A 144,179-nucleotide genomic window follows, 5' to 3' on the forward strand; every position below is an offset into this window, starting at 1 on the left:
GCTTCAGGTGTTCTCCATGAGAGAAATACCCTTGCCAGAGAACTCTACGTGATAGTACCACACTGCCTGGTAGCTCATGGTTTATTCCCAGCTGCCCAGGCACATCAGGGTTCACTGACTAAGCCAGGATAGATGCTCTTTGTTGCATTTATGTTAGTAGTTCAGTTATCTGTGACTGTGATGGGGCATTTAGAACCTGGGGAGACATTGGCCAAGAAAATGTTAAACCTACTCACTGAGCAGAGGCGCTTGAACAGGTGTCTGTCCTCTGTGCTGGGATAGCCACAGAACCCAGACACAGACTCAGCTGCAGCAAATTGTACCATTAAGGGGGAAGCAAAGGTTACGAAAGCAAAGAGCAGACGTAGGCCTGTTTTCTTAGCTTTAGACTGACATCGGGCATAGGAAGCTCCTTCTGCCTTTATCTGTTTGACTAATTTTCCTGGGGCTAACTGTAGGGGATTTGTCTCATGCACTCGGGCCTAGTTCACCTGACCTGTCCCAGTGGTGGAGGGGTAATGGGTTAGTCTCCCAGTGGGTACAGAAGGGAAGCTGCTGCACTGATGCTAGACCAAGGGAAAGTGGGGTAGGAGCCCTCCTAGCCCAATACATTGAAATGCCTACTAGGGAGAATTGAGGGTCCTCCTTGCCTAATCTAGGAGGCCCTATCCAGGCACTACTCCAGGGTGGGGTCTGGGAGTTATGTTTTGTCTATCTAGGGCCTCATTCATCTTTAGGGTGACCAGACAGCAAGTGTGAAAAATCGGGACAGGTGGTGTGTGTGTGTGTGGGGGTAATAGAAACCTATATAAGAAAAAGACCCAAAAATCGGGACTGTCCCTATAAAATCGGGACATCTGGTCACCCTATTCATCTTTAGGGCTGCACAGTTGGTTTAGCAACTGTAAACCAAGATCTGAGTGAAGATGACACAACGCTCTGTGTATTCCACTTTATTGGTTTTGGTTTTTGTCTTCTTTTGCTAGCTCTATTCCAATCTCAGACAGGAACCTGTCTGAGAGTCTGATCTATTCATCCGAGCCTGTTCTAGAAGTGTTGCATATTGGGCTTCCTGTGGAACTGCCCCTGTTATAGGGGAATCCAAATTTAGGATAAACCACGTTAGCTTCAGGCAACACTGAGAGGACTAACAAGGCAGCAAACCACTAGAGGCAAGATCTTTAGCTGGCCAGTCCCCTCTTGAGAAGAGTCATCTCTTCCTTTAGTCTCAGTTTAGGGAAAGAGTTCTGGACACTAGATCGCTTAATTTACCTTTAATAGGGGTCGCCTGTTGAACAACCACTGGTTTGTAGGACTGGACCAACACTGGGAGTCTCCTGAAGAGATGAGAGTCAAGAATATAATACCTGGCTATTTACAGAGCACTTTTCATCAGCAGAACTCACTGTGCCTTATAAAGGAGGTCAGTATTATTATCCCCATTTGACAGGGAAACCGAAGCACAGAGAGGTGAAGTGACTTGCCCAAGGTCACCCAGCAGCTTCAGGGGCAAAGCTAGGAATAGACCCTAGGTCTCCAGTGTGTCAATCTGGTGCTACGTCCACTACCCATGCTACCCTTTTGGTAGCCAGTTCAGCTGAGACAGAAACAGCTGTTGAGTGCAGTCCTCCTGCTGGAGCTTTAGGTACAGCCAAGAAACCAGGGGGATATTTACAGGATAATACATTGCTCACTTTTCAAATCATAACTCAGCTGCCACAGCCTCCCCACGCCACCTCAGTACAAAACCCCAGGACCTGACAACGCAAGCAGCCTTCCAGCCAACAGAACACTTGGTAGATGTTTTTAGCTCAGAGGAAAAATACTGGCGAACAAAGGCCTGTAAATCAGCAGTATGAAGCTATCATGTACAGCCAGAAGTTGACACACTTATTTATTCTTGCTGCACATCAGAGGCCCTAATGGATTTTGTGTCAGAGCTGAATCAATATATTCAGGTTGGGAACCTCTGCGCTAAGGCCAGCTGGAGCGTTCATTATCCTTTAGTCCATTAAGGTTTGTGATATAGAGGGGATGAATAAATATCTCCCAGCATTAGAGCCATGCAGGAAATTGGTGTCTTCTGTCTGTTCTTGCCACCCCGATTTATGTACATAAAGTCTATTACAAGGATGTGGGATACCAATGGCTCCTTTTGGGGCTTTTTGCCTAGGCCAAAGGTTCCAATGCTTTCCCATTAAACACAGTTGGCATTCAGTGGGACATCAGAGTACACAACCGTGCTGTAGCACCTTCCCTCTAAGGCCTTGGCTACACTGGCAATTCACAGCACTGCACTTGCTGCACTCAGGGGTGTGAAAAAACACCCCCCCCGAGTGCAGCGCTGTAAAGCGCCAGTGTAATCCGCGCCTGCAGCGCTGCACGCTCGCTCCCAGCGCTGCAAGCTATTCCCCTCGGAGAGGTGGAGTACTTGCAGTGCTGCGAGAAAGCTCTCGCAGCGCTGGCGGAGCGACTACACTCGCGCTTCACAGCGCTGCCGCGGCAGCGCTATGAATCCGCGAGTGTAGCCAAGGCCTAAGTCTCTCTGAGTTTTACACACAACGAGTGAACCCCTATAGCCCCACTGGAAACAAGTACCATGGAGACCTTGTAAATATGGACCTTAATTATCCCCATAGTACAGAGAGGAAAAATGAGTCAGATGCTGAATGACTTGCCTGAGGTCACCCAATGAATCAGGAATAAAGCTGGGAATAAAACCCAGAAGTCCTGGCTTCTCATCTCTCAATCTCTTTATTAACATGATGTCCTAAAAAAGAAAGTCGTGGTTTGGGGCGGGGCCTCGTCTCTGAATTAGAATTCTGTCTTACAGCTAACCCAGTCTGACAAGGAGGGGAGAGGGAAGGTTGTTTTGCATTCCAGTAGGAAAATGTCATGAGCCTCTTTGATAAATCTCTCTCTGCCCAGACTCAGGGAGGAGCCTAACTTAGTCATTTATACCACAGATCCACTGCGACTTCATGTGCCATTTTATCCTGAAAGTCTACTCCCTACTGAGCTCTGCCCCAACCCTTCTGGGTCGCTTATTCCATGTTCCAAGCGATTATGCAGAAAATATATTTGTGGCAAACTGTTGGTTTTCAGGGCTGCCTTTTAGCTTGTGTCTCAGGTTCTGTTCTGAGTGGGAAAATGTGTAGGAGACCAATACAACCTGCTCCCGGATCACTGACCCTCAAGCCTTGTGTGCAACCCCTCTCAGCCCCACTTTTCCACTGACACCACTAGGAGCTTAATTCAACTATTAAGCCCATTCACATGAGAAAGTCCAACTCCACTTAATCTCCAGTCATTTATTCCCAGGGAAAAGTGGCTCCCAGTAAACTGTCAGCAATACGGTTAGTATTCCTGAGACACCCAGTATGGAGGGATTGATTCTTAGCCATGATTGAATAGGAAGATATACTTTTAAAGTATGTTTGGCACTGCTGAGAATTAACTCTGAAGGCCTCTGTTTATCCCCAGCAGCCAATGCAGTTCACCATCACCATGACCCAGTTCTGATCTGGTGGGGGCAAGAGACAGGTCTAATTCTCCAGGCTAATCCTTGGTCTCTCCAGCGAGGCTGCAGACAAGGATGCCAGTTATGGGGTAGAGTCTAGGATGTTGGCATCTGTTCCTTTAGGCCGGGACTGAGACCTTCCAAAGTGCAAGCCAGGCCAGTGAGAGGTTGTCACCATCTGCCCTGCAACCCAATGTTTTGCGGCTGTAGCTCCCAACCCGGGCTGTTCACAAACAGCAGGCGGGTCACACCTTTAGCGTCTGTGTATAGCTACAGCCCTGGTCCAGCAACTCTGACCCCAGCAGCCCGTCAGCCACACACCAGCCACACTCTGGCTTCCAGCAACCTTGTTACTACCTGCAGGGTGACCCCAACACACTCTCAGTCCTGAATTTCCCCCCAAAACACATGTTCTGCGGTGTCCAGCCCTCTCCTGGAGTCCTCAGATTGACTTGTAAAAGGTCAATCATCAACAGTTTGCTACTTTAACTGTAATGACCAAACATTTCAGTTTAAACCCCAACACTGGTTCTATTTTTAATCTAAACAAATGAAGTTTATTTAACCGCAAAGAGAGATTTAAAGTGAGAACAAGTATAAGACATTAAAGTCAGAAATAGTTACAAGAGAAAAAGATAAAAGGCTTCCTAGTAGCTAAAACTTAAACTAGACTTGGTTCAAGGTAAAATCCTCAGCACATGTTCCCAGCCACAGTGCTGACCAAATTCTCAGGTGAGAACACCTCCCAAAGTTCAAATGCTCCTGTGTCATCTTAGGTGAAAGAGAGAGCAAGTGAGAGAGCTAGAAAAAGTGATCCCGGGGTGTTTTTGCCCCTTGCTTTTACAGTCCAGTCCCCCTTTGAAATGTATTTTCCCGAGGGTCCCCCTAGATAAAGTTCATTCCAGCTGTGAGGACAGAGACATGGAGTCTCATGGTGAAAGAGGTTCCAGGTTGTTTACTAAAATGGAAATCGATCTGTTTCTGTCTCCCTTTGTTGCCAATGAATGGCCACTTGACCGCTGATTGCCAATTAACTAATTACACCTGGCTAGAGGCATCAGCTTGTCCTTGTTCTTTGAAAAAGCAATTCACCCACTCACCAGATTGGTCTGGTAAACACATTTCAGTCATAATTTCAGCTTATGTTCTTAACTCTTAATACACATTGTGAACATAGATTACACGAGAACATTGATGATCAGCATGTTATTAGTTTTAACATGATATTTCACAAGGCATATTTTGCACAAAGATTACTATAATAGTGCATACGGTGTGAACACAGGGGTGCTTTCGGTCACAGACCACTAGCTGCTCTTCTAGGAATCCTGCCGCCCTAGAGGCCAGTGGCTCCATATCCCCTTCTCAGACGCGAGATACTGGTTCCTAAAGGATATAGTTTAAGAAACGGCCTAAGTGGTTTGTCTGTGAGTTCCCAGTGGTGCAGAGAGGCTGTGTTTATGGACAGTGCAAGCAAACTGGGATCCATCCAATGTATTTTGGGGGAGTTCTATGGCCTGTGCTATACAGGAGGTCAGCCTGTATGATCACGATGGTCGCTTCTGGCCTTGGAATCTATGAATTTTCTGGGGTAGAGCACATCAGTGTCAACAGCTGTCAGAGATGGCATGGCCAGTAACCTGCAGATTTAGCTACATCTCTGTCATTGATACCTAGTGGCAAGTCAGTCCCTATCCTCCCCTGTCCTCGGCTGTAACAAGTGGCCAACTACTTACCAGAGCTGGCTGGGAATTGTCTGTTCAAATTATCTTTTCTGAGAATTGAAATTTTGTGGAACTTTTCATGACACAAAAAGCACTGAAAGGGGGCTGGGCGAAAGGGGCTGTGGTCTCTTTATATGGTCATTTCCAACAAGATGCAGTGGGGAGAAGAGCACATCAACAAAGTGTGGTGATCCTTGGCATGGGAGAGAGGGGATGGAATGTATAGCCAGCAGCCTGAACTGCCCTTTTCCCTCAGCTTGTTTCCAAGTGAAGGCGCTGAAGCTCACTGATTTATAAAGTAAAGGCAACTTCCCAGCCACACTAAATGTCAGGTTAAATATTTTATGCATTGAAACAGTTGCAGGTCTGATTTATAAGTCAATTGAGAGAGACAAGGTGGGGGAGGTGATATCTTCTCTTGGAACAAGCTTTCGGGCGCCACAGAGCTCTTCTTCAGGTCTCAAGAGAAAGAGCTCCGTGTAAGCGTGAAAGCTTGTCTCTCTCGCCAACAGAAGTTGGTCCAGTAAAAGGGGTTACCTCCCTCACCTCGTCCCTCTAACATTCTGGGAGCGACACAAGCGAACACTGCAAACAACGTGGGGCTGAAGCCAGGACTTCTCCTGTTCTCCACTGGCTCAAACAAAGGGAACATGAGGGAAGCAGGGCCGGCTTTAGGCCGATTCCCCTGAATCAGGCCCCGTGCCTAAGAGGGCCCCGCACCCTAAAGAAGAGTGCCTAACTTAGGCACCTTTTTAATTTTTACTCACCCGGCGACGCTCCGGGTCTTCAGCAGCGGGTCCTTCACTCGCTCTGGGTCTTTGGCGGCATTTCGGCGGCGGGTCCTTCAGTGCAGAAGACCCGGAGCGAAGACCTGGAGCGCTGCCAGATGAGTCATCCCTGCTGGGGCCCTGTCGAAACTATTCGAATCAGACCCCGCACTTCCTAAAGCCGACCCTGGAGGGAAGGTGCCCATTACACTCACCATCCGGAGCACTGACTGTGTTACCTCTGAGAGGAGAGATGAGGGAGGTGGAGGTATCTTGGTGCCCAGGTACCGCAGGAAGAGATGCTGCACTGTGATCAGCCATTCATGTCAGGCCTGGTGAATCAGGTCAGAATTTAAAGGAGGCCCTGGGTGGAGACAAAAAAGCAGACTAGGTTGTTACAGGGCCAGAACCTGAGGTTTGTCCGCATCCAGCAGCCTCAGTAGAGAATCTCCTTACTATTCATTGCAGATTGATCCTACCATATGAGAAGCTTACGGCTCATTCAAAATACCTAGCTCAAATGGACAGAGGCAGGACCCCATACATTCTATCCTCCAGAAGCCACAGCAAGTGGCAGCACAGGAGGAAAGGGAAACCCATTGAAGGCCGCAACCAGCAGGCACCAAAGATTGTAACCAGCAAATACAAACGTATATTGCAGATTATTTTAGCCAGGTGAGATGCTGTGTTTAATTCCTGCACTTCAGCAGACCCCTTTCCTTCAGGTCTCATCAGACAACAAAGGGGGGAGAGCTTTGTTTTTGAGACAGTGGTACAAAAAATGAAAAAAGGTGACAGTCATGTGCTAGGGTGGGGGGAGGTTTCAGGCAGACAGCCTCCACTAAACTCCTGGTGGGCAAAGCAGCTCCTTTAAAATCCTAACTCCGCCGTTGTGCCCTTAAGATACAGCGACATGAGTGCAGGAGGCCATGTGTGGTTCTCTCCCAAGAAAGGACCTCTCTGAGAGCTCAAGATCTCCTCATTGTCCCATCCCACTTCTTCTGCAAATGAACTAAGAAAATGCCCAGCACGAGAACACAGGCCGTTAGCTGGAGCACTGGAGGGGCTGGCTCATAGCACGGCCATAATGCTCAGCTCTGTAATGCTGGCTACGTGCGTAGTGGGTTACAGTGCAGCACTATCAGCCGGTTACGTTACCCTTTGTGACTCAAACTTCAGCTGTTGCAATGGAAAGCAGCTGTCAGCTGGGCTCTCCTTACGGCCGGCCACACTGCTGCCTCTCTGAGAGCCTCCCTTGTGGGGCACACAATGGCTGGACCCCAGCCAGAGCCAGGGGGACTGGGGAGCGGCTGCTCCCCAATTTCCTTTCCTTTCCGCCATTAGGACAATGAGGTCATTATTAGCTGCAGCGTCACTCATGCGAGGTCAAGAGAAATGACTTTTGGCCAGGGTCGCTGGAACAGTTTAAAGAAGCTGCTGTGAATATCTTAAATCCAAGCTTCCCACCACGCATTTGCAGCTGGTGGAATGGGAACGTAGAGGCAACAAGTTTGCCATTAAAGAGAATCAAACTTGTTTCATGGTATAAAAATGGTAGCAGCTTTCTGGGGAAGCGGCACTCATGCAGGATCCGCTAGAGAGGGCAGCGTGGTTCTGGACAGGACGCTGCTGGGCAGTCTTAGACAAGTCACTTCACCTCTGCACTCTCTCCCAGTCGTGTCTATTTTGATGGAGGGACAATCTCTCCTTAGAGCTCTGTATACCACTTAGCACAATGATGAGACATTGCTCACAGCTGGGGCCTCCAGCTACTCCTGGGATGCAAATGTAACAAGGGATTCTACTATGGTGACCAGATGTCCTGATTTAATAGGGACAGTCCCGATTTTTGGATCTTTTTCTTGTATAGGTTCCTATTACTCCCCACCCTCTGTGCCGATTTTGCTGTCTGGTCATCCTAGATTCTACATTGCTTTGAACTTGGTTTCTCATTTAGGGTATCAAGTAAGAAGGGGCTAAATTCATGCCTAGGATAATGGGGCACCAGAACTGCCACCAGCAAGTGACTAGGCCAGCACCGTACTTCTCCATCGAGCCTTCTCCCAGAGGAGTCCTGAGCTTTTTACCAGAGGAATCGCTTCCCCTGCTAGTGCCATGCAGGCCCCCCGACTGGGAACATGAGCTGTGTCGGGCCCCCTCCCTCCCTCCCAGGGCCACCGAGAGCGGGTTCGGGCCCCCCAGCAAGGGCAGACCGGCTAAACAAGGCTGATGGGGGGGGGGGGGAAGCCAGGCGCCGGGCCCCCTTCTGGATCGCCAGGCCCAGGTAATTTGTACTGGCTTCCCCCCCACTCTCATCGGCCCTGCTCCCTCCCTCGTTTGGTTACATAATACAGACAGTGCAATCTGCAGGCCAGCCTGGGTCATTGGCTTGCTCTTGTCAGTTCTGACGTTTGTTTGTATTTTTGGAGCCGCAATGAATTTGCTCTTCTTCTCAGCAAGGTCAGCCTGGCGCGCCCCTCGCAGCTAAGTGCCCTAGTCAGCAACAAAGCCCACTCCATGCCCCAGTGCACCTCTGAGGCTTGAGGCAGGCAGGGGGTCAGAGGAAGAAATCAGCCTATTTTCAGACCTCCCTGGGAGGGAATGTAAACAGGGGAAGCTGTGGGGACAGTACGGGCCTTTCTGAGGGGGACGAACTGGCTTTGTTCCATCCCAGCCTTTCCCCTGAGCCTTGTGTCTGTAGGAACAGGGTGCTGGTTATTTAGCAAGTGATGTATGAACACTCATACAGGACAGGCACTATCCACAAAGACTGTAGGTTCATTGCTCAATAGCAAATCTCAGGGCTTTGATTAAATGAGCTCCCAGCTCACCCAGGATACAGCCCCGCCAGTGACGCTAATTCCCTCCCAGAAAGGGGAACTGGCTTTCCAGGTGACTGGTTCATCAAGCCAACCTAGCACACACTGCCCATTAAACATTTTGACCACAGAATTTCTTTACTGATAAATAATTCAGACTAACTGTGCAGGGAAGCAATGGGCACTGAACTCAGCAGAGTGGTTATGAGTTTTTCTTACCAGGCACGATCAGTTCAGTTTGCCTCTCTCTGTGCACCATCTTCTCTAGCAACAGACTCTCAGGCCCCTTCAGAAGCAGGCCTGTATGGAGCTCGGGAGCTGTGTTAGGAGGCAGGCTAGCCTTTGGTGGGTTTTGGAGGAATAGCTATGAATGGCCTCGGAATGACTTAAGAAAAGACACCTGAGAAAATACCACTCAGGCAATTGCACCAGAACTGGGATACAGGCACTGGAGCTAAATTGCCAGAGAGCTACACCCCCGACCTTCTCTAGCCAGCTGTCAGTGAAACACCATGCTGGACCCATTGCACGCTCAACCCCCCACTGACTGGCAACACTCTAAAAGGCAGGATGGGGGACATGAATGTCTGCTTCCTTTTGTCATTATTTTAATCTATACAAAATGAATGCAGAGTAGGTGTGAAACGCCACCACGCTGATGTGAGAGAGATAAGGCAGGTGAGATCACATTTTTTATTGGACCCGATTCTGTTGGTGGAAAGGACAAACTTTTGAGCATTCTGATGTGGTAGGACGTGCCACTCCTTTGCTCGGCTGTAAATGACAATGCCATGTATAAAGCAGTGGAAAATAAGCCATCTCTTTCCAGCAGCATCTGAAAGCTGCTTCCCCTCCCTCCAATTACTCCTTCATGAAGCGAGTGTCTTATTCACCACAACTGGGATCCAATCAAAGCAAACTGTATCCAGCAATCAAGACTGGGTGTTCCTTTGCTGTTGTTGACCTAGGGATGTGCTTTCCCTTCCGTGACACATCATGCGTAGCCTGCTATGTGGAAGCAGAGTCCTTACATACGTGCTTGCTTAGGTCAGGCTTATTATATTGATTACGAACAAGATCCTGTAAGATTATCCCCAAATCACTTTGATTTTATTTTTGTAACCAATGGCAAAGACACCAGTGTTGAATCCCAGCTCCTATAGGGCTCTGGGACATTTAGCAATTTTGTCCTCTTCTCTCGCATTACACTTTGGCTGGAAACATGCTCCCCAGGGAGCGGAGGAGACAGAAAGCTGCACATGGGACACATCCTGGTATCTTATTTAGCTGTGCGTGTGCCTTGCAATATCCATACAGAACTTTCCCTCCCCGTGCCAGGAGAACTCCTTTGAGGTCACCCGGGTCTCTAGCTAGGTTCCAGAACCATGTATGCGTGACCGGATCCTATGCAGAGTAGTAGTTCTGTTGAGCAGTGAGCAGGCTTTGGCTCACTGGGGCATGTTGATTTGCCAGGCTGCATAGCTGCATCAAAACACTTCTGAATTGCATGTTAATGTCAATTCATACAAGGAAATCTATAGCTTTGCAGCATAACAACAACGAGACCTGCTAGGTGGCCTAGAGGGGTGAAAATAACATTCCTTTTAGGTCATTAGTGTGGAAATAAGATAGCGAGGGCTCAAACAGTCCATATGAGCAAAGGGTTGAGTTGTGTGGCAAACATTAATATCAGGAGCACACACGCCCTGTTCAGCGGGTCCCAGAGGGATGCTGAGTGCACACACTGCTGTGCTGGGGAAGGGGTTAGATATGATCAGGGGCTGACTTGGAAAGTTTTCACCGTTTCCTCAGCTATAGACAGATGTTCACACACATTCAGAAGCAGCACAAATCTTTCTCACTCTTTCCACTGAGCCCTAGGTAATACCTGCTCTTCCTGCGTTATCCTTGCAGGCCAGTCAAAAGGGCCCCACGAAATATTTCTGCAGCTAAAATCTCTAAGGTAGGACCAACCTCACTCCAAACCACAGCATCATCCAGCCCCACCCCAGAACCCCACAGAAAAGAAATGGGGTTTGGCATTTAGCTCACACTGTAGAGCGATGAGAAAGAGAGACACAATTAGCTAGTTTTTGATCCCACTGACTTGCTCTTCCACCCGTCCAGGTTCTCCTTCTTTGTCCTACAGAGATGTCAACAAGGGAAGACCTTCATTTGTCTCAATAAAAGATGCATTTCAGGTCAAAGCCAATTTAGTCTGGTTAGTCATATTTTAGCCTATATGTTTGAGATACTTAAGCAACTAGAGATAATGCAGGGTGCACGTTACATCCCTGGCTCACTTTTGTGTCATGGTGGCAACTGTTATCTGAAGTTGAAGCTGCAAAAATAATGTTTCAGCCACCTTATGCAGGGGCCATAAAACTTGCTCAGTGCAGTCATTGCCCTATTTAGCTCAGAATTCAGGGCCAAACCCTCCCCTTCTTTTTAAAGCATTCCAGGGATTTGCTCGCACTTATCCGTTGGTGCAGGGCAATAGAGAACCTAGCCCTTGACTAGTCCCTGGCACCCATGCAGAGCGGAAGTAAATCACTACTATGCCAATGAGGTAGCATTTTGCAACAATACATGTTGCAAAGCAATGGAAATTAAGGCTCCTTCTCTATCTCGATCCAGAATCCTGCTAGAGACATTAGGAAAGGGGTAGATAATAAGACAGAAAGTATCATAATGCCACTATATAAATCCAGGGAATGCCCATGCCTTGAATACTGCGTACAGTTCTGGTTGCTCCACCTCAGAAAGTTATATTAGAACTGGAAAGGTACAGAGAGGGCAACAAAAATGATTAGGGGTACGAAACATCTTTCAGCTGAGGCAAGATTAAAAAGACTGGAACTGTTTTGCTTAGAAAAGAGATGACTAAAGGGGTATTTGAAAGGGAGCTATACAATCATGAATGGGGTGGAGAAAGCAAATAAGGACAGAATTTTAATTCAAAGAAAAAACTGTACAGTCAACCTGTGGAACTCATTGCCAAGGGATCTTATGAAGGTGAAAAGTATAACTGGGTTCAAAAAAGAATTAGATAAGTTCATGGAGAACAGGTCCATCAATGGCTATTAGCCAAGATAGTTAGGGATTCAACCCTACCCTCTGGATGTCATTAAACCTCCGAGTGCCAGAAGCGGAGACCGGATGAGACAGGGGATGGATCACTTGAAATTGCTCTGTTCTATTCATGCCCTCTGAAGCCTCTGGCACCGGCCACCATCTGAAGACAAGATATTGGGGTGGGTGGACCATTGATCTGACACACAGACCTGTCCTCGCTTACAGACAACCCCCGAACCTAAAGCAAATACTCACCAGCAACCACACATCACTGAACAAAACCACTAACCCAGGAACCTATCCTTGTAACAAACCCCGATGCCAACTCTGTCCACATATCTATTCCAGTGACATCATCATAGGACCTAATCACATCAGCCATACCACCAGGGGCTCGTTCACCTGCACATCTACCAATGTGATATATGCCATCATGTGCCAGCAATGCCCCTCTGCCATGTACATTGGCCAAACCGGACAGTCTCTACGCAAAAGAATTAATGGACACAAATCTGACATCAGGAATCAAAATACTCAAAAACCAGTGGGAGAACACTTTAACCTGTCTGGTCATTCAGTGACAGACCTGCGGGTGGCTATATTACAACAGAAAAACTTCAAAAACAGACTCCAACGAGAAACTGCTGAGCTAGAATTGATATGCAAACTAGACACAATCAACTCCGGTTTGAATAAAGACTGGGAATGGCTGAGCCATTACAAACATTGAATCTATCTCCCCTTGTAAGTATTCTCACACTTGTTATCTAACTGTCTGTACTGAGCTAGCTTGATTATCACTTCAAAAGTTTGTTTTCTCTTAATTAATTGGCCTCTCAGAGGTGGTAAGACAACTCCCACCTGTTTATGCTCTCTGTCTGTGTGTATATATATCTCCTCAATATATGTTCCATTCTATATGCATCCGAAGAAGTGGGCTGTAGTCCACGAAAGCTTATGCTCTAATAAATTTGTTAGTCTCTAAGGTGCCACAAGTCCTCCTGTTCTTCTTAATATGGCCGTTCTTATCCTCTGCAGCTTCTACTCTAAGTGACAGTTTCCTTGTACCTCTCTCTTTGCCTAATTGCTTCTCCGCCTCCTGTCAAATCTCAGCTGACAACATCTTTTCTCTCTCTCTGTGAATGATTTCACCCTGCAAAGTACTTGGGATATAGACGAAAGATAACATTGTATTATTATACAGTATTTGTCTTTATCCCCTAATTGCCCACTACAAGGTTCCTTGCACCTTTCTCTGAAGCATTTGGTACAGGCCTCTGGCAGAGGTAGGATACTGGGATATATGGGTCCCTCGTCTGATCCAGCCACCTGGCCATCCCCGTGTTACTCTGCTACACTTAATACTTCTGCGCAACCTAAAGTGGATCAAGCATTTAGTTCAGAGAAGACAGACATGAGCAGCAGCGCTAGACAGAATATTGGCTGACGTAGGGATGAGTCCCATAGAGCTGGGATTAGTTCTGCGCAATCTGTCCCAAGTGGCTCTTACACTTCGTAGAGGATGCTAGTGGGAGCACTTGCAATTCTGCCCTCAGTAGCTCTGTGACATTATTAGCAATCATGCACCCTACACATGCCCATAGATACATAAAAGGGTGAAATCCAGAGTTCCTGTCATGTTTGTCTGTTCAAGGCTTTTTCTATGAATAATGCAGCTGTGGAAGCTATTAGGAGCCAGCCCCTGAGGCTCCCAGCAGGGGATAAATAGAGGATAAAAAGATAAAGCCATTTCCACACTCATTCCCCAGCCTAGTTTTTTTTTTTTTTAAATTCACCTAGCCCATTAAGGAGCCATTGCATAAGACACTGCATTGTAGGGAAGCACTATGAAAGGGGAAGCTACGTACAAGCTACATTAATAGCCTTCAGGATGAACTCCAGGGGATGCTCCACTGAGCAAAAAGAGCACTTAGCAGTTCTCCTGAAGAGCATGCGCCCTTTTGCTCCCAGAGTCTGCGCGAGCCTCCTAAGTTCTTCGTTCGGCAACCCACACACAGACACCCCCCTCCCCTGCACGCTGTGATGATGATGTTTAAAATGGGCCGTGGCTAACATGGTGCCATCCAAACCAGTGTGGCATTCCCAGGGTGCTCAGCACCTGCTGCAGCACCCTTCTGGGCACATGTCAATCCCCACGAGATGATGTGGTGGGGTGAAGCTGTTAGACTGACAGTCCTGGAGACGGGCGTGCTCTGCACCCTGCCCTGGGCGGCTGTAGACTTCTCTCAGCACTCCTGCACAGCCCTACAACAACAAAACAGTATGTACAGCCCAGCGCAATGAGAGGAGACAACCGACTGCAAATGCACGAGGGATTCCAGCTCAGACAGATGGCGTCTGACCGCATCTCTCCCCATCCCATCGCTACCAGTGGATGATGAGCTGAACACGAAGGCAGGGCCCTGTACTGTGCAAGATGTGATGCTGCCAGGCTGCATGTGGGATACCAGTGAACCCTCCTTCCACAGTGGCTAAAAACAGCTGCCTCGTGTGTCCTACAAACATCTCACCTCCAGCCTGGAGCCTGGCTTTGGTGAGCGGCAGGAGTTTAATGAAACATAACACACAGTCATTTTCACAGCCTGCTTGCCTTATGTACGGGCTCCCTGCGGTGAGCTCGGTGTTAGTCTAGGTAAACAAGGCTGTGCCCCGCCACAGACTGACAGATTCCCAGGGCTCAGCTGGCTGGGTTACCAGACTGCGCTGTGAACTGGAACAGCAGAGCAACCTTGGCCACGGCACAGGGTTAAAGCCAGGAGGGAGGGATCCCAGGCTGTGCCAAGGACAGGAGCGCTTGCACTATGTTTGCCCCGAAGGGGTTCAATGGCTTTTGAGGAAGGCGTCGCAGGTGCCAAGCTGTTGGCTATTACTCCAACCAGATGGTTGCGGGGCCGGGGTCACTATTGTGTGCATTACAGTAGCGCCAGCTAAAAGCAGAGCTCTGCTGGGTGGGGCTTTGCGCGCACACACACACACTCTCTCTCTCTCTCTCTCTCTCTCTACCCACCCTACCCAGCCTGTGGCTGTACACAGACAAAGGGGAAAACAGGCACCGAGCAAAGTAATCCAAAGTCACCCAGCAAGTCAGTGGCAGGGCCAGCTCTCCTGACTCTCACTTTGGTATCCTACCTGCCAGACCACACAGCCTGTAGGCACATAACCTTGTAGAGTGGCACTGCATAGCCCTGCGAACAATAGCACATTAGCCCTGGCTGGACCTCTCCTCCTTCCTTCAGCTGCCAGGCTCATGGGAGGTGAAGGCCATTGGATACCAACACAGCCACTTAGACCCAAGATGTGATGGTTCTCGGGGTGCCTAGGACTGAGCGTCACCTTGTTACTCCCTTGCCTCTACCATGAGGGAATCGTTCCTGGGGGAGCTGGGTGTCAGCTCCCTGGTGCTGCCAGCCCTTCAGCCACTCAAGCCCCCTCCTCAATGCGCTGCCAGCCTTTACTTCGCCTTAACACTTGGCACTTCCCTGGAAGCATCCCCCTGTCATCTCCAGCCCATCACTGGACATGCTCAGTGATTCCCAGGTTTGCTGAGCCCAAGGGAACAGAGTACGCACCAATTTGTTTAATTCAACTGAAGCTATGGCTACACTGGCGCTTTACAGCGCTGCAACTTTCTCGCTCAGGGGTGTGAAAAAACACCCCCCAGAGCGCAGCAAATTACAGCGCTGTAAAGCGCCAGTGTAAACAGTGCCCCAGCGCTCATGGAGGTGGAGTACCTGCAGCGCTGGGAGAGCTCTCTCCCAGCACTGGCGCGCGACCACACTCGCACTTCAAAGCGCTGCCGCGGGAGCGGTTTAAAGTTCCGAGCGTAGCCATGGCCTGAGTCGTCATACTTTGCTTAATACCACAGCACAGAGGGGAATTTATAATAAAACTAAGTTTGTTAACAAAGAACAGAGATTCAAATGAGTAGTGAGTAAGACGACTGGAAGTAGAATCGGTCACACATATAAAACAAAACACCAAACGCAACCCTAGGGTTCAGGAAAGGATTGGGATTAGTTTCCCCTTTTCTTCTCCCTTTTCAGCAGCAAAATGGGGGCGGGGCAGAAAAGGAAAAAACAAAAACGGGAAAGCCCAAAACTGATTTTTTTCTCCACATTTCAGATTTTTTTTCTTCAAAATGTTAACTTAAAAAAAAAAAAGTTCACAAAACATACTTGCCATTTTTTGACTGGCTCTGATTATATGGAACAAACTTTCATAGGAATTGCCAGGCTGCTCACAATCCATCTAAGCCAGTGTCCTGTCTCTGCTAGTGGCCAGCAGCAAATACTTTAGAGGAAGGAGAAAATAAACCCTATAACAGGTAGATGTAGGATAAGATGCCCTCACGGGACATTTCCTCCTGACTCCCAAATGCTAGAGGTTGGTTTATGCCCTGAAACCCAGAGGGTTTATATTGCTTCCAAAACTGTTATATTAATAAAAGAACAGGAGTACTTGTGGCACCTTAGAGACTAACAAATTTATTAGAGCATAAGCTTGCATGGGCTACTGCCCACTTCTTCGGATGCATAGAATGGAACATATATTAAGGAGATGTATATACACAATATATGTTCCATTCTATGCATCCAAAGAAGTGGGCTGTAGCCCACGCAAGTTTATGCTCAAATAAATTTGTTAGTCTCTAAGGTGACACAAGTACTCCTGTTCTTTTTGCGGATACAGACTAACACGGCTACTACTCTGAAACCTGTTATATTAATATTATGGATATGAATATAAAGTTATAAATGCCCAATCCTTGTACGAACCCTCAAGTATATCCTGTGGCAATGAGTTCCACAGGCTAATTGTGCAGTTTGGGAAAAAGTACTTTCTTTAGCATTGGTCAAATATGGACTAGATGGTACCTGACCAATCACTCTCTTCACTACCTTCTCTCATTCGAAATTCTGTTGCCACAAATCTTCCCACCTAAATGTTTCTTTGGTGAATAATTAGACAGACCCCTCCCCTCCATACTAAAGGCAGGGCTGTCTAGTCACAGCAACTGGCTTGTTCTATTCATACCCGTGTAAATATCCCCAGTGCCTGCCTTCTCATTAAATCTGCGTTTCAGGATTTCAGTCGTAGGGAGCACCCATTAATAGCTCAATCACAGAATAAAATAGTCACTTAAAACCATTTAGCTTTGGCTGAAATTAGCATAACAATGCTTCAGTTGACAGGGGGCAACAGGGAAGCTGTCTGCCCTTGTCTGCCCTTGCAACGGGGACTTGAATTACGATCCCAGTGGGAAAACTGGCGCACACCCAACCAAAGGGATTTAAATGAAGCATTCAGCAGTAGCCTTGTAAAAATTAAATATTATGGGCTCACTGAATTGGAGCGTGCTATAAAACACAGCAATAGGGACATGATTCCATGTGTTATTTAAACTATAAGGATTTTATTGCTCACGAGAAATAGCTTGAGTCTTAATAAACCCAGCTGGCTCGTGAAGGCGTATGAGGCTGGGGTCTGTAGAAACCATCCAGAACAATAGAAGGTTGCCTTTCACAGCTTTTTAATGGAGCTTCCTGGCTGTTGGCACTTTCCTCTGCCCTTCTGCATAATTTCTCTGTGATAACTAGGGATTCTTGTGCAGCATAAATAGTTAAACAGAGAAAATTAACAGGATGTTGGTATCTTAAAAAATAATTTTCTCCAGACGCCTTCTGTGGGAATCTCAGAAGTACCTAAGATGGTTAAAATCGAAACAATTTTTAAAACCCAGCTTGCTCTCTATATACACTGATAACTTCTTTGCATTTCACTTAGTCTCAGGCCTTGTCTACACGACAAAGGGTTTGCCACTATAGATAGAGTGGTAGAGCTACACCAACCACCCTCCCCTTAGTGGAGAGACAATTTATACTGGCAAAAGAGTAGCTTAAACCAGTTCCCTGAGTGAAATAAGGCTACGTGTGTACTTAAATGCTACAGCAGCACAGCTGCCGCACTTCAATGTAGAATCATAGAATATCAGGGTTGGAAGGGACCTCAGGAGGTCATCTAATCCAACCCCCTGCTCACAGCAGGACCAATCCCCAAATGGCCCCCTCAAGGATTGAACTCACACCCCTGGGTTTAGCAGGCCAATGCTCAAACCACTGAGCTATCCCTGCACCTAGTGCAGTGATGGGAGGGGTTCTCCCATCGCTGTATATGGAATCCACTGATCTGCTGCTACCTACACTGGGGGTTAGGACAGCTTACCCCGGTGACACGCGCCCATGCTAATGTCACTTTTCAGTGTAGCCCAACTACTATCAAAAAGGACTTTCCCGCTGGTACAACTGGGTCGAGACACTAGTGCTTTCGCCGGCAGAGCTGTGTGGGTCAAGGGTATGACTTTTTTTCACACTCGTAACAAACATAACTATGCTGGTAAAACTTTCCAGTGTAAACTAGGCCTCAGCCACAGAAAGTCAATGTCAGGTTCTGCATTTCTGTGGGGCAGGGTTTGTGTTGCAGACTTCACCAGTGAGGTTTTTTTAGGTAACAAAACTATATCATGGACACATTTCGGCCTGGTCTACACTTAAAAGTTTTGATGGCAAAGCTGTCAGGGAGGGGTATTACCCTTCCCCCCCATTCCTGACCAACATAGTTATAACCAGTTAAAGCCCTAGCATAGATAGTGTTATGCTGGCACAAAAGTTCTTTTGGCAGTACAGCTTACTCAGTTCAGAGAGCTGGTAATAGCTATGCTGGTAAAAGCACTTTTCCTGCTTCTACAAGCTGTCTCTTCAATAGGAGGGTTTTCTGAGATATCTACATCAACCAACCCTTTCTAGTGTAGACAGGGCCTTATGTTTTGTAAGATTATTTATATAACCAATCTAATTAACGGCCCCAATTGGTGCTAAAACTGCCACTGTACAACAGTTGTCACACACACACTGCGCACATGCTCTTCTAACCTTAGCAAAACACCTGTCCATTGACTTCCCTAGGGTAGAGTGGGCTGTAAACTAGAATTGGTCCTCACTTTAGAAATGTTTCTCCAGTTTAAACATGGAGTTTTAGGGTAGTGCTGGATATAAGAAATCAAAAGCAGCAAGGGAAGTGTAGTGTATATATTTGCATATCCTTACCCAGAATGCCCATGCAGCTCAAAGTTGGCAGGTTAGGCCACAGGTAGAATTTGGTTTTCTGCAAGGCAGAATCATGCAATAATTTCTTCTTTCAGTCACAAGCCTGTTGGCACATTTGGGTTAAAATCAACATCTGCAATAATATACAGCTCTGTTTTTAGTAAGACAGGAGTTACAATAATACATATTAGCTGATCAAACTAATGTAATAATCCTTAGATGATGACATTGTCTCCAGCCGAATAAAAGATAAATGTGAGCTGATTAATTTCAGTTGGAGAACAGTGTTTGTATAGATGGTGGTAGAAAACATGAACCAGTTCATGAAAAGTGTAACTCTACTGAAGTCAATGGTATTACACCCAGGATGACTTTAGGGCCTCTGTGATTCAACTGAAATTTTAAATGTGCTCCCGCTCTACTAGCTAAATCCTATTGTGTGTTATTGGATGTTAGGAACAGGAATACTTTAAATCAGTGCTTAGGGAAGATCTTTATTTCAACATTTATCTAGAATATTCTTGAGTAAACTCTTACTGACTGACAAAACATTAAATTATGTGCTTCGGATGCATCCTGTCTGCAAATAAGAATATGTAGCTCCCACTGAAGTGAAGAGCAGAAGTGTGTCTCAAGGCAGAATTTGGGCTATTGTGTTTAAAGTCCATTAGTTATATTTAAAAAAAAGTAGTTATCCAATGAGAACACTAGATCTTTGTGTAGAATAGTAAGCAAGTGCATCAAGGCATCATTCTGGAGTGTGCCCCATCCATAAACAAGGAATTTTCAAAAGGATTCTGCTTTCTAGGAACTAGATCTGAGAGCACATGAAATCTGGACCAAAATTGCAGGGTATTCAGCTTCAGCATGTGTTCAGATGTCAGGTTCTAACTCATCTCAAACAGGAACTAATTTCACATTTTAAACAGTTTTTTTTTAATTAGAGAAGTAAATTAAAACTCCCATTTTTAAAAACCATTTTTCTTATATACTAGGCATCAAGCAAAGCTGTTTTCAAACAGTGTCACCCAGTGGTAAAATGAGAAATATCCAGAGATTTAAAAGTCTAACTCGCTTTTACATCTATCATATTAAAAGTTTGCTATTAATTTTCCAAAGAACATTGTGAGTGAAAGTCAGCCTTTGCCTTCCCAGGGATGGGATCCTTAGTGGCAAAGTTTGCAAAACCTGCACCTTACACCCTAACTTTAAGATGACCTCCAGCAATAAGGTGCCTTTGAGCACCAGACTGGAGTCATGGGTTTGGTGTATGTCCATATCCCTCACTGTGCTTCATGTCCTACTTCTCCACCTCCAAAGTTACTGCATTTCAGTGTTAGGTGATCCATTTCCTCTACATCCATTGCCTGCTACACACAGGGGAGTTGTGAGGTTTAACTAGCAGTTCACACATTTTGTAGCTTCTGTAGAGTGCATTGCACCCACAGGGACTCCCTGCATTCCTCTGTCACCCATTCTCCCCCATGCCTGGAGCTCTGTATGTCTTCCATTTTCCACTCCAGGTCCCTCCAACTCCCCACCCCAAACTCATCCCCAATCACTCTGCACATCCCTGGTTCCCCTACTATCGCATCCCTCTGGTCCCTGCTGCTTTACTCCCCCACCCCCTCCAAACTGTCCCCGTATTTTTGTTAGAGTCCAGGCTACATACAATATTCCCAAGCAGTAAATTAAGCTGATGCCTCTGATATGTGAGGACAGCAGCAGGGGCCAGTAGAGAGATTCTTCTGCAAGCAGCACCGGGTGTGTGCGCGCGAATGCTTTTCCTGTCCATCAGGCTTTCGGGGTACTCGGATTTGCACCATGAGAAGGTTGGATGGGATGTTCCACGTGTCATGTGACAGAATGCCATCGCGTGGTGTTACACCTTGCCTTGCTCAGCCAATTAGTTAATGTTTTGAAACTGTGGACTAAAAGATGTTCTACGTTCACTAAGTGAGAGGGAAAAGCACCACCGAGTTCATAACACCACTTCCTGCAGCGCCTGGATTGGTCTTGGCAGGCTCCCATTCTCATGCTGCTCGCACCCAACCCTTTCACATGGAGCAGGGTGCTTTGGCTAGGTTGTCGTACAGAGTGCGCTAGTTTGTTTAGGAAAAAAAGATATTTCCCTTTTTAATGAAATGTTCGGGACCATGATAGCTGTATTACCACAGCACCACCTAGTGGCTCAGTTGATTAGACAGTTAAGATTAGATTTCTATTTTTATACAACAGACATCTGTAACCATCATCAGCAGTTACTTTATTACTAAAATCATTATTAAAAATAATCTTACATTTAGTAAAGATATTGACTAACCTCCAGGGACCACGTTTCTGATCCTTCTAAAGACAGAAGTGCATATTCAAGTCAGTGAAGGAACGCAGCTAAGCAATTAAATGTTTTCCTAGTAACTGATGAGTGTAGACACATTTGCTGTATCATTCTCATCCAAATTCTTTCATTCAGTCTTCTCAGAGCTGCACTTAGAACTAGGATCTCTGCATAATTCAGCAGCTGCACCACCACCACACTTTTTGAAAACATGTTTAAGGAAGTTCCTGGTTTCCAGTAAAATTGCGTATCGATCCCTGAACAATCTTTTAGGTACAATGCAGTTTTGGATTTCCTATCTTGTTCTTTTGGACAAAAAGGGCTACAGTATTGCTTGAATTTACTCCCTGGTCACAACAGCGGAGATAGGAGATACAGACCTTATTCTCTTCTGACCTACTCTGGGGTAAAGCAGGAGTAAGTCACCAAAGTCGATGGAATTTCGGCAGTGTAGATCTGAAGTTGGGAAATCAGGCCCAATATCAAAAACAGAAGGTTGTCATTTTTTTGCTTGTACACAAACTAGAGTGAGTTTGACAAACACATATAGGTCTCTTCACTCCCAATATCCTGAATTTTGTGAAACTGGGAGATTTTAAGTAAAACTCATTCAGCTCGCTGTACTCATCAGGCCAAGTTCACCAATCTCTTCGATTTTAATATTCACTGTGAGTTTTGCCTAAAAGAGTAATAGCTGGTGGTAGCTTCACATTTACTCAATTACAGTTTACTCAAAATCAATTCTCCAGTCCACAGATTCACTTGAGACGCTGCACATAACTTCATTCTTGGGCTCCTGCCCTGCAGATTAACAATATTAAAACAAAGATTCCCTCAGTGAAATACATGATCATGTCAGACTGAAAGATCATAGACCTTGATACAGTATTAAACTAATTTTTTACATACAAAAATAATTATACAGAGGGATATTTTCAGCAGAATACAATCTTTAAATATCCAAATGAATATACAAAGTATTTAAAAGCAGCCTGATGGTCTTTACTGTGTAATCTGATTTAATACATCAACAGGGGCCAGTGTGGAGACAGGTTGTTGGCATAGCCACTGTGTGCTTGGGGTTTATTATAACAGAAGACTTTAACTACTGCAGTAACAGGAAGGAATTCACAAAACATTTCTTTATGAAAACCAAAACCTGAAAACTAACAAAAACACACAAACAAAATTAAAATGTACTAAAATTTAATCATTCATAAAAGCTGTAATTTAATCTGTGACAGTAAAACACAAAAGCAATATTAGAGTTGGTTTAGTATATTATATATTTTTGCTTTGAAAGCCATAGAAATCAGTTATCCCAGTTTTTTCCTATAAAAGACCCATTTTTCCAAAGCATTATGCACAAACATTTTTAATTAGAATATAATGGCAGAATGAAAATAATGATATTCCATAACTTTTAAATATAAAATGAAGTCAATGACTCAAAAAGTTACTTGCTGCAGTGAGTTCAAAGGGAAAATTCATATAGTATATATCTATATAATTATAGATATAAAGTATAATGGTTGAACATTTTTAGTGCTTGATGGGGAAGAATGATGATAAAAAGGTCAATATGAAATTATTTTAATTATGGTAGCAATATCTAACATTTGAAATGCATCCATGCTCTTTTGTATAATTATACACTAGAGTCAATTATATTTATTTTCACATCTGTTAACCGCTATTGCAAAGGAGAAATACTATTGTCTTAATTTCCAAGAGATATACACAGAGCAATTTCTTTTTCCAGGGACCTTGTGCAAACCATTATAAGATCTAAATTCTTCACATAATATATAAAAACAGGAGAAGCCTCTTCAGATATGTTGTTACTTCGTCATTTTTTGACATCTGGAATGCTGGCACTTTCCAATTGGGCAACAGTTCTTCATTCCTGCAATCTAGGATGCGTAAAAGGGAAAAAAAGTTAGGGTCTTTCTTAAATCGTCACAGAGAGGAAAGATCTTAAACAAAGGCCAAAAGATCATTGCTAATAATTGGTCATAGAAGGAAAAGCTGAGAACAAACTTATAGCACAATGGATAGCATTCTGACAAAAAGGGGTTATTTCACTTCAGCATTGTGATTTGTTTCCATTGTAACTTCTCCATATGTATTTAGAAGTAGAGGAAGAGAAAAAATTGGATTCTTTAGAGACTGTTTGTAAACTCTCTGGGACCAAGATTTTTATTTTGTATGTGTCCACAGTGCAGTGCCATGAAGCCCCTCTCCTGATTGGAACACCTGGGTACTATTGTCATAGCAACATGGTCTGCATTTCATCTGAGGCTACAGTATACCAACTCATTTGGTTTGTATCCATTCACTAATGTTGGAAATCTGGAATGCAAAAAATGAAGTTGCTGTGGTGTTATTTCATTAATAAAATGACTATCTGACTAGATATATCCCTTATGATTTTCTTTAAATGGATAATGAGTTAGTGACCTCATTAAAGCCGCTCTTCAAAGCTTGGGTTGTAACAAATCGATTAAACACATTAATTAAGAGGAGGCTCACAAACAATGGCAAGCACAATAGAGAATCTGATATTTTGAATACCTGTCTCAGACTTAGACATTTCTATTAACACAAAACTATTAGCGATTCATCAACAAAACTGCATTCCTACATTTTTACCAGTAATTTACAGTATCAGCAGCATGCAGTCTGTGTGTATACTCACTTTGCTCCTAAAGTTGCAGGTGAAACACATTTGCTATGCTACGTAACCTATCACAGCATTGCATTTGTTCCAATGAAAATGATACTAGCTGCAAAGCTGCTTCAGTTAAGGACCAGCAGCAAATGACATAGTACTGACAGACCAGCAGATGGCACCTCTTCTAAATGTCACGAGGTAGGCTGTGTTAAGAATGGAGTCTGCTTGGCTGATGATTCACTGGCTAAATTCAAATCCATTGCCTGAGGTGGCAGGAAATGGGAGAGGTGTCTGGTATTATTTGTACCATGATATTGATTTTTTTAAACCATATTTCTTTCCCCTCTTTCCTTGTAAAGCATTAGAGTCTAGCCTGCAAATCACTAGGAAAGGATAAAGGTAAATTGCATAAAGCCCCAAACCACTAGAAACCAGCAAGGTAGTCAGGTGACTGCTCCAACCCTGACAATCTGAAAGCTATTTAAAGGAGACACATGTTTACATTTCATGAACTAAGTACATGATAGTTATAGAGAGTAGAGAGACCCAGGACACAATGGCTGGGCAGAGGAACACTGATTCATGCAATCTTCAGAAATTAAACAAGTCATCTTAGAAATCTTTTGGGAGTTAGTTTCTCCCCAAAAATACATGGCTGCTGCAGGACTAACCAATATACTGCTTCTCCAGATAAACTACCTGTATAACGTTAGCAGAGTTGCAAAACATGCATCTATTGATAGATTAGGGGGAAAAAAGCAAGATACGTTGTCAGTAAAGTTTAAGACAACTTTAAGGAACTGAAAGTCCAGAGCAGCAGCTGACTATGTCAAATTAATGCTGTCTCTAACTCTTTTACTCTAGCTGGGCTGGGCTACCATAGCTCGCATGGTACACAAGAGCATCTGCTTTTCTGGGGTCCTGAGACAGAAGGCGCTCTGCATTGCATCAACAACAATGTAAGATTTTCTTGTTTTCTGAAGATGTCTCTCCTGCCTAGTGAAGTCGTTTTTGGAAGCATCTTGCCGAGACACACAGGAAGATTATTTATAGCACATGTCCAATCTTAGTATTTTTTTGGTGGGCAACTTTTCATTTCTTTGCCATTGAGATGGGGGAGGCAGGAGTTTCAATTTGTGATTGTCCTTATATCACCTAAGGCTGCGCAACAGCTGCAACACCACCAGAAGTCACAGGAAGGCCATTCGATTTCAGCGGGGGATAAGAGGGCAAATAGAGAGCTCTGTGTCTTAGGCAGTTACTTCCTTGCCTCTTACCTGGCTCAGAGCTGCTGCGTGATGTGGGTCTAAAGCAGCAGACATGACTTCTTTTTAGGCTTCTTCTTTTCCACTGGTGTTTTTCTGTTTATTTGTCTGACCAGGTCATAAAAGATCTGAAAGAGAAAGGTGTGTTTAGCAAACCATGAGTCACTAACATAACACTTGAATTACACAGGCGGCTAACTAGGCTGTTTGGCAAGTTGGTACTTTTCCTTGGTGGCTGCAAACTTAAAGTTACGGATTAAAGCTTTTGTTTCATTAAAAATGTTAAGGAGCAGTACATTCAGTGTCAACTTGGGCGAGCACGGGGGGTGCAAAGGTGACTTGAAGCTCACCTTTGCCTCCTCTGCGCCCAGTGTAGGCAGGTCCCCCTGCTCCATGTCAGAGCAGCACTGGGCTGCAGTAATTTAGATGAATTTAGGGGCAGGGGTATCCTGACTATAGCGCCATTGCTTGAACCCTCTTGGAAGCTGAGCAGGAAGTGGAAAGAGGCCCAACAATTCTGTGGATCATCTTTAGATAGGAGCTACCCTCCCTGGGCTGATTAATATGGCTTCAGGGCAACATTACACCAATGCCACAAGTAGCTTCACCATATTGGAGCACCTGGCCCTCAAGTTCCTGGCTCGTCTCTTAAAACCTTCCTTCCATCTGCTCTGTGGGAGATCTGCATTTTTCAAGTTCTGCTTTTGCAGTACATGTTGAGGCTATCTGGTGATTTACCTCATCCCTCTTCTCTTTCCCAAAATCGTGGGGAACCCCAGTCTTGGCTAATAAAATTAGCACGAAAGAGCAACAGATAGCTACCCTGCACTGAAACTTATCCATAAGGCACCAGTCTCCGTGTCTCCTTACTGCTGCATAAATGCTTTTCTTGTGAACTCTTTGCTACGGTTTGCTCTGCCGACAATGATACTTCGCAGCTTATTCGTGGCAAAACTGGCTTTGCAGAGATGTTTGGAGCTACCTCCCAGTATCAAAGAGAATTCTTTATCCTCTCGGAAACCCCCACCCGACTCCTTGTTTATTTTTTCCCTTCCCGATGTGGCTGATGGCTCACAAATGCCTGCTGATTCCAAGGAGCTTTAAAGACAAGAAGAAAAAAAAAGCTGTATATATGAACTGCAACATCTGGGAATGTAATATTTTCCTGATATTGTCTCCTTTAAAGCACTGAAACATAGTCGACTGGTTTTAAATTAAACAATAAAGCCAGCATCATGGTCAAGCTTTAAAAATAAAATATGTTAACAGTATTTAAGTTTCTCACACTCCCTCCTCAGTACGAGCTGGGTTTAGTCTTACACCGTTTTATATTGTCAGCTTCAGGCAAAACCAGCAGCTCGTACTCCATTAAGGTCAAACCAGATTGTTCCTAACAGCTAAACGTGCTTTGGATGTTAAAGAGATACGAGGAAAAATGTTTCTGTAGGGAAGAAACAGGTCAGTAACCGGCCTTTCCCCTGCTAGTGACAAGTAGCTTCCAGTAAAGTCTTTCTAAGCCAGGGCAAATATTTTTGGTGCCCAATTGAAACATCTTAAAAAAGCCTCAATTTCTGAAAGTGCTGAGCACCCCCACTCTGAGAAAGAAGCCTCCTAGTAAATCTCGGTAGGCAAAAATGGAGGTACCGAACAATCACAAGTCACATTGGAACATCTAGGCTCACACGGTTAGGGTGTTTTTAGTGGATGTGAGAGATTATTATTGCTAAATGTCTGCATAGAAGATCGCAGCACAGGAATGACATTCCTTCAAAAAGAGAGTCAGCTAAACGTAAGAGATATATAAGCCACCAGAAAGATAAACTTTGAAGAGCTGCTACGGAGTATGTTCAGCATCATCTTTTCAAAGAAAATGCTCAGAAGTTTTCTGTGTCCGTGAAAGGTTTAACATTCCATTTTCAGATAACGGCCAAAGGAATTTAATCCCCCTCACAGCTATATTTTAATAAAATTTAAAGAGCACCAAATCCAATATTAGCCAGAAAAAAAATCAAGATTAAGGGCAACACTTCTGCCATTCAACAACTCCAGCCTAAACAAACACGTAGCAGAATAGTTCGCTTTAGAAATGGAGTGTTCCTTCCCTTTGCTTTTCCCAGCTTTTGTGTGTGTCACAATCAGATTATGAAAGACACATTTTTGGTATTGTCTCCAATTCACAAAATATGAGAGTCTTGTGGCAATGTGTCCCTATGGGGATAGGTGCCCTGGAAACTGGAATATCTGGTACAAAGACAGATTTCACAAAACTGATTAAGCTGCCACTGGTGAGTCAAAGAAATCTTAGCTCCCACGGCAATGGTCCCTGTATAAATGCACATGTAAAGAAGCAATCTTGGGTAACTAGTGGTTCAGATACTTGCCTGGACTATATAAAGATTCAGCCTACAAATCTGTTGAAAAAACTATAAAGCCCCATTAAACAGAGTGCAATGCAGAGATTAATATCCATGGTAATCATCTTCTCTATGACATGCTAGTGGAGTGAATATACAGAGAGGGAATGGGAATATCTGGGTTCACTCATTGGGGATGATTTTATGTAACTGTCTTGTGGCTGCGTTTGATGCAGTCACTCATGAGTTAAACATATTCATTGCATACAAGTGAAACCCTCTCCCTCCTGCACGGTTCCCTGGTATATGTTAAGAGTCCTCAGTCACCACTATGTGGAGTGTGGAAATCTTACGTATTTTCCGCCCAAAATGATGATTTTCTGACTGTTCTGTGTAGCCCACTGTGAAGTATCCTGCAACTGATGCACTGGGTTCATGGTATCATTTACACTGCACTGGGGTCCACGTTTTACTACAATTTTTATTTTCACTCGGGGTTGAGTTAACACTACCCTCCATCTGGGGCTGACTCCGACTGCCACTTAGTGCAGCATGGAGTGCCCTTCTCCTTCTGACTTGTCACCTTCGGTGCTGTGAGCTGCCAATCCCAGGGTCTCCCACTTTTCCTCATCTGTAACCCCCCATATGGGCCCACCTTGAGGGCACTTCACCCTCCATGGCTGCAAACCTGGGTTCTGTCAGCCAGGAAATGCTCAGTAAAGGATAAGGAGCTCAGTACTGCTGGAGAGCAGATGGGCCTGAATGCCTGGGCCTTGCCACCGTAGAATGCAGTGCAAGGCACACCTATTTGCACAGGTGTTTTCCAGTTAAACCTGTCACAAACTGCCCTGACAACACTCTTGTGCTGGGACTTGGCCACAGTAAAATAACGGCTTAAGAGAGAAGGGCAAAGCACTCTTCCTTTTAGAGAGATGAAAGGTGTCTGTTTGGTAGGGCACCAAGGTACTACAATACAGCTGATCAAAACGTGTAAAGCAAATTAATTTTGAGCAGAGCAGACAACACAACTAGAAATATGCTGGGAAATACACAAACGCCAGCATTCAGAAGATGGCATCTTAAGAAGTTACATACCCACTTCAATAAAGCTCATTTTGGGTGAAATCCCTCCACTTCTGGCTGGAGTGCTGTGTAAGAGCCATTTACACCGAGACAAATCTCACGTTTTGGTACTTTGGAGAGACTGAAGGGTATTTCATTACAGTGAATGGAATACAGCTATAGTACTCAAGATCAAGATTCCAAAAGCATCCTAAACCTAGACGATCAAGACGTGTACAATGGCCTGCACACTGCATTAGTGAGATTTATACTGGGGTGGTGAAGTTAGAACATATAAAGTACAAAAGTGATCCATTATTGCCTAGCAATGGAACAGCTAGTAGTTACCTCATTAACATTGATTTTAGACTTTGCAGACGATTCTAGAAAGGCACAGTTACACCACTGTCTTGCTAAGTTCTGACCCTGTTCTTTGCCAACTACGCGTTCATCTTCCAGGTCACATTTATTGCCAACCAGAATCATTGGAACCTGTGTGGAGAGAACAATGAGAAGCATATGAGCAAACACTGTTCCAACAAACACACCTGGACTGGCCCAGAAAAGCCATCAGTGACAAAGGTTATTTCTTCAAAAACCATTGTCTATGTTTGACAGGGCTACATTTCATAAGCACAAGAAAAATGATATAGGCTGGAGTATATAATCCAGAGAGTTAGAGCTACATTGAACTCACAGACTAGATTACATTTCAGGTACCTGCTGGAAAGGGGCTGAAGGAAAATTGTGGCATGCAGCCACCATGACCAAGTTTCACAGACAATCAATCACACCATCTAACAAATGGAAATACTGCTGTTTAGGAGGTTACATTATACAAGGTTTATTTTGAGGTCATCCACTAACATCACACTAGTCAAAAATATAATTTATTGTTAAGATGCTTTCAAGCGACAAGGGGTTAAACTGCATGCCATCTTAACTTATGTTAGACAATAGGGTATACAGCATATTTCCTGGATACATGCTGAATGCTGCCAGCCCTAGTGACCCGGCAGTCTGTTGTCAAGCCATAGAAAATAAATGGGGCCACCTTTGAAAAGCACTCCCTTGATTTGGAATGAAAGGGACTAGATGCATGCACCATGGCCTTCCACATGTGCTGTCTTTTCCCATCAGGAGTGCAGGACCATGCTGCATTAACAGTTCTATGCACACAAAATGGAAAGACTTCTGCAATAATAAACATACTGGACAATTTCATGTTCATATTTATTATGCATAAAGTAATTAAGCAAAAACGGCAACTAATTGTTTTGTAATAGACTCATAAGAGTCTTGTTTACTAGAACTGGATGAAATTCCATTTCTTCAGTTAATTACACTAATCTTGTTTTAACATCAAAAATCGCTTACTGCGTTAGTCATATGAGTAAACCGCACCATTGTATCCTAGGCCCACCGTCATTAAGCTCTGCCCAGGAGGTTCAATGAGTGGAAACAGCTGTATGTATGGTACAAAATGATGGCAAACCATCTGTTAAACAGCCTGATGGAGCTACCAACTGCTGGCTCTCTGAGGAGCCACCTGCCCATTCCCTCAGGAGGGAAGAAGTGCCTAAGGGAGTCCATGGTCCCTGCTACATTTCCTGGGGAGTGTTACAGGAACTGGAGTGCCTTTGGAAAGTGACCTTGGCTACAACAAACACTTGTTACTGATTTATTTGCATTAGGCGGAACAGAATGGAGTAGTCTTTACACACAATCGAAGAGCTGGGACAGTTTTTCAAAAAACATGAAAGCAAACGATGGATGGAAATGAAGGGATTTCTTGCACATTGAGAGAGAGCCGGTAAAATTCTTTTCTACTGTAAGTTCTTCAGGGCAGGGACTGTATTTATATCATATACTGTACAGAGCCAAGCATGTTGTCAACATTCAATAAATCAAACATTTCCCCTTCTAAGAACATACTCCCCAAAGCTTCCATGGCAAACAATCAAATGATACAATCCAATACCATGTGACAATCTGATAACCCTTAAAAACACTCAGTTAGCTCAGTCAAAAAATGGGAACATTTTTTCCAGCAGGCTTTCGCAGTAAGACACCTTTGAGGTGGTACCAACGTGAATTTCAGAAGACTTTTCCTGTTTCCCCTTAGGCTTGTGGTCTACTGATGGATAGCCCTGCACACCACCAGGGAAGAACACATTTAAAAGGGCAGGGAGGAAAGCCAAAGGAGTTGGTAGGACTTCATATTTAAAGCATAAAAGAATGTTAAAGAAAAGAGCTCTCACAACACTACAATATCTAATCTGTTTTACATCTCCTGTAAATGAACTCTTTAAGCAACTACAATATAGTACAGAAAGTCCTGGGCTGCATACCATTCTTTCAATCCTGCTTTTAAATTTTGCATTTCATATCAATCCCAGTTCCTGAAATACGGAAATGGAGTTAAGGTAAGAAATCTCCAGTTTCTTGAGCATTTTGAAGCACACAGGTAACAGCAAGAGCTGCGCTCCATTCCACTGCTGCATTTTATTGAAACGCACAATGCACACACCACTGTTTCCCCAGAGCACTGTAAGAGACAAAATTACTGACCTGCTGATAATGGGTGTGCATGCCATTCCCTTTCTGCACACAAAACTGAGCCACAAAACCTGTACTTTCCAGATGGAAAATAAGTTGCTATACATTTCCTTCAAGAATGTACATAAGTACTGTAAAATTTCAAGTTACTTTTATTATTTATACTTAATTTTGCACAGAATTGTTCTTAAGTAGAGTCTAAGTCAACTAGATTTAAGTAGGGTTACCATACGTCCTCTTTTTCCCGGACATGTCCGGCTTTTCGGCAGTCAAACCCCCGTCCGGGGGGAATTGCCAAAAAGCCGAACATGTCCGGGAAAATGGCGGCTCTGTTTAAGAGCCGGGCTGCCTGAACGCTACCGGCTTCGGGCAGCCCCGTGCCTCCAGACCCTGCGCTGCTGGAGCCCGGGAGGGGAAGTGCCCGGCTGGGGGCGCAGGGTCTGGAGGCAGGGGGGCTGCCCGAAGCCGGTAGCGCTCGGGCAGCCCGGTTCTTAAACAGAGCGGGGGCGGCTGGAGCCTCCAGCCGCCGGGGCTGTGTGTAACTGACACAGGGTCAGTTACACAGAGCCAGCCGCAGCCGCTGGAGGCTCTGTTTAAGAGCCGGGCTGCCCGAGCGCTACCGGCTTCGGGCAGCCCCCCTGCCTCCAGACCCTGCGCCCCCACCCGGGCACTTCCCCTCCCGGGCTCCGGCGGCGCAGGGTCTGGAGGCACGGGGCTGCCCGAAGCCGGTAGCTCTGGGGCAGCCCGGCTCTTAAACAGAGCCTCCAGCGGCTGGGGCTCTGTGTAACTGACACTGTGTCAGTTACACACAGCCCCAGCGGCTGGAGGCTCCAGCCGCCCCCGCTCTATTTAGGAGCCGGGCTGCCCCAGCGCTACCAGCTTCGGGCAGCCCCGTGCCTCTAGACCCTGCGCCGCCGGAGCCCGGGAGGGGAAGTGCCCGGCTGGGGGCGCAGGGTCTGGAGGCAGGGGGGCTGCCCGAAGCCGGTAGCGCTCGGGCAGCCCGGCTCTTAAACAGAGCGGGGCTGGCTGGAGCCTCCAGCCGCCGGGGCTGTGTGTAACTGACACAGTGTCAGTTACACAGAGCCCCAGCCGCTGGAGGCTCTGTTTAAGAGCCGGGCTGCCCCAGAGCTACCGGCTTCGGGCAGCCCCGTGCCTGGAGACCCTGCGCCGCCGGAGCCCGGGACGGGAAGTGCCCGGCTGGGGGTGCAGGATCTGGAGGCAGGGGGGCTGCCCGAAGCCGGTAGCGCTTGGGCACCCCGGCTCTTAAACAGAGCCTCCAGCGGCTGGAGCCTCCAGCCCCCGGGGCTCTGTGTAACTGACCCAGTGTCAGTTACACAGAGCCGCAGCCGCTGGAGGCTCTGTTTAAGAACTGGGCTGCCTGAGAGCTACCGGCTTCGGGCAGCCCCCTTGCCTCCGGACCCTGCGCTCCCAGTCGGGCACTTCCCCTCCCGGGCTCCGGCGGCGCAGGGTCCGGAGGCACGGGGGCTGCCCGAAGCCGGTAGCGCTGGGGCAGCCCGGCTCTTAGAGCCTAAGAGGAGCAGAGCCTCCAGCTGCGGGGGCTCTGCTCCTCTTCGGCTCTGTGTAACTTATTAAGTTACGCAGAGCCGCCGGAGCCCCGGAGGGGAAGTGCCCGGCTGGGAGCACAGGGTCCGGAGGCATAGGGGCTGCCCAAAGCCTGAGCACTACCGGCTTCACGGTTTGCTGGGCAGCCTTCAGACCCTGCGCCCCCGGCTGGGCGCTTCCCCTCCCAGGCTCCAGCTGCGCTGGGGAAGCGCCGGCTGGGGGCGCAGGGTCTGGGGGCTGCCCGGCAAACCGTGAAGCTGGTAGCACTGGGGCAGCCCTTTCCCCCTGGCTGGGAGTGGGAGGGAGGAGGGGGCAGAGTTAGGGTGGGGGAAGGGGCGGAGTTGGGGCGGGGCTAGGGGTGGGGAAATGGGCGGGGCCATGGCCCGTGGAGGGTCCTCTTTTTTTATTTATAAGATATGGTAACCCTAATTTAAGACTCATTTAAACCTCTAAACAAAATGGTTTCAAAAGAGATCAGACAACATTTTATTTTTGGGAACTACGTTTTGCTTACTACAGCAAAACCTGAAGTATGAAACAGAAACTGCAGGCAAAACAAAACCTCTGTTTCAGATCAAACCATTGTACCCTACTCCAAATATAAATATTCACAATTACATGTGCTTAATTAGAATCTCTTTCATTTTGTAGGAGACCAAAAGAAATGATCCATTTTCCCACACGTGGATACTAATGTACAAATGTGAATATTTGAACACATTCAAAACTAACTAAAGAATGTTAAAAAGCGGTACAGCAGAAAAAATGGAACACACAAATGAGGTATACATTTGTCTAGATATGGGGAGATACGAGACACGTGATTGTTTTAAATGCCAAGAGTTAACTAACTACTCCATACCAATGAGATTTCTAGACTTATTGCAATAAACTGAATTTGATCAAGCTTGGTTTTGATCATTTTGAAATTCAAATACAAAACAGCAATTTATATTTTTCTTGCACATAAAACATTGAACAGTTAAAATGCTGAAATTTTAAGAGACTCGTTCTGCTAGCACTAAACACAGGGTGACCGGTCTTCTTTTTCTCATGAGTACAAGGCTTGAAGAGGAAAAAATCTTGTTGGAAGTTTGAATCCATGAACTAACATCCAACCAATTAAAATGAGTAAATAAGTTTTAAATTATTATGAAGCAGAATTAAAGTAACAGTGTCCATTGTTTGATTAATTTGGCCAACCTATGGTACAAATGCCATAGCAAACAGTGTAGCTGTTTGAACAGCTCGGTGCATTGACCTAAATGCTAATAAAAGAATCATGCTACCAGCAAGCATAATCCCCACATAATGAAGATTAGTTTTACTTAAATAAAAAGTTTACCAAGTTAAACTAGAGAGTGGATCAAAATAATTAAAAAGCAAGGTAGCCAAGGTTAAGGAACAATGAAGATTTAAAAGTAAATACAAAAGTTAAGAGACTACCTCAGTTTCAAATCACATTTAGCACCACAGTACCATTTATCCTTCAGAGCAACCTACTGCATTGTTCAAACAGCTTTTTCATGAATGGCTATTTAAAGACAATGCCTGTGGCTTACTTATGATCAGGCCTAAATATGTGCAACAACTCCAGCTCTGTTTACTGATCCTTAGCACTCCTCTTAACTGGATGAGTGTAAGAAGATAAAGTAACAACATGTGAATGAGAGCTACCTCTAGCATCCCGGCTCAGCTACAAGGACCATCTAAATGACCGAAGTAATCCAACTTCAAAGAAAGCAGTTACTTTTGTTGTCAGTGATTAAAATCTTTTTCAGGCCCTTCAGGGTAAATCCTTGAAAAAGATTACTAACAACTGTATTAGTCAGAGTTTAATTTCAGCTTCCTGTCATCTAAATATAAAATGATGAGGGCCACAAAACCGTATCATTCACCCCAACACTGTCCTGTAAAACATCTGCAACTTCAAGTCCATCAGAAGTTTTAGAAATATAGACTTCAGGTGAAAAAAATCCATCATGAAACACAGAAAGCCCCTTGCAACAGAACTAAAGCCGCTAATGACAGGAACAGCTCCATCTACAGGGTCCAGAGGCATAGGGTTACTGCATATAATCTCCTCCTATGATGTACAGGATGATCAGTCCTTTGCCATCTAAAGAATTCAGTGTATGTTCTTTTTTAAATCATTCTTTACTTTTTTGTAAGTGTTCTAAAATTGACCAACCAATAATTAATTTCTATCATTAGCTGAGAATTTTTCAAAAACTAAAAATAAAATTATTTATTCCACAGCTGTCAGACCCTCTTGGGACTGTAAGATTTTTGGAAACAAGGATTCCTGTAATAGAATAGTGAGAGGGACAAAGAAAACTGTCCTGAGTTTACAAGTCTCAGGAGTTTTAAGAGCTATATATAAAAGTAGACCCTTGACACACACACTTGTAATTCAGACTCTGAATATGCATGCTGTCCCTGAGGCCAAAATTCCCACATCTGGGTGCCTAAAGTTAGGATCATAAACCCAACCATCTAAATACAAGTTGCCAGATTTTCATAAGTGATGAGCACCCACATATCCCACTGGAATCAATGGGAGCTGCCGGCTCTCAGCATCTCTGAAGTCAGGCCACATACATATGCAGGTGCCGAAATATGGACTTAGACCAGTATGAAAGTTTTACTCCTGAGTCCCTCCTCCCAGGGCTACCATACACATTTTCAAGTTTGCTATCTAAAACCACTGTAACTAAAAACAGTGCTGCGTTCAGGAAACAGCCCAAGACATCCTGCTCTATTCAATCTTAGCAACAAGCTTTAAAAGATGAGCCAGCAGGATAAATATATAATTGAAAAAGTAGCTATTGACAAACTGCCAGTCAAGTTTAAATGATATGCTGTTCCCGCAATAATCACAAGTTGGTGGCCTTAATGCTCAAAACCAACATTGACAGGTTTTGAAATATAGCAATGTTTTTTTGTTCATTGTAGAGTAAGAAGCAATGGAAACTGAACAGAAGCAACCCAACCTCCCCTAGGCCTAAGAAGGATTTATGAAAGTTGCTGCCCAGAGGACCTCAAAGACTAAAGTCCTCTCCTTCACAACGCAGATAGAAACATAGGATTCTCCAGAGAACTGATAATGGGATACAGAGCCTTTCAAACTCTGGTTTACCTACTGGTCAGTAGTGATTTAAAGTAGTTACCCATTTGCCAACTGTTTGGTGGCCAATGTGAAAATGAATTTTTGGTGGGCAGGTATACACATCAGAAACACTACCACAGATGAAATCCTTCTTGGCAGTCTCAGCAGAGACCACAGACCAAAAGGCCATGGAAACTGAGTTACCTCCTCAATCCTAGATGCATGCAGATTACATGCCTTGGACATTCATTTCTACGAGGTAAAGATCACAACAAAAGCACAACTGTGGTTGGTACAGGCAGCTTGTTAGAGACTTACAAATATTAACCGTTCGGATTTGAATTCTGCAATGCAGTTTGCTTACGTAAACAGAAACCAAGCTACTACTCAGCGTCTAGAATCAAGACTTCCTGATCAGTAAGTGCAAAATGAATTTTTATTCCCCAGAGCAGCTACTATATAACATTATTACTTAGAAGGTTATAATAGGTGCATGACAATCTTCAATCATCCTAAAATCACTCAGTTGATACTAATGCAAATATATATGGGTTGCTTCTGTTCAGTTTTCATTGCTTCTTACTCTACCTAGCTCACAGAGCTGGAAGGGACCCTGAAAGGTCATTAAATCCAGCCCCCTGCCTTCACTAGCAGGACCAAGTACTGATTTTTGCCCCAGATCCCTAAGTGGCCCCTGCAAGGACTCAACTCACAACCCGGGGTTTAGCAGGCCAATGCTCAAACCACTGAGCTATTTCTCCCCCAATCTCCAATGAGGACTGGGAGAATTATCTTGTAGAAAGAAAACTGACTTTGAGCCAGTTTATTCAGGCAGGAAATTGAACATGTTTTCAAAATGAAGTTTTTTAAAAACTCGTCACTGGCCCAAATGTGATTGTAAGCTCTTTGGGACAAGCTGTTTATCGGTCTTCTATACTGTTATAGCTAAACCATCCAACACACACTGAAATAAGTGAGACTTTGATCTTGGTCATGTCTCACAGAAACTCATGGGGAGGGGGGTAGAGCAGGAGGAGTGGGAGGGAACAGAACAGTATTCACTCGAGTAACAGGTCATACAAAACACATCTCTGCCTCATGCAATGTGTCCTAAGGCTATGTAACTAAACAGACTGCTCAAAGCTGCCATTATTATCCATACAACTGGAATAAAGGTAAGAAGCTTGGCTAACAAGACGACTTCTTCCCTCCCACATACTCAAGCTCTTATTTCAGTGCTAGTTGCCTCACCTTTAGGACATACAAAAACGTACATAGAGTTAAAAGAAAACTTGGCAACACACTTTAACCAATTTTGTCCATTACTAAGGTTGTGACCCAATGCAATAATTTGATTAATTTTTTTGATGAATAGGCTGAGCACGTCTTTTCTATTTATGGCTCAGGTACAACACATTCAGGATGATTCTTCACATGTAAGCTTCCTCCTCACGCTGCAAGAAAGTTAGAAGAAAAGAAACTAAAGTACAGTAAAATTTGTTTAATTTTTTAAAACAACAACATTCCGATATAACCCACCTAGAAAAAAGAAAATGCCTATACTGGGAAAGAATATCAAAGTTAAAAATCAACTAAGGACAGATTTCCAAAAAAGTTGAGCAACCAGCATTTCCCATTGTTCTCACCAGGGCCAAGTGTTCTCAGCACGTCTGAAAATCTGGCCAAGTTGTTTGTGTTCCCAATGGGAGAAGAGCTCTTTTGAAAAAAAAAATCTACCCCTAATTTTGGAAGCTGAGCTCTTGAAAATCTGCTCAATAAAATTAATGTAAAAAAAAAATAAGTTTTTCTAAAACATCTAGCACAAGCTTATTATACAGTAAAAAACATTTCTAGGCAACCGTAGTCTTCAGTCATCCATCAACTTGCTCAAAAAAACAGATATCTGCTTGTTTACTTATGTAAGGATTTCAATGGCTCACAAAGCAAAAAGTCCTTTACTTACATCTTCAGTGTCCTTAACCCGTAAAATCTGTTCCCTCAGGTCCTGTAAGTCATTAAATGTGGACTGTGCTGTAATAGAATATACTAGTGCAAACCCTTGACCGTTCTTCATATAGAGATCCCTCATTGCTGTAAATTGCTCCTGTAATCAAATATTTTAAAAGGTAATTAATTAGCTGTTTAATACATATATCAAACAGTTCAAAAGGAATCCTTTTATTCTAATAGAGAGAAGAATGTAGTAGCTAACATTACATTTACATTTTTACCCCTTACAGAAATCCAATGAAGCATATGAATTTAATAAAAGCATGAACTCAATTCCTTCCCTTCTTCCTCGCCCCACGCTCAGGAGGAAGAAAAAACCTGTTAGAAGAACAGACAAAAATAGCAAGAAAAAAAGGCAGAGGATGCTATAGAATTAAATCTGATAAATATCTTGCAGTGATAAATATGGACTAATGTACATCTAAAGCATACGGTTAATATTTCGTTAACACACTTGCAGTGGTATTTCAAATATTTCACTGCCAGAGAAGTGACAATCTGCAAATATGCCCCTGCTCTAGTACTGCGCAGAGACTGTCTAGGTGCCACACACTTGTAGGTTTTTTGTGAACATCAAAGTGTAGAAGAAAGAGTGAGCTGACATCTAAGCACATGTAATTGTTCAGCAGTCATTTGCTGCATGCAAATGGCTTGAAGGCTCAATGTGATGAAACATAAGGCTGTACAAGAATGGGCTGGGAAAGTCAGGGTCAGACCCAAAGCTATCTTTTGTACACGTCAATGAAAGAACCTTCACTAGAAATTTTAACCATACTTTGATTTCTATCTGCCTGGGCTACTTTCAACATCATGGTCCAAGTGCTTCCCAAAACAAACAGCAATTGTGTTTTCAAACTCTTAAGAAGCAGATCCTCCTCCCATAGTGTTCTCAACCATTAAAGTCTGTTTGTTTAGTGACACCCTCCCACAGGATGATAAAGAGGCTTGGTGAGCTTTCAGGAAGCTCGCCTCTCAGTAGATGCTAGGAGGAGGGAGATGACAGGGGCTTCCCCCAACATGGAACAGCTGGACAGCACAGAGAATTAGCATGAGGGGCAGTTGACCTGAGCAGGAAGGGATTCCCAAAGGAGGAGAAGAATGTCCCTTCCAGCACTATCTGAGGAAGAGCCATGGCGTGTAAGGTCTTATTTGTTGGAGGAGGGTTCTTTAAGAAAGGAGGAAGCAGGCCCAAGTGCAGTGGCTTGACAGGGAACTTTGTTTTTTTGGGGGGGAGGGGGGGAATTAAAAGAAAAACAAAAAAATCACACAGTGTCAATGATTCAGGACCTTCAAGTCGTGCCCATTGTTAGCTTATGGAATGGTGTGTTTTTATGATGGTCATCCCCCACCCACCTTTGTCCTCCTATAGCTTGTTACCATCCCTCATATCTCTGACTGCAAGCTCTTTGGGGTAGAGACCGTATCTTGTGTGTGTGTGTTTGTACAATGCTCAGCACATTGTGAACTCTGGGCACCACCACAATACAATACATTACAAATGATCATCCCCAAAATCTAGCATCGTGTTATAAAGATATCAATTTATTCCTAAGCAGAGTTGATAAGGTATTTAGAATTTGGAGGAACACTAATCCATTCATATCCCATCTGTGAGGGAAATTCAGCTGGGTAACATCTACAATCCCTAAAGAGACATGGTGGGTGAGGTAATATCTTTAATTGGACCAACTTGAAACAACCTTTCAAGCTACACAGAGCTCTTCTTCCAGTCTGGGAAAGGTACTAAGAGTATCACAGCTACATACAAGATCAAACAGGTAGTTTAGTGTAAAAGTATCAGGGGGTAGCCGTGTTAGTCTGTATCCACACAAAAAAACAAGGAGTCCGGTGGTACCTTAAAGACTAACAGATTTATTTGGGCATAAGCTTTCGTGGGTAAAAAAACCTCACTTCTTCAGAAGTGTAAAAGTAGTTAGCACGTATTGTAAGAGACCATTCAACCCCTATAATCATAGGACAAAAAAGGAGGGGTAGTGGGTTACAGCTTGTTGTAATGAACCATAAATCCAGTGTCTTTATTAAGACCATGCTTTTTAGTATCTAGCAAAGTTACGAATTTAAGCTCCCAGGCTCATCTTTCGAAATTGTTGCACAGGTTTTCTTTGAGGATGAGGACTGATAGGTCAGATATAGAGGGATCGCATTGTGAAAAGCATTCCCCACAGGTGATAGGGTGTTTATGTCTTTTATCATTTTCCTACGTGAATTCATTCGAGAGCACAGTGATTGTATGCAATTTTCCTGGGTTTGGCGGTGTTCAGGTGACAGATTCACCACATTGGCTTTTGGGTTACTTAACAAAACACTGCAGTTTAGTGCAGCAACAGTTGATCAAACATTTTCTTTTTGATAGGACAGGGCTATTTCACTGACAAATCCTTTTAAAATCCAACTTCATTTTTAACATTAAAAATTCTATATTTTAGATTTTTCTTACTGTCCCTGCTGTATCGAGGATTTCAAGCATACACTGTTGGCAGTCTACTTCCACTTGCTGGAAAAAAAGGAAGAAACAAGCAACATTAAGAAAAAAAATGGCATATGCTCAAAAGTGTGCTAGTGTGAGACATACAGAATTACAACTGAAGAGCCCTTTAACTTATGTTTTCCTTCATTCCTCCTCAAACCCACCAAAAAAAAAAAAACCTCAAACTTGTTAAATTTTCCAAGCATTCCACTTACTAAAAATCATTTCAGATTAAAGAGGGTAATTCCAGAAAATGCAACTCTTGATTACGAAGGTTTTAACAATTTTTTCACTTAATTGTCATGCACAAAAAGCACCACTTCCTTTCGTTTTCTGGTGTGGAGCCTTTAATTGTGACAACAATTATTCTTATCTCTAAATTATTCTTATCTTTACATCAATCTGAGTGGAGAATGCAGCTCTAGGGATAAAATTACATCAAGCCTCTGTGTCAAGGATTTGAACAAGAGCTTCTGCTTTGCAACTGCAAGCTCATTTCCAAAAAGGCAGTGAAAAATGTCATATGCCTTCAAAGTAAGCAACACCCATTAAACTAAAAAGTAAAGTGGTCTGTTTTTTAAAAACCATGACTATACCTCAGTACTTAAATCTGTGATATTTGGGTTATTTCCTTTACTTACAGTAGGAAACGTTGCAAACGCCATGACATGATAAATTCGGATTCATTTATTTTTTAAATGGCAATCAATGTTATGTCAGCATACCATGAACTAAGTCTGCATGACATTAAGGGTATGGCTACACTGTGATAAAAAATCCTGTAGCACCAAGTTTTAGAGCCCAGACTGCGGGGCTAAAAATTGCAGTCTGGACGTTCAGACTTGGACTGGAGCCCGGGCACCTTCCCCTTTCGCGGGGTCTCAAAGCCCAGGCTCCAGTCCAAGCCCGAACGTCTACACTGCAATTGTAGAGCCCAGCAACCGGAGCCAGAGTCAGCTGACCTGGGCCAGTCGCAGCCATGTCACAGGTCTTTTATCGCACATACCCTAAGGCCCTGATCCTGCAAAGTGCTCTACAGACACACAGGGAACCAGGTGCATGGATCAAGTGCTCTATACAGGCACAGGGTTCCAGCCGCATGGAGGCTAACAAGCCAGCATCACTATACTAACACAGATCCAAACTCACACCTCTTACTCAGACAAAATTCCCAGGACATGGAGAAGGTTTGCATGAATTAAAAACAAACAAAACACCACAACAGGATCAGGCCCTAAAACGGCTGATAGAAAAGAAAATAGCATCATTTTATACTGTACCTTTCTGTATGAATCTTCTATTGTGGGGTCATATTTTTCAACAAAAATTCCCTGAACAAATTGTACAGTCTGAAAAAAAAGCGAGAAAAAACAGTTCAAGAATAAACTCAGATATGGCCTACTGACCTTCAAGTAGCAGCTCTTCAAAACCAGAATTCTGCATCACATCAGTATTGCCAACCCAAGCATTCAGAGTCACGAGCCAGGACTTTATTATATTTAAAAAAAAAAAAAAAGATTTTTAAAATGTGGGTTTATTGGGCTTTTTTTTTAGTTTTGGAATCTTCTAGGTGCACTGTCATATTTTCAAGAATTTCTCAGCAACCATGAGGGCTAGAAACTTATTTTTTAAAGTGACAGCGAGTGTCTCGCAAAAATCTCGCAAAGGAACTGGGCCTTCAGGAAAACCACCAAATACTGTGAAACTCACAATAAAATCCGGAAAGGTGGCAACACTGTAAAGTAGATCTGTGAAAGCCTCTGTATTTGAAGTTTAAGTTTCATTTAGAGTATCTCAGTCTCATTAAAATGCAGTAAGCTCTTTAGGGCAGGGACAGGGTTTTTGTGCTCTGTGTTTGTGCAGCACCTAGCACAGTGGGGTCCAAGTCCATGATTAGGACTCCATGGTTCTAAGGTAATACAAATAAATAAAATGTCAATACTGACAAAGAGATCTAGCAAGATTCCAGAATGACAGATTTAGAAATTATCTGTAAATCATTCAACTTTTAGTAATTGTAATTGTTTTTATAAAAATCAAAAACGAATAAAAACCAACTAGAACAGTGCACCACACATTCAACAACCACAATGTATATTAAAACAGAAGAAAGGAGATACCACTCATTTCAAAACTGAAGTTCTTTCCTCCCCTATGCACGCACTCAGAGTGAAACTAGGATGGGAAGCTTTTGACATGGCTGGTGTCTGGATAGCCAGTATTTTTCTTAAATTTGTAAAGGACCCTATATTTTAGTTGTTCTTTTAGGGCTTTTGGATGGCAACTTATGCTTTTCCACCAACCACGCTACGGTTTTCTACTTTTGCCCTGTGAGAGAGAAGAAGTTCACTTTCACCTATTCCAGGGCTTTGCAAATGTCTTTCATAGTATGGAGCATATCTTAATAGAAAGGCATGTGCTTTTGATATTTCCTCTCCCATTTGTGATTGCAGAGCATCCCTGTAACAACCACAGCATTTGCTTACATAGAAGAGTGAGGTTTTTAGCTTCTTTTAATGTGATTTAATAGCAGGAAATAAGGAGAATGTAGCACCAAGTGCGACCAGCCAGATCTCCGCAGGTCACTACACCCCTACCTCGATATAACGCAACCCGATATAACACAAATTCGGATAGAACGCGGTAAAGCAGTTCTCGGGGGGGGGAGTGGGGCTGCGCACTCCGGTGGATCAAAGCAAGTTCAATATAACGCGGTTTCACCTCTAACGCGGTAGGATTTTTTGGCTCCCGAGGGCAGCGTTATATCGAGGTAGAGGTGTATTTAAGAAATTCGGAACTGCTCTACTTTCAGAGTGGCGGATTTTTTGTTTTAATCAGATGTTGCTACATAATCTACTAGATAAACTTGGATCTGTGAACCAGGAACTACTAAATTCTAATGCTAATCTGTCTCTGACTTACTATGTACATATAGATAGTAGCAACCTCTGTGTCTCATCTCTCTCTTTCTCTCTCTCTCACACACACACACACACACGGGCTCAAACATGCTTTTGCTCCTAAATACATGGTTTCAGATTTTGAAAGAGTCGCACACAGCCAGATGTCTGCAAAAGGCATCACTGTATTCTGGAGAGTACAAAACACCCACTGGTTTCTTTTAAAGTAGCAAGAAAACAATTTTCTAGCTTTCATGCTTGAGAAGATTTCCTGCAGATGAGAGGCATGTGCCCTCACTCAAAAGCTAGCTAAACTCATTCTATAATCTAGAACAGTGGTTTGCAATCTGTGGTCCTCAGACCTCTGTGGGTCTGCAGACTATGTCTAACATTTCCAAAGAGATACAGTATGCACCTCCATTCGAAATTTTTAAAAGGTTTAAAACCACTGGTCTAGAAAGATTTAAAGTCTCTTCTTCTCTACCATTTCCCTATCACGTTGTATGTTTGTTGTCTCAAAAGTCTCTTCAGATAGAAGATCCCAGAAATCCCACTTTAAATGAGATCAGTAATGCAATCAGCCATGGTGTTATAAAAGGCAACAGAAGCCCTACCACAACAGGCAGAACTCCTTTAGATTGTGGTGATTATATCCCGAGACTTCTTAATGGTTACTACCAAAAAGGGTACAAAGACTTTGTTTTTGATTAAGAGGCTAACACTGGAAACTGTGATCCAGTCATGACTCAAAAAAAACAATTGTATCTCATTTGTATACTGTTAATAGTTTCCCCATGTTTGTAAGTTAGTCTTCACCACAAAGGTGCTAGAACATTGTATTCTAAACTGTCATTCAAATACAGAACTGAATACCAATACCAGCCACTTTATAAGTCATTTTAGTTTAGGTCACTGGGTGGTGGGGGAGGGGTGGAGAGAGAAATGTCAAGATTACTATTGGCAGCAAAATACCATAGTTCTATTCTGTTTTAATCTCTTCCACTGTATTATTTTAAAACGCATCTCAGAACCTCTCTTCTGATTGCTGTTTGTAAATAATTTGCTATTTTATTACCGCTCAATGCCATCAGATCTTGACTTGTTTCTTGTTAATTTTTTGTTCCCCATTATCAGCGTGTTGGATCAATATTTCCATATGCAATGCAATGTACGGTTATATACTGTCAATAATGGCATTTAGCTTACCAAATATCTATTGATCACTGGACATGCACATTCACATTAAATACACTGGATATTATTATTCATTCACTCCAGTTGTATCCCTGGTACAAAGCTGATGATTAATGGAGTCACCCCCAATTTACAGTGTTGTAGGTGAGATGAGAATCAGGCCATCATACATATTACTTATAACAAACAAAAAACAAGTTTATTCGTCCACAGAAAATATATGAGAATTAATGAGTCTGGAAAAAAAAAAATCTAACTTTTACCTAAAGGTTAAATATTTGGAAAAACAAAAGTTTGTTTTTCAAATAAAAAAAAGCTACGAGACTGAACTGATTTAGATTTTACATCACAAGTGTTCAGGAAACTTCTTCAAAGTTTGACATTTGTCTGACATTTTAGTGGTGTGTACAGCAGGTTAGACAGAGTCTCATCACAGGACTCCTAACTCACAAATATTATATTCCTGATGGGAAAAACAGACATATCCTAGGGGACGATGGGGGGTGAGGGAGGGGAACAGCTTCATTATTAATTGCTCAAGTTACCATGGAAAAATAGGGTTTTATACAAACACATTTTTAAGAATAAAGTTTTACACCTGCATGATACCACAGGTTATTATGGAGAAATCAATTAAATAGTGCATCAAACCAAATGTATTGTTTAACAACCTGATATGCTTTCCACCACATGTCTTCTCTCACTCGCCCTTTGCATTCTGCAAGTAACTTACCAAGTACATCAGTTTTTCATCTCCATGTGTAAGTGAAAGGATGCAAGAGAAAACAATCTTACTATCCTTAACACCTTATTGTTTCCTACATTAAAAACAATTGGACAGCTACTCCCACCCCTAAGTGGCAGGGTGAATTTGCTTTTTTTAATAAGTTCCCACTAGTTCCTCCCTGCCTACTCCTTTCAGTAGTGAGCTGGTTGATTTAGATGTGTGATACATAGCTGACCACATGCTCAGCTACAACAAATGACTGAAGTCTCCATTTACAGTGCATTGGCTTTGCTGTCAGCACTGCAACACAAACCAGTGAGAAGCAACACTTATATTTAGGAGTGAGCAGCACCATCAGTCCACAGTTATCCTTCTACACCAGGGGTAGGTAACCTATGGCACGCATGCCAAAGGCGGCACACGAGCTGATTTTCAGTGGCACTCACACTGCCCGGGTCCCGGCCACCGATCCGGGGGCTCTGCATTTTACTTTAATTTTAAATGAAGCTTCTTAAACATTTTTAAAACCTTATTTACTTTACATACAACAATAGTTCAGTTATATATTATAGACTTATAGAAAGAGATCTTCTAAAAACGTTAAAATGTATTACTGGCACGCGAAACCTTAAATTAGAGTGAATAAATGAAGGCTCGGCACACTGCTTCTGAAAGGTTACCAACCCCTGTTCTACACTACAAGTGGGCTGTTTCTTGCCACACTGGTTTCAGTCTAGTTCCACCTGCAATGGGAAACACCCAGTCTTCGAGGCATGCCAGCTACCCTGCGCCTCAGGCATCAGCAATTCACTAGCATTCAAGCTAATACTCTGTGCTTCATTTTATTCTAGATTACACATTTGCAATTTACAAAATATATATTTATATGCTAGGTTATATACATGTAAACTGAAAATAAAATAGTAGCGTAGGTTGTTTTCAGTGAAAACAAATAATCTCAGTGCTCCATCTTTAAAGATTTGGTCATTTTAAATGTAATACATTTACAACTACTTGAGCAGTTCAATAGCTGTAATCCAATCAACTATTGTGCATGCAGAAAGTAACAAAAGTGTCCCGATAGTGTAAAACAATCCTATTTGCAATGACACACTCGTGAAATTTTTGATACTGCCCTCCAATGCACAATTTTCAAATCAGATACTGAACACTCACTCACCAAAGCAGACTTCCCAACGCCTCCTGAACCCAGGACCACTAGCTTGTACTCACGCATGATGTGGTCTGTTCAAATACAGGCAATCTGAAAAACAAGGGGAAAGCATGGAATTAGGAGCAATGTTTGCAAGCATCACCTCAGAAACATTACGTGTTTTCCCAAAGAACCGCTGTCATAGCATGTTTATTTGTAGAATAGACTATTTTGTATAGCTAAATACAAAAATCTCTTCAGCAGCAGCAAAAAGATTTTTATTTTAAATCTGGGTACCCAAGCAAATGTGTACTTTGATGGCTGTAATTTACTGTACTCAGTGTAGCAACCTTCAAATTCAAAAAAAATAAATTAAAAACCCACAATGTTTTCACCAGGATGTTGGTAGACGTACAAAGTCTTTTTATTGTTTCTGTTCAATATTATAATACAGGCTGGGATTTACCATTATTTGATTTACAGACTTTCAATTATTCACCTATTTCGGGGAACTTGTGAGGAGTCTGACTCTGGAATTCCTTTCTTCCCTTGGGATACCAAAACTTAGACCTGTTAACTTTCTGGGAATACTACAAAGTTAGTCTTTTCTTTCAGGTGTTTGGGAAGAGAGAGAGTCAAATGTGGAGTTATTATGGTGGTATGTTTTGTTGTAATGATAAAAGGGCATTTGATATGTACCCATCCATGAAGGGGAAACAATTCTTCCCTAAAAATCTAGCTGCACAAAATATTACTACTTGCTTATGGTACCTTTCCTTCACCCTTCCAACATTTAATTGCATAAAACTACAAGCAATTAAACAAGAAAATTGAACCAGTGAAATATAAGCACCAGAGTTTACTTCACCCACCCACCCGCAACAGGGAATGATTTAGGAGGTCAGTATTTTCTTTCTGAAAAAGGTCAGGCCTAACTTACTGCTGCCAAGTTAGAAACCTCTCTGCTCTTCCAAGCAACGCCTGTGCCTTTTTATGGAAATCTCTCAACCCTCTATGCAGCACAAGAAAATTTCTCATTCTCATCAAGATGCCCTGACAAATAAGGAGAATGACAAAGCCAGCAATAAACATTTTACACTATGTTTACATTATAAGCCAGGCTTGGCTGCCCCATCAACAGAGCCCAAGCAAACAATGACCTCACCAGCTAATTATCTGTTCATTCTTCCCCCAGTAAAATAGCACTTTCTTCCCAAGTAAGGATTCAGAAATATGAATGCTATGAAACTGGACAGGTTTAGTTTCTCAAAGGGATTTCAGACTAACTTTGCCACATGATTTATAGGCCTCTCTAGGTATAATCTTATGATTTGTTGTAAAAATAAAGATTTATTCCCTGTAGCAGGATATAAAAATAAACCAACTTGCTCACTGGAATTAACAGTACACAGTGGGCATGGACTGTGTTCCCAGCTCTGCCACTGATTCACTCTGTGACCATGGGCAGGTCATTTATAACCTGTCTGTGCCTCAGTTTATACATCCATAAAATGAAGGTGAAGGTTGTAACACACAAATTCTTGACAAGAAAGTTGCTCTATGAATGCAGAGTACTACTGATGGGAAACTTCTCCTGAACTCCAAAGATGCCCTGTAGCTAAATTACTTGGAGTTTATGTTCTTGAACAAGATGAAGAATCCATAAGTACATCCCCATTTGTTTTAAGTTCAAAACTGACATAGTAGGAGACAGAGACAAATCTAAAGGCATTACCTAAAATTAGCAGGCTGGATGATACAGGAACAGGTCTGATATGTTTCAATTAGAGGATCGAACAGTCCCTCACTATAAAAAACACTAACAGCAGCCTTGATGGAAACATGCAAGATTTTGGAAGTGTGCATACAAAATTGTACATGCACTATTGAACACATCTAGCTTGCTCAAACTATAATCTGCATGTGCAGGTTAGACACTGCATGCACAAACCAAAATACGTACAAAGGTGTGAACAGATTATAGTATCCGCATGTTTGAAAATTTAGCCTATTATGTTTACTAGCTATGAACAGTAGGGATGGACTGGATTGTCACTTTAGGATAAGCCTTTGGTTTAGAAGGTTACATTTATAACATTTTGCCCTATGATAACTGGGTGGCAGGATTGTGACAGAGAAGTCAATCAGACCCTGGTGTACTGCTAAGAGGCTTAGCTTCCTCCTACAGTGCAATATGTCTGCCTACTGCAGTCCTGCTCCTTAAATAATCCATTTTAACCCTTGTTATAAGACACTTGACCTGTGATCCAATGTTGGGGTAACACACACACAAAAAATTGATCTTGCCTAACAATCTCTGTGTTTTATTTATTTCTCGCTTTTAAGCTACTAAAATTTACAATGGTTCTACCTTCCTCACAACCTTATACCTGATCTAGCAAAGCATGCAGGTGTGTCTGTGTGTGTGTGTCTGTGTCTGTGTGTGTGTGTGTGTGTGTGGTGTAATGGCGGTGGAAGAGGTGTTTTCTGGATCAAGGCCTTAAGGCTCAGAGTTTTAACAGCTCAGAGTACTGTAATGAGCTCATCACTGAAGTTAATGTTCGTATAAAGCTATATTAATTTAACAAAATATATCCTAATAGATTAGTACAGTGCCACAGAAAATTAAACTACACTTGTGGAAATAAATACAAGTAATTTTAGCAATGCGATACTATAGGGTTTTTTGTTTATACGTTCATTTACTCATTAATTTGAAACATTTGATTATCTGCAATGGGGTTCCCAGTCAATGTTAGCTAGAAGTTTCTACCACACAATGTCAGTGGAGAAAATTATGCTCCATTATTTACTGCAAGTATCATCTCTGAAGTCCTGTCTTCTGAGACCAAAAACCCACAAAGGAATGAGCCACAAACATTTTTAGGTCAGACTGATTTATACAGAAGGCTACATCTTATGGCCATTAATGTATCAATGCCCTTTATAACTAAAATAATAAAACTAAAGTCTTGGTCACTATTTTAAGGAGCCAATGCAGTAACAACCTACGGGAATTCTTTGCAGAAGTAAGATTATTTGAAAGTTAGCATTTTGAATTAGACCTAGCTTTCACTGTGGGATCTGAGTAATGCTCAAACAACAATAAATTTATCTTCACAACGCGTTTGTGAAGTAGGGAAGTATTATCCCCATTTCATAGATGCAGATATTGAATCAGAGAGATTATGTGACTTGCCTAAGGTCACACAGGTCTATGGCAGAGCTAGTTACTGAACCCAGTTTGCTCGAGTCCCAGACCAATGCCTTAACCATAGACCAGGGGTAGGCAACCTATGGCACAGGTGCCGAAGGCGGCACGCGAGCTGATTTTCAGTGGCACTCACACTGCCCGTCCTGGCCACCAGTCCGAGGGGCTCTGCATTTTAATTTAATTTTAAATGAAGCTTCTTAAACATTTTAAAAACCTTATTTACTTTACATACAACAATAGTTTAATTATATATTACAGACTTATAGAAAGAGACCTTCTAAAAACATTAAAATGTATTACTGGCACGCGAAACCTTAAATTAGAGTGAATAAATGAAGACTCGGCACACCACTTCTGAAAGGTTGCCGACCCCTGCTATAGACTATCCATCCATGCTCATGTGGTAATGGATGCATAATACAAATCAGAGAGAAGAGACCTGTTAGGTCAAATCCCATCTACTCCTCTGGTCACTTCCTTTTAATTAAACAAAGATACATAATTCATGAATGCTGGACACAAATCAGAACCTCCAGCTGTCACATCAGTTCTAGTATGTGGCTAGTGTGTTTAACAATTGATGCATCTGTAGCCACATAAAAGAGTAAAATACTTTACAAATAACTCTGCTCACTGGGCCCTATGGATAAAGCACTCTAGCTCTCTGCAGGGTTATTCTAGCAGCTCTTATTGAAAAAATAGTTGCAGCTGATTCTCTTGAATACGAGAGTGTCTAATGAGTCATTGTGCTCACTGGTGCACAGGACAGGGAGTCAACACTCCAGTGTTCTACTCCCAGCTTTGCCACAGAATCATTGACACACCTCAGGCAAGTCACTTCCCCTCTCTGCGCTTTAGTCTGCTCTGTACAATGAGGCTTCTTCGTAAAGCACTTAGGGATGTATGCAAGAAAGGCACTTTGAACGTGATAAGTGCTATTAGTTAGTAGAAGCCTTACTCCATGTTGTGTGGCCTCACTGGCCTGAGGCTCTACCTCTTAATTCACATAAGACTCTGCTAAACCTAGGCCAAACCAAATCCATCTCCGCAGGTGGGACTCCACCTCCTGCTTTGGACAGGAACTCTGTCCCAATGCCAGTTTACCATACCAGTCAGAATGGTCATCTACTCATCTCTCTACGTATCCTTACGCCCCCTTTGCCGTGGTATCAGATCACTTGAACTCCCTTTTTTCCCCCTCCTTGTTAAAAGCAGGTTTAATACCCTGTGTGCCTCATCTGATCTTTAATGGCCTAAAGTGAATAGTCCTCATAAGTCTGTATATAATTGCGTAACTGTAACTAAACAGGAGATATTTAGGGGGGGAGGGATAGCTCAGTGGTTTGAGGATTGGCCTGCTAAATCCAGGGTTGTGAGTTCAATCCTTGAGGGGGCCACTTGAGGATCTGGGGCAAAATCAGTACTTGGTCCTGCTAGTGAAGGCAGGGGGCTGGACTCGATGACCTTTCAAGGTCCCTTCCAGTTCTAGGAGATGGGATATCTCCATTAATTATTATTATATTAGCATTTTGGAAATAGTGTCAGCAGACTTGGCAACATGGAGGGAAGGAAGGGAAAGGAAAGCAAAGCAAACCAGGAGTTGAGAGCAACAAAGTCTGATCTTAACTATTAGATCCTACAAAGACAAGTCCTTCTTTTTGGTGGTGGTGGTGGAGAGCGAGGGAGGAGTGAACACGAAGGCAGGTTGAGTTCTATGGCACAAAAATTACAAGAGCATCCTAAGTTATTAATGAGCCAGAGCCCAGCAGCAATGCAAAGAACACACTGACAACGTTAGATGCAAGCACTTTTCAAAGGGAGAGCAGTACGTCCTCACTGGACTGGCAAGTTAAAGCTTGTACAACCCAGAGACTGACAAAATACCTGACCTTGTCCTCTCTACCTTGTTAAACAACAAGTCATTGGGGAGACCTTCTTACGTTCAGTTCAGTGCCCTATTCATTGGACCACAGTACCTCTTCTTATGACCCGAACTTGACACAGACAGAGGTTGTTTTGTTTTAAAGCAGTATGCCATTTTTGAGAGTAAAGATGCATCCAGGTTTTCTTTGCAAATTCATTTACATGATTTTGCACCTACCACCATTTTGATTTGAGCCTCATTTTCCAAAGCTGCAAAATACAAACAATACTAAGGACAGGCCTACACTACAGACCTATATTGGTATAACCACGTCACTCACTGACCTAAATCCTTACTCACCTACCTGTGGCTGTGAACATCTTAAGTCCTGTAGCTCCGATCTTGCCTATGTTCAGTATCACTGTCCTCCCCAACCACCCAGATTTTACAGCTGAGGAACCTGAGTCAGAGAGGTTGAGATCAAAATTAACTTGAGGGGAGGGATAGCTCAGTGGTTTGAGCATTGGCCTGCTAAACCCAGGGTTGTGAGTTCAGTCCTTGAGGGGGCCACTTAGGGATCTGGGGAAAAATCAGTACTTGGTCCTGCTAGTGAAGGCAGGGGGCTGGACTCGATGACTTTTCTAGGAGATAGGATATCGCCATTAATTAATTAATGTATTTTATTTGTTTAACTTTGGGTGCCCATCCTTACACAACTTGGGGCTGTTTCTCTAGTGCTGATGAGCACCTGCCACTTCCACAGACTTCCACTTTGTAAAAACTGTGAAACTAAAAGCAAGCTGTGCAGGATTCCCCCAGTATGGCAACTAAATATCTAAAACCAGATGAACAATATTTATACTCTGAAGTTAGCCGGCAATATGTTTTTTTGGCTTAAGTTGTGACAACGGTTTATTTATATAAGTTCTTCCACTTGAAAACTTCCCTGAGTAGCAACATTTGCTTCCTTTTTTCAAAACCATCATGTTGGACTGAAAAAAGAAGGGGGATTTTGTTAATTAACTGTGGGCAATATCAAGAGCAAGATCTATTCTTAGAATTTAAAAGGGATGGCTTTTAAGGGAAGTATAAAAGCAGCTTGTTGTATCCAGTCTACTCTTTCCTTTCCGTAACACCACACTCTAGTCCCTCCCATTCAAAAGCACGGTAATCAAGTTAAGGCTTAGATTAAGCCATGAACTCTCTCACTTCTTTTTTATAGTCAAAAACACATGTGGGAAAGTTACAGATAGGGATATTACAAGAATTCTCACTTTTCTACAGTATTTTCCAGTTACTTTTTGGGGGGATGCAACAGGAAATCAAGATCTTAACCTCTTGTGATTAATCTAGGTACTTATACAGCCCATTACATGGATTAATTATCCATGGCACGTTTGTAAGATATTAATATCTGTTTATACAGCACCAACAGAGTGCGAGAGGCTTTTCATGCAGGCATTATTACTATGCAATATCCTGGCCAATTTTTCATTTGGATAATTTCATTGTATCTAAATTCCCCTTAGGTTTCAGTTAGACACAGTATCATTCATTTCCACCCTTAACTTTCGGTAGTGGTACTACGTGCTGTTAAGCAGTGACTACACTTCAGTGGTGTGTGCAGCGATTCCTCTGGATGAAAAGTACTTCTTGCAGCTCCGTGATGAAGCACATTTGCTAGGCAGTTTAAGAAATCTTGTATTGCTGCTGTTTATGGTGTGGATAAATAGAAGTTTTCAGTCCCCAGGGCTTTCCATCGGGCACCTATCACAAGCACTAATTTCATTTAAAAACAAAGAACAGAAAAATATAGAAGAACTACAAGTCCTCTCTGGGGAACTGAGTAATAAGCGCTTATTTGATAGACATCCAGTTGAAAGGGCCAAGAAAGCCAGTTGGCAATCACAATAAGCACTCTTAAGTTACAAGACGTATGTAGTAGACAGCATTTTGACCAGCATATGTTTGGTATTATATTAGTCAAATAAGCCAGGATACAAATTGAATTAGAACTGCCCCGCATACATGCGGAAAAAGTTACCTATTTAAAATAGATACTCAAGGGGCAAAGGGCTGGTTTCTGATAGTCAGCTCTTGGAGTAAGCAGCAACCCCAAATTACAGACTCTCTCAGAAGAGCAACTTTAAAGAATAGCAGTTATAAATCCACTAGGTCTGGATTTTATCTGTAGCAATGGACAAACCTCATGGTTGTGTAACCCACACACCGCCTGGGTGCGGTGTTCTGTCCCATCTAGTGGCACCAAGACCATTTTTAGAGAGAGAGATAAAATGAATCTGCTCTACAGCCTTTGCTAACAGCGTGTTGGCTTTTAGCTCATGCAGTAGAGGTTCATGCATTAAGCTCCAGAGGTCCCCTGTTAGATCCCGCCCGCCAACAATGGCGGTCTGTTGACGTTACAGTCGCGCCACTGAAAATTTGGCATTGCAAGATTAATCTCCCCTAGTATGTTACAGTTTTTCACTTGCCCAATGTCTTGACCCAACAATCAAAATGTAGCTGTTTGAAACAAGGATTTTTAACACACAAGGGCAAGACTAGGCAATGAAAAGGACCTGTTTCTAGAACCAGAATTAAAATACACTCTTATTTTCTTTTACTATTACTGTCACAAATGACAACTTCCTCAAAAGCAAAAGGAACTGGGACATCTGATTATTTATGCCAGCATCCACAATGAGCGAGGTACTTTGCAGACACTCAAGAAGGGATGGTCCATGCCCTGTGGAAGTCACAGTCTAAAGACAAATTAGGAGAAGGGGAACAAGTGTTATTTTAATACAAGTTAATTAGATGCACTATAGACAGCCTGACAGAAGCGGATCTAATAGGGTGCAAAAAATTAAACAAAAATCACACCACAGCATCAAGTCTCAGAGCCTGGGCAACTGATTTAGGCTCACTGGGCTCATGCTCTGGAGCTATAAATAGCAGTGAAAACATTTCCACTCCCACTGAAGCCTAGGCTCTGAGACCCACCCCGTCACTGGGGGTCATAGCCTGGGCTCCAGCCCAAGCAGGAACATCTCCATGGCTATTCTTGGTCCTACAGCGCAAGCCTGAGTCAGATGACCTGGGCTCTGAGACTTGATGCTGTGGGAGGCTTTTCTGCAGTGTGGACATAAAGCCCCAGTTTAACAGAGCACTTGAGCATATGCTTAGGTCCATCCTATTCAGCAAAGCACTTGAACATATGCTTTCATTCCAATACTTTAGCATGTGCTTACGTGCTTTGCCAAATGAGGGCCTAACTAAGCAAAGCGTTAGGCGTCATGCACAAGGAGTTGGGAAAGGCATGCATAAGGGCCATGTGGGAGAAAAGACACAGGGTATGTGTCCGCAGATATTAAATACCCGCAGCTGGCCCGTATCAGCTCACTTGGGCTTGCAGGGCTCAGGCTGTGGGGCTGTAATACGGCTGTGTAGATGTTTGGTTTCAGGCTCCAGCCCGAGCCCAAATATCAACTCAGCAATTTTTAGCTCTGCGGCCTGAGCTCGAGTCAGCTGACTCAGGCCAGCCATGGCCATGCCTCGGGTCTTTTATTCCAGCATATATGTACCCAAAGAGCACTGCAGGAGCTCATGACAAAAACACAATAAAACCTTTTTAGCAAAAAGGTTGATGAGATATGATCCCATTGAAGTAAAAGGACGGGACACCGGCTGACTAGGTAAGTGAATATGTATATAGGCCTCTGTCTATTTTAAATCTATTTCTCCAAGCACTGTGTATCTTTGGGGCAAAATAAGTAATTCTTTGTTCTGAGAAAGTGCTTCTGTGTATCACTGCAAACATGCTCTCAAAGGATCCCAGTGAGGGTCCAACTATTGAATTAATTATTATTGAATTATCATCAGGCCTGTATGTTTGGCCAATTGTTAACTCAGCATAAAAGCAGAATGAAAACTGTTTGTCGTATTTATTGGGATCCCAAATGACACCATTTTTCAGCAAGACAGCAGATGTCAGAAGTAGCCCAGAATGCCTGTTTAATTACACAATCTCTTCACACAGTTCGCGCGCTGTGAAAGACAGCGTACTATCAGAAGAGGACAATTTTATGTATTGCTCAAGTCAAGCGAAGTGGCATTCCAGGTTTAAGAACTGTGTCATTTACCAAGATAAGGATTTAATGCATTTGTTGCAAGTACAGAAACAAACATGCATGTTTGAATGGAAAAGGCTGATCAAAGGCTGGGACATACTATTAAAGGCTCAATCCTATGAAGGGATGACGCAGAGCAATGACAGCATGCAACACTTACCACTCTACCTACAACCACTAATTAATCCTCGTATCAACCCTGTGAAGTAAAGTAATACTGATTTTATACTGCGTAAAAACTGAGGCACAAAGAAGTAACTAGCCCATAGCCACAGAGGAAGAGCAATGAACTGGGAGCCAGGAAATCCAGTCCATCACATCATGTTCCTTCAGACAGGAAATACTGCACTAAAGGGCTCAGTCGCATTTTCACACACTTCTGTGCTATGTAAAACCAGCTAATGTGCTTGTGCACAGACATTAAGACAGATTTTACACAAGACTTAGGTACATACATGTACTGTAGCACTATATAAGCAGATCAAAAAAATTAAGACATGTGTCAGACAGCCTCTATTTTCAAAAGCATTTCCTTGCAGCCATTAAGAGGATTTAAATAATTCTGACTTTATATAAATACAAAGATAGTCTTTGGGAAGCCCTTCTGGAACTGACAGCTGGTCCAACCCCTTTTTCTACTCCCTCAAAAAACTCTAGCCACTCTCCAGGAAATTCCTAACCTGCGCCCGGTGGAAAAATAAGCAAACCCACCACTGAACAGATGTTGAGTGTAAGAATTTCACACTAACCTGAAATGTGACACAAGCTCTTTCAAACATAACTGTTTGAGCACAATTTTATATGTTTGAAGAAGGCGGCTTACGTTTGGTTGGTTCCCCCTTCCTCCAGCAACTGCTGACGGAGCCACAAGTAACATTAGGTGTGTGTGTGTTGCTTGGTGTGTGGAGGCCTAGGCAGAAGTGTGGTTTGATGATTTTGCATATCCTGGTGAAACGTGCAGCATGACTGAAGACGTGCCCCCATTTAAGCAAGACAGTGACAAAGGCTTTTTTTTTTTAAAAGCATAGCAAGTATCCACATTGCCCCTTAAAGAATATAGAGCTGCCTTCACAAGTGCATGGCTCGCAACGTTGTGAATGAAGATAGAAGTAAAAACACACCTCCGACTTTCTGTAACTGCAGGAAACACACAGAGGGTTTTTTTTTTTTTTTTTTAAACACACTTGTATTAGACATTTAGTAATTCTTAAACCTTCCCCTCTTGTTTCTCCAACCCCCACACTTTCATAATTGGCAATTTCATTTGAATATATGCTGAGAACATGAAAAGCTCATACCTTGGCATACAAGATCTCTCATCAGTGTTAACAGCCCTACTGGAGGTTTTTTCCAAGCTCCCTACAGCAGATTTGAAAGGATAAAAAAAAAATGCAGTTTAAAATATTTCAAAACACTTTTTAAAAGGATACTGTACCATACAGTTTACAGAGCAGTCATGGTTTTGGTTTGAATTTCAAGCCATTAAACTATTTTGTTCCATCAAATGAACTCAGAACAACTTTTGGCTACTGGACTCAAACTACCCCAAACACACAAAGGTGCATTGGCATCACCTCAGGAATGATGCAAGTTTGACTGTTTTAACACATGTTAAATAATAGATTTACAGATTCCAAGGCCAGAAGGGACCACTGTGATCATCTAATCTGACCACCTGTGCCCACAGAACTTCCCCCAAATAATTCCTAGAGATCTCTTACAAAAACATCTACTCTTGATTTTAAAACAGTCAAGACTCCACCAGGACACTTGGCAAATTGTTCCATGGTTAATTACCCTCATTGTTAACAAAAATTACATCTTATGTCTCATCTGCAATTTGTCTAGCTTCAACTTCCAGCCATTAGATGATGTTGTACCTTTTGTGAGGCTGAAAAGCCCATTAGCAAATATTTGTTTCCCCGGTAGGTATTTATACACGAATCAAGTCACTCCTTAACCTTCTCTTTTCTAAGCTAAATAGATTGAGCTCCATGAGTCTGTAACTATGAGGTATGTTTTCTAATCCTTTAATCATTCTTGTAGCTCTTCTCTGAACCCTCTCCAATTTATTAACGTCCTTCAACTGTGGACACCAGAACTGGGCACAGTATTTCAGTAGCAGTTGTCTCAGTGCCAAATGCAGAGATTAAATAACCATGGGTTTATCTTCAACCTTTGCAAGGATAGACCGTACTAGTCCTGCAAAGCTCCTCAACACAGCAGACCTGGGAACAAAGACCCAAGGAAGAGCCTTGAACACATACCCTTCTCTTGGTCCCTTTCTAAACAAAACCATTACTGTTCAGCACATCCCCCCAGAGGCCAGGGTCAATTAGAAAACCTGAAAGTGAATATAGTTGACCAGTCCCCTGCATTTGTGATCTTCTCAAATCACCCATGGAAAATGCTTTTGAAATTGGAGACAACGTATATTGGATTTGGAAAAGACAAATAGTAGAAAATAGTTTTATGGTATGACTTGCAAGCTCAGTCATAAAACACTTTATACAATTACTGTAATACATATAATTAAGGAACTGACTCATTATCGTGGTCATTAAGCTCCTCTCAAGAGAAATTAAAAGTACAATGCTCCTAGACAGAGGTTTCCAGAAGCTCAGAGAGCAACACACTTCCCCAAATTGCAATGGAACAACATACTTTTATAGCAAGCCTAAATAATTTGATGCTGTTCTCACCAGCCTACCTCCTCCCACTGTTCATTCTTACATCACATTATGCAAATTGCTAAATAAGCGGACACTGTATAGAAAGTATTGTGTTATACTAAACCGTTGCTACAACATAAGGAAGGTTTTTACAAAGTGTTTCTATCAATTGCTTTATGTTTTGTTCCAATATTTACTCCCTAAAAAACTCAAAAGGTTTTTGTTTGTTTTTTTAAACTTAAAATCAACTCCACAGTGTCAGGCAAAGGCCATGAAATATTCCGCTGCTCCATAACCAGATATTAGTCAGTCTTTCAAGCAAAAACCAATGAAAAACACTGGCCAACCAACAAAGGCAATAAACAAACACTGAATTGAAGGAATGCCAAGATACCATGCTATCCAACAGCTGGATTTACAGATACAGCATTGCTCTCCAATCCCAATGGAGCTGCGATAGGCCTTCAGAAGATTTCTAACCCACAGAACTGGGGAGGGCAAAACTGGACCTTCGCTTTAGAAGCTAGCAGGGCACATTGAGAACTACATGACGCTCGTGCTTCAGAGCAAATATTGTAACTTCCAAGAATTACCTGGTTTTCTCCTTTCCACAAGCACACACAAACAATGAACACTATGGTGCCAGTGTTTGTGACACTCCGGATATCATTTTTTTTTTTCTTATTGCCTCTTCTCATGTAATCTGAGGGCTCCAGAAGTCTCTTCTTTTTTACCCCCCTTTCTGTATCCAAGTGCAGCCAAAGGCTCTAAAACCAAAATACAAATAAAAAGCCCAATATATATTGAAATCTCATGATATTCTGGGGCTTAACTCAATTTTTGAACAATGGAGTTGGCAACACTGTACTCCATTATTGCCTGAGTCCACAGCAACTCTGTATACTACAATCTTGCAGGTGTGAAATTAACACAGTCTACATTACAGGACACCACAACTTGTATATAGCTCTATTTATACTGTAGTTTGCCCTGTGACTCCTCACAAACAAGACTTACAAGCCAAAAGGCACTTAAAAAAGAAAAAAAGACTGGTGGGTACTTAGAGACAGTGGTTCTCAAAGTTTTTCTTATTATGGTGCATGCCTCCATATCAATTCATAGGTTACCTCCCATCCAACTGTCCCAATTCAAGTCAACCAAGCACCACAGGGAAGTTGCCTATCTGAAACAGTATTCAGTAAATATCAAGGAGACAACATTAGAAAAAAAACAATGCTTCATTATATTTCCAGTATTTTAGAGCTGTGCTGTTTATTTCCTCTTTGTGACTAGGACTTTAGACTTAATACCGAGTCTAAACTGAATCGCACTTGTCTCTTCACCAAAGAAACATTGAAATAAACAAAACAGCTGTGCAGAGAGATGCTTAGGTTTTTTGAGTTTATTGGATCCCAAAAGCTCTTGGAAATGCAAAGGGCCAAATTAATTCTTAGTGTAAACCGGTCCAGACTGATTTGCAGAATCCTGACTTGTGCTATATTTAGCAGGAAACTGCTTGAAGACTGAAAGATGCTTCACCACAGGAACAGCTGCAGCTCCATGGACCACCCACAAGTGATTCCATGAACCACAGTTTGAGAACCACTGGTTTAGCCCCACAACATGACTTTGGGTCTATTAATAAAAATGTTGGTCCAGAACCTCAGTTGGTGTAAGACAGAATAGGACCATTCACCTCCAGTTGTAAGAAAAAGTAACAAAAAACATTTTTGTTTTAAACTGTTTTCCTACAGCACTTGCCATCAGTTACTGCAGCATTAGGATAATGCACCAGAAAGTGAAACTGAATAGTTTCTTGGAGCAAAGTGCAAAGTGTAATCAAGTAGCATAGAGAGTGAAAAACAGACCTAATATCTAGTTTTAATACAGTGCTATTAGTAACAAAATTTTAAATTTTAACCTCCCAGCACCTCTTTATAAGCAGCCCTTTTAGAAACAAAAGTATTGAACAGGCAAGCTTCCATCATGCTCAGATTCTCTTCAGATCCCACTTCCTCATACTTGGCAACCACCTCCCCACCCACAAGCTACATCACTGTCATCAGGCTTCTGGTACATGAGTGAAAAGGATTTTCTTTGGAGCCAAGCAAGGCAACTGCTGAAGCTGAATACCACCAGAAACTCCCTTCCTGGAGGCGACTGCACGGCCCACACAGCACCCCTCGCCCTTGGCTGTCCTGAGTACAATTAGACTGGGAGTTAAAGAAGAGAGCCACATCTGGGTTACAGTGTGATGTGTGCCCCGAGTCAGAAGGTGAACCGAAATTGCTTTGTCTTAGCCTAATTTCACCAGAACAAACTGCAAAATAATCACCCAATTTTGAGGTGTCTGTTCCTCCCTCACTGTGCATAGGCCACTACCATCACTGTCAGCGGGAGTTTGGGAAATGGCGCAGTAAGTATTTAGTGAGCATACAGAGCCCCTAACAGGGTCAGAAACACTGAAAAGCCTCGGAGGCATTTTCTTTTTAATGCTGTGGAATTGTAATGTTTATGTTGAAACAGGACTATGTTCCTCCCCAAGTGCACGCACCCACTCCAATGCCCAAGAGATCAGAGGTAAGGGTATTTCGATTTAGGCCCTGCATGGATGGGACTGTCAACAACACTCAGCACTGGCCTCACTCTGCTCCCATTGACTTCGATGGGAGTAAATTTAGGTCAGCATGTATTTGAAAGTCCCATTCTACAAATCAACCTTGTCTAGAACTCCTCAAGCACTCATTCTAACATGGCTTTTCGTTTGCAACGTAGATGTGACAGCCCAGTTATAGAAATTTAGGGATGGATTTCCTAGAATGGTTGTGATGCCACTTCCACACTATAAATAAAAACTGTTATATCCCTTCTACCCCACAGTGTGGTTAGTACTGTAGTGTTGATGGGACATTGTACTTGTGCCTGGATAGAAAGGAAGAAATACTTCTCTATATCTCAAGCCATGGTGGTCATCAGCACATTCAAAAACTGGTTGTTCTGTGTCTATGTGTCGCTTAAAATTGGGTATTTAGATGGCTAAATGTTAGCAAATGCACTTACAAAACTGCACTTGCAATTAAATGATAGTATAAGAATAAGGTACAAAATTATTATTAATAATGATGATGCCTATTTCTTAATTAACACTTTTCATCAGTAGATCTAAAAGTGCTTCACAATCTTTTTCCATGTATTGATCCTCACAACACTACTCTGAGATAGAGAAGCATTATCATCCTCATTTTACAGATAGGGAAATCGGTAAATAAGCTAAATGTCTTAACTAAAGTCACGCAGGAGGGTCCGTGCTGGAGCAGGGAAATAAACCTGTCTCCCCTATGGCCTAGGCCGTGCTGTATCCATTGGACCATTCTTGCTCCCAACTTGGAGCCACTCTTGGCGCAGGGAGGAGAGAAGAAAAATCAAGGTCATGGACTTCCAGGCATACAAGCCATTTGTATTTAGTACAATAACGCCCAGTCTTATTAAGGCAAAGTCTGCCCCTGAACTTTACAGGACCGGGCCATATCATTTCTGAGGTAGTATTTCTCTCACTCTGTCATCCAACCATCCAGCCAACTGAGGGAGCCTCCGTATTGATGATAATCAGCCTAATTATGATCTACAAGTCTAGCGCTTTTGAGAGAATAAGAGAATCCTCAAGCACTTATCACCTTGCTTTGGGTAACATATACCTACAATTCAGATATAAGCCTAAAATGACCCTATGTTTCCTCTCTAGTTACCAAGCATCTTGTAAAACGCCCTTGGTATGCACATCAAAAAGGCATCAGCAGCTCAGAATTGCATTCCGATCCAGTCTTCATCATGTCATGTTAACCAGAGGAGAAGCTCCATGACCACAAACTCCCTCAGGGCAGCTTTTTATGTGCTAATCCCGCTGCCTGTTTCTTTAGAAGTTTCCGTTACTAGCACAAGTTAATTAATATATGCGTAATGTTTAGTTTTATACAGAAATCCCACAGAAATAATTCTCTTTCAATGGACACTGAGACCTACTGTTTTTCAACTACCAGAAAATGATAGAAATAAATCTATAGTCCAGATACCTGCTTGAAACATTTTTTGCCAGTCTGTGGAGGACAGTAACATTCTCTCTCCCAATGAATCATTGTAAAATCAATGTTTAAATAGCCTGCCTGCTGTTCCTCTTGTACTGAGCTTTACTGGCCAAAGATGTATGGTATGTTGTTGCTTTTGTCCAGAGTTATTTGCACCAACCTTTCAGTAGCTAGGTTTATTCTCAAATCCAGATACACTTCCAAAGCCCTGTTCTTTTCCTTGCCCTTCTGCAATGCCTTTCACTCTTCAATACCATCAATTTCTACCCAATAGAGACATTCACCTCTATTGCTGTCCCATGATTTTAAGTATTCATTTTAAGTACGGTATCTTTTTACACTATAAGGAATATCCTCCAAGGCCCAAAGGACAGTTGAATGGTCCACCTCCTACTGAAAAAAATCAATAGGAGTTGGGTACCTAACTCCTCTATTCTATCTTTGAAAATATTCCTCATTGTGTCCATGCCCTTCTCATCTACTACCGAATTTGTTTTTACAAATACCAAATTTGCACTTTGGGAAAATGTAAACAATTCAACGTAACAGATGGGATGCTTTTCATAATCTCCGGCCTGCAGTGCAGAGGGCTCAGTTTGTATCATGTGTGTCTACCAACAACAGCTATTTGTTGTTGTTTCTGCAGGGGTGCATTTACAGACCATGTTTTTCCTGATTTATGTTAGCTTTAATTATTTTATTGTAGATTGAAATTCACATTGTTGTAACAATTTTTCAGAGGAAATTCAAAAAGATAAAGAGCTGGCACTTCTAACTATCCAAACCATACTCCACAAAAGTCTTAAAGCACTTAGTTGTTTAGGTATCTGCTTAAAAGTTAAAATAATCTAATAGCAATTTAAATGCAGTACATTCTAATAGTAGGGCTTTGGTAACATTTGAGAATTTGTATGTCTAACACTTCCCAGCTCAAAAACTCAAAATAATTTACAAATATTAATTAATATCTTCAAAACCTTCCCAGTGCAATAGGTAAGTATTATTATACTCATTATACAGACGAAGCAGAAGTTCAGAGGTGAAGCAACTTGCCAGCGCAGTGGTGTGGCCACACTTGTAACATTTGCCGCTGTGTTGGGAGCGGTGCATTATGGGCAGCTATCTCAGCATTCATGTGGCTGCAACGTGCTTTTCAAAACGGGGGGGGTGGGGTGGATTGTGATAGGGAGTGTGGGGGGAGAGAGTGTGCTTTTTGGAGCATGTCAGCTCTCTATTTTGCAAGTTCCGAACTCCCGGCCCCCTGCTCATTCATTCACTCACTCAAAGCAAGCTGCAAACTGTTTGCTTTTCTCTGTGGTACGAGCTTTGAAACCGGCACTTCCGCATTCCTGCAGCCAGTCACAACAATGGAGAGGATTGGCCACTTGACAAGGTGATTAGTACAGCCCTGCAAGCGTTTACACTCACACCCGTGAGTGAGTCGTAGCCACTCCGCTGCAGCTGTTATTCCTCTCGGAGATGTGGAGTACCTGCAGCGGTGTACCCAGGGAGATACAGCGCTGTAAGTGCCCTGCCAGTGTGGACAGGGAGTGAGTTACAGCGCTGGGGGAGGCTTTACAGAGCTGTAACTTGCAAGTGTAGCCAAGGCCTTATTAGTGGAAGAGCTGAGATAAGAAATCAGGAGTCCCTGGCTCTTGGTCCTGTCCTAAGATTATACCCTTGTCTATACTCCCCCCCGGCCCCAATGTATACACTTTTGCTATTAATATGCTGCCCTCATATATCCCAGGTTAAAAAAAAAAAATACAAGCCAAAATGTCAACATTCAAAATCATGAGTTATGAACAAGAATGTGTTATGAGAATGAGTTTGAAAAAGACCACGTCAATAGCCTCTGGATTTTACACAGGAGAATATGGCTGCAAGAGTCATCTTTGATCACAAATACAATGATTGAGGGGGAAACACCTTTGAAGTTTAAATCCTAAGACCCACTAGTCACTATTGAATAACAACTTTCAATAAAGAGAGAAAGAAATACATATTTTGAGAAAGAATCATGTCTTCATTTTAAATGAAACAGCTGTCAGTCCAAATGCAAGTCATAGAAGCGTACAGTATGGCTATGTTCAATAATGGTAAATAATCTATGGTGCTGAAAGTTAGCTTAAGAGAAATTCTGAATGGGTTTTGAGTGAATGCTTAGATCTTGAAAATCAGAGCAGGTCATATTTACAACTCTGGAAGTGTTTCTCTTGCTGGAATCGCACAGGGATAAACTTAGTGGGTCCACGCCCAAGAAAGAAAGTTCTGAGGTGTCCCTTGTTTCCATACACCTGGAGACAGAACTCATGTGTCAAGAAGAAACCGTCTCCTCCAATAAAGACTTATTCCAGAGAAAAGCCAGTTTTAATAGATCTATAGATTCAGTGTATATCATACTGACTGAGTTTCTGAATAACTGCAGAATCCTCTACTTGCATTGGTTCACTGCATTTCTCAGTGCATGCAATATTACGAATAGCGAGTATGATTTTTAGATATGCTGGGTACATGGCAACTCCCAACGAAGAAGGCTCAGTACCTCTGAAAGCTAGCCACAGTATCTTACTGCTTACACCTTCTCAATATCAAATCTCAGAAGTATTACTGATCTGCAGTTTATGATATTTCAGTGATGTCCGTTTGCACATATTATACCTAGGCCTTTCAGGTTGTTAGAATTTGCAACAAAATAAAGCTTTTTTTTTTTTTTCCTGGCACATCACTCCCTGAATCCCAACCATTTAACATTCCTTCAGCATTCCCAGTTTATGCACTTGTTCCTCAGCTCTGAATAGCTCCGACACATGAAACTGACTAGAAATGGCATGAAGCAGACAAGTGGGGATCAAAAAAGGAGCGTGTTTTGTGCGTGCAGTGACCCAGATTCAGAGTAACCCAAAACAGAATGATTTTTCCATTTTTGTCAGGATTTTGCAAGTTATTAGTTTAAAAGTTTACAGCCGTTAAGTCCGATTCAAATCTCTTGAAATGTCACACCCACCCGTCCACCCACTTGGAGGCTCAGCTGGTGTGAACTGTTTCAGATTTCCTCTCCAACCTATATAAGCCAGGAAGAGCTACAGCTGTAATTTCAGGTACAGTAGCAATCTACCCTATAACCCTTTAAACACTGGCAAGTGTCCGGACATATTTGGATTTCCTCTTTGTAATGAGTTACTGAGGTCAGTCCATTTTCTCTAGTGGATAATGTGGGCACAACTATTCTTGTCAGGCTCAGCAAAGAAGCCCTAGATACCAACTACACTCTCACTCTGAAGAGGGCCCTTCGAGAGCAAATCATTACCTGTGCCCTTCCATGAAGGATGAACGGAGCAGATTTCAGCAAAGTCTGCTAGTCTGTGCATAAAAACAGCTAAACAACTCCCAAGGTCCAAACTCACCCCAAAGTCCTCTGCACCATTCCAACCCCAGTTAGACCTCAGCTGGAGGTCTGAATTGGAGCTGAGGTGCTACAAGGAGGCCCCTCTGTACTAGAGTGAGTTTCACCCTAGAAAAATGACCCATTAAGGGAAAAAAAATCTCTCTGAAGAATGAGTTACAGCTTCCAGATGAGCAAGTTCTTTTTATTTTAGTCACTAAAAAAATGAGTCATACACAAGTAACTTGGCTTAAAAAAAAGTGGGGGTGAATGGGCAGGAACGTAGAGGAAGCTACTCATATTTAAACTCCTACTTACTGAAGCGAACCTTGCGTCTTAAACATGCTGTGCTATTAACCAGATAAGACAGCCAAAACAGAGCAGGAAACGATACTGAGAACGGTGACTAATGCTTCCACTGAGCTTCAAGTACACATCAAATGGATAGTTTTATACGTGGCCACATCTGAACAGATCAGAATACTGAACCATTTCTGTCAATTGGAACTATTCAAACAATACTCAGGCAGATAGAAACATTTTGTTCTAAAATACTGAGTGTTTATTATGCAGAATGGACAAAGCTAAATATTTATTCGTCTCCCATGGTTTTTGTTCTCCCCAGAATCAAAGGTCACTAGGTTGCATGTTTTGCTTTTAAAATACGTAAATGCACCCAATACAATATTTGATGGTTGAAGTCTCTAAGTCAGTGTTTCCCAAACTTGGGACGCCGCTTGTTTAGGGAAAGCATCTGGCAGGCCAGGCTGGTTTGTTTACCTGCCGCGTCCGCAGGTCCGCCCGATCGTGGCTCCCAGTGGCCACGGTTCGCTGCTCCAGGCCAATGGGAGCTGCTGGAAGCGGCGGCCAGTACATCCCTCGGCCCGCGCTGCTTCCCGCAGCTCCCATTGGCCTGGAGCAGCGAACCACGGCCAGTGGGAGCCGCGATCGGCCGGACCTGCGGACGGGGCAGGTAAACAAGCCAGTTCGGCCCGCCAGGGGCTTTCCCTACACAAGCGGAGTCCCAAGTTTGGGAAACACTGCTCTAAGTTATACTTAGGCCACCATTTGTGTTACTAACCTGATTCACAATTATTTTATTGTGACCAATGCATTATGAGAGATGCAAATCAGGTTTACTTACTACAAGGAGCTCATGAGAATAGTTGAATTGGGGCAAAATATTTTAAGTTTATGGCTCAGTTATCTGATTAATCTTAATGTGCAGAAACTGTAGCAAAGCCACATGGCAGATTAAACTTGCCAAGTGAAAAACTAATTTATGCTATGCCATCTGCGAACTAACTTATCAAAATTGTTTTATGTAATCTTCCAAGAGACTTTAAAAAAAACAACAACACATTCTCATCTCTACAAGAGAAATATGCAGCTTTTCTATGAATGAACAGTAACTTAACACACCAATTGTATTCCGTGTATAGGTGAGTGGGCAGCTCTGCTACTGACCTGTCATGTAACCTTGGGCAAGTTATTTTACTTCTCTGCCTGAGTTTGTCCAAATGTAAAACAGGGACAGTGATCTTGCTCACTTTTGCCCAGTGTTATAGGCTCTATAGATGAAAAGCACTGTATAAGAGTTAAGTGTTTTTTATTAATAAAGCCATGAGCAGTATTCACTAGGAAGTACTATTTTAGTCAATGGACCTTAGTAAAATTGGGAATATAGTTATAGACCTTTTTTGTGAAGTCACACTTGACTTTCTGTTAAAGAAACAAGAATTTGTCAACATGTTAGCTAATAACTGAACCAGCCATAAACCACTGAAGATGAAGGGTCGTCTTGCTTGTTAAGATTGTTCTAGAAATTGGGTTCAATTGCCAGCTGCTCCACAGCCTCTCTGATACTGGGCAAGTCGCTTCATCTCTCTGCGCCTCAGCTCCTCCTGCCTATTTAGATTGTAAACTCTTTGAAGTAGGAACTGTCTCTCACTAAGCATCCAAAATAAGGGGTACTAGGTACTCCTCATACAAATAATAGAAAGTCAGGGACTAACAATAACGTGCCACTTCCCTATCAGAAGGTGGAGGAGGATAGGAATTGAATCCTGACCTCAAAAGATTCCTGAGTGGATGTACCCTGAATGAGCTTGTCATTTGGGTATGGAAAGACATAGACCCAGTTATGGCTATTTTCCCAGATGAGACTGCATCTCTTTACATAACCATCCATTCATGTTGCCAGGACCTTCCCTTTGAAGGCTGCTCAGGCTGCCAAAACACTATTGCAAACAGCACAGCTCCCGCTCCTCTTCTAAAAGCGGAAGGGAGCTTTCCCAACCTGCTCTCCCTGGTTTGGGAAAGCTGTGCTCCCTTCCGCCTTGATTGATGCAGCAAGGTTCCCCCACCCTGTTTGCATCTTTATCTAGCAGCTGTAACCCTTTGAGATTGCTCCATCCAAAGCCATAGGCTGATGACAGGGGTAACAGTCCTTGCCTAAAGGATGACAAGGGTGCAGGTCCCTCTAGTTACAGGGCTTTCAATTTCTGCCAAAGCTAAAGAAAGCCCTGCTTTGCATGTGTAATACCACGGTGCAGCCAACTAATTATGTTTCTTCTCTCATCCCAACAAAAACTACATAGGCAGAAAACTAATATTTTCCTCAAAGAACTGGAAACAAGAAAAGGTAAAGTTTAGCTCCTACTGACTCCGTCCTTCAGAGAGAGAGAGAGAGCGGCACGTGCTCCTAGCAATTCACTGTCCTGTTCCCAACACATCTTCAACCTTTGTGCCCCATTTACAGAATAATGAGTCTTTCCATCCCTCAAATGTAGTAAGTCAACCAAGCTATGCCACACCACGGCAGGATTTTTCCCTACTGTACATTTATCCTTTCTTCATGCCCACTTCCTCTGCGCCAGGACCCATCCCTCTCGTTTAAAACCACTCTTAATAATCTGGCCCCTCACAGACTACGTATTCCAGGCCTTCATCTTTTGTACAAAAATTCATCCAAATTAGGAAGACAAGGCTCCTGACCTGAGGAAATTACCTTGGGTTTTTGTAAAGCTCTTTGTACACTTGCAGAATTCTATCACGGTTAAATATTAGCCTTTTAAATGCTTTGAAGGGTATTAAATAATAACACGCAACCAGGTCCTCTCAATTTTAAATGATAGGTAGACAACAGCTCACTTAATTGTACTGGCTCTGGTTAAGTTCAAGGGGTTCATTAAAAAAATTCTTGTAAATGTTTGTTTTTGTTTTACTTGTTATGGGTAATACCTAAGGTGTCCAAAAGACAACATTTTCCTCGTTTTGTTCAGCTTGTTTTCTTTGTCCATTTGACAGCATTTTGAGTACACTTGGTGTTCCTTTCATCTGTGCAGGGCCCCGATCCTACAAACAACAGTGCCCGGGCAGATTAGTGGGATCCTCAGAGATGCAACAAAGTCAATGGGGCTCCATGAGGGCAAAGCAGTCTGCCCACGTGCTCAGCTATAAGATTGGGGCCCCACTCTGTTTCCCTTGTTTGCATGAGTCTTCTACACAGCAAGAGAGAAACACCAACTTTCAAGTTGACAGTGTCTCTTCAGACCTTATCAACCCCTGGTCCCTACCCTTGCTATGGGGCACCAGCATCCTCCTTGCAGATAGGGGCCTGAGACATTTTCTTTACATTTCCAACAAGTGCTACCACCAGTTAGTAACAGCAATGAGAGTACTAGGATCTCAGGCTTCAGTTGGCAGCTGCCATTTTAAATATTCTCTTATACAGTCCTACACATAATAAGACTACATTACAAATAATTGTGGCCACATGGAGCTCTGTTTACATGAGGGCTCCCATTACTGCTACCTTGCATGAGAAAACATAGGAAAAAATGCTAGTGTAGATGCAGATTTAACTGTCTTCAAATTATTCCTTTTGGGAAGTGCTGACTACCAGACTCCTTCAAAATACCAAAAGCATGAGCACCATCAAAATAAAAATATAGACTACTTTCAATGGAAGTAGCATTCAAATCACACTGGCAAATCATTACACTTTGAACTCAACATTTGCCAAACATGGCATAAAAAGAATCTGCACTCAGGCCAAGACTATGTATACAGTTCTTTTGCTACAAGATTTTGCTCATAGCTGAGTTACATATACTTGAAAATAGGGAGCTACAATCGAAGTGCTGACACAGACTCAACTATAGGCTTGCAGACAGGGATGCTATAATTAAACATTGCGGATTGCTTTTTTCCTGAAGAACTGCAACCTTTACAAAAATTAGACCTACAACCCTACATTTAAAAAGTGTGGGGGAGGGAAAAAGGGAAAGGCAGACACCAAAAAAACCCAGCAAAAACATCAACTCCTACAGAGAACAACAACATAGCCACCAAATGTTTTGCTTCTACACGTATTTGCACTGCAAACCAAGATTATTATTCAGTATTTCAGTCCTCTGCTGTTCACTTGAAAGGCTCATATTGTGGCACCGTGGAGATACAGATCAGCTGAAGGGAGGAAAGGAAGTGGAAGGAGAGCAAGCATCAACATTTACCAAATTGGCAGGAAAAAAATAGATACTACCTCCGTTTTGTACTCTGGCTTTCACATCACTTGTAACACCCTCTTATTATTGGTAGCATACGTCTGTGCTGAAACCAAAATATTTAAATTTTCAAATGGAAATAAGTTGCCAGTGTTTTAGAGTTTGGGGATAAAGAGACATTTAAATGAATGCCTGTAGATTAAACTGCCATCAGTTCCTTCAAGCTATCTATACTACAGAAACAAATGTCACTTTCTCTATTTCCCTCCGAGAGATGGGCAGACTCTTGGAACATTACAGCCACATGTTCTGGTTATTTTTACCTTGGAGCTAAAGAGTGATTCATTGCAACTATTACTATAAACAAGCCTGTTTAATTTTGAACATACGAACATATCACATGCCAAGTTCAAAGTTACTATAAACTAAGTCATGACAAATTTCTTATGATTTCCTCCAAAAATTAATCTCGACTCTCACAAATACTCACGCCCAATCTAAAATCCACCATTTTTGGAATGGGAAGTTTTGTCTTGATCAGCACTGTACTAAAACTTCAAGCCCACTCTTCTTAAAGAGCTGCATACTGAAACGTACAGGAGGAAAGATGGTCTGTGTTTACAGCACAGGACTGGAAACAGGAGACCTGAGTTCTACACTCAGCTTTGCCAAAGACCTGAGGTTCCCAAATTGAAATCTAAGGACTATTACTGGTCCACTGAGAGATAGCAGGACATATGAGCTGGCTTCTCATTTTCAGCTGGTAAACTGTATTAAGAGAAGCTAAAATTCTATTAAATACTTTCCTAATATGAATTCTTCATGTCAGCAATTGTGCAGTTTCCATAGAACATTATACAATCGAGAATGAGAAGGAAAGTGGTCTGTGTAACCATAAACAGAAGGGAAGGTGTCCGTCAGTTACATTACAGAGATATGGTTCATATGGAAAAAAAAATTTTTTTGCTGAGTCCATGGCAGAGATCTCAGTGACACCTCTGGTAAGTCACTTAATCATTACAGTCAATTTCTCATCACTTAAATGTGCATATTACATTCTCCACCCTTTGAGAAGTTAATGAATTTATTTTTGTGAAGCAAAGAACACCACAAAAAATCACTTTAAATAAATGAACAAAGTGGACTTTTAGTGCTATTCTCAAATTGAAATTAAAACATGATTTGACTGATGTCTGTTCATCTCACAGTCTATCTGCATTATTGTAACAGTCTCCATCTCTGTAGCAGTTGACACTTAATAAAATTATCTTGTATAGTTACAGCAGTGGTAAGAATCAATTGCGCAAATACTCAAAAGGAACACAGTTAGAAGTATCTCTATTACCTTAGTTATTTTCAACAGTGTCATAGCCAATATGGAATAAAGTATAATGCAGAAACTATACAATTAACTATCATATACATACTGTATTAAGAGTTGTTAAACCAGTTACTATGCAATAGAGCAGACTACTTACTCTGTACTGCAGATATAACCTTTTCAGTTAATAGGGTGTTTTTTCCCTTTTAAATTCAATCCAGGTAATGGCCTACATTCTTTCTTTTAAGAACAAGAAAACCATTTAGTTCCAGGAACTCCAAAGAGAGCAAATTAGCATTTTTGTACATCTGTAAGTTAAAAATCAGGCAAGTGGTTTTTGGACATTCTGACAGAAATTTGTTCCTGGGGAGTGCAGACACTATGCCAAAATTTTCAACTAGAAGTGACTCTTCATAGGTGAGTAATAATGCCTTAAAAATAAGACTTAGTAACAGAATTAGACATGAGACTACTTCAGTGCCAAGAAGCAATTTGATAATGTAGTTAAATTATTTCCTTTAACATATTCATAACTGTTTAATTCAATGTGAAGTGCAAGTGGAAAATGTATTATTTGATTTAAAAAGGGAACTTTCAGCAAAGATTGATTTGGTTATGGCAACATTCTAGTTACACTACTTGCTCAAAATGTATGGTAACCACAACAAATCAGTTTAAATAACTCTTAAATAGGTCAATTACTCTCTGTTTCTGAGTATCAGATACCACTAAGTTCCGTGGACACATTTACACACTTGGCACAGCTAATGACTAGCCAAGAAAACTATCCGCTATTTGAAGATTGCTTTTGGTCTTCATGTACGTCATTAGAAAGGTAGTTTTACAATTTTAAAAAATGGTAATGCTCGGTATGTTATGGACATCTCAGGCTACGTGCTAGTGCTACGGCTTCTGTACAGTCTCCACTTCATTCAGCTGGAGATAGCACAATGTTCACCTTCAACCCCTCTTCCATGCAAAATTCAGACAAAAGGCCGTGTTCTCTCTGAACTACTTCCGCAAAGAATCCTAGTTCCTACAATAAACCTTGAAGGATCTCACATTATGTGAGTTGTGAGAATTACTCCCACCTGAGACTTTTATAACTTAGGGCCCAATTCTGCAAAGCACATGAGCAGTCCCAGTCAGTTTCAGTGTGACTACTCACATGATTAAAGTTAAACACCTGGTTAAAAGTTTTGCTGATCTGAGACCGTAGTTCTGTACTGAGGTTCATTCAAGATAAATCTGAGAGAAACATTTAAAAGAAGCAATTAATTTAGTCTTTGGAAAAAAAAGATATCTGCCTCAACTTTTTTTTTTTTTTTTAAATAAAACTTTTAGTCTGTAAGCATCAAAATATGCATTTCTAAGAAACTGACTGCCTGTCTCCTTGCTGTGCATTTTAAAATGCTTCCTACCAGCACTTTAGTCGGGGAACAAAAACTCTGTGCATCTACAGCTTGAAGTGCCCAAGTGGCTAGATTTATTTTTTGTCCGGTTGGTCTGCATTTACAGAAAGTTGCTAGGGACATGTGCCAACTAGACAAAGACAGTGGAGGGAAAGCCAAAGGCAAAGCTCAGAGACCAATACATACTGCATCCTCAAATTAGACCAAAACGCTACGTCACTGGCTGTAACTGGCAGGTTCCCTTCTAAATGGACTGCAGTACCACTGCAGATTTAATATTCACGAGTGTTACTCTGGGAACAAGAGGACAGGAGCCTACCTATGTTGTATGTGTTTTGGGGGAAGCTGGACTTTTATCAATTATGTCTACAGAAGAGACTCAGTAGAGCTGCTTCCACAGGAAGTGCTGTGTATCTCTACTGTGGAAACACAGCGTCACAGTGAATTACACCGTTCAAATGTAGCAAACCACACAAGATAAAAGGTCCTCCTGAGAAGGCATAACACAGCTGCATTTGGGCATTTCTCTACTTTTGACCTAGAGCTACTAAAAGTTTTCAGCACTGGATTTTTTACAATATGGAAAAGTTCTTGACAGCTTTTCCTCTTCTATGAGGAAGACGACTCAAATCTTTCCTTACTCCCTCCACCACCATCAAAACAAGTAAATGTTACAGGATACGAACATTAGACAAATTGATTTTTTGAGTGGTCACCTTCCATCTGTTGTCTGCTGCCTCATACTGTAGGTCATTCATTTCAAATCTTATATAATTTTCATGTTTCTTCATCAGGTTGTTGTGTAACTATTTTGAGCTATTTGGTAAAAGATTCAACATGGAGCAGAGCTGAGGTTGCTTTGTTAAAATGTGTGTTATTCTTATCAAGTCATTCGTTATATAGACAGGGAAAGATTGATGATGTTTTTAACTATTCACTTCCTTGTTTATGTACTTCGGTTTTGTACATGACATGATAAGGTGGTAGATGATCACTCAGCAACCTTAACTGGTTTTAAAAACAACGATGTTGTTTCTAAAACAACAACAGTCACAGATAAACCCACTGACTTTCTCTCTTCCAAAAATGGCATCCATCTTAAGAGGATAATTTTCTCCAAACACGACTTTACGCGGTTATTTTTTTACTCCCATATAATGTATCGATACATTTTTTCCAGTGAGAGCAGAGGTGGGTACGAGTTCTTAAGTTTAAAGGATTTTCTTTTTTAATTCAAATTATAGTACAAAACGATGTTTTAAAAGCTGGGTTTTCATTCTTCAATCATTCCTTGAAGGAGCATTTTAGATTCACACTACATCTTAAATATGAGTATCTCCCAAGGTTAAACCAGTGTTTTTTGTAGCAATTAAGAGAGGATCACTTTAAAGAAATGCATGTATGGTTAATATGAAATAGTATCCCATCAACTGTACTTAATGATTGTTTAACGCCATCAAGGAGTTTTAATGAGATCAAAAAAAATGAAAGTTAAAGAAGTTTGTTCAGGGCAGTATTCTAACATTGTTAAAAAGCTCACCTTGTCTAAACCCGTTGCCATCTCACTCCTTCAGTGTCTCCTGCTTAAATCTCTCATCTTCCCCCTACTGTGTACTTTGTCTTTATCCTCTTCCCCCACCCCTGGTGTTTTCAAGCTGTCGCTAGAAGCAACCTGCCAAGCCACAGGGAAGACACTTTGGAAACTAACAGTGACATAATTATGCATTTTAAAATTGCTTTTCTTCTTTTTGCATTCAGGCTACCACAGCTTTCAAGAAAAACTTAGGCTACCTCACAAGAGCTGTATGTTTAAATGCAAGTCTCAGGGGAAAGAAAACAAAACATATTTTTAGATAACAAATCTTGCTAATTTGCTTATCCACCTGTTTTGTACACAAAAACCAGTAATTACACAAGTTCTCAGCCAAGATGTCTATACGTACAGAGCTGCAGCGGCGTAGCTGTGCCGATACAGCTGCAGCGCATCAGGTGAAGATGCTCTATGCCAACGGGTCTCCTGTCAACATAAAAAACCCACCTCTGCAAGCAGCAGCAGCTTTGTCAGCAGGAGAAGCTCTCCTGCTAAAATAGCGCTGTGCATACGAGTGCTTGTGTCAGTGTAACTTATGTCGCTCAGGGGGTGGAACATTCACAGCCCTGAGTGACATACGTTTTGCTGATAGGCTGTAGTGTAGACCACGGATTCTCAAGCTTTTTCTTTTTGAGGCCCCACCCACAGCACTCTATAAAAACGCTATGGCCTACATGTGCCACAACAAGTGATTTTCTGCATATAAAAGCCTGGGTTGGCATTAGGCGATAGCAAGCAGGGCAACTGCCTCGGGCCCCACACCACAGGGGCACCCGCGAAGCTAAGTTGCTCAGGCTTTGACTTCAGCCCCAGGTGGCAGGGCTCAGGGATCCAGGCTTCAGCTTTCTGCCCTGGGCCCCAGTGAGTTTAACACTGGCCCCGCTTGGCGGACCACCTGAAACCTGCTCGTGGCCCCCGGACCCCTGGTTGAGAATCACTGGTGTAGACATAGCCTAAGTGAGTTCTCATCTTGGTAAACCCTCATTACATTACTAATATACCACAGCACATTTACTAGTTTTTTTATTCGAGCTGGGTGAAGTAAGGTAATTCCAATTCGCAGAGAAATTTTTTGGTTTCATTCCAAATCAGAATGAAATGCTTAGTCTAACTAAAGTCACGTTTGGGTCACATTTTAATGGCTGTGATATACAGGAGGTCAAACAGATGCTCTATGGTTCCTTCTGACCTTAAACTCAAACTCTATGCAATTCTGTGCAAAAGAAAAAGGAGTCCTGGCTCCAGGGCAGTCCACCTGGTTAGCCACAGACCTTGAGAACCTGGGCTGTTGAAGAGCTGTGACGCAGCACATCCAGGGCTTTCAGGTTCCTATCAGCTCACCAGGCAGGCTGCCAAGGAGCTGTGAGCCTGGAAGCCTGGGCTGGCGGGGACCCTGCCTGGATTCCATCGGAACTTTTTCAAAAAAAAAAAAAAAAAAAAAAACCAACCGTCTCCACAAAACGTTTCAATTTTGATGAATGGGCAAATTCAGATAAAAAAAGTTTTATCTGAATTTTTTTCCACCAGACTGTTTATTATTAATCAAAAAACAGCTTCTATCACAAGCAGGTGACAACTGTATTCTCATTCAATTTTGGTGTAACATTGACACTTCTGTATTCTGGACCTCCAATCCCCATCTGTAAAATATTAGCAGTTCTCTGCCTCACCAGGATGTTGTGAGGATAAATACATTAATGATTGTGAGGCACATAGATATTATGGTAATGGGGGCTGGAAGTACCCCTGGCAGAGTGAAAAAAAAGAAAGAGGAGAGAAGCCAAGACACAAGGCAAGGAGGGAAGCACCCTTTGTGTACCACAGAGCTGCCATGTATTCTACATTGAATATTTAAAATGTGTTTTACATAAGAGGGAGGGGAAAATGTTCAGCCCTTAACTCTAGTTCAGTGTTTGCTAGATTATAAACTAAATTCCAGAAAATATTAAGATTCCTTGAATAGCTGAAGCAGTAATAACCAGGTTGTGTATACATACATTTGATTTAGCTATGCAGCCTGCTCTAAAGGTCATGTTTGCATATGTAAGTCTAGGGATTCTCACTATCTTAAAAACACTTCCAAGTTTAGTCTATAAGTAACGCACAAGCAACAAAACTGTCTCTACCTTCTATGCACGCGGGCTAATTAAATGCCTGTTCTAACAATCATTGTTGAATGAACAACATCCACTTTATGGTAATTAACAATTTTATGCGTACCGTTTATTTTTCAATGCCTTGGGTGATGAGCACCCATTTCAGAAAAAGAAACCCCTAATAAAAACAAAATGTGGTGCTAAAATAAATCTATTCCTAATCAAAGATGCACCTCAAAGTTCTTTCACTAAATAGCAAGAGCAACACAGAGTTCACAGGAGTCTGACTTGCAGTAAGTTAATTACTCTACAGAAAAATAGCAGTTTTAATAACTTCATTTTATTGCAAGTGAGAGCATCTAATATGCCTGCTAAATCCTTTATTATTCATCTCTCTCATTTAGTATTATTCCCCAGAGCCTGAGGAGAAAACCACGCACACACACACTTCATTCCAGTACTAAAAGACACTGAAAACCCATAAGTTCACTGAACAGGTTGTTAAAACATCAAAATACCAATATGTACATTGAGCATAAAAAGCTCGGTTTTCCCCTGAAACTCTCAAAAAGCAGTGCAAAATTTGTCTTAATTACTTGTTGAGTACAATGTTCCGAAATCTTTCAAGTCTGCTTTTAAACTACCTATTTTGCTCATAGCACAAAGAACTATGTAAGCTTTAGGTAAAACTCAAATACATCCTCTTCATAAAGGGCTTTGGTAATTTGAAGACTACCCATCACCCTGTATCTGTGAATCAGTACGAGACTCATGAATGCTCAGGGGATAGCCAGGCACAGTGTGAGCAGGCGGCACCTAACTCCCTCACATAGCTCGACTGCACCTCCGTTCTTGAGAGCCAACACCCATGATATTCCAGTCTTGGGCCTTTCTCTAGCAGACACTGCCAACTGTGTGGTAGCAATCGTGAGAGATGCAGGAATGAAGGCTAGGAGGAGACCAAGTTTATTTTTGTTTGTAACCTAAACTTCACACAGCTCTCCATACAGTGGCATGAAGTGGAAAGTTTAACTCGAGTTTATATTCTGTACAGGGCACTCGGCCATGTTTTCACAGGGGCCTGGCTTTATTTAGCACATGCAGTTAAGGCTGGACTTAGTCACATGTGAAATGTTCATAAACCTAAGTGAAGTAAATGTCTCTAAATTGCCTACCTTCCCACAAATGATACTGGCAACACCCTCAAGCAAAATATTTGCCACTGTAAAGCACCAGGATTACTTTAACCCCTAAATTAACTAAGATCTTCTTTTACATAAGTAAAGGCTACACAGAGCAGGTGGTTCCATACTTGATGACAGTATGACATTTATACAGCACTTTTGCAAAGATCTGATTAAGAGAGGAAATACAGATGGGGAAACGAACGAATTGAGAAGTTAAGTGACTGTCTCAAGATCACACAGTGACTGTTCTGCGCTTTAAAGCATGCTACCTCACTGCACTACCAAGCAAGTGACCTAGGTTCTATTTTTAAGGTTGGTCTCTTGCTTTCTTGGGCCAAGCCCTGCTATCTTTACTCAGGAAAGACTCCCAATGACTTTAAAGAGAATTTTGTCTGAGTAAGGACTAGAACATTAGCTTTTGGTTTGCAAAGACTGAAAGCATTGCTGGAAAAAAAGACTAGGTCACAGGGAGATAAAGGGTGCTAAATCACTCTGTACTTACCTCTCTGGCCAGTCTTGGAACCACATTGCCAGGCTAGACTTGGCTGGAAAATGGCTGAATTATTTTTTTGGGGGGTGACAAAACTGAAACTCTCTCTGATGATAATTTTAACTGAAGGAACTTTCAAGTTTTTGACAACTCTATGATCGATTCTGAGGAGAGTCGCACTCAGTCTCTCTTGGGCAGCAGAAGGTCCTACAACACAGGCCTTGGATGTTCATAAAAAGGGGTACCATTACTTTCACACTGTGAGTTTTAGACCTTTTGCCAGATTCTCTTAAAGATTTAAATCTTTCCAAAGCTGACAGGCTTAAGTGTACAAAACAACCTTGGCAGTCCACCCCTAAAACTTCTTAGGGAAATGAATTTGGCACCCATCCTCAGAAAGGAAAAAAGCTTCCTATAGTTTAACACAGTTTTGTAGAGTCAGTTTTAGCTTCTAAAAAGATCACGACTCATTTCAACAGAAACAGCTGTTCAAAAAAAAAAAAATCTTATGGGCAACCTGGGTTCAAAAGAGGACACTGAGTTTAACAGAGGAAAAAGAGAAGGCATCAATAATCATACAACATCTAATCAATGGACCAGGTAAGCAGCAATGGCACTGATCCAGAAATACTCCCCTGCTCAACAACTCTCCTAGATGGAATTAAAAACCATCTCCAATTATGACACTTGCAGAATTAATTTCAAGAGAAGTTAAATATGACTGAGGCAGACAAAAGCCAAAAAAGAAAAAAAGAAAAAAAAAGTCTCTTTAAGTGATAAACCACAAGCAACTAGAAAAGGAAATTTCACCAGTTTTAGTATTGGAGATTCTTGCTGTATTCCAAAAAAAGTTCACAGCTTAAAATGCTTGTTCAACATATGCCCTGGAGATGCTCAGTTTTGTACACCTATCAGTCCCTTAGAACACATAGGATTTTAATTTCTGTGTTAATTGTCAGATCCTACAATATCCTTAATTTGCACTGCTATTAGGAGACCTTTCAGTCTTCCTCACTAAACGTTCAAAATTAAAAACTTCCATTAAATCATATTTTCTTGAATCACTATACAAATCCAACACTGTAATTTGAGACACTGTGTAATACATCGTAGTTTTGAAAAGGATTGTTCAACCTCCAATCCACAGAGATGCAGTTCACAGTACAACTAGCATAGCAATAAAATGATATCATCAACCACAATAAAACAAAGTTTCAGGCTTCAAGCTCTACGTCAGGGGTTCTCAAACTGGGGGTCGGGACCCCTCAGGGGGTCGCGAGGTTATTACATGTGGGGTCGCATGCTGTCAGCCTCCACCCCAAACACCGCTTTGCCTCCAGCATTTATAATGGTGTTAAATATATAACCAAGTGTTTTTTTAAATTTAAAAGGGGGGGGTCGCACTCAGAGACTTGCTATGTGAAAGGGGTCATCAGTACAATCGTATGAGAATCACTGATCTACGTGCATTCCTTAGCTCCCAGAGGCCCTGATGTCCACTCATGTCATGTTCAGCTCTTCTACAAATTATAAAGCTCAACTAATTTTAGTATTAAATTGACTTGTGCTTCATCTTACATTTATAGTCAACTTTAAGCAACCCAGTACATGCAACAGAGACAGGCTATAAAACACAGAAGTTGCAGGACAAAGAATGCTATGCGCCATCAGCTTCTGCACCATTCTGAGACAGCACCTTAGACTACAGCATGAACACAGGCCTTCAGAGTGGTTTAAATGAGATTCCCAGAAGTGGGGGTTTTTTGTGCTACCTATGGACTGTAATAACCCAACTCAAGATGTATCTTATAACGATAAGAGCCTGGTTATTTGCATAATTGTTCCATGTGAACATGCAGTCTGAGCCAGCTACCACCTGCAAGCTGCAGCTTTAATCTGACTTGCATTATTTTTCAATTATTTCCAATCACAATTAATGTCAAAACAAAGCTACAACCCAAAACATCCAAAAGCATATTTATTTATTTGTATGTATCTACACATACCTTCAGGCTTAGTAACCAAGGAATATTCAAGACATGACATTAAAATGGTAACCATGGAACTTGATCCATTAAAGTGGCCCTGACAAGGCTTGAAAAGGAAGCTAAATTACACTACATATAACCTTACCCAGAGGACTGTTTTGCCTTTAAATTATCACATGCACTTTCACTTCATAGTATGTGGTATATATATAAAAGGATGTCAGTTGTTTGTAATGAAAGGGTTTTTCTGACTAGCTTCTCCCTAAAACTCCAAATGTATTCACATTAGAGAAGAGAATGCTATAAAAAGGGGCACAAGAAGTGCCCATTTGAACACCTACTGAAGTCAATTCAATAAATCTAGCTCAACTCCTCTTCCCACAGAGGCCTTTACAATTTTGTCAACAGTCCACTGTAAGCTCTATTTTCAAATATGGTAATTTGTCAAAAAAAAAAAAAGGTACATGATACTGTCTAGGTCAACTATATGAAACAGCAGAGCTCATCCCAGCCTGATTTCCTGAAGTGCTGAGTACCCACAACTGGGTGAAGTGAATGAGAGCTGTGGGTGTTCAGAGCCTCTGGAAAATCAGGCTCTATAGCTATTAGAACACAAGCAATATTGCAATTTCAATGACAAACATACATGTTCTAATACTGAAGACATTCAACATGGGTGATATCTTTGGATCCAAATACTTTAACAAAGAACAAACATTCCAACCAGCCTCTAATCTGTGGTTTCAGCCACTCAAAAATTAACTGCAACCGGTCTGTTCGCCTGTAGTGCTCTCACAAGCAGCAAAGTTATGCAATGTGGCAGATTGACAAACACAGTAACTGCTACTAGGTGTAACAAATTTCCAGAATGTTGTCTCCTCCAACAGCATTTGACAAAACAGTAACAGTTACCTACTATTCACTCACTCGTTCCAGTCCCTCAACACATATATTAAACACTGAAGCTGTCCCGCTTAAAACAATGTAATTAAGTTTATCTGCTTCAGTCATATTACATCCGTCACTGTGATCCTTTCAGCACCTTGCCCCCTTTTTGGAGCATGAAATGCAGGTAACAAGAATGACTTTGTTAACATGGGACCATGTTTGCCAGGTATTAGCTTCTGCAGGCAAGTTCTCAAAGTGCGTCTGGCAATTGGTTAAGGATTTAACCATAGCTGCTGTCCTCAAATGCATCAGAAAACGTGAAAGACAATGAGAGTTTTTAAAAATGATACAATTATGCTAACACATAGGGCATTAACTACAAGATAACAGAGCTGAAACTCCTGTAAGGCAATATAAGCTCTGCTTATTAAAAAAAAAACAAATGAGCAGGCCCAAAAATAAATATGTACGCTAAGTGCTCACATATGAGTATAAGCACAATATAAACACCTAGACAGACTCTATAAGGGAAATCCAATTTACATTCCAACAAAGGACGGAGTAGTACAAGAACTAGTCTCAAAAACTTCTTTTCTCTTTTAGTAGTGTCCTCTTATCAAAGAAGTGACAGTAAGACAACAAGCTATTATTGCTCAGAGCAACATCACAAAGCATCTGTACCCAGAAATGTTTCCCTATAGTCTAGGAAAAGGCATAATAAAAGCCTAATAATAATAATAGTTGGTTTATTTGTGCTGTCTTAAATCCAAGGACTTCAGAGCATTTTACACACATTGAGTTAAGCCTTGAAACACACTTGAGAGGCAGAAATAAACAGAGGTCACAGTTCAGCTAATGTAAAGCACCATTGAAGGCCTCACTTAATTAGGCTTAGCAGTTTGCACATTCAGTTGCAAAAATGATTTAGCAACGCTTCATTTTAACGTATTAAAAAAATGGTAAATTACATGCATCTGAATAATAATAATTAGAGAAGTCTGTCATTAACCATCTCTCTGGTTAATGGAGTAATTCTTTGCAGTGCAGGTCTTATTTAAGTGTCAGGGATTCAAAATGTCACTTTTCAAAAAACACACAAACAAAAAAAACAGATTAGGCTCTCATTTATATCAGTGCCAATCTGGAGAGTCACTCCACTGACTTCAAGAAAGAACTGAACTTGACCTCAGTTGAAAACTGACTTCAGTGGAGGCACTCTGAATTTACACAGTAACACAAAACAGAATTTGGCTTTAGATTTTAAAAGTACCTAAAAGTAGTCAAATTCATTTTTAGAAAGCAAAGGTCAAAGTCAATTACTGTATGTACACATGATCTTGCCCTCATCCTATACAAAGAGTCAATATTTTAAATCTGACCATGGCACCCACTTAACACCATGATGAGTACAGTATAAAAACCTAGAAAGATGAAATAATCTAGGCGTCGTATATAGAACATTAACTCAAAGGATAGGGCTGACCCAATAAACAGGCAGACTATTCTGTGGTGTTCTTGAAAGGCACAAGTTTCTCTGCAAGTTTTGTACCTCGTTTAGTTACAAATCCTAAAGTTACTGTAATAGAAGCTGGAAAGGAATTTATATCCCATCCCCCATGCCCAATGTTTTCAGTCTGTTCACTCTGCATTTGACAGCATTGTGTGTGTAGTTATTTTTCACTGTTTCCACAGTACATTCTGCTTCCCCCTTTCTGCAAAGGCCATTAGAACTAAACCTAATCATTTTATTTTCTGACCAAAAATAAGCCACCCCTCCACTTCGGCCCTTAACCCACCCACCCAATTTCAAAATGAGACTTAAAAGGTAAACAAAAACTGTTTCTGTCAAACCAGTGCAAGTTACAAGGGCGCCTCCCAGAAAATCCTACCCACCCATAGCCTCTTTTTGTTAAATGCATTAGCTAGAGTGTGTTAGATAGCCTTAACTACCACGGTATCATGTGGAGAAAGGCAGTCTCTTAGAAATCGAGGTCTGACCCATTTAAAGATGTGATAGATTAAATCTATCATTTTATACTGCATCTGGAAATGAACAGGAATTAGTACCTGAAACACAGGTATTAGGTGCTTCAGCAAGAATCATCAGTTACCAGCAGGTGGTCAGCTATAGCCTAGAACAGGTGAAGTTTCACCACCACCTTCTATTCAACCTCCTCCCTCCCCTCCAAAAAAACCCCCAACAAAAACACGAGTTTAGAGAATGGGCAATAATTAACCAGATTATCAGAGTCACAGGGAAGCAAGGACAGTGTCTAATAAGGGGCCTGGTATCTCTCTCTAAGCTTTTTATCAACCACCAGAGACATGGACCCAATTCAAAAGTGGTAGCTTGGGGTCCCCATGCCCCACCACTATAGTAATACCAATTGAAAAGATCCTGCTCTCCACAGAAGCAAAAAGCTCAGTCTAATCTAATTGATCTTATCCTCTATGTACAACAAAGGTTCCTCATGGTAACCAATGCTCTGCTACCAAAGATTGCAGTTCGCCAAACTATCCACCATTCAATATAAGGCCACAGAACTTTCTGGATGCGATGGTGGAAGCAAAGTCTCAGCTTTTCATTCTAAACAGTCACAGCATGAGATTAACAGAAATGTTGCAAAGTGGTTTCATAAGCCTGTGATATGGGAACAACAAAATAAATCACCTGCCCTGATGGGAGAGGTGCAGCCCAACCTCAGTATCCAGAAGGTAGTGGTTAATCTAGGAGAAAGGTCTGGCCCTCTACCCATTCCATTTCCATAAAACAACACTCCTCAGCTAGATGGAGTCAACCAGCAACTATGAAAGTCCTATGGTGGTCATGGCAGCCGTAACAAGATACTAAATAGTTTTACACCGTTTGAATAAACTGAAAATGTAAGATGTATGGCCTAAATTTTCAAATTAACTAGTGATTTTTGGGTGCTCCACTTTAAACGCCTTGAAGGAACCTAGTTTTAAGAGGGTAGGTGCTGAGCATTCACTGTAAAAAATCAGGCCACGGGAAGATGTCTCCATTTGGGCACCCAAAATCACTAGTCACTTTTGGTCTATGCATCAGAGTCTTTGTTTCATTGGAGTGAGGAGAGCTAGAGAAGAAAGCAATTTTTCAAGCATCCACAGCTGCCTGGAGATTTTTAATAAGATGCTTTTAAAAGTCTACCTTGACCATCCATGTATGAACTCCTTTAATGACTTGTCAAATATGCTCGATTTCCAATACTGCTCGGTAAACTGGTCTTAATGTCAAAAACAACAAGGAGTCTGGTGGCACCTTAAAGACTAATAGATTTATTTGGGCATAAGCTTTCGTGGATAAAAACCTCACTTCTTCGGTCTTAATGTCATTAGCTATCTGCTTTATCTACCGAATCAGGTTGAGTATGAAAGCATTTTTAGCACATGCCAGGCAATGTACACAGAAACCAAGTTGCCAGCTATACCCCCTCAGAACCATTACTCTATAACAAATCTAATCTGACCTTTGAAGATTCTCTGTTGTGGCCTGCTTAGACACTTATTAAGAAAAGCATGATCAAATCAATTCAGAACATATTAATCTGGGGCCTTACAGCTTAGATTAATGCCGTTTAATCTTGTAGTTTTTTTTCCGAACACTGGCGATTCTCTATGAAACAGAATTGAGACAACATGATTTATATACTATAACCAGGTTTTATCCCAAAACACTTACATTACAACAACCAATACTATTTGGACTAGTAAACACGACATTTAACATAATACCTGTAGAAGCAACATATTACATGTCCCTTTATAAGAATCACACTTTTTTTTTTAGAAACCTAAATTGATCAGACAGACACAACCTATTATATGTTGCTAGAGGAAAGGAGAGTTAGAAAATAACCTTTATAGCATAGATAAATTAAGATCAAACTATAGAAAGTAATCCCCTTTGTATAATTCATGAAGGATGAACTAAGCAAATCTAATTAGGAAGGACAGAACTGGACATGTTCATGGATATCTTCACAGTTTTTACCGAGCATAGTGGTTTTCCACAGCATGGCTGAAGTGGGGCATCGGGCCTATATTATTAAGTTAACTTCAATGGAACTACATCAGGAATAAATTTGGTTTTTCTCAAGTCTTGGAGTCTGAGTCCAGAGATGTTGTAGAAATGATAGCTCCCTGCCAAAGTGCCTCCATTCACAGACATCTAGGATTTTCCGTGGGAACCCATGTTAGTATTCCAAGGAGGGGTGGAAAAGAAATGGCCCCAAAATGAAGGAGTAGGGGGGAGCTTTAGGACCAGAACTGGGCACAAAGCCAAGTTCAGATCTGAGAATCTCCACTTAAATTGTAAGGGAGGAGTCACCAGAAGAACAAACCTCAAGTGAATATTTTATATTTTCTCTAATTAAAATAATTTGATGCTCAGAGCTTGTAACATTAAACAACATCCACATGAGTAACCATTTCTGCAGTAACTTGCTTATATGCCCAAGGATACTTTTATTTTTCTTCCAAAATTAACCCTGAAACACAAGAAATGATCTAGTCATTCTAATATCCATTATTTCAACTTAAAATTGATACGATGACACGCTGGCCAATGTAATAGATGTGCAATAAGGTTACTTCTTTTAGTTTGTCCCCTAAACTAAAAAATTCTAAATTTAGTCTAAAGTAAAAATTCTGCAAGATAAGAAAATAAAGGAATTTAACTCTATGACTAATGACAACTTCTGTTCTTGTACAAGAGTAAAGAAGGGGGAACAAGTTTATTTCTAATTGTATTGATTTTAGAAATCATCCATGCTTGAAAACATTTTACACACAAAATTAAGTCCCTTCTATTGGGCTGATCTAGTCAAAATCATAGGGCTTTATCATTAATGTGTGTCACATGTACATGATAGAAAAATTCATCTTGCACAATGTTTTATGCTCTATTTGAAATACAGTGAACTTCACTATATTTGCAGTTAGCAGCAGAAAGCATATTACATTTTCAATCATATCCAATATCAGCAAAAAGCTGATAATGCTATAATCCCCTTTCCATGGTGTATCTTTATGTAAAGAGACACTTCTTTCTTTGTCCGCACTGCACTCATTGTAAGAGGAAATAGTACAAACTCATTTGAAGTGTGGGCTTTTAGGACATTAATTGGCGCTCTAGAGCCAACATGGTAGTTTAGAAAATTAATTAAATATTCTTAAAGCTTGGTTGCCACCCACATGGGCTATGGCAATAAATACATAAAAATAAAAAAACCTAACCTCTCTATGGTAGGGTTACCATACGTCCGGATTTTCCCGGACATGTCTGGTTTTTTGGTCCTCAAATCCCCGTCCGGGAGGAATTTCCAAAAAGCCAAACATGTCCGGGAAAATAGGGAGGCATGGTAAGGGGACCGCCTCCTCCCCGGGCTCCAACTTTCCCGGCTCCCGCCGCTCTCCACCGCGTGCCGGGGCTGAAGCAACTTCCCCAGCGCAGCAGCAGCCGGAGCCTGGGGAGGAGGCGGCTACGCGCTCGGATGCCGCCCGCCGCCTCTGTGCCCCCGCAGATCGGGGGAGTTGTTAGTTTTGCTGCAGCCACTCGCACTCGGGCAAAAGACACTCGGGGGACCCCGAGTGCAAGTGGAGTGGCTGCAGCAAAACTAACAACTCCCCCGAGCTGCAGGGGCACAGAGGCGGCGGGCGGCATCCAAGCGCGCAGCCGCCTCCTCCCCAGGCTCCAACTTTCCCAGCTCCCGCCGCTCTCCACCACAGCGGGGGCCGAAGCAACTCCCCCAGCGCAGCAGCAGCTGGGGGGGGGGGTAAATGCGGGGTGCTCAGGGGAGGGGGCGGAGTTGGGGAAGGGGCAGAGTTGGGGCAGGGCCGGGGCCCCGTGGAGTGTCCTCTTTTTACAGTATTGAAATATGGTAACCCTATCTATGGATGGCATCTGAACATAGGAAGATTGGATCAAACAAGGTAGCCAGGTAAGATTCAATTTTCTTTCCAACTTGTGACACCCTTACTTATGGGATTTGGTTGGTTGGGGGTAGGGAGGGCATATGTCTGGTCTACACTATATATACACACAATATAAGGCAGCTTATGTCGACTTAACTCAGTAAGCATCTACACTAAAATGTCACTCCCACGGATGTATCTTGCCCACTACACTCAGGCTACATCTACACTACAGGGGGGAGTCGATTTAAGATACGCAAATTCAGCTACGTGAATAGCGTAGCTGAATTCGACATATCGCAGCCGACTTACCCCGCTGTGAGGACGGCGGCAAAATCGACCTCTGCGGCTTCCTGTCGACGGCGCTTACTCCCACCTCCGCTGGTGGAGTAAGAGCGTCGATTCGGGGATCGATTGTCGCGTCCCGACGGGACGCGATAAATCGATCCCCGAGAGGTCGATTTCTACCTGCCGATTCAGGCGGGTAGTGTAGACCTAGCCTAACTTAACTCCACCTCTGCGAGAGGCATAGCACTTAGGTCGACATAGTTAGGGCAACACAGTGTCAGTGTAGACACTGCATTGTTTACATTGCCTGTTGCTGCCTTTCAGAAGCTGTCCCACAATGCCCCACACTGACAGTTAAATCGGTGCAAGTGCTCCTAGTGAGGATATGCACTACCGATACACGGAGTGTGGTGTGGACATGCAAAAGCAATTTAATTACTGCGGAGGCTAGAAGTCGATTTAACTCTGTAGTGTCGATTTGCCCAAGGAGTCGTGTTTCTAGGATCAGAAGCTTTCACGGGTTATGTACAGTTGGCTAATTAAACCAAAAGTTGACTAAGGCACTAAAGAGAAGGTTTCACTAGAGTTGTGCTTTTTTTCTTAGCCTTCTGTTAAATAATGATAAACACTTCAATTAAGCTAACCCATACGAACATAAACATCATGAGTTTATTCTGCAGTTGTCCAAATGCATTTGTAATAATAAAATACCTATCTTATTGCCACATCAGATCAACACTAAAAACGTAACCGTTGCTCATCAAGAACACTTGCAACTGCTGTATAAACTGTTACGTGAACATAGGCTACTAGACAAGTTGTCTTCAACAGAATGAAAAGAAAAAACTTTAATCAGAGTGAAAAAAAAGTCAGTATCTATCTCACAGCTTAGTATAAAGAGATACTCTTGGGGGAATTCTGTGCCACTGCGCATGCGCAGAATTTATGTCCCCTGCAGATTTCTTTGCTTCTCCACAGAAAAATGACTTTCTGACGGAGAAGCAAAGGGAAGCCACAAGAACAGTTATGCGACCCTCCCCAGCAGTACGTTTCGGGGGCCCAGAGCAGCCGGAAGAAATGTAAATCACTGTGTGGCAGGAGGTGGGACTGGGGAAGACCCAGTTGGTAGCTGCTACCCTTCCCCAGGCTCAGTTGCTAGTCCCGACTGGGCGGACAGGACTTCCTCTTCCTTTGCACAGCATCCGGGGCCGAGTCAGACCCACCCCCAGATTTCTCCTCCACCTGAAGGAAGCTCTACAGCCCCCTCCCCCACGCTTCCTGCACCCATTGCTCCTCAGCTGCAGGGGGAGGGATCCCTGTACAGGGAGCTGCTTCCCCATACGCCCAACCCCTGTGCCTCCAGACCCCCTCATACCCAGACCCTCCCACCGAGCCTCACCTCCCTGAACTCAGAACCCCTCCTGATGAGCCCCACTCCCCCTGAACCACCCCAACGAGCCACCCGCACCCGGATCCCCCACCCCACCATGCCCCAACCAGCTGCATCTGGACCACCCACACCTCCCTGCCAAGCTCTCTTCCCCCCACACCCAGACCCCCCACACTGAGCCCCAACCACCTTCACCTGGACTCCCCTGCAGAGTCCCATTACCATTGCACCCAGAACCCTCCACAGGCCCCTGTGCATCCACATCCCCCCCCACCCAGATCCCCCACTGAGCCACCCGCACCCAGATTGCCCCACACAGAACCCTCTCAACCCACACCTGGATCCCCCCACACACTATGCCCCTCCACACTTGGATCCTGCCTTGCTGAGCCGCCTGCCCACACCTGGTGAACCTGGCATGGAGGTGCAGGGCCCTGGAGTGTTTCTGGGGCAGGCCCGGTTCTTGCGCTGTGTCAGAATTGGGTGCAGCCTCACAGCTGAGTCTGTGTCCCGGGGGAGCTGAACAGTGATCTCCCACCTTTGTGCAGCCAGTGGCCTGTGCTTCCCAGTGCCATGCTGGAGCCTCCACATTTATTTGACAAATAAAATTTGCAAAATTTTAAAATACTGTGCATAGAATTTTTATTTTTTTGGCACAGAATGCCCTCGGGAGTAAGAGAGTCTTCAACGAACTGCACTCTAATGAGAAAAGAAAACAACAAACTTTCCTTTACAAACAAAAGTAGGTCTACAATGGAAAAACAACCATCTATCCAGACACAACCCTGGGACTGGTTGAATCAGGTTACCTGTCTCCAAAGTCCACTTCTATTAGAACTAAGTACACAGTCACCAAAAGTGCCTAAGGAAAATTGAGGTTCATACCATCTGACATTAGAAAATACAAGGACATGCATAAATGCAGAAACTCTCTATATTAAAAATAATAATCTAAAACCACTGTATTTCTTCAGTCCCAGTACTGCAATCAGATCCACAAGTGGACCCTTGGACCCATGCAGAGGGCCAGTGAATTGTCATCACTAGGGCTTCATACAGCACATGATGCTACCTACAGCGAACTGATTGCAGGACTGGGGAACAATTTTGAGTTCTAAGTAGGCACCTCTACAAACAGTATCCCAAACATATGGAGTAAAGATTTAAACTTTAAATATGTTCAAAAGATTCATTTCCTGCATCACTAAAAATAGACACATATTCCTTAAAACCAAGGCACTATGATTTTTCTTTTTAAAAATAATTAAATTGGTAACTTGTCTGTAGTTTTATACAACATTAAGTAATCTTGAAAAGAGAGACTATTTATAGATCCATTAAAAAATATATGTAAAATTGCACTGAATGAATTTATTCTCCAGATAACACACCAAGTCCTCTATGTGGACATAGTACAGGACAGAAGTAATACTAGGATATATCAGTACATACTAAATTTTAGATTTCATTATGCATGAAGACTGTGTTTCAATGTACAGTTAAAACTTAGACACTTTAGTATGCTCACATGTTATATTAATGCCATCTAACTAAATTTCAATTCTTTATCTGCAATGCCATCCTCATATTAGGTGAAGACATCAAATATATCACAAAATAGTCTACATATATCTGTATATTTGAAGCCTTTGGTTTCAATTCTAAACTATTCTGACATATTGTATAAACACCAGTCTCTAAATGAAAACATTAACATGTCACTGGAACTACACTGTGCTAGTAAATTATGCCCTGTTCCTCTCTAAAATCTTACCAAAAGATACCTGACCTAAACACCATCAAACTGAAGCCAAGAGACATGATTAAATATTGTGTGTTTGGTTTAATTTGAGCCCTCAGACCCAATATAACCTTTGCTCTTCAAATACCAAGTGGGTCTACTAAATCTAGCAAAGTTTTTGCATTTTGTGTCACCCCTAGGTTAGTTCAGTTACAAGCTTTTAGATTTAGCTATCCTAAATTTATAAACACCGTGAGAAATAGTTATGAAAATAAAAGGATAACTCACTTCACTGTTGAGGATCTTAGTTAGATGGAACACCAATATTCCCCTTGTCCCCGTGTGTCCTGCTTTGATGAAAATACTGTGTATGAAAACAGATTATTTTTAGACTCAGTATGTGAAAGCACAGTACTTCCTGCCTCAGCTCCACCTTAAAAACTACACAAACATTCTCTTTTTGATTTCTACAACTAGTATTTCATAACCCCTACTATCAAATGCAATGGAGGAGATGTCGAAGGGACAAGGTGTTAGAAACTTGAAATGTCAATTCCCTAGTTCATAACTCAGCACAAAAAAAGTTTGGTTAAAATACACTGTCACTCTTAGGCAATCAGGTCATATTAAAACAAAGGCATTTTTATCTATCACAGCTATGAATAGACTAAAATATTTTTATTTATAACACTGATCTTTTCCATAGCAACAGGATGTGAACATGGCATTCCCAGTGTAATGAAGTCACTATAGCAACATGATAATGATGTCAGAATAATCAGAAAGTATTTCATACTTAGAAAATGGTGTGCCACACTAGCTGTGTATAAATTAAAAAGTTACAGATACTGTAGAATCTAGCCTGTTCTGCTTTAAATTTCTCTTTCACTTAAAACTCACAGAAACAACATTAAGGTATATAGAGTGTTTGATTATTAATATCTGTTTCTTAGTGACTTCAGTCCTTATTGTCTCACAATTTCAGAAACTTCCATACTAAACATATTTCGCCTCTTGAGGAGTCTGCCATGGCCAATTGGATAAAGAATCAAGTGCTATTCCATTAACAAAGGAGAATTTTTTCAAAATATTACAAATCAAAACAGGGCAGTTCACAATTCAACCCTGGTCTTCCTCAAATAACACAATGAGTTAGATTATTTGATGCTGTTAAGTTCAAACACATTTGGTGCCACATTTTAGACTGCGAACAATACACAAAGCCAAAATTACAAACTACCACTCTGGTTAAAATCAATTTAATAAATACAAACACAAACAAGAAGTTGTGGTACCACATTTACAGATGAAAAATCTGAAATGAACGAATTTTTAAAAATCTGGTTTTCATTACCTGTGGTGTTTGTTTACTGTTTGCAGTTCATTCCAATATATGACTAGAACAATGAAAATAGACAAGTCAGTTTCATTTTTGTTTCTAGTCAATTTCAATTTCTGGTTCAGACATTAACACAAGACTGCAATGCTTGGTTACAATCATTGCAATGAAAGATTTAAAGGCAAACTCAAAATGATCAGCAATTAAGTTTAAAAAAATATACTGGCAACATAACTATAGCTATGAGGTTTTGTCAAGTTTCCTAAACACAAAAATACCCACAAAAGTTTGAGCTAAACAGTGTGCCTTTCACCATGAATCATTTTTGCAGTTTGATGAAGGGGGAAAAATTAAATTTGATGGTGTCTGGAGGCATATAATAGTTTTTCTACTGAATATTACTGGAAAGACTACCCTGTTGGTAATTCTTGTGGTAGTCAACTCCCTATTTTAAAAGTTTTAGAGTGATGTAGCTGATTTATTGGGCATGGGTTGTTTTACATTATGTGATGTTTAAAAGTTTCAGTGCCGAGCAGAAGTACATTCTACGTACATGCCAAAGTTAACCAAGAAAAAATTCTGAAAGATTCCTACAAGTCAGAATTTAGCTATCAATAATGAAAGCAGCCCTTGAAATATATACTTTGATGTCATATACTACCCAGACTTGGAGGGCTGTAGCTTACAAAATCGAAACAACCCCGTTCACCCTCACATTTAAATAGAAGACTGACAGAAGGCAAGGAGAGAAGACCATCCCCCCTAGAATGACACCTTCAGAAAAGTGACAATGTAATAAAACGTTTGAAAATAGGAAGCACTATGAAGATACGACCATGCAAATGAAAGATGATGCTCTTTTCCCCTTTCACCCACTGCCCAAAATAGCAATCCAAAGCTAGCTTGTTGCTCTGAATGCCTTGATAATTCAGGTAACATTTGTTTTGTTTTTTGTTTTGATTTAGGGCTACAGAAAACTTTAAACCCATGTTGGAGAACAGTTTACAAACTGCTCAATGGCCCTTCCCAAACTTTCCTCTTCAAAGTCAGAGAGAAGGAACAGGAAAATAAACTCTCAGAATCTAACATTCAGACACCCAAATCCAAGTATCATCCACCCCAAATAGATCTTTCTCACACAGACCACCTAAGCCTTGTCTCACATATTAGCCCCAAGTTATTTTCAAAGACAAGGGATGAGAGAACTACAACAGCCTTTTATGTCCCCTTGCAATGTCTATGGGAGCAGTGAGATGGCCTGCTCCCCTTCAACTTGGGTTCCTTGGCTCCCTCTTCAGTCTGGGCTGTAAAGCCTCTCTAGGACTGAGAAACACCCCAGACTGCATGGACCAGTAAGAGAACTGCAGGATTTTCTCAGGCCCAATTATACCATCTGGGGAGAGTTTCTGCTACTGCAATACTGAATGCACCAGTACTGAAAAGGCAACAAGAAGCGGTAAAGAGTTGAGGAGCGAAGTGAGTATGCCAGGATCAAGACAACTTCACTCCCTCCTCCCTCCACACACCCCAAAATAGGGAAGTGCAGCATCTTTGGCGTCTGACTGTCCCCACATCTGGGGGACTGAGAGACGCTGGGGAATTCCTGGTTTCACTTCCTCCATTACCATGGCTAGCATATATTAGGTGGGTCTAGGAGGTGTGAGAGAGTGGCTGATGGCAGCAACTCACGGAATGCACTAAACTACCCTGCTAGCTCCCATGTGTGGCATGGGCACTGCCAACAACGGGTCAGGCCATCCCAAATATGCCTGACGCCAGCCAAGTTCAGTTCCAACAAGGCAGATGCATGCCCCATGCCTAGCCCCAGGAAATCACAACAGAACCATTTTTATGGGAGAGAGAGAGAGAACCGCTGCCTGGCAGCGCTGTCAGCCCAGGAACCCCCTGGGGGCAGTGCCCATGCCACCTCATCCTTTCTTCCTCGAGTCAGTGCCCCTCGCACATCCCTGCCCCGCATCCTAGAGCCAAAGCCTGCCCAGCGTGCAGGGAGCAGCGCCTGTCCCAAGCGCCCCCTTCACCCTGGGGGGTCCCTATGCCCCCTTCACCCTGGGGGGTCCCTGTGCCATTCCCTGCCTCCCTGGGCCCTTGGTTTTACCCTTGGGGTAGGAACCCCGGGCCCTGACTCGCACTCCCTTCCCCCTGCAGGGCTGGGGGAGGACACAAGTCAGTGGCCCCCCCCAGGGAAAGGTCGGTGCCCTCTTTATCCCTCACTCCCAGCAGCCCCGGGGGTGTCCCTGAATCCCCCCACCCCAGGGGCAGTGCCCCCCCCGTTAGCCTGGGCTGGGCAATGAACCCCAGGGCCCCTCACATGCCCCCTTCCCCAGGGGTCCCACGGACTCACCCCACTTTACCCCGGGGGTCAGCAACCTCCCCTCCCCGCAGCGCCTGGGGGCCGGACCCCCGGTATCCCCCACCCGCGGCTGTCCTGACCTCCCCGGGCACCCCCCTGCCTGGGGGCCCAGCCCCTCTCCGGGGAGCCGGGACTCGCGGCCCTTCCCCGCGGAGACGGGCGGCCCGGGAGCGCCCCGAGCAGGCCCGGCCCGGCCCAGCGCCGCCGCCCCACTCACCCGCCGCCGGTGCCCGCCGGGCCGCCTCCTTCCGCCCGCCGCTTGCGCTCGCCTGCTCCGCTCGGGGCTCGGCTGCTGTGCGCGGCGGCGCCGCGTCCGCCCCGCCCTCCTCGGCCCCCGCCTCCGCCTCCCCCGGCCCGGCGCCCGGCAGCGGCCTGGGGAGGAGCCCGCGGGGCGGGCCCGAGACAGCCGGCAGGAGCGGGGCGCTGGGAGCCGGGGATAGGGGATCTGGAGGGGTCCTGGGCTATGGGGGGGATCTGGAGGGGTTGGGGACTGTTGGAGGGGTCCTGGGCTATGGGGGAGGAGATCTGGAGGGGAGGGGGCTGTTGGAGGGGTCCTGGGCTATGGGGGGGATCTGGAGGGGTTGGGGGCTGTTGGAGGGGTCCTGGGCTATGGGGGAGGAGATCTGGAGGGGATGGGGGCTGTTGGAGGGGTCCTGGGCTATGGGGGGGATCTGGAGGGGAGGGGGCTGTTGGAGGGGTCCTGGGCTATGGGGGGATCTGGAGGGGTTGGGGACTGTTGGAGGGGTCCTGGGCTATGGGAGGGATCTGGAGGGGAGAGGGCTGTTGGAGGGGTCCTGGGCTATGGGGGGGATCTGGAGGGGTTGGGGACTGTTGGAGGGGTCCCGGCTTTTGAGGGGATCTGGAGGGATTGGGGGCTATTGGCGGGGTCCTGGGCTATTGGGGGGATCTGGAGGGATTGGGGGCTGTTGGAGGGGTCCTGGGCTATGGGGGAGGGGGGGGCTGTTGGAGGGGTCCTGGGCTATGGGGGGGATCTGGAGGGGTCCTGGGCCATGGGGGAGGGGATCTGGAGGGGACGGGGCTGTTGGAGAGGTCCTGGGCTATGGGAGAGGGGATCTGGAGGGGTTGGGGGCTGTTGGAGGGGTCCTGGGCTATGGTGGAGGGGATCTGGAGGGGTTGGGGGCTGTTGGAGGGGTCCTGAGCTATCAGGGAGGGGATCTGAAGGGGAGGGGGGCTGTTGGAGAAATCCTGGGCTATGGGGCTTGCATGGTGTTTTTTGTTGTCAGTGGGACTACTCCTGTGCTTAAGTGGTTTGCTGTATCAAGCCCACGTGCTCAGCACCTTGCAGGCTGAAGCCCCAGCTAGGAGTGGCCTGGGAAGAGCAGAATGTATCTATTGAGCAGGATAAGCTAGTTTTAGCTATGCCTTCCGCTTGTGTAGTGTGAAATTCACTCCCAAGTGTCGGGCTAGCCCAAAGCACCCAGGACCCTATCGGAGTGATGTCTAGGACTTGTACTGGCCCTCTGCAGAGAAGTGAATTTCATCCATGATTTGGTAGAAGACAAGTAGGATTTTCTCAGCAGCGAGAGAGCAATCCTAAGAATATTTTCTTCTTCTGTTGTGTCCTGGGGCCCACAGCCCAATTATTCTGCTAGTGCTAGGCATCATACTTTTTATTTCAGCCTGATTCAAACCTAGAAACTCTTGTCAGCTTCAACCATGGATTTTTTGGATAATATAAGGCAGTGGTTCTCAAACTTTTGTACTGGTGACCTCTTTCCCACAGCGAGCCTACGACTGTGACCCCCTTATAAATTAAAACCACATTTTTAAAATATTTAACACTATTATAAATGCTGGAGGCGAAGCGGGGCTTGGTGGTGGAGGCTGACCGCTCATGACCCCCCTCATAATAACTTTGTGACCCCCAGTTTGCAAACCCCTGATAAGTTGTTCATTGTGTGCACATCATTGTTAAATGGCAAACTGCAATTCCATTTGCTTTTCATACATACATTTGCTAATCTCTTTCAATTTATGATGACTTAATAATCTATTTTGTCACACAATCAGGAATAGACCTGGCAAGTCAAACATAGCTGCTGGGCCGGGATAAATTTACAGACAGAAAAAGTCATATCCATTTATTTTGGACCATGGTGTAAGCCATTTAATTTTAATGCCATAGCTCAGGTTTAATAAATATAATCTCAGGAGAGTAGAAGTTGTTCATCGTTCAAGAGTATTATTGGAATTACTGTAGCATCCCCGTATAATCATTAAATATTGTGTTCTAAACAGCACATTACACTGAGAGATTGTCAGGCTCCACAACAATGTAAATATTTACATGGAGTTTACTAAACTTCCAGGTTCGTTGAACTAGTTTTTAAGCCCCAGTTCTGTTAGTATATTAAACTCTCGACTGATTAGATTGGTTTGGATGTGCTGCCTGGTTCTGTTCTTTATTGTTATTTTTTCTTTTACAGCACCCAAAAATGCATCACTCCTTACAGTACAAGATAAATTGCACATAGTTCTTAACTTAGAGAGTTTACACTCCTTTCACTCAGGATGTAACCAGGGAAACAAGCAATTGGCTGGGGGTTCTGCTGGCAAAGAAACAGCTCACACTATAAGATGACATTGGCCTTGGCTACACTGGCAATTCACAGCGCTGCACTTGCTGCGCTCAGGGGTGTGAAAAAACACCCCCCCGAGTGCAGCGAGTGCAGCGCTGTAAAGCGCCAGTGTAATCAGCGCCTGCAGCGCTGCACGCTCGCTCGCGGCGCTGCAAGCTATTCCCCTCGGAGAGGTGGAGTACTTGCAGCGCTGCGAGAGAGCTCTCGCAGTGCTGGCGGCGCAACTACACTCGCGCTTCACAGCGCTGCGCTGTGAATCCGCGAGTGTAGCCAAGGCCATTGTTACTTGTTTTTCAACAAAGGCATGTGGCTCAGCATAGTTATAAAATAATGTAAATAAATATGTATCACAAATGTCTCAGGGTGAAATTCACCCTCTGTAAAGGGTCAACTCAAGGCCTATTTAAGGTTGAAATCTTCCGTGGGACTTGAATGGGAAACAGGACTTTTGCAGGGTGAATTTCATCCTAGTAAAGCAAGAATGTGGTTGACCCACTTCATGTGGCTCCCTTGGTAGAAGTAGATCTTAACGAGGAGTGGGTAATGGCACTCAGTCTTGCTTTGGTTCTCCTTTTAGGCCTGTCTACTTCCAGATCTCATGCTGGTACAACAAACATGTTCTGCTGAACTAGATTCAGCCATGGTATAACTCCTGGCTTCCCCATACAACAGCAGGTAGGAAAGTATTTAAATAACAAAAACAACTCACATGACATTTGCTATCATCTCATTGTTTATTTTCTATATTCTATCCCTTTCACCTACCCTTTGTCTGTCTTGTCTCTTTAGAGCAGCGGTAGTCAATAGGCAGACCACGGGCCACATCTGGACCGTCAGATGCTTTTGAGTGGACCCAAAAATCATTTTATTTACTTATTATTTTCTCTGGAGTCTGGACCTTCACTCTACCTTGACCAAGAAATTTGGACCTTGACAAAAAATAATTGACTATCCCTGCTTTAGACTGTAAGCTGTTTGGGGTGGGGACTGTCTCTTATTCTATGCTGTACCGTGCTTAGCACAGTAGGGGCCCATTCTTGATTGGCCCTACACACTACCATAATAAACATGATCAATAATAATAGGTGAATTTGGACCAGCCAGGGTTTTCTAAGGGGTGGACCAAGGAAAGCTGAGGAAAGGGACAAAGTAGTTGAGTGAGGACATCCCAATCAGCATGAGAAGACACAGATAAGGAAAGAAAAACACCCTCTCACTTATCATACCAAACAATGTGTTGACAGTTAACAGTGCAGGGTGGGGTGTAACGTCTGCAGAAGGTATTGTGAAAGTGGAAATATATTGAAGAACTGGTGACATGATGTAAAGTTTTAAAAAAATCAAAAATACCTAACAGGATAGCATTAACACTGAAGAATGGGAATAAATATTCTTTCATCTCTTCCTATTTTGTTGTATGTTGATACAGTCTGTTAGACTCTAAGCTTTTTAGGGGACTGAGTCTTATGTTATATGCAGAGAGAGAGTCTAATTCAAAGCCCACTGAAGTCAATGTAGAGATTCTCATGTTCTGAGGGTTGTTAGACTTCTTCCCCAGTTCAACGTAACTTATAATTCATCTGTAAAATATAGGTTTGAATTTTGCTCAAGACAAGCTCAGATCTAAGATAAACCGGTTTTACAAATTATGCAGAATGCCTGTTTTTGCCAGTTTAAAGCTTTAAATGCTCCCAAAAGTAAAGCCATTCAGTCTCTCTGAATTTGAATGTTTAGCTCTCAGTGAGTATTACTTAAAATGCATAGAGATATTTCTATTGTTTTCAAGCACTGCTTTTTCTAATTACATAACCAGCTGTCAAGGGACATAACAAGAACCGCAGCCACTATCTCTGGAGATATTCCAGGTTAGGCTACACAAAGAACTCTCAGGCTGCTGTGAGAGGTGATGCTGCTAAACTGCCCTGCAGCAGCTGAAAGCAGATAGAACTAGATGACGCATGGTCCTTCACTATGCCCCTCATTTGTCTATTCTGTTCCTGTTTCACGTGTGAACTTCAGTGCATATTAGTAGGAGATTTGCATGAGGATTGATTATAAAATAGTAGTACGTTGCACTTACATTGCCTTTCATCCAAAATGCTCTAACAAAGATGGGTACATATTATTAGTTTCATTTTAGAGCTGCAGAAAAGGACAGGTTAAGTGATTTGCCCATAGTCATACAACCAGTAGGTGGCAGGGAGAAGAATAGAATCCCGACGCCCTCCTCAAATCTAACTACTAGATAGTACTGCTTTCTCTCACTTCTTCTCTCTGCAGTGGAGATCTATAGTGCAGCAGAATTTTGCTTCTAGCTGCAATTCATGGATTTTGATAATGATCTATAAAGCCCTATCATTTAGGGCTTGAATCTTAGCTACCTGCAACTCTCTCTCTCTCTCTCCCTCCTTGTACCATCATGACAGATGAATCACTCTTGCTCACCATCCCTCCATTTGTATGGCTCAAGGCAGGCTGTTCTCAGTAGAGGGCTTTCTGAATTCACTCCTTCTGTAGGTCTGACAGAGCACAGACTAGCTAACCTTGAGGGCACTATTCAAAGACTATCTTTTTACTCAGGCTTTTGTCTGAGGGAGCTTAGTATGGAAGGAGCTGATGTCCTTAAGGAGAGCTCTGATTACAGGTTGGGGATGTTGCCTCTGAGTTTATATATATTACTGTGGAATCTGTAAATGTAGGGAGTGTTCTTCTGACAAAATTACTGGCTGCATAAAGTCGAAAATAGGGGGCCAAATCCTGAAGCCCGCTCCTTACATAGGCAAACAGTCAATGGGAGTTGTGACTTTAACTGCTGTAAAGTCAATAGGGGTGAAATTCAGTCCTGTGCAGAGGGCCAGGACAGGGGTGAGGCATGACTTGAATTCCCCATTCCCTCATTGGGACTTAATGGAATTGAAGTGCTACATAAACTTTGTGCTAGGCCTTGGCACAAGGGTTAATTTCACCTGAGGAGTCTCTCTAAATATATAAATAAACAGTGCCCCTGATATCTATTCATCGGTCTCCTTTCTAACTCATCATTACTGATTCTTCCTTTATTGCATCCAGTGAGTCATTCACTGTTATCTATTTCATATCCAGCATTTGGGATCATATTCTATGTTTCAAAACAATAAGGAGGGCTGAGGCACTCAGGGCCTGATTCAGCAACAGGACCTGTTTAGCTTATGTTGCTGGGAAGGTTGATTTGTCCAAGTTTCTGCTGGTTTACATGGAACCCGACCAGATTGATTGCTGAGTCAGACCCTGCAGGTGTGTGATATTAGATCTGCTGGAATATGTTCTTTGGTAACATAGCGATAAACTCTTTAAAAGAGAGAGAGAATGTGAGGCCAGTTCCAATGTCTATTGCAATTAATGGGAGTTTCCTATTGAGTTCAGTGGGTACTAGACTAGGGCCTTAGGTCTGGTAAGATGCACCATCCTGACATCTCTGGAAACTGATTCCCTCCATTTATCAGCAGAGCAGGTCTGGCAGGAGTAGCACAAGCCTCCATACATGGGGCCTGACTCACCATTATATTACTCCACTATCCCTTCTTGTGCGGTGGATGCTTGTTCGCTGGTAAGTAGACAGATGATCAGCTCACAGTGGTAAATATTGTAAACACACCCAGCATCTTTTTGAGATTGGCACATTCTCTAAATGAAAACAAATAAACTCATTGCGCGCACACCACTGAGCAGCCATCCCCTGGTACCAACTTGCAGGCCTAGCTATCTTGGGCTGGATTTGAGCCAGCCTCCTTGGCGCACAAGCCTGATTTGCTGCTGCTTTGCAGTTTGTGTCACTATTTATACCCATGTAAAGATGGTGTCAAATGCTAACTAATCCGAATGGTAGAGATTTACTTACACTTTGCAGCATAGCTGCTGGGGGGCTGCCAAACCCCCTGGCTTGAAGTGGTTTCCATCAAATACAGGGGTTACAGTTTGGTTCAGCACCCCCATTATACAAATTTTTCCAGTGCTCCTGCTTTGCAGTGTACATGACAACATGAGCTGCAGGACACAGAAAATCAAGCCTTCTATATCCTGTTACCCCAACCCTGAGCTTTCCAGTCCCTCAGGTGATGCTGAATTTTACAGTTTCATAAAGCATTGCAAACTATCTTCAATCTTATTTCTACAAAAGACCCGAGTTGTTGCACAAAATCTTATTTCCAACCAAATCCATCCCTGGTGTAAATCTACTGATGTCAATGAGGTTACACCAGGGATCGTTTGGCCTGCTGTGTTTTGGGACGTGGAACGAGTGAAAGACTAAATGCCAAACACGGTCATTCTGAGCACCTGCCCTGGGCTTGAAACACATCGCCTGCAAAGGCTGCACAGGTCTGTGGGTTATACTGATGTTCCTACAGACAGATGAAAATGAATCATAATCCCCTGGGATTTTTTTTAAATTACAATTGCCCAATTGGATAAATTATCACAACTTCAGCTGATGCAAATATCTAGTTAATATCCATTTGCTGACTTAATGAAATCCAGAAACAATTTGCAATCTCATAATGAGCCTGGATTCCTAGCTGATAGAATCACAGGACTGGAGAAGAGAGGTCAGCTCAGCAAAACAGATCAATGGGACATTTAAATGAAAATGCGTTCAGCACTATACAGGCTCCTAATATGTTGTTATTATTATTATCATTAAATGAAGAAGTGCTGACTTCATTATGACTTTGTGAGCTTTGCAAACTGTGCAGAAACAGGGTTGTTGTTTTTACCCCCTCCAAGTTTCATGTTTGATTTTTAAAAATATAATCAAGAAAGAACCGGATTAAATAATTGCTACAAACAAACTCATCGTGAGCCTTTGAAATGCAAACACAATTTTTCCTTAACATATTTATTGTAATGTATCATTAGAAATAATGATTATTAATTATATTATTAGCAAGGCATAATAATAGCTAACATTTTTTATGGCTCTTGCACACAGCGTGTGTGTGTGTGTGTGTGTAGAGATCAGAGGCATTGCAAGTGCACTTTTCCTCATGTTACCATGCCATGCACCACCATGATGCAATGGACCAAAAACATTCCTGCTGGAGATTAGATGATAAAGATCATTTAAATTGCGCCAGCAACCTGCAAACTATCTGGAGGCAGGTGAACTGCTAACATACCAGAACCATCACAAGAGCAGGCAGATGGGATCAGATGGGCTCCCAGACTGAATAGGTCCTATGCCTTCAGACTGTGGAGGGTCTAAGCATATGCACTGTCCTGTGACCCACAGTCTGTGTGAACCTAGGTGGCTAATCATTCCTTCCCCCAACTTCTGTGAGCAGAGGAGACCCTGAGTGGATGGGTCACTCGAAGGGGGCATGGTGGTTGGGGAGGGAGTGTTGATTCCAATGCATCATTCCCGCATCTGCTCCCTGGTACCCTACAGAAGCACCTCTGCCAATATCCAGTGTGGCTGCTGGGAGCAGGGGCTGGGGCCACGAAGAGAGGTTTTTGCTCTCTGTGCCATTCTCCTCCAGAGTCAGCAGATATCCATAAAGCTGCTTGAAGATGCATTAGGGCTGGATCCCAGTGGGAGGCCTTGGATCCAGCAGGAGTTATGAATGCTTAGTACTTCCCAGGCAGGACTGAGCCCTAGCTGAGCCTCTGTGCCTGCACCTGCAAGCATGGGGCAGCTTCCTGGAAGAAGAGAGGGCCAGAAAAACAGTGGGTGGGGGGGGGACTGACCATTCACAAGGCTGGGGCTCGCTTCATTCTGGAAATGCAACATCCATCAGGGTTGGAGTCTGTGACCTTCACTGATCTCCGCCCTTGAGGGGAAGATAGGAAGGGAACTCCCCAAGATGAGCCTCAAGGAGTTTCCTCCTCTGCCTCCTGCCACCCCTTGGCACGTGCAGTCTGGCGCAAACTCTCCTTTCAAACCAGCCAGCTTGAGATGCTGAGCAAAGCACTGTCTCGTGCTCCTTTCTTGGTGCATTTCCACAGGGAGCTGATGCATCTTCTCAGGGCCTGAATCATGCCTATAAAACTCCCAACGGGCAGCTAACTTGCTAGGGAGGGCAGCATAGATCGGGCCTCCTGTGATTTGACTCTAACAAGACACTGCTCATAAGCACAGACAGAGTTTCCCATATTTGGGGCTAATGGGATCTTAATGGCCTGATTGTATTATTTGCCTTCCACAAACAAGAGCTTCCCTGCGTGAGGCTCTGAAAACTTTTGTGTTTGCTGCCAGGATCAACTGTTGGCAATGGGAAAAGCCCAAGTGAGCAAAGGATATGAACCTCTTAGCTCTAATTGTGTCACTCACTTGCTTTCTAATCACAGCCATTGATTTCATAGCTATATTTAAAATAGTTTTCCAAGCAATTTGTTATCCAACCCCTCCCCATCTCTTCCCAGCAAGTCTATTCATGGAGGAGAGACGTGCTTTCAAAATAGAGCTTGGAATGTTTATTTTTGGACAGTAGAAGCAATTTTGTACTGCGTAGGCATCAGTCAGCCAGTGGGAGAGGCGATAGGCCCAATTCTCCCCTGCCTGCCATCTCCTGCAGTCACTCGTGCAGAGTGGGCCTAAGCTATTACCACTGCTGGGACGGCATGGAGAATTCTAAGTGGGGAGAAATTTACTTCTGCACCAGGCAGGTTTAAGTGGCTAAACCAGGTGCAATGCCACAGAGAATGGGGCCCTGGGAGTCAGGACTCCTAGGTTCTAGCCAGTACTGGGATGGAGCAGTATCTACTAGGTAACAGGAAGCGACTAGGTGTTGGAACACCTGGGTTCTGTTCTTAGCTCTGCCACTAAGGTTCTGTTTGTCTTTGGGAAGCTCCCTTTGCCCCATTCCTGTCAAGTGGGATGGCATGAGGTTTAATTAGCTAATGTACGTAAAGTTCTTTGGACTTCTCCCCTGGTGCTGGAGCAGCACAGGAGAACAGAATGAGAACGCCTGGTGGGAGACCTGGATAATGTGCTAGCACTCTGCAGTCCCAGAGGGGCATAGCCAGACCCTGGTTTCTCTGCACCCATGCTGTTTTCAGCAGTAAGTGCTTTTCCTTTTCGATAAGAAGAGCTGCAGTACCTTGCCTGTGGCACCAGAAGTCATGTGATGGCTCAGGGCCTCTCCACTCAGCTGTTATTATTGTTCCACTCTCCTGCTCCCAACATACTTATAAACACAGAATTTTGCAGAGAGAGAGACTACATGAGCAGCGGCGCAAAACTGCCATGAAAATTTAGCAGCCCAAGCACAAAAATCTACTCATCTGCCCTTCTCTCTGACGCCTGGTGGAAATGAAAAAACTGAATAATATTTTACTCATCCATAAAAGAAGAAAACTACTCACCCCCAGCAAGAAGAATTGTGTGAGGCTGTAGGATGACATGGTGTGGCCCCAATGCTCTTTCATAGAAATGTAATTAACAAGAACACAGCAGACAGTGAAACAGGCATTTATACAATATTTGATAACACATCAATCCTAATCTTTATGCAAATTCCCCGTAACGTCTTCAGGCATAAATCCAGCTACCTGTTTCCTTCACTACAATATATCCTTGGACCTGACTCCGCTCTCACCTGCACTGGTGTAACCTGGAATAACACAGCTGAAGTCAACAGATTTGCCTGGTGTGAATGAGGAGTGAAAGGAGATTCAAGCCTCTAAATCTACAGAGCAGTTCTGACACCAGTAAAGGGTCATGGAAGAAATTCTCTCAAATGTGCAAGGGCTGATATGCCAAGTTCAAAATAGAGAAAGGAGAAATATTATTCCTTCATCTGGCATCAAACTGTTTCCTGATTCAGTGATCAGAGGCAGTTGCAGGCATACAGTTTCTGCCCTCAACCAACTTCCTGTTGCGCTGTACTTTGGATCCTAAATATTCGCTCACTCAACTTCACTCAGTGATACCGAGAAGCAGCATCTAATCTCACCACCCCGATCACCTTCCTTACGAACTCTTCTTTTTGTATATTCAAAGACAACGTGAGATGCAAAACATTACCTGTGAGCTGACATCCTGACAAGGTCTCTTTCTATCTGGAAAGTATTTCGGCCTTCCTGTCGCCAATCACAGCTGGAATCAGGAAATGCGGAGGAGTGTGACCATGGGAAGGAGGAAAGGGGGAGAAAAAAGAAAGAAAAAAAAAAAAGGTGAAGTGAGATTTTATGAACCTCAGGAAAAGTTTTGGAGCTTCAGTTTGAATTTGAACCAAAGTTCCTCATTTCATGCAAACAGGAGCTGTGGTAATAACAACAAAACAGCAACGGTTTGCTTATACACAGCACTTTACATGTGCTAGTCTCCAGATACACCTCTCTCGTTGCACACTGCCTTCTCTCCCTTTCCCAGGCGGTAGGGTAACACCTTGTTATCCCCACTTTATAAAGGCAAAACTGAAGCACAGAGAGCTCATTCTCTTCTCACACCAGCATAAGAGAGAAGTCAATGGAGCTGAAATGATGTGAGAACAGGGTCTGGCCCAAACAGTTCCCTTGACTTTCTGAAGGGCACATACAGCAGGATAACAGCAGAGTCAGGAATAGTACCCAGGGGCTGGATTCCCCATTGTCTCGCACTGGAGGGAGTCACTTACACTTGTGCAAAGACAATGTAAAATGCTACAAATTAAATGGCACCAGTTCATTCTCACTTTGCTCCGGTGTAAGGCCCCAGTTCAGCAAAGCACTTAAGAACATACTTAACTTTCATGGGACTTAAGTATTTGAGTCCTTTGCCAAATCGTTCAAGCAAATGTAAACCTGATCAGGTGCCTGACTTCTCTTAAATCTGAGGTGTAAGTAAGTCACTCTTCTGATCCAGAGCTGGCGCTTACCAGTGTCCGCACCTAAAGATTACAAAGCAGGAAATTGTGAGCCCTCAGCTACTTCACTTTCTGCCTCCACTCCTGACAACCATCCTCCCGGAGCATTAAAGATGGAGTATTTAGCACCTGGCTAAATTCATTGAGGCAGGAGACCTAATTGCCTGGGGTTGGTTTGGGCAGATGTCACCGAGGCTCCGGGACTGGGTTTATAAGGACAGCTGTGAGTTAATAATGCAATCACTGGTAACTGGATAAGAGAAGTGGGTTTTCATGTAATGCTGCTGTGATATCCAAGGAGGAATTATTCATCCCACAGCCTTGGTGGCCATCTGGCCTGCAACAGCAATGCCTCCCCACCTCTGCTCCTTCAGGTGCTGTTAGCTGCAACACATCCTGAAGCAGGTGTTCCAGAAAAGCTCATTTCACAGCTCTTCCTATTAACTATTCCACTCTAATTAAATTTAAATGATAATAACACTTAGCCTTTATATAGCGCGCTTCATGCTCTGGAAGCAATTGGAGGATGAGCCAATAATAAATATTGGTGTTCTGTTTCTCCACCCGCAAAGGACAAACAGATACGTTCCTTCAGGGTGGCCTTGATTTTAGGCTAAGAGAAGGAAGCAGGAAAGAGAAAAAAGTGCAGCCTGCATGAGAGAGAGCACAGTACGTGTGTGTCTCCTCTCACGGTCTGCATGGAATTAGCAAAAGAAAAATGTCTGCTGAACTCCGCACACAGGGGGAGAGCGGTTAACAGTTTAACCAGGTAGAAAACAAGGCTTCCCCACCATTGATTAACACCTCCTGAAAAAGGATGGTCTGGTGGTCAGGGCATTTGGTGAGGCAGCATCAAGAGATGTGGGTTGTACTGTGCCCCAAAATGTCTCTGTGCCTTTGGGTAAGCCACTTCGGGGCTGTCTACACGGTAGCTAGGGGGTAGATCTCCCCGCTTGGGTAGACATCCAGGCACTAGCTCTGTTCGAGCTCACACTCTAAAAATAGCAGGGTGGCGACAGCAACTCGGTTCGGCCCCCAGAGTGCAGCCCCTCCGAAGATCCTCAGTACGTACCCCGGCGGCTCGCCCAAGCCACCGCCACAAGTGGATTGGTTGTACTGGGGGGCTAGTCCAAGTGGCCGCTGCTACACTGCTATTTTTAAAGCACTAACTCAAACAGCGCTCATGCGGGTAGATCTACCCGAGCTACGAATCACACCACCCCCGCTGCCGTGTAGACGTACCCTCCCTCTGCCTCAGTTCCCCATCGGTAACGGGGTGGGGGGGACAATATTTCCCTGCCTCACAGGGGTGTTGTGCAGAGGAATACATGAAGGGGTTCAGCTCTGAGGGTAAGGGGGGCCATGCAGTGTAGAAAGGGTACTGGGGGGGACGCTGTCCTTACCACCGCATTGTCTGGAACTGCTCTGAGCAGGTTGCAACTGAGCTCAGCCCAGATTTTCAGGCGTTCAGCACCCAGCTAGTGGGCTGAGCTCCCCTGAGATTCCAGCCCATGGGCGTGACAACTCCCGCAGCTGCACGAGCCTGGTCTGTGTTGGTACCTTCATCATTGCTACTACTGGGAACCTGTAACAGCTGGAAATCTCTGGCCAAATAAGCCTAACGTAGATCCTCCCACCTTGTAAGCCAAATCCTGAATTCTTCACTGGAGTCAACAGCTTCCTCCTTGCCCAGTAAATAGGCTGAAAGCTGAGAAGCATTGAGCAGGTCCGACTCCCACTGAATTTAGGGCCTGCCCAGTCAATTGGAAATAGGTGGAAGTTTTACCAGAGTAACAGCTGGATGGTTTGTCCCTAATTCTCCAAACCCTTTGAGGCTTTCCCATCAATAAAATAAATCCATAGGGTGAAATTCTGCTCTCACTTATACCGGTGCAGCCCTGTTGGCTTCAGATTGTTTGCTTGACTGTAGCTTGAGCCGAACTCAGCTCGTGGTACCAAAATACCTTATCACACCGTGTGCTGACCTGCATTCCCATAGCGGAAGTAGAGGGGAAAGCAGCTGAATCTCCATGAGGTTACCCACAACCTCTTTCATTAGCATGTCGCATGCATTTCTGCAGCGCCTTTGGCAAAGCAGCGTGGCTGCATTTTGGACGTATTCTGGTGTGTTAGCTTTCACCACACTGCTGAGGCGGTGCTGGGAGAGGAAACTGTTTGTATAAATAATAACAGATGGATTTTAAAATAGCTCATCTACCATCCCAGTGTTTAGCGACAGAAATGAGGAAAGATAACACAGTAGAATACGACGTTAGAAATATAGCAGATGGGCTTCTGAATAGCTGGCCATCCCTTGCGTTGCTTTCTAGTTTATTGAGCTGCCTTTGTGTCACTCTCCAGCTCCACACAGTGCAGCATATCAAGCCAGATTGCTTGTTTCCTTCTAAGGCCAGGTCTACACTACCCCCCTAATTCGAACTAAGGTACGCAACTTCAGCTACGTGAATAACGTAGCTGAAGTTCGAAGTACCTTAGTTCGAACTTACCTTGGTCCACACGCGGCAGGCAGGCTCCCCCGTCGACTCCGCGGTACTCCTCTCGCCGAGCTGGAGTACCGCAGTCGACGGCGAGCACTTCCGGGTTCGACTTATCGCGTCCAGACTAGACGCGATAAGTCGAACCCAGAAGTTCCATCGCTCGCCGCCGAACTACCGGGTAAGTGTAGCCAAGGCCTAAGATTCAGTTACATGCACTGCAGCTATTAGCACTGAAATTTTTTTCAGCATGTGGATGCGCAATTGACTAGACAGAGGCAGCCATAGTGCAGGTAAAAGTTGAGCAAGCTTCCCACAGGCACCTCTCCCGACGCACCTCAGTCCTGATAGGCAGCACCTCCAGATAGCCCTGCCTTGTGCCATCACACAGCAATACCAACGTACCTCACTGCTGACAAGCAGCATTTCCTGCTACTTCCGTCCTGAGTCCGCTCCACACTTCAGGCCCCTACCCCTGCAATGTGCCTTATTCCTAACCAGCAGCACCCCTGCTATTCCAGTTCTGGGGCCTCACACAACTCTCTAGAGTCACCTTCATCCCAGTTTGTGGCAACCCGACTATTCCAGTGCTGCGCGCCTTTTGAGACTAGACGGCCAGTCACGCTACACTGGATGTGGGTGGTGTGACTTGGGTAAGTGAGGGGACTAAAATACAAACCTCGCTGAACTTGTGACCCAAGGCAGGATTTGTCACACTAACAACTGGGCCAAGGTACCTAGAAACAAAAAGCTTCCTAAAAGGCTCTTTGCTAATTATTTCCACATTACAAGGAAACATGTAATGACGCTACAGTCCCACTGAAGCAGGGCCGTTTTAAAGACCATGTTTGAGATGAGAAGATTTACACTTGAATCACCCTAGATCTGGTCTGTTCATGACCAGTCACAGGTTTCGTTCGTTACTTTCCCTGCATACACAAGCATGAATGAGACCTCAAAAGCTTCAAGGCCTTTTCCTTCAATTTGTAAACTGTCCCGAGATACTAGGCACACAAACAAGTTGGAGAAAAACGAGAACCAGCCCTATCTCGTCTCCAAAACTCAAACCTGATTGAGTCAGTTCCATCTTGAGGTGCATCTAGGTAACTTTATCGTATGTTTATTTTAACTTTTGTGGCTTGTGCTTCTTGCTTTCAGCCAGGAACAGAAGCCGAAGCATCAAAATGGCTTGAGAGAAGTTGTTCAGTCCTCAAGAGATTGTGAATCAACAGGTACCTTTTTCTCCTACTTTCAAATGATTGATTGGTCTCTTCCCATTGCCTTTCTCCAGTGGGCATCAAGCCATCATGGTTTTCTTTAGTGACTCGTCATTCACTTCAGACATCTATTTTTGCTGTTGCTGCTTTTCCTCTAGCTTTGCTGAGAAAAGATTATCAAGCCAAAATCCAGAGGAAGAAACTCAATTTCTGCTTTGGGGAAAAGTTCATGTCTCTGTCCAGCTCATGTGAAATTGTGAGCTGAGGGTTTTTTTTTTTTTTTTTCCATTTCAGAAAAGGAACAAAGCATTTATTATAAACATTGTTTCAGGCTTTGGCTACAAAGCATGGTTCAGCTGATATAATGATTCCTAAACTTCCTACAGCAGAGACATGGGAGGGCTTTAATTTACTATGTGTATATGAAACTTCGCAGAATATACACCTGGAACATTCCTGCACGGTGAGCTTTCAGAAGGCACATCTTTGCCATTCACGTTGCTATACGGTTTCCTGTTTCCCTCATTCTATTAACTAATAAAGGCGCCTGCTTATCAGTGAAGAGGATGATTTTTTTATTAAATATTTTTGCATGTGAATTTAGTGCTGGTGAAAACATGGGATTGACATCCATGGAGATTAAAGCCCATAGGCCAGGTGCAGCACAGACAGCATTGGCTGCTGCAAGTATGGATACAGCATTAGTAACCCCTTGCTAGCACGCCTCACCCACATAAAAGGATAATTCCTTCTCCATGGCACACACTCACAGCCCCCAGAGCTGCCCATTTGTGCCAGTTCTTGGCATTAATGTCATGATGGAAATGGAGCGAGGTCATTGAACTAATAGCACATGGGCCCAGGGTGACCAGCTTTTTGATGCAAAGTGAGTGGGTGTTTGAAATACCTGGTACCTCAATTGGGGTGACACCACCAGAATACATGCAGGCAACTGTAGGGTTACCATATTTTGTGCCTCCAAATGGAGGACACTCCACGGCCCACGGCCCCGCCCCCAGCCCCGCCCAACCCCGCCCCCTCCCCAAAGTCTCCGCCCCCTCCCCTGCTTCCCGCGAATATTTGATTCGCGGGAAGCCTGAAGCAGGTAAGGGGGAGTGTGGGGGGAGGAGGCGCGGCCCAGGCTGGCCCCCCGGCGTTTCCAGCCTGGGTCGGCTCGGGCCCTGGGGTGCCGGCCCCGGCCGACCACCCCCGGCCCGCCCAGCACTGCCGGCCCCCGGCGGCCCGGCGCACCCCCCGGCTCCCGGCCCCGTGGGCCCGGCTGACCCGGCTCCCCGCGGGCCCGGCTGACCCGGCTCCCCGCCGGCCCGGCTCCCCGCGGGCCCGGCTGACCCGGCTCCCCGCCGGCCCGGCTCCCCGCCGGCCCGGCTGACCCGGCTCCCCGCCGGCCCGGCTCCCCGCGGGCCCGGCTGACCCGGCTCCCCGCCGGCCCGGCTGACCCGGCTCCCCGCCGGCCCGGCTGACCGGCTCCCCGCGGGCCCGCCTGACCTCCCGATTTTCCCGGACATGCCCGGCTTTTGGGGATTTCCCCCCGGACGGGGATTTGAGCCCCCAAAAGCCGGACATGTCCGGGAAAATCCGGACGTATGGTAACCCTAGGCAACTGGGTATCCCACTGTCTGCTTAATACTCCAACAAATATTCTATGCTGCAGGCAATAGCATTGTGAGCAAGCCACAAGTCCTGCAACAGAATCATTGTAAGGCACATCATAGAACTGTGCTCATGAGACCAGCATCCCAAGGAACAAAGACGCTGCCGATGGGGGACTTGTTTTCCAGTGGCTTTTAGAGATGTTTATGCTAACAAGCTGGGGCCTCATCCCATCAAATACACCAACTTCCAGCTGAATCTTCAGTTCCTATGCCTTTAAAAGGCTTCACTTGCATTTGCAAAACTAAAGCGCCAATACAGCAAAGATATATCAGGCTGTTTAATCTTCTTGTTTTATGGGCTGCATTTTATTACGCATTAAGATACGGTACCTGACTGACTGGTTCTCACTGCAACCACTTTTATCACCATGAATATATTATAGCTGGGAAAAAATACATGCAGCATTTCAGGCAGAGGCAATCAGGATTCCCTTGTACTAAGGAGCATACCCATTGCTGATTAACTCTACAGCATACGCCCATGCTGATTTCTCTCCCATGTAACACATCTGCTGCTACCAGGGGACTCCAGCCAACATAGCTATTTCTGCTGTTCTGAATCCATCTCATTGATATTCTAGCTGGGACACTGATCTGTCCTTCTATGGGCAAACAGAAACGCTTCCTATCACCCAAGTTACTATCTAGCGGACACACCCACGCAATTGCATAAACTCCAATCAGATGTCAGTAATCCTCTGACTCATACCATGCTGGGACATTGGATCTCTCACCATTGATATATCGGGATGCTTGTCCTAATCATCTAACAGATGTTCTGGAAACTTGCAATTTTTTTCCATTGAGGTGTAATGCCCAAAGAAGGGCTGATCTCCCCATAGATAGGTGCTGTGAAAATGTCCCCTGCATGGCTCTATCTGTGCACCTGAATTTTGACCTGTGACATCCCCTATTGTTCCATTCTAAATTTGCCAGTAGCATGAAACCTGTGCGGGGTGGGGAGGGGGGTGGAGGAGGGAAGGCCTTGTAACTTGCATGTATGTCCTCATAGACTAACATGAGACAATCACATTCACACTTGTGACAAAGTCCACTTGGAGCTGAGAGCAGCAGTGCTAAAGCCCCAATCCCCTATCCCACAGCACCACTGATGAACGTGTGCATGAGTCACAGCACCATCCACCTACTAGTGCACCAGTGTGCTGTACCCTGAGCTAAGAGTGAGCTAATCCATTGTGTTCTCTATTAATTAGCACGCCAGCCCTCCACACCATCTGCCCACCAGCACCCTATCACATTTGGCCAACTGTCCTCTGCTAAGATCCCCTTTTTAAGTGCAGGGTTTTCCTCTGCTGACAGCGATGACATCAGTTATGGCGAACAGTAGTATAAACAGAGTGAGTTGTTAAGGCCTCAGACTAAGGTCCCCCCTAAAATAACTGTAATGGAACTAGTACTAGGTTTGCCCTGTATAACACGGCAAAAAGGGGAATTCTGTTGAAGGATGGGATCACTAGCCAAGAATTCAGGTGAGCTGGGTTCACTTCCCTGCTCTGCTGCATGACCATAGACAAATAACTTTGTCTCTCTGTGCCTCAGTTCCCTATCTGTTAATAACAGCACTTCCCTCCCTCCCTGCAGTGTTGGGAGGATATGGGGATGGAGCCCACAGAAGAGCCTGTGGTGATGGGGCCCATAGAAGTACCTTAGAAAGAATTGGGACTTGAACCTAATAAGAGTCTCGACTCCCAGCTCTGGCTGCTCTAATTCAAGAGCACACTCCATCCCAGAGCTGGGAGCAGCTGCTCTGACTCCAAGTGCTCTGCTCCAGGCACGAGACGGCACTGCTTTTCTAGTCAGAGCCAGTCTTAGTCATGAATGAATTACTGGCTCTGTTCATGGCTAGGAGATGCAATAGGCAGGAAATGGACCAGGGCCAGTTTCCTTTCCCAAGGGGGAGAGAGGCAAAGAGCGCAGAGGGGCTGGGCTACATTTTGCACCGCTGGAGCACATTTCTGCCGTGCTGGATGGCAAGGATGTTGTTCTTGGGCTGTGGGTGGGTAAGCTTTGCCAGCAAGAAGGCCAATGGCCCTCAGGCTACTGAGCTTCCACTCCCTCTGAGAGACTCTTCTCTTCCATTTCACACAGGGAAAAGCAGTTGCTTCAGGACTGTCCTTGTGGGGCAACAGAATCTGATCTGTGTGCTTCCTAACTGGCCTGGTTTGTGGTGCTGAATACAGACAAATGTGCGGGTGTGAAGGAAGCTCTGACCTTTCCAGCCCATCCAGTGAGGGGAAAGGCATGGAGGTGAGCTGGGCTGCATCTGTAATTTACCATGGAGCCATCCTCCCTTTTCCTGCTAGCAAATAAATAAAGGCTCTCAGAGCACGCTTCTCCACAGAGCAAGGCTATTTGGTTCACCTTCAGCAGCTCCTTCACTCACCCATAGAGGATCCGCTTTCCAAGTATTGAATACAATTACATTACACAGCGTGCAGCAGCCTCTCCTCACAGGCCCCGTGTCCCCCCCCTTGTCCCCCCCCCCAGCTTTGCTGCAGTGCTCTGGACTGACTGCAGCAGAAACGTAATCCGTTTAGTGATCGCAGCGAGTGGAATTGAAAGTGCACTCGCTCAGGCTCTGTTATGCTCAGCACGGAGGGGTAGGGGCCCGCAAAGATGCAGGATGCTCAATGCATGATTTTTTTATTAAAAACAAAAACAAACAAAAAAAGAAGGGAGGGAATGTAGTGTGGGCGGAAGGCACTGGGGTTTCAGCCCTACAGAATGAAATGCACTGGCTGCAGAACTGGTACAGTAAAGGCAGACACTTCCCCAAGCCTGGCCTAGGGGGAGGAAGTCGTGGGGTAAGCAGGTCATTCAGTGTCTTTGTCTATTAATTACTGTGGCCAGGTCTATGCTGCAACCGCTACAGCAGCACAGCAACGGCACTGCAACTACACCACTGTAGCCCTGTCGTGCAGACCCTTCTTCCATCGACAAAAGACGTTTTTCCATTGAAGTCGTCCATCCAAGAGGCAGTAGCGAGGTCGATGGAAGACTCCTTCTGTCAGCCCAGCCAGGGCTACACCAGGGGCTAGGCTGACCTAACTGTGGTCTTCAGCATGTGAAATTTTTCGCAGCGCAGCTAGGTGGATCTAATTTTTAAGCATAGATTAGGCCTGAGCATCTCTCCCGTGAATGCCAACCAGGGTGCTATTTAATGCTGCTTGTGATATGGACATAAATAGAAGGACACCAGGGGATGTAAGCACCTGTCTGTATCTGGGACATTTGTACTGCTGCAGTGTATCTCCAGTGGGGTGTACACTGGAATAGCTACACCAGCACAAATACCCCTCTCTTCCACTCCCTGCATAGACAGACCATAGGAGAGGGACACTTAAGTTGAACATCTGGAAAAAGTCACCAACAGGCAACTCTTCTAGGCTGTGGAATAGTCTTTCTAGGGAAGTGTGGAAAGCTCCATCTCTTGGACCCTTTAAAATTGCACGGGACAAAGCATTAGATAACAATGCTGGCACCAAAGTCTTGCACTGTGATGAATGCATAACAGGAAACATCGTGCCTGATTCATCTTTCCTTTGCTGCAATTTTACACTACAGTAATTCCATTGACTTGGAGCAGAGTTACTCATGAATTGCACCAACGTGAGAAGAGAATGAGGCCCAGACATTTTAAGTAAGAGCACTCCAGAATCTTATTGATTGTATTTATGTTGATTGATCCTTATATATATTAATGAGAGGTAGATTTCTGCTTGATCACAGCTACTGTCTAGCTAGCACTGTAGTCTCTGGAAAGGCCAAATGATAGACACTCTGCTCCTCATTTGTCATGCAATCAATATCACCCAGACTCTATAAACAGGAATAGTCTTGAGAAGTCCTGGGCTAAAAGAACCCTTTTATTTTTGCTAGAAACAGTAAAAAAAAAAAAAAAACCTTAAAAGCCAAGTGACATTTGCTCAGCGTTATGTCAAACAAAGTTCTGGATACAGCGTGAAATGAAGTTGCAGCTTTATATTCCAGGCATGTTTGTGCTGAGCTCTGCTTAACAAGTGCTTAAATAGTCCGCAATTAATCTGTAACTCATTTTTGCCTTGTAAAATGCATGTTCAAGTCAAGGGAGCTCTAAGTTAAACAGTGAATATTTGCTGTCAGAGAAGAGGAAATTATTTACTACGCCTAAACCAATATTTAGAGAGGGAATATGGAAAATGTAGTGCAAGTCAGAGGGGGAGCACATAAAAATAAAGTGTGTGGGATAGCGTAGCCCAGTGGTTAGAGAAGGGGGGTGGGCGCAGGACTCGTGGCTGAAAAGCTCACGGGAGCAAGCTTGCTAGTGGGATTTTGACTACATCCTGATTTCTGATGGGCCAGAGACACAGTGAGGAATCTTTTCTTGGGGTATTTAAATATTTCCACCTGTGGACTCAGCTGGCGTCAGAACTGCAGAGAGGTTTGCTAAAAGCATCCACTCTCCACATATATAATCTTCACATGTTCTAAGCACTGTCCAAATATTCATTAATCCTCCCAGCAATGGTAGGGGAGTGAGCATTATTAACCTTATTTTACAGATGGGGAAACTGAGGCACAGAGTGTGAGGGCCTGATTTACAGCGGTGCTGGGCACCTGCTGCTCCCATTGGTTGGAGCTGGAGGTTTGGGGGCTCACGGCTCTACAGTCTAGATCACACTGCCACTCAAGCACAAAGAGAAATGAAAGGCACTTTCTCCAACCTAAAAAATAATAATAAAGAAAATAAAAAATAAAATCACAGGGTCTCACCTGCTCTTCAACGTACTAGGAGGCCTCTCAGTTCATCTGAACCAGTTCCGCAGGTCCTAGCTGGCCAGCCTCCCGCCCATGCTCAGGGGTTTTCTGATAACTCAAAAAACTGACCAAAAGTCAGAAGGTGCCTAACGTGACAGGGAGGCCCTGACTCAGCGCACTCTGAAGCTAATGGGAGTATTTCCAGTGATTTCAAAGGGCATTGGATCAGGCCCTGAATGCGGTACAATTGGTCTGGCCATGCACTCAGGGGAGCACAGGGACTGATACCTCCATACTCCTGGGCCAATGCACTGTGCCCCAAAGAGTGAGCAGGAGGCAGGGCCCCGGCCCTGGTGTAGCCTACTGGTCAACATGTCATGCATCCCTCATGCATCTGGTCTCAGAGCAGACTCTCCGCTGGCGCATCACCTTGTGTTTCAGTGTGAGCCCCCAGGCTCTCCTCATTTGGCTCCCCCTGCTGACAGTTGCTCCAGGCCTGCAGCCGTCTACTTCTTTCTCCTTACTTTGCTCATCAGCCTGGTCACATATGGTCCTGCCCCTTTTAGGGTATGCCGATAGCCCGGCAGTCTCATCCCAGGTTTCCAGCCCAGCAACAGATTTCAGTCCTTTCCAGCCCTTATTTCCTGGGCTTCCATGCCACTTTTGTCATTGGGCTGGTAGGGAAATCCACAGCCTCCCTCTGCTCTCCAGGCTAGGGACCCTGCAATAAACAGCTACGGTCTGCCTAGTCAGACCCACTGCTTCCTCCCGACTCAGAGACCTGTCTCTAGGCCTTTCCAGTAGGGCCTTCCTCTGTGCACAGGCAGGATTATGTCATTTGCCTTAAAGGGGGGCAGTACATCACATACAGAGCAAAACAGAATCCTCTAAGACTGGAGTAAGGAGCTGGCTTTTCCTCTGTATATCATAGAATCATAGAAATGTAGGGCTGGAAGAGTCCTCAAGAATACATCAAGTCCAGCCCACTGCGCTGAGACAGGACCAAGAGAACCTAGATATTGGCATATGCCATTGGTAAGACCATTACTGGAATACGGTGTCCAGTTCTGATGCCTACACTTTAAAAAGGGTGTAAAGAAATTGGAGTAAATTCAGAAAAGAGCCACAACCATGTTACCAGGTCTGGAAAACGTATCTTACAGAGAGATACTTGAGGAGCTCTGTCTAGTTAGTTTGCCAAAGAGACGGTTAAGAGGTGATTTGATCACAGTCTATAAGTGGTGAGAAGATTTCTGATCATAAACACCTCTCTAATCTAGCAGACAAAGGCATAACAATGTCTCAAAGGATGCAATTTTTTAACAGTGAGGATAATTAACCCTTAGGATGGATTACCCAGGGGTATGGTGGATTCTCCATTGTTTGACTGCTTTAAATCAGGATTGGATTTCTTCCCAAAACTTATGCTCTAGTTCAACTACAAGTTATTAGGCTTGTTGCAAGAATCACTGTATGAAATCCCATGGTCTGTGTTGTGCAGGAGGTCAGACTCGATGATCATACTGGTTCTTTCTAGACATAAAATCTATGAATCAAGCACCCAAGAGTTTTAATGAAGGCCTTTGTATGATGTCTTTAAACTTTCCTCTGTTCTTTGCAATCAAAGACAGCGTTTCAGGGCACAGTTTAAGGTGGCTATAAATCACCCATTTGTCCAAGTGACCCTACTATTTTGGGAGCTGATTAAAATGTTTGCCTCTGGTAGCCTAGTAACCTGCAATGCTATGATTTATTCACCTACAGCATTATCTTCCATGGACCCTTGATTGCATGCTTGCCAGACGTATGGTAACGTAGCTGCCTTGGAGAGACTTCCTCCCTTAATGACGCTGGGCGGGCAGATGCTGGGCAGGCAGTGGGAGATGGGATTTCCTCAGCAAATTAAACTTCCAGAAGATAAGGAAATCAAACATTTGCTGGCGTGCAGCAAACAGCATCATAAAAGGCACAGTGCTGCTAAATGCCACAGAGACCTTTTGTTCCATGGAAGCCTCACTCTGTGTCAAACACAGAACTCGGATATGAATTCTGGGGCCAAATTCTGCACTGGAGCCAATGGACTGGTGTAACTGAGAGCCTAATGGATCCATAAGGCCTAGGGCCTGACTGTGCAACCATTAGTCATGCATATGGAGACATTCGCCTGAGTAGTGTCACTGAAGCTATATCCGAAATGATGCAGCAACCCATGTGTATGTTGTCCACAGACTTTGCCCCATCTCAGATGAACACCTGAAGCTGCTTCCCTGAGTTGCTGCAGCAGCAACACAGACCCCTGAACTCAGGAGCGGTGCCAGGGTTTTTGGCTCCCTAGGTGGGGGGTCCTTCCTTGCTCCCGGTCGTTGTCGGCAATTCTGCGGCGGGGGGTCCTTCCACGCTCCTGGTCGTTATCGGCAATTCTGCGGTGGGGGGGGGGGATCCTTCCGCGCTCCTGGTCTTCGGAGCACTTCGGCGGCGGGTCCCGGAGCGAGTGAAGGACCTGCCACAGAATTGCCGCCGAAGACCCGGAGCGCGGAAGGACCCCCTGCTGCAGAATTGCCGCCCCCCTAAATCCTGGCGCCCTAGGCGACCCGCCTAGGTCGCCTAAATGGAAGCGCCGGCCCTGCCTGAACTTCAGGCTTAGCCGGGAATAGTTTTTCGTTTTGCCTTTGGGGCGGATCGTCGTCATCTCCTGTCGAAGCCACCGAGGTGCTTAGCACCTTGCAGGTTTAGGCCTGGTATTACTGCGGCCCAGTCCGGCAAGGCGTTGAGCCACTGACTTCCCTGACTCAGGCCATTGTGACTCACATCTCAGCATTAATGGACTGCACTTCCGCTCTGAAAATGAGTAAAGCTAAAATGAGCAGGGTCCCTCCCCACCAAACTTTAGGCAGCATCACAAAAGAGGAAGGACCCAAGGGAATTAGTGATGCCTTATCTCGCTGTATTTCAGGACACACGTTCCCCATATTTCTTCTTTAGCAAAACCTTAATGATTGTGCCTCCAGCACCTCCCATAAATACAGCTGATCCGTCACCTTGCAGGCTCCTTATTGGGCTCTGGTGTGCTATAACGTTGTGCAAAATGGGCACTAAATCCCATTCACAGGCCCCGAACAAATGTTTCATTATTATTTAGTAGGCAATCCACGTGGTTTTAATTCCCCTCCACTTAGAGGGAGTATGTTGCAATTTCCCCAAAGCCACCCTAACCTATAGCAAGTGCTTGATGCATTTTTATGAGGCTCAGAGATTTATCATTGAGAAAACTGATCGTGAGCAATCTATTTCCCTAAACATTGCTGCTGAAGTCTTGGCAGTGAGTGAGATTAGCACAACTGAGTTTTCTTCTCCACTGAAGGGAGTGTGCGTGTGTGGCTGCAAAGAGATTTTGTTTTTAACTTAAATGTATTTTAGAGGAACAGAGCCCGTTGTCAAAATGCTTGGAGATGAAAGGAAATTGACAAAGCCTTGATTTCTGGTCTACATAACGGAAAGGCCTGGATCCAAAAAACAGAAATTAAAAATAAAATGATATAAACAGTGTTTCCTTCCCAGAGAGCTTCCCTGGCAAACTCAGAACATTAACAAATTCTCAGAGATCAGGGTGCATCGAGCTTATCTTCCTGTTTGCACAGGGACCAGTCCTGAAAGGTGCAGCTGAGCTGTCTTTGAAATTCATGGGAGTTCCACACACTCCAGACCTTTCCAGGATCAGAACTTTGGAAACCAATTTGCTTTCATAAGTGCCTGTGGTGCTACCAAAATAACCCTTCCCCCTCCCTGCTTCACTACTCACCATCCTCGTATATGATGTCTCTGTTTTCTTCCCAGTGGAAATTATTGCTTGTATATATGTGTATAGATGTTGGACTCTCTCATCTCTTTGTACTCAGAGTCAGGTTTAACTTTCTTATTATAAAATATTTATTTCCCCAATACCCCCAGAAACTAGCTGACTATGAAAGGAATGTTTCTGTTGTAAAGGACACCACCATTGGATAGACTTATCCAGCTAGGATTAGGTTTTCAAAAGTGCCTAAATGACCTAGGAGCACAAATCCGCCTGACTTTCCATGGGATTTCTGCTGCTAAGTCACTTACACCTTTGAAAAATCCACCACTAGGTTCTTATCTAGCACTTGGCACCTTGGTATCTGAGGGATGGGAGTCAGGACTCCTGGGTTCTATATTTGCTTCTGCCAAAGATTGATTATGTGCTCTCATGGCACAAGTCACATGACCATTTGGGGCTCCAATTGGTTCCCCTGTAAAACGTGTATAATAATAATAATACTTTCCTATCTTGCTGAGGAGTTGTGGGGTTTTATTATTCACGTTTGTAAATCACTTTCACAAAAAAAGGCTACATACATTTAAATGACTACTGTTAGGGTGGAAAGAAGGTTGTGTATCCACCTGTGAAGAAACAGACACAGGAAAACACTTCTTTCAGTTATGGCTGTGTAAACCCAGAGTGATTCCAATTAATCCCTCCAATTTGAAATCATTGGGGCTACACTGTATTTACACTGGTGAAAACGAGCACTCTCCTAACTAAGCATTTCGCTCAGAGTATTATTTTGGGCTGGAGGGAAGCATTTTAAAGATATGCAGAAGAAACATAAGCCTCGGGGCACTCAGATACTATGGTGATAACCACGGTATCAGAACCTAGAATAATATAGAATAAAATAGAATCATTACCCTTTCTTGATAATTACTATTGTGAATTACTATCAGAATTACTCTGATATAGTGCTTTTCATCAGTAGAATTCAAATGCTTTACAAAGGAGGTCAATATCATTATCCCCATTTTACAGATAGGAAAACTGAGGCACGGAGCAGGGAAGTGACTGCCAGTGGCAGAGCTGGAAATAGAATCCAGGTCTCCTGAGGCTCTGTCTAGTACTCTGGCTGCAGTGCCTCCCTGGTGGCCTCACCTAAGAATGCAAGTCAGAGAGCTGAGCCTCACTGCACAGATAAATAACACAAAGACACTCCTTGTCCCACAGGCCTCAGAATCTAAGAAGTAGACAAAACATGACCGGTGACTACATAGAGAAATGGAAGGGTGGGGAAACATCTGGTCAATTCCTGCAATGCGTACTCACGCCTGACTCAGGCTAAACTCCTACTGAAGTTAACAGGGGAGTGTCATAAATTGTCAAAGTGGGCCAAGTCCTGGCAAAACTTTAACGGGAGGAGGAATTAGCTGAGATGTGTATAGGAAAACGGGGATAATCTCAAGGTTGCAGAGAACGCTGGGCTTAGAGATGAGCAATATGGTTTGGATAAAATAAGAGCAGAGTTAGTTCTTGAACCCAGACGCTCATCAAAATTGTTTTGAGGCTTAAAATAGTTCAGATCACTTGTTCCCCTTTATTGTTCACTTCCAGGCACCTCAGCACTTTCTGCTTATGACCAGGACCAGAAGCAGAAATGCCAAAATACCATATGAGAAGTTTGCTTTTGCAAAATGTCTGGCCATGTTTTGCAGGGGGCCTGGATAGTTCAGAAAAGAGCTGGAGAGCATCTGAATTTCTGGCTGTTTCTCTGGCACAGTGACACCAAGCTCTGTCCATCATTAACTCAGGCCTCCTGTGTTTATTAAAATATTCATTTTTTATTTAGCATTTACATTGCCCAGAGGCCCCAGTCAGGATCTGGTCCCAATTGTGCTAAGATGTGGAAGTACATAATTTTTCTCTCCGGCTAGCCAGATAGCAAAGCAGAGTCCTTTGAACAAGGGAAAGGACAGAATATTGGAATGCAAAGGTTCTGCAGCAGCTGGGGCTGGAGAACTTGGAAAGTTTGACTCTGGATGCAGCCAGTGGGAGTGGCAGACAGAACTGTGCAGAGGGAACCGGAAGGCGGGGAATGACTGTTGGGAGGCAGAGTCTGAAGCAAGTCTCGAAGGCAGCAGAGTGAGAACCACCACTGAAGAAAGTTGAAGAGGAAGCATAGTGCATGCAAAGAAAATGGTCAGAGCCATGACAAAGAAAGAAAGAAAGAAAGAAAGAAAGAAAGAAAGAGGGATGGAACCAAAGAAGAAACCAACAGAATCAGGGAGCAAGTGAGAGCAAAGAAAGGATGCATGGGAAAGGAATGGGAGAGGAAGAAAAACAGATGGAGAAACCCCACCTGAGAAGGTAAGTGAGCCCCTGGTTACTATCGCTCAGTGCTCTGAATGCGTGTGAAGAACTTGCATTGCTGCTGGACTTGTCCTTTGTTTACATAATGATCCCTGTCAGTGTTTACCCAGTGTATTTAATGGAGCACATGTGGCAAAGAGCGAGGGAGGGTTCAGAACATGACATCATCTATTGTAAAAGCGAATGCTCCTTCCATGACCAGTGATGACTGTTTGCTTCTCTCTGCAGGAACAGCAGCCGGTGTCTCCAGGTGTGAGCCTGTCATGGAAAAGTGATGATATTAATTAACAATCTCTGTCACAAGGACCAGACAAAAAGAACAGGAGTACTTGTGGCACCTTAGAGACTAACACATTTATTAGAGCATAAGCTTTCATGGACTACAGCCCACTTCTTCGGATGCATCCGAAGAAGTGGGCTGTAGTCCACGAAAGCTTATGCTCTAATAAATGTGTTAGTCTCTAAGGTGCCACAAGTACTCCTGTTCTTTTTGCGGATACAGACTAACACGGCTGCTACTCTAAGGACCAGACAGCCATTTGAGATGAGAGGTGGTTACATTGGCCTTTCTGCAATGCATCTAGGTCTCTCCAGCAGCATCAACGGGCTTTACATCAGGCCCCTTCTCCTGTTTAACGGAATTAGATCCACTCCTATTATTTTTGCTTAGTCCATAAATCCCTTTGTTAGCTGTGGGATTTTTGAAGGCTTTCCCCCCTTCATTTGTGCAACTCACTGGCAGTGGGGAAGGGGAGGGAACTACCTCCAGGGGATTTTGCTGCACAACTGCAAAATGAAGCAGAATTGTTACAAATTTTTTTGCTGGAGCAATTACATATTCAGGGCAAATTCTGAAATACTGTGACCAGGCTTGTTTGTATAGTCAGGTTACGTGATTGTGCATGGAAGGACAGAGCTCTTCCACAGAGATTTCTGATCTGGTGAGATGAGGGGCTGAAATCTCCTGAAGCCAGCTCAGGAGATTTCAGGAGCTTTCTAATCTGAAACCCTAACACTGGTTCAACCTCAAGACCACACCCCAGGCCCTGGTTTTAATTTAATCTGGATCTACAAGGGGACTGCCTAACTCTGTTTGAGTTCTTACATCATGCCCATCACTAGGATGTATGAGCAGCTGTGTGATACCTGAGGGACTAGTTCTATCAGACATACGTTTCCAAGGTAAGGACAGTTTAGAAGGATGTTGCAGCAAGTCTCCCAGACAGGATGTTTGGGGTCTGAGTATAGCCCCCGTCCGAACTTCCCATGCATGGAAGGAACAGCAAGAAGGGCATTCTTGGCTGCCACCGCAGCGGAAGGTTACAACACCTCCATGATCATATTGACCTGCTCTTTCCACTGCCTCTGCATCCAAAACTGAATTTGCTCTGATCTGCTCTTTAACTCCCCCACCCTGGGGAGCCTGCATCTGCATCCGCCTCCTCCTGCTGCCGCCCCACTGGCTGAGTCAGCATGTGTGCCTGGGTGTTGGCTCAGAAGGGTTTTCTGTGTGCAATCCTGGCACTACTCTGTGTTAGAAGTGAAGAGCTCCATGCGTTACGGTGACTGTCAGCCGGTTGCAGCTGCCAGCATCATGACTTATTAGCTGAGGAGCTGGGCAGTGGGTGAGCAGCGGCTCCTCCAGGAGCACGTGCCAGCACTATTATTCAGAGAGACAGCAATCCAAGGAGGCAAAAATAATGTGGAAGCATTGCTATCTGCTGCTGTCTTCATTCCCTTTGAGTGCACACAATGGATTTCAGTCCCTTGCCTCGGACCTCATGGGGTGAAGACTTCATCCTTCAGTGCATCACACACGGGTCTAGTTAACACTCTTTGGCCCAGGGTACAGAGTCAGGGCAGCACTTGGCTTTGTCGAACGCTGTGCACACAGAGCATCCCAAAGAATCGTTACTAAAGCAGCGAGCTACATACTGGCAGAGCAGTGACGGTGCCGGCAAATGCAACAGCCATACTGAATTCAGCAACCGCAGCCGGGGGTATTAGAACTTGTCTTAGTGAGAAGACATTATCGATCCATCACCTTTTCTAGCTTTCTGTTTTCATATATGCCTGCCTGCTTTCTGCCTCTCTTTCACCATTTCTAATCCTCTGCCTATTTATCATGGTATCTAAATCCTGTCAGCCTGGCTCATCTCCAGAAAACAACATGGGACCTTTCCTCTCCACCCCGGCAGCCCTCCCGGAGAGGCTCAGCAAGAACCCCGGCTTGAGTATCCCCTCCAGAGGGAGGCGGAGATTAAATGAGATTTCATTTCTATTTCTTTCAAGTCCAAAGCCCTGATTCTAACTCTTAGCCTGCAGGGTAAGTGTAGGGAAAGCCAATGGAGCGACTCCAAATTTGCACCAGTGCAGCGAAGAGCAGAATTTAGCCTAAATATTTCAGAGGTTGCACAATTCAACCCCAGATCTCCACAGGCTCCTATGCTTTGATTCTGAAGCCCAGACAGGCTTACGGAGTCATTCCCTTTGTGATAAGGATCAAAGGGGCGGGGGCGAGGTGGGCTGGCTGGTGCCCATCTTCACATAGAGGCAGATGGGGGCTATAGCTGAGCTGACAGCAGTACTCCTTTCTGAGGCGATACAGGCGGGATGGAGGTGGTGTGGGATAGGGGATGGGAGGGGAGAGGTTCTCCTTCAGAGGAGCTCAGAGGGATTGACTTACAGCTGGAGCTGCCTTTGTGTCACAGCCACTCAGCCCTGAGCTACAAAGTGTGGATGCAGACGCAGATCCGAAATTCCCAGCTGGCCCCGGAGATCTGGCTCCAGGCCCAACTAAGGAGATATGTGACTCGCTTCAAGATAAAATAAACTCTCCTTCTAAACTGGAGGCCAGAACTCAAAGTGAGCCTGAGCCTCTGGACTTTTCCTCAGGTGGGAAATAGTTTGGTCAACTTTCCCCTCCACGTCCTACTAGATTCCTTTTTCACCATGGAGCCTCTGGGGTGAAATCCTGGCCCCGTGGGTTGTTAATGGCAAAACTCCTATTGGTTTCAGTGGGCCAGGATTTCACCACAAGTTTCCAAGCAGGCCAGGAGCCCCGGTGGTGAAATACAAGGAAGAAAGCTCTTCCTACAGTATTTCCAGCCCAGGAGGGAGCTGGAAGAACTGGAAATGCTACCTGGAAAAGATGCTTTTTATGAGCCTTCCAGCCCCATTTCACAGACTCACTGCATCTGGATTAGGGCCTCAGATTCTGGGGCTCGTCCAAAGGGGCCCTCTTGCCTTCAGCAGATAGCTGATTCTGCATCATAATGGGCCATATCATCTCCTTCACCTCCATGAGCAGAGGAAACAAACACAGGAGAGGACCTTAGGGTCATGTTTTTGGAGGGGCGGGGGGATCATAGAAGAGGGAAATGCCCCCTCTCCTGCATTGTCACCCTGACCCTGAAAGACCCACAGGACTTTGGCAGGTAAATTAATGGCAGTCCAGTCAACTTTTCCCCTCTGCCCCGTACATCCTCTCTCAGAGGAGGTTGCAGGGGTCAACACCAGCTGAGGGAGCCCTTTGCAGAATGGAGCATGTGCTTTAAAGGCCTGGAAACAGAAGGAGAATCCAAGAGGCAAAGATAGCTCTGTGCCTTTGCAGATCCTGGGGGATCTGCTGATTTTGTGGAGGACAAACCGTGTTACTTCCATGGCGGGACAAACCCAACGCCCTGAGAGAAGAATGCAGAGGGAATTGTGGGAGTGCAAACTCCAATGTGGGGAACATGCTGCATACACAGTCGCTGTCACTTCCCTTCCTCCAAGCTGATTGAGATCTCAGCTTTGCCAAGAGACAGCAGGCTCTCAGCATGCCAAGCAGCATGGTGTGGCATGGATTACCCAGCCTCCCACCACTGTCCTTGCCATGTCATCTCTCATCCCTGGGAATTAAACTGCTCCATGTTGGTTTCTAAACCAGCCACACTGATCTGACTGACGGTTTGGCTGGGCCAGCTCAAACTGACTGAAATTTGACCCTGGGAGCTCATCAGCCAAGAAACATAACCCAGACTTTGCAACCAACAAAACTTGCTTGAAAAACCATTACAACACCCCTGACTCACTCCTGGCCCTGGTGAAGATTAGGAGAGTCCTTTCTTAGGCATTTTGTTGCTTGTTTCGCTGAGCAGCTGTCTTTAGAAATCATGTTTATTTGCAGCTGGACAAAAACGGTGGAGGAATGATGGAGAAACACTTGCAAAGAATCACAACAAGGAGACAGGCTCAGCTAGGCAGAGGTAATTGGTATGTTGCAAGGAATCAGAGATTCTGTATGAGATTTTTTATTAGCACTCAGAAAAAAAGATCACATTTTACATTGAATGTGTTCTCTTCATGGTGAAGGAACCCAAAGTGCTTTACAATCTATACTCGAGGATCACTTCACTCATCATTGCACTGTAGCCACCTCTGGGGTGCAGCAGCTGTTTAACAGCACGCAGCAACACTACAGAAAAGTTTAGGACTAGAAGAGTGTCAACTCCAGTTGAATCCATAGAGGGATTTAGGGAGGTGGAATGTAATTTACCTGATTTTAAATGTAGTAGTGAAGACAATGGAGTTAAGGCTTCAACTTTCACAGAAAGTTTCCATGGGACGTTAGTTTTACATCTGACCCAAGAGTTTGGTTCTTCAATCATTTGTCCAAATTTTAGATTTTCAGTAAGAAGAAAAAGCAGAGCACTAGTTACGAAGCACTGATCTAGTCTATTACCTGGCTGCTTTCTGCAGTGTACAGGTGTGTGCTTTATGACTCTGCATTTTTCATACCAACCAAGAGCATTTGTAGGTTAAGCTATAGATAAACATTCAAAACTAAAGAAACATATAGTGTACATAAGTGAACCTACCAAAGTGCATAAAAATGCGGTGTGTGTAGGAACGTCAAGAGATTGGTTCATCTATACTGTATATATAAACAATGGAAACATATCATCCATTCTTTAATTTCATTGACAGTGAGAACTTCTGGGGCCCAGTTTTGGTCGTGAGTGAAATGAGTTTGGGGTAGGATCAACTCATCCCTGAGTGGACACTTATCCACCAAGAAACTCCCACACAGCTAGTTTATAACACATGGTCTTGAATAACCAAGGGCAAGATGTGCCTCCCAAAAACTAACCTGTGAGGTTTGCGGGGGAGCAGGGAGGAAAGTGAGCTTTGGCTAGTACTGTTAGTCTGCACCAAGTTGATTTAAGGAAGGAGTATTGATATCCCTACTTGAGAGATGGGGAAACCGAGGCAAGGTGCAGTTAAGTGATGTGGCCAAGGGCACTGTCAGAGCTGGAAACAGAGCACCGGTCTCCTGCCTCCAATTCCTGAGCTAAAGTCCTGCATCATACTCCCTCCCTCTGAAATGTTAATTTCATCATGGTTCAACATCAGAGTTATCAGCCATCAGCAGAGATGCTTGATCAAATGTCAAAACAGTTTCTAGTGTGTAATCCAGATACTCTGGCTAATTTATTGGGTTGATTTAAAGGCCTAAACCTCTCCTCCAGCACCTCAATTTATTTATTTTTTTAATGAAGAGGGAAGGAAGGAAACTCCTGGGCTACGAAGAGTCATATTCAGTGAGTTGCATATGATTGACACCTGCCAGAACCCCTCCAGGAGCATTTGTTTGCAGCTGCCTGTCAGGTACACGGTAACACGTGTCAGGTACACGGTGGAAAGGCTTTCAGAAAGAAAGTGAGAGGTAATTTCCTCTAATGTTATGTGGGAGATGAACACTCAAGACTATTATCGCTTGATGGGTTTTGTGTCTGTCTCTCCCGTGCAGCAGGCTAGAGAATTACTCCCAGGAACCAAACACTCCAAAAAAGGTTAATTTACTGAGCATTACAAAATAGCTAGAAAGAGTAAAAGAAACCATTTCAGTCCTGTCTGTGTTTCTTCAAAATAACCACCTGTTTGTTATCATTGTGCAAATAGGAAATTCAATAGGGAATGGGAGACACGGGATGGAGGACTTGATGATTCCCTGTTCTGTTCATTCCCTCTGGGGCACCTGGCATTGGCCACTGTCGGAAGACAGGATACTGGGCTAGATGGACCTTTGGTTTGACCCAGTAGGGCCATTCTTATGTTCTAAACTGAGAGAAAGAGTGACTTTTCACCCTCCCCTGGAAGCGTAGAGCAGTGGACAGGGAGTCAGAAGAGCTGATTTCTATACCTGGTTTTGCTGTTCTCCTTATGGGTAAGTCACTTCATCTCTATGTCTCCTGTTTCCCCTCCTGCCCCTTGTCTGTTTAGATCCAAAGCTCTTTGGGGCAGGGATGGTCTCTTGCTATGTATTTGTACAGTAAGTAGCATATTGGGGCCTTGATCTCAATTGAGGCGTCTGTAATACAGTAATAATGATATGTAATGCCTTCTTCACAAAATGCCCAGTCAACCTGTGGAACTCCTTGCCAGAGGATGTTGTGAAGGCCAAGACCCTAACAGGGTTCAAAAAAGAACTAGATAAGTTCATGGAGGATAGGTCCATCAATGGCTATTAGCCAGGATGGGCAGGGATAGTGTCCCTAGCCTCTGTTTGCCAGAAGCTGGGAATGGGCTACAGGGGATGGATCACTTGATGATCTGTTCTGTTCATTCCCTCTGGGGCACCTGGCATTGGCCACTGTCGGAAGACAGGATACTGGGCTAGATGGACCTTTGGTCTGACCCAGTAGGGCCATTCTTATGTTCTTATTGAAAAGTCTGAAAGAATTTAATAGGTTTAACTATTAAGGTTCTAGAGAAGTTAGTCTAAACACTATAAAATTTCAACTCAATGTATTTTCTGTAATTTTTTTTTAAGCATTCCGTAGAATTCTAGAGCAGGGACATAAGTATTAAATTCTATAGTATGGTCCAAAGAACTTATAATTTCCTATTAAATTCTACAGGACTCTGCCCAAAAACAAACAACAGAACTCAAAGATTTGCAAGGGATCTAAGACTTCCTGCTTCCGGGCATGAACCAACCTCTAACTAATGCGGGATAAGGAAGAAACTTCCCCTGGAGGCAAGTTATCCCACATTTTCCCACTACTGGATTTCTTATACCATACTTGGAAGTAGCTGGCGCTGGCCGCTGTTAAACATGAAATACTGGAAAGGATGAAGCTCAGATCTGATCTGGAAAATGAGACAGACTCAGCTGTATCCCTATCCCAATGGTTTGAATAACCTAATAACTCAATGTCCTGTGTTAAATGGTCTGTGTGTCTGTGTGGGAGGTCTCAGTCTATTCCTTTGTAGTGAGCTACCCATTTCATAACTGACAGTAACTGGCATCGCCTTTGATGCCATCTTCAGCTTAGAGGCCAGGTTGGGCCTTTATCTTTTGCCTCTCACCTAGTGCTGACTGGGCAGTCAGGGGTATATAGTAAAGTGCACATTATGCCTTTACTCCACAGGTTGTTGCAGTTTAGTTGGGGACTGATAGGTCTTGGTTAGGTGCTCCGATGCTAGGGTAATGAGGGCCATGTAAGCACCTACAATAGATATTTAGTTTAGCTCCTGATTGAAACTTCCTTCCTAGTTTCCCCTGCTGAGTGCCTATGGCTGCATTGTGGGGTAACCATATTGGCATATGATTATTCCAATACTCTGTTACCCTGGAAGGCTTAACACATGGCATGCAGGTCACGGCAACACATGTGCAACCGTCTCACCTCTTCCTGGTTGGAGGCCAGCATGGAAAATAAAAATTTCCTTTCATCTTTAAAGACTGCAACAGGATGTTCCCCTTTAGCTCTAGCATTAACAGCTACAGGGGTTTGGTTGGAGTCCCAGCAGGAGACAGATTCCCTCACTGAATGTAGGGAAATGCCACATCTCAGAGATCCCCACGCTCCAGTTTGAAAGCTGTTAGAGTGTTTTCAAGCTGGGAGCTTTAGACATTTCTGTTGTACGGTCGCAAGGCTTTAGTTATCCAGGTTTTTTCACAAAGGCATGTTGCAGTCGTTTGGTTGGCAGAACGGTTATGCGTTAAGAAAGGGAATGGCTTTGCTCTGTAGTCATGATTTCAAGTAGCAGACAAAGGGTATTTTGTTAGTGTGCTGGCCTGGAGGAATTAAATGCATTTTTGCTGAAATGGTTTGGGTCCGTTTCGTCAGGCTTGGCAGAAATGTTCAGCCTAGATATGAGAGTGAGCTGCAGGTTCAGCAAAGAGATAGCCACCTCTCCCATATCCCTTGGAACACTGTGATTGTTATCACAAACACTCGCACGCATTTGGACAGGTACTAGTACGACACCTGATACACTGGTGGTATCTAAAATAACAACCAGGCTAGGGAAGGATTAGTTCTTTAAATGGTCAAATTAAAGAGAACACACTTAGCACTAACTTGGCTTTCCTCATAGGGTACATACTCAGGAGATCTGATCTCAACTGGGAGGAGGGGATTAGATTATCCCTAGCTCAATGTTATTTAACTTGGCTATTTAAACAGCTAACCATCCACCAATGGGCCTACTTTGCCAGATATCACATTTTTATCTAGCTGAGTGGTTCTCAAACTTTTTCAGGACAGATTTTTTGTTTCTTTCTTTCTTTCTGAGAGCCCATTCAGTTCTGTGAATACAATAGGAACATTCATAATGACACAAACAAAAGAACAATTAATAATGTACAATATATGTGTCAGGGATGCAGAAAACGTTAGTAATCAGTTCATAATCACAAACCACACTAATAGCATTATTTGTGTCTTTCAGTTGGTGCTAATCAGAGAATAGAATCCCATGCTAACACGATATTTTAGTTTTACAATAGAAAATTTAATTTCGTTTGGTTTTGTAACTTGTGTCAGGTGTGCCTGGATAGACGCCTTTTTCTATAATTGGAGAACTCCATCATCGTCATCACAATGATAATAGCAGGCACAGACATGAGCACCAGCCTCAACTCAGTGCCAGCAAGTAATGAGTTAATCATAGAAATCATAGAACTGGAAGGGACCTTGAGAGGTCATCTAGTCCAGTCCCCTGCACTTAAGACAGGACTAAGTATTACCTAGACCATTCCTGACAGGTGTTTGTCCAACCTGCTCTTAAAAATCTCTGATAATGGAGATTCCACAACCTCCCTGGGCAATTTATTCCAGTGCTTAACCACCCTGACAGTTAGGAAGTTTTTCCTAATGTACAACCTAAACCACCCTTGCTGCAGTTTAAGCCCATTGCTTCTTGTCCTATCCTCAGAGGTTAAAAAGAACAATTTTTCTCCCTCCTCCTTGTAACAACCTTTTATATATTTGAAAACTGTTATCATGTCACCTCCCTCCCCCCCAGTCTTCTCTAGACTAAAGAAACCCAATTTTTTTCAATCTTCCCTCATAGGTCATGTTTTCTAAACCTTTAATCGTTTTTGTTGCTCTTCTCTGGACTTTCTCCAGTTTGTCCACATCTTTCCTGAAATATGATGCCCAGAACTGGACACAATACTCCATTTGAGGCCTAATCAGCGTGGAGTAGAGTGGAAGAATTACTTCTCATGTCTTGCTTACAATACTCCTGCTAATACATCCCAGAATGATGTTTGATGTTTTTGCAACAGTGTTACACTGTTGACTCATATTTAGCTCGTGATCCACTATGACCCTCAGATCCCTTTCCACAGTACTCCTTCCTAGGCAGTCATTTCCCATTTTGTATATGTGCAACTGATTGTTCCTTCCTAAGTGTAGTACTTTGCATTTGTCCTTATTGAATTTCATCCTATTTACTTCAGACCATTTCTCCAGTTTGTCCAGATCATCTGAATTTTAATCCTATCCTCCAAAGCACTTGCAACCCCTCCCAGCTTGGTATCGTCCGCAAACTTTAGAAGTGTACTCTCTATGCCATTATCTAAATCATTGGTGAAGATATTGAACAGAACCGGACCCAGAACCGATCCCTGCAGGACCCCACTTGTTATGCCCTTCCAGCATGACTGTGAACCACTGATAACTACTCTCTGGGAATGATTTTCCAACCACTTAGGCACCCACCTTATAGTAGCTCCATCTAGGTTCTATTTCCCTAGTTTGTTTATGAGAAGGTCATGAGAGACAGTATCAAAAGCCTTACTAAAGTCAATATATATCACGTCTATCGCTTCCACCCCATCCACAAGGCTTGTTACCCTGTCAAAGAAAGCTATCAGGTTGGTTTGACATGATTTGTTCTTGACAAATCCATGCTGACTGTTACTTATCACCTTATTATCTTCCAGATGTTTGCAAATTGATTGCTTAGTTATTTGATCCATTATCTTTCTGGGTACTGAAGTTAAGATGACTAGTCTGTAATTCCCCAGGTTGTCCTTATTTCCCTTTTTATAGATGGGCACTATATTTGCCCTTTTCCAGTCTTCTGGAATCTCTCCTGTCTTCCCTGACTTTTCAAAGATAATCACTAATGGCTCAGATATCTCCTCAGTCAGCTCCTTGAGTATTCTAGGATGCATTTCACCAGGCCCTGGTGATTTGAAGACATCTAACTTGTCTAAGTAATTTTTGACTTGTTCTTTCCCTATTTTAGACTCTGATCGTACCTCATTTCCACTGGCATTCACTATTTTAGATGGCCAATCGCCATCAACCTTCTTGGTGAAAACCGAAACAAAGAAGTCATTAAGCACTTCTGCCATTTCCACATTTTCTGTTATTGTCTTTCCCCCCTCATTGAGTAATGGGCCTATTCTGTCCTTGGTCTAATATACAAGCACAAAGGGAAATATATATTTCTGTAAATAAATTATGTTATTTATAGGCATGATGCAACCAGCTTCAGAGTACATGTGTCTTTCTAAAATCAGTTGCAATGTACACATTATGACATGTCCAACCTTCACATTAAATGATTTATTCTGAAGGCTGGAAATGTCATAAGATCATCCAACCAGCAGTGAAGAAATGTCTAAGAAATGATAGTGCAGATTAAAGAGAGGAGGGGAGGGGAAGGATACCACAGAGAGGGCAGGGAGAGATCAAATCCTGAAGGCCAAATGCACTATAAATGCTGTTGGAAAAAGTTATAGAAGGGGACATGGCTCAACTATTTTTATTTTATTTGTATGCACTGGGAATCATTGCCCTTATGCCATTGCTTGAATTATTATCGCACTCATTTTAATTGTTTTAAACATATTATGACCAGATTGGCTGAGTTTCCCTACAGGACAATGGGCTGGCAAGATATCATTAGAAATCAGGGAGGGTTTTTATTTTATTTTAATGCTTTGTTGATTAATTTAGAATTCAACAAGTTAATTAAAAAAAAAAAGCAAAGAAACATCAGAAATGGTAAACATCCTCTTTTTTTTTTATAATGGTGTGTGTGTGGTGGGGGCGGGGGGCTGGCCTACATACATCTTTTGCACCATGATTTAAATGTGTCCGTACTAGGAGGGTTTCACCAATGTAACTAACCCTGTTCAGAGCAAAAACTGTGTCTTACATAAATTGTCTCTGATGACACTTGTCTATTGTTTCATTGACATTCCCTCACAACAGGTAGGGAAATGAGTATCATTACCCACATTTTACAGGTGCTTCAGCAAAAAAGATCAAGTGATTTCCCCAAAGTCATAGAGGATTCAGTGTTTAGAACTCAGGGTCCCAGAGCTGTGGTCAGACCATATTTTCTCTCCCTTAAGGAAATTATCTTTTATGTGAGGTCTTCTCCAGAATGAGATGCAACGTTTTAATTAGCAGCAAATTTGTTATGCTTGATTGGGGGTGTCAAGGGATGCTATATTAATGGGAGCTCTGATGACAAGTCCTCGCCTACCAGTACAGAAGCATAGAATAAAAACCAAAGGAAACATTGTGATTTCCACTTGACTTCCCCACGGGACGGGATGCAATGAGACAAGGACCAATTTGTCGCCGTGCGATGTGTCGCAATGCAAAATATCCACCTGCGCTAATGGAAAAGGAAAACCATGTCCTGAGAAATCAGCGAGGGTGTTAGATACGTGCAGAAATGTAGGTCAATTGCTTGCAATGGCACCTGAATCTTTTCAGCAAGTAACTATTGGGTCACTAGGAAAACACGGCCCAGCACAGTCCTCTGTCAGCCCAAGATATTTCAAGGGCATCAAATCCAATTGGACAATAAGTGATTGGATAATCGGGGGGAATGACTCGTTCATGCTGTTGGAACCTAATTATGATCCAGGTAAGATGGATTTCTGGTGAAACGGGCTCCTGCATTACCTGCTGCACCCAACATTGCAATTTCACCCACTTAAAGAGCTGAATCCATTGAACACTTTTAAAATGCTAATTACAATGTAATTAAATATGAAATATAAACAATCATCCATCTTTCCTTCAGAGTTAGCACCCCTTATTCTTCAGGACGGACTTTGCACTGCAGCCATTTTCCTTGGCTAGAGAGTGAGGATTGAACATCGGGAGTCCTTGCAGAGCCCCCAGAGGCCGCCCCACTATTGTCCAGGGGGAGTCACCATAGAGCAATACAAGTGAGGTACCCCTTCTCCTCACTCCACAGAGGCTGTGCTTTACAATTGCCTGAACTGAAAAAAACCCAGGTCCAATCATGCCCAGGTTCCAGGGTGTTTAAAATCCAAAGCTGAATGACATGCCCAGGCAGAACTGTGTGGGGTGCATCGATCCCCCACCAACTCTAGAAGCCCCTTGTGTAAAGGTTTCGCTTTGGGGTCAGCAGCTCCCTCAACTCCAGTGATAAGTGTTCTGTTCCCAAAGACATGCTGACTTGGGGAAAGCATCCACAATAGACAGAATATCTCGGTGCTGCAGAGTTTCCCTGCAACAGATCAGGGATCTCTGTCTAGCTGTGTCCTCAGAGAGCATTGGAGCAGCCAGCCACTGAAAGGATACTTCTGTGGTTGAAAGGATGCCATCCCCATAAATGGAAGTGGCCATTACAGTGTGAGTTTCCCCAGGTCCTCTGTACTTAAAAGGAGTGAAGTTCTTTTTGCAGCCAGCGTGGGGGCTGAAACTGGCAGCCTGCTCTCTGGAGGTCCTAGGTTCAAATTCACTTGTTATGAAACTTCTGTTCAATCCAGGCTCTTTCTGCTCACACAACAGAGCTGTCAACAGCCCGAAAGGCTGGGGCCATGTTTCTTAGAATTGTCAAGTTGTCAAGCAATTAATCCACTCTGGAGTGTCTCATGAAGTCCCTGGGAGTGATGCCGGAGGCTCTACCACTGTTTACAGTATAAAATTTTCCAGAGCGGGAGAGGCAATGCCAAGTTTGCGAATGCTGTGTCTATTAGCAAGTGAAGGGATCCCTTCAAGTTAAAGAAATAACCCAGAAGTGTCACCAGATCTTCGCTCACTAGAGCAGAGAGTCAGGCCCTGAGGCTCCAGAAGGAGGGAATCCTTTGTCACATACATACACAGGATCTCGCTTGGGGGAATGGGGAAGGATTTATTAGTAAATTGTTATTGAACCATCCCTAAAGAGATGACTTTGACTAGATGGCATCTCCTGCTCCTATTCTTCCCTCAGTGTCTGAGACCTCGCTCACCATTGGTCACTGAACAGATTTGTATTGTGAGCTCTCTGGGGTTGTGAAAATAAGGTGCCCTGCTGTCTCTGCAAATGTGGGGTGAAGGTTTCTACATCAGTTATGGAGCTTAAGCCCCAATAAACTACCTTTTCTTTCCCAGGACTTTTGCATCCCCAGCAAATTCACAGATCAACTCACACTGGTCAGATATTTGTCAGATCACTCCTGTGATATTTTTTGAATAAATTATTTTACTGCTATGTTCTTCATTGCTCACCTGGTTCTGTTCAGGGGTCCCTTCAAGATCCCTCTTATTAATGATTCACATGTTCTGTTTTCACTCTTTTTCCAGGGTCCCAGTTCAGCAAGGCATTTAAGCACAGGCTTAAGTTACACATGAGCTTAAAAGGGAAGTCAAAAAACGCAGACACATTTTTCATTAAGGAGTCCGACTGCTCTATAAGCTGATTGAAAAACAGTAACAATATTCCATGAAAAGTTTTGGGAAAAAATGTGCCAAACGTCTCAACCAGCTCTGCTGCTTAAGTGCTTTGCCAGTCAGGGCCTTATACTTCTTCCAAGCCCTTGCCTGCCACCTTCACTTCCTGGCATACATGTTCTATATCAGGCCAGGAACCTGCTCACTGGCTGTACTATTCCCTCACTGGGGAGGGGTCAGCAAAGTCATCCATACATAGTGCACTCTTAAAGAGCCCACAGATAAATACCCAGGGTGTGATCCTTGTGTGAGTAACTTGAACCATGGAGTCGTCCCATTGGCTTCAGTGGAATTTGTCCTGTGAGGAAAGTTACTCTGGTGCTTGAGTGTTTGCAGGATTGTGCCCTTGAGGATCAGCGGTTTAGGTGGCAAGTTCCTTGGGAAACCAAATAAAGCCCCAATAGTGGTATTTGAGAACCATTTCTCTCAGCACTTGTGTTTGATTTCCAGGAGCTTGTTCTAATGCCCCAGGAAGTCAGTCAGGAGACAAAAGTAGTGGAAGGTCTGGTCTTGTCACAGTATCTCCACCTCCCAGGAACTGACATACGAAGCAAGCACTGGAGATCACGTTATTTCAGCCCTATAATTGGATCCTTGAGGCATTAAGAGACCCATGAAATGGGAGCACAATAAAGATGAGCACATTATTGTTATCATCACTGCTAGGGCTCAGTTTTGTTTACTTTACGATGTTTTAATTATTGTTTATTTACTACTGTACTTTAATTGCCTGTGTGTCATCCTCATGGGCCTGGGGTAGTGCGTGTGGTGGGATTATGTATAAAATGATTTATTCTATTACTAATCATTATTAGTCTGATCTTTGCTTTGTTGAAATCCCAGACTGATGTGCTCTTCTGTTGTGCCTCATTTGCATGGGCTGTGATTCTGCAGCATCCGTAGCCGTGGTGTGCCATGTAATTTAAAGAGAACGGGCCAGCAGCCCTTCCGCAAGTGGAAACCAGCATCGCTCCATCGCAGTCAGCAGAGAAAAAGTGACTCAGTCACTGGAGTTAGCAGAGCTATGGCACTTTATACCAGCTGAAGATCGGTCCCTAAATTCTACAACAAAGCCCTTCTCTGTAGTGTATTGACTACTATGTACTGTCACGTTAAATCCGAAGGGGCTGCCTGGGGCTGCTTGCTGGCTAGGGTGCTCTGTAGGAAAGCATATAGGCCCCAGCCTATAGTAAGGTGGGGTGAGTTGTGGCTGTTTTAGGGGGGCAGCCTGCTTCGACTCTCTCTCTTTCAGAGTACTTGTGCATTATCATTCCGATTTCTAAGAAATAAAGTAGTTACATTGCAACATTGCTGCAAGAGTATTTTATGTTTTTATCTCCCTTTTCTGGGTGTAGGCCCTGATCGTAACATCTTCTAACACTGAGCGGGTCTCTGGGGTGGGACGTTACCTTCTCTCAGCCAACATATCTTATCGTCTTTCCTGCTAGTGTAATTGACAGGGTGGCTGTAAAACTACAAGCAAGACTAAAAAACAAAAGCTACAGTCTATCAGATTCTTCCCGGGGATGATCCCCAGAGTCCAGAGAGGCTCCTGCAAATGGGTACTATTGGTTCAACTAATTTTTGTCATGACTGTTTTTTCATTAGTATTCAGCAAACTAGCATCGTATAACAGCTACCTGTCTGTCTGTGCTTTAATAAAATGCTCAGACAAACATGTAACGTTTAGAAGCAAAGTACAAAAGAAAGAGTGAGCCAGAAACTCATCTGGTATAAATGAGCCTAGCTCCATTGCCTGTCTTTTTCTTCCTTGGCTTCAGTGGCGATTTGCCAGTTCACAGCAGCTGATGATCTGGCCAGTAGGATGTAATGTCTGTGCGTGAACAAGTTGGAACACCTGGGTAATTCTGGAACCCTTTGAACCTCAAGGAGTTCAGTTCTGAGTCAGAGTTTGAATGTCACAGTTGTGGCTCATCTCTCGTATTGTCACTGCCTTGCCTAGTGGGAGCAGATGTTTGGAGCTTTGCAGGTTGACTTCCCATTGGAGGAGAAATCAGTGACAGAGTCAATGTATAGTCATAGTCTAACTTGTGTATTTTACACCAGTCCTTGAACAGACGTGGTCACAAACAGCATGCAGGCTATCCCCTCTTTCAAACCTCTCAGCTAGGGTGACCAGATGTCCCGATTTTATAGGGACAGTCCTGATTTTTGGGTCTATTTCTTATATAGGCTCCTATTATCCCCCACCTCCTGTCCCGATTTTTCACATTTGCTGTCTGGTCACCCTACTCTCAGCAGAGTCCCCAATGGCAGATCTCAGGAATCTACTCTGCCCCAAGAATTTGATTTTAACTAGAGAGATTAAGGCATAGAGCAGCCTCCCTTGCTGCTTGCCACAGTTGCCCTAAAACAAAACCACCTCACAAAACTAACAACAGTACAACATTTCTTCAAAGACTGCACAGTGCTCACACATGAAGAAAAGTATAAGAACCATGTAACAGAGCCATCTGGGGGCACCAACCATAACAATATTAATCCTGGGGTGCACTTCACACCCTTGCTCAGTTTTATTGATGGCTGTAAATAATGGAGGACAAGATGGACAGACAACCTGCACAACTCCCCTGAGGATAGTTTCCTTTAGGGAGCGTAAGTGTTGCTTTTTATTCTTCCTTTATGTTTGTGATGAGTCATTTTCTATACTGTGAGCAAGGATTTTCTATTGAAAACGGCTCATGGTAACGAGATGTGTGAGTGTGAACATGTATGAATGCATGACACTGCGTGTGAACATGTATGAATGTGTGGCACTGTGCGTGTGTGTGAATACGTGTGAATGTGTGAAGCTCTGTCTGTTTGATATGCAGCAAGGATGCAATGATAAGCTCTGGAGAGATAAAAGGTGGTTAAAAGTTTGACCCAACAGTCACTCCAGCCCATGTGCTTTGCTGGGCTCTGTTCCTAAAGCACAAAAGAAATGCTCAGGAGAGTTGTTTCCTTTCCTTCGACCCTGGATGCTTTCCTGGCTGCACATGCAGCAGTCACTCTTCCCATTGGAAAGTGTCACCTTTAACCAGCAGTGACCCCATCACACTTCAATGAGCGCAGGGTTGCATGCTGCAAAAGAAGGAGGCATATGCATCCTGGGGTGGAAAATAGGTATTGGGGGAGGGAACCAGGGGCTGGCCTAATGGCTCCTGGGATTGATAATGAGACATGGATCCATTTACCTCTAAGTCAACAGCTAGAATCCAGTGGTGGCCAAACACTGTTGCCATACGATGGCTGTTCCTTTACCGGTGTAAGATGAATTGTGGGGCACTGATGGGGCACGGTGGGGAAGCTGACACTGATAGTATCTGGGATGGATGGAAGCTGGCCAGGGCCAGAACTACCAAAATGTAGGATCTCCTCCTCTTTCACAAAATACAAACTTCTCCCCAGCCACCTCCAGGCCTTGCTCTTATTCTCCCACTCTGTACCCCTTATCCCCTTCCCATGGGTCATTCGCTCCCAGCACCTGGATTTGACCAGGATGGGGAATTTTGGCCCAATCTGGAATTCTCTAGAGCCTAACTTGAAATTCCCGCCTGTGCAGAGGGTCCTTTGGACTTAAGTGAGGCTTATCTTGTGCAAAAGCCTTCAGCACAGAGATAGCTTCACCCCTCGCCTGCCTACTGCTGGTCAGGGAATGAGGGCAGAAGAATGTTGGAGGATTTTTTGAGGGGAGTTCCTCCTTTTGACTGAATGTCCACACTGGATCCCAGACTGTCACTGGTTCCGTACCCATCCTGAGGATAAACAGAGTAGTTCGCTCTACTAGAGGCTTCACCAGCGCAAGTTCATTGGAGAAGTAGAGAAAGGTGTCAAATTGCTGCTTGGAGCAGTGAATTTTGTTCATGAAGAGAAATAAACCATGGATAGGGGAAAGCTCAGGGCACTTTGTCTCCATTACAGAGGTTCCAGATCACTGGGTTTCAGTGGTGTTTGGAACAAATAGATTTTCACTGGAAATTAAGTGATGCAACTTCAGCAGCCAGTTGTAGGTGAGGTAACAGGGGATGGGTCCATCTCATCTCACCAGCCCACCACTTCTCGCTCTTGAAAACAAAGAAATTGTAGATGAATCAAAAAGCATGAATGCCTGTCAGGGTTCAAGGCCTCGGGAGTGAAACATGGAAGGGAAGAAGATGAGTTTTCTGGCTCGACTTTCCACTCTCAGTTTGCTCTCAGTTACAATTCTCTTTGGAGCAGAAGGCAGACTCCAAGAGGAGACCAAATAGTTTTGCCTTTCTGCAAAGTTTGGCAGGGGGAATTTCCCATGTTTTCCCAGAATTATGATTGGGCTTCTACGGTAATTATGTCTCCATTTTTGAGGAGTTTGGAGTAATTATGTCCCAATGTTAAAAGCTTCCAAATTAATAGAAGTATATCTGAAAAATAATAAAATTCTGCTGTATTATATAGCACTTTTCATCTGCAGATCACTGAGCACCTTTTTACAGCTGGGGAAACTGAGGCACAGAAACTTGCTTACGGTCACTCAGCAGGGGTGGAGCAGAGCTGGAATAAAACCCAGGCCCGCTGAGTCCAAGACCAGTGGACCACACTGTCTCTCCTGTCAAATGGACGTGACCTCTGCTTCATGTTTACATCCAGCTTCTGCTTTGTTTTCCTTTGAAACACAGAGTAGCAAACAGGGATATTAGTCTCCAGTCACTAAGTCATGTGGTATGAATCTTTCTTTTTAAGACCCCAAATCCCCAAAAAGCTCCTATATACCCTCTGGCACAATAGAACGAAATCTTGCAATTTAATAACATACACAATACAACTGTCTAGGAAAGCAGGACACAGAAAAATATCAGCTGCATACTTGTGAAGTGTTGTGAGCACCTTGTATTTGGAAAGGCTACCCGGTGGCTATATCAGTCTAAACGTTAGCTCTCCTTTGCCAGCAGCTGCTAGGATCACATCATTTAGTGCAATTCAACCTCCCCTGCCATGCTTTGTCTTGGGACTTTCGACCCGGTGTCCGAGCTCAGTTCCAATGACTGACAGACTGTCTCCCTCCTGCATTTTCAGTTGGCTGTTTCCCATCTGTGCTTCTTGTTCTAAACTGTTCTGCAGCATTGCTCTAAGCCAGGGGTCGGCAACCTTTTAGAAGTGATGTGCCGAGTCTTCATTTATTCACTCTAATTTAAGGTTTCGCGTGCCAGTAATACATTTTAATGTTTTTAGAAGGTCTCTTTCTAGAAGTCTATAATATATAACTAAACTATTGTTGTATGTAAAGTAAATAAGGTTTTTAAAATGTTTAAGGAGCGTAATTTAAAATTAAATTAAAGTGCAGAGCCCCCTGGACCGGTGGCCAGGACCCAGGCAGTGTGAGTGCCACTGAAAATCAGCTCGCGTGCTGCCTTTGGCACGCGTGCCATAGGTTGCCTACCCCTGCTCTAAGCTTTTAAACCGCTGCCACCTTCTGCCTCTGAGGTAACTGGGTTTCAGTAGTGGATGTAGAAACATAGAAGTTAAAGATGGAAAGGTCATCTTGTTCATGCACCCTAAGGCCAATACAGATTGGTTCCCTACAGTTTATTTGCCAATGCATTAGCCAGTCTAGTCTTTGGCAACAGGGCTTCCCCCACTTTTCTTAAACTGTTCCGTAGTCTCATGGATTCATAGTGTCAAAGTGATCCCTGAATATGTGGGGCCAGGTCTCCAGTTGATGTGTATCAGGGTTTATCAGCTCTATTGATATCAATGGAGTTGCACCAGTTTTCAAAGATCTGGCCCAACATCTGTCGAGCATTTGGGGCAGCTTATGGGTTTTGAAAGTGCTCTGGAAATATAAAACATTGTCTCCAGCTGGAAATCTGAAGTGAACATATAAAAATAATATGGCTGAAATGGTACCTACATACCAGGGTAGCTGGTGCCTTATAAATACCTTGCTGGGCTAGAATGGGACATAGGAACCGCCATGCTGAACCTTGGTCCATCTAGTCCAAGAGTGGCCAGTACTAGGCTGTGGGGGTAACACCACGAGTTGTGCACAGCAAAATACTATGACTCCTGCTTACATGTATTGCCATTAGGTGAAGGCATGGCAGTTGGAAGTAGCATTTCATGCGATGGCCAGGGGAGTGGGGCAAAGAGAAAGGGAGAGCAGAAGACCCTGACGGGAGGAGGGACGAGACAGGCGACACAAGGGGAAAGAAATGAAATTAAAGAGGGAAGTAATTGACAAAGTGGGGGGGAGCAAAGATAGATAGATATGCCCAAGCACCAAAGCAAGTGAGGTAGGGATGGACAGAAAGTGCATTGCATCACCAAAGGAGTGCAGACTCCAGAAAGAACAGACAGGAGCCCTTATCTTGATCTGTAGTGGGGTGAGATGACAGCTGTCTGGAAGAATGCAGCTTTCTTTCCCTTGAAAGTATTTAATATCCCTGCCAGAACAAAGGGGGGGGGGGATTGTTGCCATTGTTAAGTCCCATGATAGCATCATTGTTACAGGACGAGTTTTTTTCACATCTGTGTGTCACAGAGAAATATTTTCTTCAAGAGCTGCAGCTAAGATTTAAGATATATTGTTCCCTTTCTGATCCTTATCTGACCAGGATATAGGAGGACCGCTCCCCCCGCCTCCTTCCATCAGCCTGCAAATTGGAGAGGGGGCAGTTGGAGCCTGTTGTTGGATCCATACAAATGCCTAGCAAACAGATTGGAGCTTTAAAATGACTACTCCAAGCCCAACCATAGACCGCCTTGGAGTAGGAATTCAAGGTGTGCCAAGATCACAGTTGCTCTCTAGCTCAGTCTAACTAACACATTCTAAACAGCAGTTAAGACAAGGCAGGTTGTGCTCCAGCTAGCTTTAAAGGACAAGTTAAAGCCCTAAGTTGTCCTCTGTGCTTTAACTCAGCCAGGTTGGTACATTATACAGTACAACTTGCCTTGTCTACACTGGAGTTTTAGAAGGTGCGAGTTACATTCAGCTAGCTAACATGATTTAAAAATGCCTCTTAAAATCCTAAGCAAGACAAGGCCTTTGTGGCAGGGTTAAAAACAGCAGTGTAGATGTACAAGCGTATGCTGGGCCCTGGACTCTGACTGGGGGGATAGTCGCGCCACCTGGGCTCCAGGGGTGCTGCAACGGTTTTTATTAGTGAGGGTGCTGAGAGCCATTGAACCAAACTGCAAACCCTGTGTATGATGGAAACCACTTCAAGCCACAGGGTCCTGCCACATCCCCAGCACCTATGCTGGGTTCCAGCCTGAGCCCGAACGTCTACACTGCTACACCATAGCACAAACCCCGCAAGCCCAAATCAGTCAAGCTGGGCTCCGAGACTCACTGCCTTGGGGTTTTTTGCTGTATAGACATACCGTTAAGACTGCAGAAATTAGCCCTTCTTGAGAGCTGCAGTGCTATAGGGCCTTGGAAAGCGAAGGGTGATGAGCAGGGTGGGTGCAAGGATGTTTCACGCCCTAGGCGAAACTTCCACCTTGCGGTCCCCCCTCCCCGAGCCCTGTGGCAGCTCGCCACCCCCCCTCTGCCCTAGGCGCTCCCCCCGCCCCGCGGCAGCTCCCCCCAGACCTGCTCTGCTAAGACAAAAGCGTGTTGTGACAGGTCGGCTGAAAGCACTAGCTCCAGCCCATGATCCCCAGAGGTGATGAGAGCTCTCCATTTGCACTGAAGTCAATGGGGACTGATAGTGTCAAGAACTCTGTGTACCAGGGAGCACTGAGGAGGTCAATTAGTCTTAAACAAGATCTCCTTGTGCCTGCTCTTCACAGCAGATACCATGGGTGCCAACAGCAGCTGAAGCTTGCAGGGTTAAGGTGGGGCTGCGGCTGTCAGGGAGGTTTCTCCGCATTAGCTTGTGTTTTGTATTTAGTGAGCGATTGCATAAGAGGAAGGAAGGAAACGCGTGCTCGGTTCAATTCCCTATTGATAACAATGCACAGCGCCGTTAGCAACTTGCTGTGTGAGCCGTGAGCAGAGCCGCTTTCAGGAGCATGGGGCAGTCAGTGTTCCTGTATCGTGTGTCAACTGCACAAAGCGGCTGAGAGAGTCAAAGGAAGTGGTTCATTCTTGCCCAGGGAGGGGCGAGAGCCACAGTGAGGGCTGAGGTCAGAGCTCTGTGCATTCTGTGAAATCTTGGGGAGGCAAATTA

General features: G+C 43.8%; 1 protein-coding gene across 5 annotated transcripts; it reads right to left on the minus strand.

Moving 5' to 3' along the window:
- Nucleotides 1-22,556: 22,556 nt before the first annotated feature.
- RAP1A (RAP1A, member of RAS oncogene family) lies at nt 22,557-94,649 on the minus strand. 5 transcript variants are annotated; one of them, XM_065591461.1, is made up of 11 exons: nt 94,534-94,648; nt 91,961-92,003; nt 90,895-90,970; nt 56,932-56,992; nt 46,453-46,536; nt 41,732-41,800; nt 40,422-40,478; nt 37,917-38,057; nt 29,071-29,214; nt 25,319-25,434; nt 22,557-23,280 (listed from the first exon to the last, which is right to left on the minus strand). In XM_065591461.1, the coding sequence occupies exons 5-10, from the start codon at nt 46,507-46,509 to the stop codon at nt 25,348-25,350; spliced, it is 555 nt and encodes a 184-aa protein (XP_065447533.1). In that variant the 5' UTR covers nt 46,510-46,536; nt 56,932-56,992; nt 90,895-90,970; nt 91,961-92,003; nt 94,534-94,648; the 3' UTR covers nt 22,557-23,280; nt 25,319-25,347. The 5 variants fall into 5 exon arrangements, with proteins under 5 accessions (XP_065447533.1, XP_065447536.1, XP_065447535.1 ...); XM_065591464.1 differs by lacking the exon at nt 56,932-56,992 and having other exon boundaries at nt 94,534-94,649; XM_065591463.1 differs by lacking the exons at nt 90,895-90,970; nt 91,961-92,003 and having other exon boundaries at nt 94,534-94,621.
- Between the last annotated feature and the right edge of the window lie 49,530 nt (nt 94,650-144,179).

This window comes from Chrysemys picta, chromosome 4, assembly GCF_011386835.1.
Source record: "Chrysemys picta bellii isolate R12L10 chromosome 4, ASM1138683v2, whole genome shotgun sequence".
NCBI lineage: Eukaryota > Metazoa > Chordata > Testudines > Emydidae > Chrysemys > Chrysemys picta.

Excerpts from the sequence above, each read along its gene's own strand:
- RAP1A (XM_065591464.1), bottom strand. The coding sequence starts at position 46,509 with ATGCGTGAGTACAAGCTAGTGGTCCTGGGTTCAGGAGGCGTTGGGAAG. Across the intron at positions 41,801-46,452 it reads GCGTTGGGAAGTCTGCTTTG|ACTGTACAATTTGTTCAGGG; the intron begins GTGAGTGAGTGT and ends CTTTTTTTTCAG. Across the intron at positions 25,435-29,070 it reads CTAAAATCAATGTTAATGAG|ATCTTTTATGACCTGGTCAG; the intron begins GTAACTACTAGC and ends TTTCTCTTTCAG.